The 126,703-nt window shown below is 42.7% G+C and overlaps 1 protein-coding gene across 1 annotated transcript; it reads right to left on the reverse strand.

The window, feature by feature from the left end:
• Window positions 1-41,627: 41,627 nt before the first annotated feature.
• STK31 (serine/threonine kinase 31) lies at window positions 41,628-120,484 on the reverse strand. Its single transcript, XM_077809343.1, has 23 exons — window positions 120,448-120,484; window positions 120,316-120,368; window positions 118,383-118,481; window positions 117,511-117,585; window positions 114,126-114,284; window positions 112,216-112,574; window positions 109,101-109,296; window positions 104,765-104,880; window positions 103,418-103,577; window positions 91,196-91,318; window positions 84,672-84,851; window positions 79,748-79,864; window positions 78,517-78,636; window positions 77,926-78,057; window positions 68,044-68,145; window positions 63,201-63,281; window positions 62,244-62,369; window positions 61,074-61,199; window positions 60,723-60,809; window positions 59,831-59,980; window positions 58,319-58,444; window positions 46,181-46,249; window positions 41,628-41,855 (listed from the first exon to the last, which is right to left on the reverse strand). The coding sequence occupies exons 1-23, from the start codon at window positions 120,473-120,475 to the stop codon at window positions 41,628-41,630; spliced, it is 3,012 nt and encodes a 1,003-aa protein (XP_077665469.1). The 5' UTR covers window positions 120,476-120,484.
• Between the last annotated feature and the right edge of the window lie 6,219 nt (window positions 120,485-126,703).

The following is a 126,703-nucleotide window of genomic DNA, read 5'->3' on the forward strand; positions in this document are numbered from 1 at the left end:
TAACCTTAGTAAGGCATTTGGTCAGCCTCTTTAAAAAGAAATTTGTAAGTTAAGTGCCCAGTCAAGAAGCACTTAGCAGACAATGGGTCTTGGAAGGCTCCAATCCACATAAGAAGTCTACATGAGGATGTTCAAGGTAACATGTGAAACATGGCTGCTACTTGTAAGTTCTGAGTCATGCATGGACATGTGACTTGCCCATGTGGCTCCAAAACTCCATCTTGTAGCTGGAGTTCTACACAGGGGGAGGGAGGGGTATCTACCCACAAAAGAAAGTCTATTTAAACCCCTGGGAGACCCCTCCATTTTGTCTTCAGCTGGCTCTCTCCAGCTACACCCCCCAGGATACCTGAAAGAAACTGGTACAAAGGACAGTAACTACATGGGGTGTCCGTGATTGCTGGACCCAGACTAGAAGGAGACTAGTCTGTAAAAGGAAGCTTATTAGAACATCTCTGAGGGTGAGGTTTTATCTGTATTCAGTTTTCTTACCGTACTAGGCTTAGACTTGCGTGTTTTATTTTATTTTGCTTGGTAATTCACTTTGTTCTGTCTGTTACTACTTGGAACCACTTAAATCCTACTTTCTGTATTTAATAAAATCACTTTTTACTCATTAATTTACCCAGAGTATGTATTAATACTTGGGGGGGGGGCAAACAGCTGTGCATCTCTCTTTATCAATGTTATAGAGGGCAAACAATTTATGAGTTTACCCTGTATAAGCTTTATACAGGGTAAAACAGATTTATTTGGGGTTTGGACCCCATTGGGAGTTGGGCATCTGAGTGTTAAAGACAGGAATACTTCTTAAGCTGCTTTCAGTTTAAGCCTACAGCTGTTAGAGGACATGGATCAGACCTGGGTCTGAGTTTGCAGCAGGCTAGCAGGTCTGGCTCAAACCAGGCAGGGCACAGAAGTCCCAAGCTGCCAGGGCAAGAAAGCAGGGGGCTCCCAGGGGGTTTCTGTGATCCAACCCATCACACTCCTTCACATGCCAGCTTTTTCAGCAGGCTGTCAAGCAAAGTAGGTCCAGTCCCATTGTGGTGGCAAGAAAACACAGCCAAGCACCTCTAGTGCAATATAAAAGGGCACCAGATAGTGAGCTGATTAGAAGCATCAAAGAAGAAAGGATGGATAAGAAAAAGTCACACTGCAATCCCCATCAATGTGGAGTGGAGTATTGGAGACAAGCCAGATTCACTAAGGGACATCCCTTCAGGGGTGGCCTGAAACAGGCTTCAGGAGGCTATGACCACCTATCTTATCTTTATGACTAAATGAGAGGAGGTCACTTTTTTCTGTGAATAAAGATACAGCCCTAGTGCCTAGCCTGGCAAGCAGCAAGAGAAGTCCCCACTGAATTAATGGGACTGTTCACAAGTAGTAGGCACAACACCTGGCCTTTGTTAATCGACAGTAGGGTTGGAGATCGATGGATATCTGAGTGTAGATTGTATCCAAAAGGTGAAAGATGTATAATCTTTTCTATTTTAGGGTATTCTATAGTGCTCATCCCTGTAGTACCTAAGCACTTTGGTGTAACTCATGAAACCAACTGTGTTTTGGACCATTTCTACAGTACTTTGTTCTGAAGGGATATACTAACCATTTTCACTCTCCATCACTTTGCTTCTTCTGCTTATGCACGGAGATGGATTTGTCCAGGTCTGACTCCAATGAGCCATGAGTCTAACAATACCAGACTAGCAAAAGTACAATACCAGATAGCAAAAGTATCCAGGTAAGGATAGATATGGTTTGGAGATTATGTACAAGAATCTCATTACTAATCTATGCTCCCACTCTTGTGTTTTTTCCTTTTCATTGACCAATGAGAGATGGAATGAGAAGCATTCATTTAACCACATCTGCTTTTACCCCAAATCCAGAACCACTTTATGAATCAGTATATCCTAGAAGCCCCTTACAGAACGCTGCTTCATAATCACTCTCAAGATTCTGATCACTCTGACCCATCCATGGTCAGCTGTGTTCTATAATGTCAGTTGCACTATACATTGGCCTCTAATGTATCAGGTGCATTTCCAATGAGTCAGATGCTTAATGCATGTGTGTGGTTTTTAATAGAAATAAATCTTCTATTTTTTTTACTATTTAATACAGCACTATTACAAATTCTAAAGCACAGGCCATTACTTAACCTGTACATGAATTGATGTTGTTCTTTTGGTTGATTACTCTATGTTATCAGAACTCCCCTAATGAGTAAGAGGTTTGTAATGGTTACCAGCCGTGCATTACCCTATATTTAATGGTTTCAGCTGTTTATATACCTGATTTGACATAGTCATATAGCCTGTTAACATGCAATTTCCTCCCCAAGAAAAACATCTCCCCAAAATGACCCTCTGTTCTTTTCATGAATCCTAACACAAAAAATGCACTGGGTTCTTCAACAATATTAACCTCCTCTGTTATTAACTTCCCACTCAGTCACTTAATGCATGCCCCACTGACACTGTACCTGGCAGCTTGTTTCTTACATGTTTAAATGAAGTCTTACCAATTCATCTCTGTTCCCACTGTTATTTTTTCCATTTCATTTACTGCTTAGCTCTTTTCCATTTGGTTTTTCAACCTGCTTTCTCCCTGTATATGCCTGGTATTTTTCATACATCTCAAGCTGCCTCCTTTTCCTTAATCACTAAAGCCCCAATTCTGCAACTGGGTACACACAGGTTCGGTCCTGATGAGTCAGCTGCAGGATAGTGGTCAATGGATCTTCTCTTACTAAGGCCAATAGGTGTTTTCCCATTGATTTAAAATGGGGGGACAGCTGACCCTCTGCGGGTCAAAACCTATCCTCTTATTCAGTGCTTTTGAAGTTAAGGAGAGTTTTCACTCTAGGAATTGACCTTTAATTAATTTCCTTAATTTATCCATATGGAATTAAAAAACATTAAAATTACTTATAAGTAATGTTAAGCAAATCTCAAGAGGCTAGCCTGGATCTCAGAACTATAACTGGATTGTTGGAACCACATTGGGCTAGATAGCTTGACAGAACAGACTTCCTGGTACTATTTTGGCCACAGATCTTACAAGAAAGAATTTATTGCAGTATTTAGGTCCTTCCACTTCCATCAAGAACTAGGAGAAGTAGGGGATGGCAAAAATAGAAAATGGTTTCAGCTTTAGTTTAGGATGAAAACTGAGCTTGATTCTTATTTTATCCAAAACTGGCTACCCATTCTCACACACGGTGAAATCCTGGCCCCTCTGAAGTCAATGAAAAGACATTTACTTCAGTGGGGCCAGGATTTCACCCATACGGCTTTCTTTGTGCAGTGTCCATTTTGGGACTCTCTTCTTTCCTTCCCTAGGCTTTCCGAGGTTCTTCATTCTGTTCAGTTTTACTTAGCATACCCCATAATTTATGACTCTTTCCTATTCCAAAGACTAAGCTTTTCATCCTCTCTCTCCCTTTTTTATTAAGACACTGATCATTGCTTCCTGAATTCACACCTGCCTATAGCACATGCCTTCAATTATATCCCCTGTATTATTCAGTACTAAGTCCAGTATTGTTCCATTCCTTGTTACGTAAGTCAGACATCGGCTTTAGAAATCTTCCCTTCTACTAGATCTAAGTCTGTTGGTTTTGCCATTTGATGTACACACTATTTCAGCCTGTATCTGAGTAGTTAAAATCTTCCTTAAATGCCACTATGGCCATTTTTAGAGGCTATTTTTAATTGTTAAAAACTAGAGCATTCCATTAGTCTTGGATTAGCTGACCTTTTATGCAAGTTCTTATTCCTAAATTTAGAGTGACGGCAGCTGAGAAGCGCAATGCTTTCTGCCAGGTTCTGCAGATCTCCATATTGGCTCCTGAAAACCCATTTTCTCTCAGAGTCTCCTCTCTTTCAGGGACTGACAAGATGTCGGTCTCAAAAAAGGTCATTTTATCTCCTTAACACCATTTCCCGTCTCTTCTAAACAACTGACCTCCTTTCCTATTAATCCCCCAGGTGTTACATACACCTTCCAGATCAGTGTGAAGGATGAGACTATCTACCACACTATATGTTTCTCCAGTTTTGTCTGTTTTTCCTCATCTTTTATAGACAGACACCAGATTAATCCTATTTGAAGCAAACAATACTTCTCATTGTTTAACTCAGTAGCACTGCTTTGGCATGTTGCTCTTTCATGCCTCATTTACCTATATTTGTATGCTGTTTCATTTCCATTTTTTGATTTCTCTATATCTGGCCACCACCAGCCCAAATTCAAGTTCTTCCACAAAAAATACTAGTTGCTCCCAGCATCTGCTGACCAAGGAGGACAGAGGCTGAGATACAAGTCAGATTCAGAATATTATAAAATCACGGGTCTATCCTTCTGACCCTAGTTTATACATGGTACTTACAAACCATTCTACTTTCATCAGCATAATGGGCCTTAGCCGGTGCCCACCAAAGTCAAGTGCAAAAATCCCTATTGGCTTAAATGCAAAGAGGTTCAGGCAAAAGTCTGCCTGCGGGAGTGTGTTTGCAGCAGCTGAACAAGAATATTCCAGCAGTGAGATGAATGCTTGGTATTATTGAAGACTTCTGAAAAGGGAGCAGTCATTAGTGTATACCCACAGAATTCAGATTTACATGCTTATTAGAGACCCCCCTCTTCAGTACACAAAGACACAAGAGAGAGAAAACAGCAAACAGGAACCCATACATCTTTACACTTTCATTAGAATTACGTCACAATACGGATGAAATACCAGAAAAACAATTAAACTAAAACTAAAACTGCTAAAGAAAGAGACTTGCAAATACATATTCTGATAAAGCAGCATTAATACTCCATCAATCCCTATGAATCACAATACTATGATATGATAGATAGATGTGAAAATTAGAAACTAAGGAAAATTCTTGGCACATAAATTATATTTTGGAATTATAATCAACTTGCATAATCAGAAGCAGATCACTATCCCCAATTACGTTAAAATCCAGATTGTTTGTACTGTTATTGTAACTACTATAATCAGAGGACCAGTTTCTATTCAGCTCCTACTTGGATTTTTTTTTTTTTTAACATAATAGGTGGGGTTAAGTGCACAATGATGGGGAACTGAACTAAGTCCCTCCCTTCCCCCTTTTCCATTCCCTATATGCAACAAAATAAAACAATTTGTCCTTGAAATAAAAGTTTAGTAGCAAACAAATAAACAAAGACAATAAACTAACATAAATAAACTAGTGAACACCACACAGTTTCTTCGTGTCTTATAAAGAAGGCCTAACAGTTTTATTTTATAAAAGACTTTTTTCTTGTTTCTCATTTACCTTGGAAATGTCGAGTCTTTTCCCTCTGTTTCTTGTAAAGGATCCAGACGAATACATCAGGAGCTTTCACGGCAGTTAGTGGAAGGGATAGAGGTTCTCAATCTTTAACAACATGATTCTTTCTTCCAACAGTTTGCCAGGCATTTAAGTTAACAGATATCACAATGAACAAATAAATAGTTTAAAATAAAATATCACTCCCTCTCTCAGTTAATCAGATGCATTTGCCTGCAACATCATAATCCTACTAGTTCTCCAATCATCCAAACAGTGTTCCAGGAAAAACAGGTTAGACAAGATACAAATGGCCTGCAGTTATGTCACCACATAGCTCTTCTAAGAAAGCATATTTATTCTGAAGGTGAAAGCACTATAGAGAAAACATCATAAAAAATAATAAGAAGGATAAAAGAACCTACATGCATGCTAAAAAGGTAACCAGAGGTCACCTCAATTCCAGCCTTTGGCTCTGGTAGGTGTCAGTCTTTCAAAACCCACAACTGGGTTTTCCCTGGGGTTACAAGTTTAGAAGTGAAACCACCAGGCCTTATATAGCTTGGGCCTTTGATCTTGATCTCATGTACTAGGTGATCAGCAGACAATGGCCCATTCCTCCGGGTGTAACTTCAAAAGGCTGGGTTTTTGTACACTGAGAGGTGGGGAATTTGCATTAATCTCCATTGATGCCAACTGGCAAAGGCTTCACTGTTCTTTACAAGCAACTCCGGACTCAGACCTGACAAACTCACTATACCTAATACACTGCTTTTATGGTATTTATCCATAAAGGGTAGCATTTGATGTCTCTACTGAAGGCTTGTAAATTATCAGTATTCATAATCGTTGTGAAATGTGCATATGGGTTGTATTTAAGGAATAATGTATCTATATTGAAAATTATGCCCTTAGGGTCTTGGGGTAAAAGTGAGTCCCCGGAGAATCATATGCCTTGGTGCTGGCCCATTTAAGCAGGAAGGAGTGGTCACCCTTCTCTGGCTAGCTGATTATGTAATGTATTGCTCAATTGTCCACTGTTGCATAAAGCCAGAGAAGTCAATGGAAAACTATCAAGACAAACTATAAACACTGAAACCACTTAGAAGTGAAAAGGAAGATATGAGAGCAAAGAGATCACCCTGTCTGCAAATAAAGGCAAAAGACTGATTCAATACGTACTGGCTCTTGGGGCACCCAGGACAGAGTCACCTTGTTAGCCCCCAGCTTCCAGCAAGAGGAAGCCTTGCGTGTGCTTAACTGGGCATCAGCTCCTTGACACTACCAACCTTTAAGCCACTAAGCACTCTCCTGTAGGCTAGGCCAGCCCTTACCTTGCCATGCAAGTTAACAATAGGTGCACCCATACCCAAGCCCCTTTGAAGCGTTCCTCTGTAGTGTCCAGACTCTTTGCCACTGAACTCTCAGAAACACCAGGTCTGCTGTCCCCAAGGCAACAGTGTACACATGAGCTTATATGATTCAACTCAGGATCATCCCCTAGCTTAATACTACAGCACTGAGATAGATTTATAGTGAAAAACAACAATAAGTTTATCATCAAAGATTCGAGAGAGCGTATACGGATAATGGAAACGAAAGGGTTGACTATAAAACAAAATTATAACACACTTTCTAGAGCCTAACCTTAACAGGCTAACCACCTATCTAAAGAAGTCTTCTCTCACCCAACGCCTTTTGCAGCATCTGCAACCCAGGCTGGTTGAGATCCCATTTTAATTAATGTAAATGCTCTGCCATTTACTTCCCAGATGCAGGATGCTGGAGTGTCTTCTCTGTTCCCCAAATACTGTCCAGCAAACCTTTGAAGTGTATATCCAGATAAGGTTCTCTCTCTCCCTGCTGTGTGCTCTTCCTTGTTGACTTCATATCACTGTTGACTTCGTATGTAAATGCACTACCATTGTGTTTGCTTACAATGCTTAATTTACATGCCGACAGAGAGACAAGCAAATCAACATCTTTGGTCTGACAGAAAACCTGTTTTTAAACCTCTGCTGTGATACAGAATCTAAGAACATATTTTCCACTATATGTACATGGCTCCTTACATAGCATCTGTACGTACTTTTCACAACAATATTAATTATCAGTGTGATCCTGGATTTCATTTAAGATCTCACATGACATTCTTTGGTGACCCCAGCATGTACGTACCAGAATCAGGATATTCTGGTAACCCCCTTGCCAGTTGGCACCGAGAGGTTCATGGGTCACACAGGATATCAGAGGGTGGAGAGAGAGAGAGAGACTGCATTCATTCACTGAGGAAGGACTTCTGCTCACCAAGGTACCTCATGAACAACTGGATCCTGGCTCTTTGAGGCTAGCAAACACTGCAAAAAAGACTGAATTTTGGGGTGAGAATCTAATTTATTAGATAGGAAAGGTAGCTATTAATAAGTGTAAGTGTAAGCCTTAGCTCATGTTTTATTATAGTCTTTTTATGTAGCCATTTGTTTCCATCACTCACACTGGTTTCTATTTGAAACTCTCTTCTTTCTTAAAATGCATTTTGTTTTGTTTTACTATAATCAAACACAAGTGCTGTGTGGGATAAGGAACAGTGAGTGAGGGTAAAATTGGTAAACAGGTACACTCTTCCTTTGGAATGGAGGATCTGGAATTTCTGTGGGTATCCAGTGATCAAGAACTGCATATCACAAGGGGACACTTTGAAGGGACTCAGAGGCTGGGGTGTATCTTACCAATCAGGAGGGCTGGTATAGCCCAGAGGACAGGGCTTGATGTGTTGACAGGCTGGTTGTGTTAGGCAGTTAACACCCAGCTGGCGCAGGCAAGACTCTCTCACACTGGAGACAGGTGGCAACAAGGTGATTCACAGTTGTGGGTCCCCCTAGCTATTCCCCAGGAAAACGACTTAACAGCTTTTGTTCCAAAAGACCATACTTGTCTGGCACATTGTTCAATACAGTGCTTTGAAACACAGGTTTTACATCTGTCATCTCCCCCTTTGAGAAGTTACATACAATCCCAGCCCACAATAATACATAAATCATTCATTCAATACAATGGACTCCACAGACACTTTAATTTAATTTAATAAGATCTCCCAAGGACATTGCAGGACATTGCCATATCTGTCACACACGCACCACACAGCAGGAGCCAGAGCTAGAATCCTTGCTCTTTAGCTCCAAAAGCATCCCACATGAGCTAAAGGAGGACCCCATGCAGTGCTCAGATCCCTGTAGAACGCACTGGGATGCCATTCTGGCACTTTTGGAGGGAGCTGGAACAGCATCTCATGGCCCTCCCAATATTTGTGTTCCGACACTTTCTCAAGCACACCACTTGCCTGCTGACTCCACTATCTGCGTGAATCAGTGGCCAATCCCAACCATTTGCTGTTGAAGCCCCCAGTTTCCAGCAGCTCCACGTAAAAGGCCCCGCCCCGGTGACCTACACGGTTATGATTCATCTTCTCTCCTCTCTCACTCACCACAGGTTGGTTTTCTATGGTTTTTTCCTCATCTGTATATTCTTTCAGGTTTTTCCTTTTTCTTTTATTCTTATTTTTTCCATCTCCAGGCCCCTTTTTCTCACTTCCCACTTCACATTTTCTCCATCCATTCCCTACTTCCCTTCAAGCCCTCTCTTTCCCTATTTCTCTTCCACTGTCTCCTTCCTCCTCCTAGTTCCCTCCCTACTTCTCTCTCTCCTTCCCTTTCTGCCAGTTCCCACACTCAGTCCCTTCCTTAGTGCTTGTAAATGTGACTTCTCAGCAACAAAGCAGAAGGGGGAAACCCAAGCACCAAGAAAGCCTTAGATTGCTCAGGTCTAACATAAAATAGACTGACATGGGAATGATTAGAATGTAATTTTATGTAATAATAAAATGATTTATTCATTAGTACAAGGCAGGGATAAAAGATTATGGCTGATAGAGCAGCGGGTTTGTTACAGCTGTCACTTCTAGCATCAGAACAAATTAGTCATTTCATTTAACTTTTTTTTATAACAAAAGCATCCTACAATTATGTGTATACACCCTTGCTTACCAAAAAGGGTTTGAAGAGAACTCTTTATTTTCAGAATGAAACAGCAACAATTAAAATGTCATGAGATGACTGGATTGTCAACTAATTTGATTGACCCATGTATTCCTAAAAAAAGAAAACAGTCTTTGGCTCAGGAAATTCAAAATATCTTTTAAAGCCTTCACACTGGTAGGTTAGCAACTGCTAGGTATTTCAAACACTATTTACCCAGGATGTGTTACAGTCTCTATTCTGTAGCAGCTGTTTGGCCATGACTCCAGCTGTCTCCTCCGGCCTGTTTTTGAAGCCATTTCAGCAGAGATACCAAGGACTGAACAGATATGGAGATGAATCAAGGACCTCACAGCCCATTTAAAGTTGTCCTTCCAGGTCAGAGCTGAGGCATATTGATGAGGTAGCATTGCAGAGCTTGCATTGCTGCTGCCCTGCTTGGTGAAGAGAGAGGTCTTAAGACTCTTGGGTGATCAATGTCACACGTAAGCTTCGAGGCCGGGAGCTCTAGAGAGCAAGGAGCTCTCTGCTTTCAGCTGCTTGTGAATTGAGCAGGGGAAGGGGAAGAACAGCCACAGAGCTGCTTCATCTGCATAAGCTGTTTACCCTGAACTCCAGATGGCCAGATGCTCCAGAAGGAAATAGCTATCTGACCTCATTTATTGGTGAACAGAGGGTTGCACACTAAGTTTTGCATAAGCTTTCTATCAAAATCACTCCAGAGATACTTTGGGAGTCTCCACAATAGTAGACAAACTCAGAATGTCTTGGGTAATGGAACTGAACTGAGAGGCATGGAAGGGATACGTATCTTGTGGCAAGGAGTCTGCTCAAGGGTCCTATATGCTACTAGTTCCCCCTCCCCCTGAGACTTATGCACTGTTGAGAGCACTTCACTGCAAGAGCTGCTGCAGAGGACTTTGCAATGGGAGATAACAGAGGTGGCTCCTTGATGGGGTAGACCACATAGAGGGCTCTCAACTGAAGCTGGTACCTGAGATGGCTGCTAGGAAAACTGGAGTGTGAAAGGGCAAGACAGTTTGTGCTTCAGTGAATGAAGTGGCCTAAAAAAAGCTGTTAACTGTGAGAACACTTCCCACTGGCTGTGGAAAAACTAACATTTTGGGAGGCAGTAACTCCCCAAGGAGAGAGCTACAGTTTCTGAGAAAGGAATTAGTTGGGGAAGGAGGGAGGTCCTCTCCGAAGTGGTCAGGAATAGACTCACTCATGATTCCCGTGCCCTAGGAGAGGCCAAGCTATTGTTCTCATCCTGACATGGTCAAGGGCAGACAGACAGAGAGCAAGATATCAGGAGTCTAGCAAGGCGCCCTGAGATCAGAATAGAAGAGGTACAACGTCTGAAAAGCAGATGCCACAAGTGATCCTGTTGGACAAGCTGGACTTTAAGTCTGAAGAAGTGCAAGGACGTGTGTGGTCCAGGGGAATTGCGGTCTTCTGTAAGTGCCATTTCTGCAAGGGAAGAACCAGTGACTAATTTCAAGTATAGGAAAGTAGAGTTCTTGGGTTTTTGTTTTTACACAGTATCTGCAAGTTGTGCATGAGCGGTTGTGAGCTGCTGCAGATGGTTTATATCCATATAAATGTGGATGGATGGCAAATATTTTTCTAATTCTCTTTAAAATCATTTGTATTGTGAAGTTTTCTTACCTAAACTTGCTTTACTGATGCTAACTTTGGAGTGGGGAAGCCAATGTGGAAAAAACATTTAAATGAAAATGTACAGTCTCCTGTATTTCTTCTCAGTTCATAAAATCTTCTTTTACACATGTTCATCTTTCCCTTCTCATCCACTTACTCCTGCTACAGTAATGTAAGATCGGAAAGTTGTCTGAAGTCAACAGGAGCGGATCCACCGATGATGATGCATATCAGCACTTACAATGCTGCATTGCAAGATATGCCACAGATTAGACATGACTTCAGGGAATCCAGAAGGGTGTGGAAGGAGAGGAATGTCCAAGTGGATCTTGGAGATCCTTCCTGTCCTGCAGGTGAAGGAAGATGGAAGATTCTGGAAGCAAAGATGAGACAAGCGATACCAAGGTGTAGCAGGTACCCCTCAAAAATATTTCCCATTCCCCCCTTCCACTATCCCACCTGACTAGAGAATTGGAATAGCAACAGAGGTGATTTGTTCCCTTACTATAGTGTGTGAACTGTGGCAATGATTAGTGGAAATACAACCAGGTGGTTCCTTACTTCTGAGATCAAGGAGATTGCTGCTGAAATGCAACCTACAGGACACATGCCAGTGGAAGTGAGATTCAAACCAATGACCATCCTTTGTCTCTGCTTGCTTGGGGAATATCCCTGAAGGTTATGTGATTAAAATGAACAGTCATACCTATGCATACATTCGGTCACACTCTGTCTCCCTCACTCCTTCCCTCTCCCCACCCCAGCAAGCAAGATCCAGTGAATGTAGCTGAGAGGGACCAGCCAGGCCAGGTTCTCTAGGCAGGGAAAGGGCTGGGCGAGTCCATGTGCAGAGGGGTGTAGTGCATGTATCCTTCCTTTTCCAGGTGATTTCCCCCTGCAGCCTTGGACTATGGGCTGGCACCACACACACACACAGTCTTTCCTGGAACATGGACTCAGCCAGGAAGAGGAAGCTAGCCTGGGAGGTCTGGCCTAGACTAGACCAAAACAGTACCCTGCAAGAGAGGCCTGGCCTGGGCCCCTGCCTAAGAAGCCCCCCATTTATGAATACAAGTAGTTCAAAAAAAATGTCAAAGTTGTCAAGCAATCATTGACAATTTCAGAAATTTTCAGCAAACAAAATGCATCAAAGAAAAGTAAATACTCCAAGACTTCAACAAAACTTCCCTCAACTTCAGAAATGGGCCGAATTTTGGAAAAATCAGTAGGAAAGTGCTCTACCAGTATTATCTTCCAACTCTGTACCTTACATAATGACAAAGAAGATTGTGTCATAGAAGAATCAGAAGTGGAACATTCAGCATCAGATTCTTCATCAGCTGAAGAGGTGGAAGGAAATGACTGGGCGATATGGAATCTTGAATGGAAAGTGGAAGAGAACCCACCTGGCAGTAAGTTAAGGCCAGGGAGTAAGATTCCACAAAGGACAAAGCAAAATTGTATATGATGGCCCAAACAACCACAGCTAAGATCTTATCCTTAAATGAAATGAAGAAAAACTAGAGAAGTTTCAAAAGAGAGTGGTTCCGTTTATACCCCTGGCTTGAATATAGCCAGATAATGAATGCGGCTTACAGCTTCCCATTAAGATTTTTTTCAACATCCATTGCTGTAGAAAAATCTGTGTTTACTGGTAATGGCTTCAGTAACTGGAAGAAAACTCTGGACAAGGAGTCAGGATTCCGACAGCATGAAAACAGGCAGAATCACAAGAGCTGTCAAGCGATATGGGAATATTTATTCAGTCAAAAGATGATGGTCTCTCCGTTCAGTCACAAATTACTGATGCATATTTTGCTGTAGTGCACAAGAACCACATGTACACTGAAGTTGTGGCAGATGTCCTGTGACTCACTGCAGTTGAGGGGACTGCTCAAAGAGGAAAAGATAAGAGTGAAAGCAGCAACAACAAGGCCAACTTCCTGGAGCTCCTGAGTCTAACAGCCAAAAACAACAACATGGATAAGAAAGAATATTGCAAGTGGACCACACAATGCAAAATACACCCATTTGTCAATATAGATGATACAAAATCATCCACATTATGTCAGAAATGGTACTTGAATACATAAGCCAAGAAGTGAAAGAGGCTAATAATTTCTCTGTAGTGATTGATGAAAATAAAGACATTTGTGAAACAGAACAAGTGTGAGTTGTGTTGAGACATTATTTGCATGGCATTGTATATGAAAGATTTCTTGCTTCCATCCTGCTGTCACTTGATGCAAAGTCTCTCCTTCAGTATGGTAAGAGCTCATGGTCACAGTATGATACAGATATACAGAACTGTATAGCCCAGACTTATGACAATGCCAATGTTATGAGTGGAAACCTTAATGGTGTGCAAGTTCTCTTTCGGGAAGAAGTACCTCAAATATTGTATGTTAACTGTTTCAATCACAGGCTCAATTTAGTTATTAGCAAAGGAAACAAACATGCATTGAATTTTTTCACTATCCTGGAGAAACTGTACACTTTTCTCATTGGCTCAGCAATACACACTAAATTCATAGCCATTCAAAAGAAAGTACAACCCAAAAATAAAGCCTTAGAATTGAAGAAGCTCTGAGACACTTGATGGGTATGCCAACTTTCTGCTTGTAATGCTGCGAAAAAGACAATTTCATCCATCCTCGTCACAAGCACTGTACTATCTTGAGATATGTCAAAAGGTGACAGAGCAGTGAGTGCACGAGTTCTTAGTTCAGTATTGGACTGACTTCATTGTCCTCTTAGCATATTCACAAAAATTCTTCAACTACTTAAAGCAGGGATAGGCAAACTTTTTGGCCTGAGGCCCACATCTGAGTATGGAAATTGTATGGCAGGACATGAATGCTCACAAAATTGGGGGTTGGGGTGTGGGAGGGGGTGAGGGCACAGGCTGAGGGTGCAAGCTCTGGGGTAGGGCCAGAAATTAGGAGTTCAGGGTGTGTGAGGGGGCTGGGGCAGGCTTGAGAGCTCTGAGGTGGGGCTGGGGATGAGGGGCTTGGCATGCAAGAAGGTGCTCCAGGCTGGGATTGAGGGGTTTGCAGGGCAGGAAGGGGATCAGAGCTGGGGGGTGAGAGCTCCAGCTGAGGGTGTGGGATTTCGGGTTGGGCAGGGGATTAGGGGTTTGGGGTTCAGGAGGGTGCTCCAGGCTAGTACCGAGGGGTTCAGAGGGCAGGAGGGGGATCAGGGCTGGGGAGGGGGTTGGGGCACAGGAAGAGGTCAGGTGCAGGCTCTGGGCAGCGCTTACCTCAAGCAGCTTCCGGAAGCAGCAGCATGTCCCCGCTCTGGCACCTATGCGGAGGCACAGCCAGGCAGCTCTGCACGCTGCCCTGTCTGCGGGCACTGCCACTGCACCTCCCACTGGCCACGGTACAGGGCAGCATGCGGAGCCCCCTGCTGCCCCTACACATAGGAGCCAGAGCAGGGACACGCTGCTGCTTCCAGGAGCCTGGTGTAGTGGGACAAGACCCCAACCCGACTCCCCAGTGGGAGCTCGAGGGCTGGATTAAAAGGTCTGACGGGCCAGATGCAGCCCATGGGCCATAGTTGGCCCACCCCTATAAACAGGGAATCATCATCAAGCAGGCTTGTTTCTAGTGGGATCCCACAGGGATCAGTTCTTGGCTCTACACTAGTGAACATTTTTATCAATGACATGAAAAAAAACATAAAATCATCACTGATAAGGTTGCAGCTGAAACCAAGTGAGAAAGATAAATACTGAAGAGGTCTGGTCACTGATATAGAGTGATCTGGATCACTTGGTTAGCTGGGCACAAGCAAAAAATATGCATTTTAATACAGCTAAATGTGAAAGTATATGTCTAGAAATAAACAATGTAGGCCATACTCATGCAATGGGAGAGACTATCCTGAGAAGCAGTGACTGAGAAGGACTTGCAGAAAAATGGTGGATAATCAGTTGAACAGGAGCTCCCAGTGCAACACTGTGGCCCAGGGCTAATATGATCCTTAGATAGATGAACAGGGAAATACTGAGTAAGAATAAGGAGGCCATATCACCTCTGTATTGAGCACTGGGGAGACCTCACTAATATACTGTGTGCAGCTCTCGTGACCACATTTTGATGTCGATAAATTAGAGAGGGTTCAGAGAAGAGCAATGAGAATGATTAAAGAACTGGAAAACATGCCTTATAGTGAGAGACTCAAGAAGCTCAATCTATTTAGCTTAACTAAAGAAGGGATAACTTCATTACAGTCTAAGTACCTACATGGGGAACAAACATTCGATAATGGGCTCTTCAATTTAGCAAAGATACAGGGTATAACAAGATACACTAGCTGGACAAATTCAGACTAGCAATAAGATTCAAATGTTTAACAGTCAAGGTAATTCGGGGAAGAATTTTCCTCCAGGGCAGATTGGCAGAGGCCCTGTGGGGGTTTCACCTTCCTCTGCAGCGTGGGGCACAGGTCACTTGCTGGAGGATTCTCTGTACCTTGAAGTCTTTAAACCACAATTTGAGGACTTCAGTAGCTCAGACATGGGTTAGGGGTTTGTTACAGGAGTGGGTGGGTGCAATTCTGAGGCCTGCATTGTGCAGGAGGTCAGACTAGACTATCATAATGCTCCCTTCTGACCTTAAAGTCTATGATTCTAATTAACCATTAGAACAATTTACCAAGGGTTGTGGTGGATTGATCATTGCTGGGTTTCAATTAAAATTGGATATTTTTCTAAAATATATGACTTACTTAAAACAGGAATTAATTCAGGGAAATCCTATGGCCTATATTATGCAGGACATCAGACTAAATGATCACAGACGTCCCTTCTGGCCTATCTATGAACATAGTAGGTCATGGTGGGTTATTTGAATCTCAGTTCCTGTGAAAGCTAAGTACTCAAGGTAGGGTTTCTCTTGGGATTTGCACTACAAAAGTAAGCAGCGGATCTGGCTAATGGGTACCAATCACAGCATACTGATCAATCTCCCTCTCTTTTTATTTTGTGCCAGGTGAAAAAGGATTGGATTGCAATACAGTAAGACAAGAAGTAACAGAATCTTTTTATTGAGTGACAGGTTTCAGAGTGGTAGTCGTGTATCAGCAAAAACAACGAGGAGGACTTGTGGCACCTTAGAGACTAACCAATTTATTTGCGCATAAGCTTACATGGACTAAAACCCACATCCTCATTTTTATATTGAGTGTAATCAATGATATTACCTACAGCCCAGATAGGCCAAGGTCTGGGGCAACATTGAGTGGCAGTAACCAGTGCTCAATAAAGAAAAGATTTTTCTCAAATGTTTCCATTTTCATAGTGATCTGATTCTACCGTGTGTTTTGCTATGGCTCACTGGATGCTCTCTGGTAAATTAGACACTGTGTCCAATGCATTCTCATGTGTATCATACACACTGGAGAATGGAAGAGACTTATTTAGGTGACCCAACCCCCCCGTTAGTGTGAGATTGTTCCCTGATCACACACTATTCTCTAGTGATTTGTCCAGGTAAGTTCTAAAAGATGCAGTGAGTGGGCTGCTGTCATATCCCTTGAAGGACTATTCTACAGTCTAACACATTTCACTGACAGGAAGTCTTCCTGATGTTCAGTGTAAGTTTCACACCTTCACTCCTACTTATACCTTCCACCAGCTAGAGTAATTTTTCACCCACTCTTGCGGTGAAATCCTGGCCCTACTGAAGTGAGAGCTTTTCAACAAAATTCTAAAGAGACCCAGATTTCTCTCTCAAGGTTACACCCTTCAAATATTTGTCAACTGTCATGTCTTCTCTCACCCCATTTTGTTTTTCTTAACCAAGTTACACATATTTAGCTTTTTTAGTCTCTCCTCATAAATCAGTCTTCCAGCCCTGCCTCACTTTAGCTGAATCTTCTCCAAAATCTCCTATTTCCCAATATCCTTCCTGATACGCATAACTGAACACAATAATTCAGCTGTGGTTACACCAGAGCCAGAGAGAGAAATACTATTACCAGCCTCAAGTATGTGACATTTTACAGGTACTTGCTCCTTAGACATGATGTCCAGACACCTCATTCTCTTCTCACCCTGCTCTCCTTGACACGCCATACTGCCTAACTGCCTTACAATTTTCTCTCCTGCTCTTCCCTCTTCTGTTGGTGGCTCCCATCCCTGAGAGTGGCTCCTGTTTCCTCTCCCTCTCCTCTTAGGCAACAGGAGGCTACAGAACAAAATCCTAAAATGGCTCATTTTCCTCATCATTCCCCTAAAAAAGATTCAGAGAAGAGCAATGAGAATGATCAAAGGCCCCGATAAGGAGGAGACTGAAAAAATTGGGATTATTTATCTTAGAAAGGGGACATGATGAAAGTATATAAAATAATGACTGGCCTCAAGAAGGTAGACCAGGAACCTGTGATACGAGTTAGGGAGAACAGAACAAAGAGGCATTAAATGAAACAAAGGTGGGAAATTCAAAACTCATAAAATAAATATTTTGTCAAACCACCTCAAATTCACTTCAGGCAACTACTGCAGAGTATAAGCTAGTCACCACTCTATTATGCTACGAAAGAGGACAGGAGTTCATCCTTTGCTGTTACTTACCACAACCACCACTGCAAGTATGTTTCTCAAGGAATTCCTAGGATGTCACAGTGTCTGGGTGCCATATACAGAAGTTAAAATTTTTTAAAAAACCCCAGGCTGTAGATCCTTGTTCTGTCACCCTAAAGTTGTATTTCTTTCAGCAGAACCAGTGTACTTCCTTTGGCTTTGTGTGAAATAAGAGCCAAATCTGACATTGTTTCAAATAAGTTCCTTTGGCAAAAGCAGTCTCTTTCTCAAGATCTTTCAAAACCGATCATTAGCTACGTTTGGTGCAAAGCACCAGGTCTCCAAATCATTGGGTTCTGTGGCAATAAACTGACAAAGCAAGTCATCCCAAGTGTCAGCATTGCTGGTGCTTTTCTGCATAGATTAACCTTGGAAGCCTGATGTTGTCATGACTGAGGACAACTACTGAGTTTACAGCAGGCTGCAGTATGTTAGCCTGCAGATATAGATGTGTATGTGTTGCAGTTCAAATACAAGACAGAACAAGGCTTTAAGCAAGCAAGCAGGCTGGTCTGACGACGGGCTGGTCCCCTGTCAGCTTTCCACCCTCTCTTTTATTCTTTCTCTCCCCCCGTGCATTACATACTCCAACAGATAAAAGGAATATACTGGCTTTGTTTAATATTCTTATTTACCAATTTCTATCTACCGCTTTCCTTGCTCTCGGGCCTTGAGCCCAGTCCTGGGAGGCTTCCCACGGTTCATGTCATCTGGGCGAGATTCCAAGGTTCCTGCCTTTGAGAGGAGCCGTGTGTGCACTGCTCCTACACAACACTCCGGGTGTGCCCTGAATGTTGCCAAGTGCATGAACCTTGCATGAATGCTACATGTATGTGTCATAAATACGCTTTTTCCGGCAAACAGCACCTAAAATGTTTCTTAACAACAAGAAAAGGGGTTGATCAACATGAAGAGGCACTCAGATACCACGCTGAGGGTACAGTATAGGAACCTGAATAGAAGGCCCAAAGGAAGATCTTTCAAATATCCTCCAAACCTTAAAGCTAAAATAGTCAAAAAAACAGAAAAAAAACAACAAAACTAAAATTGTGACATGCTGGATGCATAAAAATAAATTAAAGGAATACAAATTTTATATTGTTGGAGGGCGGCTTGCTCCATTAAACACAGAAGCCTCCTTGGTTCACCATCATTGATATATAACCTGACAAATTTGTCTCAGTTTCTCTCACAGGTGACATGCTTTAGAATGAAAGCACACACTGTTATTGAAGTGAACAGGTGACATATTGAATTACACTGAAAATGAATAGCCTCAACCAGCCAGAGCACAGGGATATTAGGTAGTTTTCAGTATCTATACAGCATGCAAGCTATTATTATTTGTATTGCAAATAGCCCCAGTCAGATTCTGGGGCTCCTTGTTTTGGGTGCTGTACAATACACGAGTCCCTGCCCCAGAGATCTTATGCTCTAATTTCAAACTGATGCAAAAAGTAAGAAAATATAGGAACGGGGGGGAGAAGAGTAACCATAAAAGGATCATACGGTTAGTCTAGCTGCGTGCACAGCCTGCAGATCTACATCAATTGTAGAGTGTATAAATAAATATAAAAGTATTTTGAACTGCTGCTCAGCCGAGCCATCATTACTTATCTGATTTCTCATAGATATCATGGAAGAACCTGCAGTAAATCTCTGTATTCTTATTTATTACAACCTTCAGAATTCCTCATCCAATTGCCTACGTCACCACCAAAGCAGTTTCTCATTTCAGGCAAGTGACAAAAGATAATACATTTTAATCCAATTATGTCTCAAATATTTAGGGCTCAGTTTGTAAACCTGTGCATGTGCAGTTACCAATATAGCAAGCAGAGTTAAAGATTACACACACAAATCAGGTATTTACACACGCAAATGCTCGTCTAACTAGCCAACTGTGTGCACAAATACCCTGATTTTGGATGTCTGGAAATGGGTTCTCTCTTTATTTGAGTGGGGAATAAAACACTCCTGTGGCAGGATGATATATTTGTTTTAAATGTCAGCTGTTGAAGGCTGCTCAGGGTTTTGGAATATTAGACTAAATCCCAGAATGGGGGATTAGCCCACACATAGCCACAAAGGCAGTCAAAGAGGCATGATAAATTAATTTATTAGAAGGTTCCAAATTTGTCACATGCCTATCACCTCCATATTTTTAGACAGACAGAGTACATACATACACGTTTGTTACTGTTGTGATGGCTGCTTTGACATCCCCAGTGATGTAAACAACTGAGGGTAAAATTAAGCTGAAATGTCAGCTTTCAGATTGGATATTTTTGAATGTCTCACAGTGTCTTTGTCAGCAACTGAGCTTGGAGTTGACAATCTGAGGTGCAAATAGGCTTTTCCCTAACATTTAGGGACTCCTGGAGGAGAATACCTATATTGAGTCACAGCACAAAAACAGGAGAGAGACATATACTCGTGGGTTCTTAAATTGTCACTCAGTGTGTGACCATGTTTTATTTTTGACATCCTCACTTGGCAAATGCAAAAGGAAAAATGAATTCCCTTCTCAACCCCCCGCCCCCAAAAGAAAATCAACACTGGTTACAACAAAATTAAATTGCCATTGGGCATTTTATACACATTAAAGCATAGCTGAAAAGATACCAGCTACTGAGGAAATTAATTAGTTCTCTGAAAAACTGTACCAGTGAATCCATGAATAACATTAGTAACTAAGGTCCTGATCCTGCAATGAAATCTGCACCTATGCATAGGCCCGTTTAAGTTAATGGAACTTTGGTGGTCATCTGCACACATGCAGAGCTCCTCTTTGTGCGGTTAGAAATAGTAAAAGAGAGCTCCTGCCCCTAAGAGCTTACAATCAAACTAAAGGTAAGAAGAATGTAGTAAACAATGGCAAGAGTTGCCAGCTACGGGGGATCTCCCAGACGTCAAGTAATCTAAGCCTGTGTTTTTAGAGTCCAAGAAGCAGAATCCTAGTCCCAGTCGCACGTGCGTGACACATTTAGTGACTGTCTATGGTCTGTCACACACAGACTTTGTTCACATTGAAGCTAACTTCAGTGGAGGTACCCCACGTTGTCCAGGATTGGGTCAATAAGCCACATGCCTACAATTTTAAAACACACCAGAAATTTAAAACTACTTTCTGGAACCACGGCCAATGGGCGCTGCTGCAGCAGCGCCTGCGGATGGGGCAGCGCGCAGAGCCCTCTGGCTACCCCTATATGTAGGAGCCGGAGGGGGGACATGCTGCTGCTTCTGGGAGCTGCTTGAGGTAAGCACCGCTGTAGCAAGGCGATGACTCACTGGCACAGCGCCTCCGTCTGTTCTCCTGGGAATTAGCTCTGCCACCCCGGAGCACCCTCTGCATGCCAGTGTCTCACCTGTCACTGGCCCCCGTGTCCCTCCTGGGCCCCGGTGCCCCTCTACAGCAGGGTTCTGCCCCCTGAAGTAACCCCACAGCTCTGGGTCTCCCCTCCCTGGGGAACCCCCAACCCTCTATCCCCACTTCACCTCAGTCTATGGCTACTGCCAGTCACCATCTAGCCCCTGCTCCCTGGGGCAGACTGCAGTGTACAAGCCATTCATCACTGGCAAAGAGGGTTTGGACCTGCTGCCTTTGCCGACCCTGGGCTGCACCTCTCCAACCCCAGTACCATTCCTGGCCTTTAACAAGGCCTGCAGCCTGTTGGGGGTTTCCAGGCCGGAGCTCCCCCAGCTCCTCTAGCCTTCCCCCAGCCCTGCTTCACTCTCCGTATCTTACTCAGCTCCCAAGCAGCCAGCCCATCTCTCTCCACAGCTAGAGAGACACGCCTAAGCTCCTGGCTCACATCCTTTTATAGGGCCAGCTGTGGCCTGATTGGGGCGTGGCCCCAGCTGAGGCTGCCTTCCCCATCAGCCCAGCCTTTGGCTCACCACCCAAGCCCTCTCCCAGGGCTGGCTGTAACCCTTTCAGACCTGGAGCGGGTGACCACCCCGCTACAACCACCCAGAGCCTGCCCTCCTGACCTCCTCCCGTGCCCCAATCCCTTGCCCCAGCCCTGATCCCCCTTCTGCCCTCTGAACCCCTCAGTCCCAGCCCAGAGCACCCTCTGCACCCCAATCCCCATATCCCCAGCCCCACCCCAGAGCCTGCACCGCCAGCCAGAGCCTTCACTCCCCTGCCCCAGCCTTGATCCCCTTCACACCCTCCAAACCCCTCAATCCCAGCCTGCAGCACCCTCCTGCACCCCAAACCACTCATGCCCAGCCCCACCCCAGAGGCCTCAACCCCTCCCCCGCACCCAACGCTTCTGCCCCAGCCCAGAGCCCCTTCCCGCACCCTGAACTCCTGATTTCTGGCCCTTCCCCAGAGCCTGCACCTTCAGCCGGTGCCCTCACCCCCTCCCACACCCCAACCCCCAATTTCGTGAGCATTCATGGCCCACCCTACAATTTCCATACCCAGATGTGACCCTTAGGCCAAAAAGTTGGCCCACCTATGTCCTATGGGCTAAGTATAGGGGTGTCCAGGGGAGAGGAGATGTATTCATTTGAATACCAGGAGATGATTGACAGATTTTAACACACACCATACCAGCTGGCAAGCGTATGGTTATGATATGACAAATATAAATCATAGAATGAACATCTTTAGCATTAAACTAAAAGAGGCTTCAGAGCAGCTATATAAAGTGTACAAGGACTTAAAGGAGTTAGTAGGGATGTGTGTCCAGGTGAGGTGCTGTGAGACCCACACTAATCCTAGTCTAAAAATGAGACTGACAGCTGTGATCTCTGTACAGAAGGTTTCCAGGTCAATGACCCCCACAAAAAAAAAAGTATTAAAAGAAGCTCTTAATGCCTAGAAGTGACTTCTATAACTTCTGTTTTGAGGTTCACTCAGTGGCAGCTTGGCTAAGGATAAATCGTTGTCTGAGGTCAGGTCCAGTAACAGGACCAATATTGAGTGGTTAGAGCATTAGCCTTAGACTTGGGAGAGATGCAGGTTCAATTCCTGTGTCACCTTGGACAAATCATCTAGTCTCTCTGGGCCTCAGAGGGAATAATTGTACTTCCCTCTCTCATTCGGGTGTTGTGAGGATAACTAAATTAAAGATTGTGAGATTCTCAGATAATATAGAAATGGGATACACTATAGGCACACAAGTGATAGGTAGCAGAGCAAAGGGGAAGCCTACGGATCTGAGGAAAATGGTCCCTTAGCTGTAACTTGCAATTTCTTGACCACATTTTAGCCACAACCTATGTTCTCACTGGTTAGTCTGCAAGAAATGTAGACTCTGCATGCTTCCCTGGAGTTTGATTATTTTTTTTTTTTACTGATAATCTTTAAAGCAGACCAGACAAAGCAAGAGACAGGAAAATAGTTTAGAAAAGGATTGACAAAAATATCAGCAAGAAACCTCCTTTTGAACCATTTTAGTTATCAAAGGTGACAATTATTTACATCAGCTAATTGTTTACTTAAAATTTTTTGTTTACTTAAATATTTCTTAAAATTTTTTTAACATTATCTGACATACCTGGAGTAGGATGAGAAATTATGTAGTTTGTTTAAATTACTTGAGAGGCATAACTAAATTTTCACTCTTTATTCCAGCTTTGGAAACATCATAAGAGATCTGGAAATCACCTAAATTATTCCTTTAGTATATTTTCATGAAAAAAATTAAAATTCACCTTTTTTAATTGTCACAAACTTTTTCCAAAATTGAAAGCTTGATCACTGGTGTAAAAAAAAAAAAAACAGAACAGAAAAATGTTGACAAGTTTCTGGCAACGCCACTCACTGAAATTTGGCCTGGCAGCCTCTCTGTTGTGTTCAGTTGGGTGTACCACCAAAAAATTTCCAGGGGTGCTTCTGCCCATGGACATTAGCTCTTCCCCACCTTCTCCATATAATGAGGCTCCTAAAGTCTGTCAGAGAGGAGTCCTGCTTCTGTTAATACCCAGGATCTCAGGATGTCAGCAGGGAGGGCTGGGGAACTGACCTTGGAAGTGGGTGGAAAGAGATCAAGTGGCCCTCTCCTCTTCAGGTCTGCAGGAGGCAAGGATTCCCAGCAGGGGGTAGATAAATCTTTTACATGAACCTCAGAAGGATAGTAGGGTCTCTCCCACTCCCGAGTAGTGGGAGACACGGCAGCCCTGCATGAATATGCTGATAGAAGAGTTCCCCATGTTGCCATTGACAAGCTTCCCAAGTGGTCCATTATACTTTGAGGATGGTCTCTGCAAGTAAAGGAGACTACCTCATTTAAAAGAGTGTAATAAGCCTCCAGAAGTTTTTTGATGTATTAGACTTAGCTTGCCAGTGCCAATGTTCCCCAACAATACTAAAAACAAACAACCCTAAGTGTGAATAATTATCATAATTTGACATTCATCAACTAAGCTTCAGTCCTGGCCTCTGGATATCAGCTACAGGTGTCCAGTAAGGAGCAAAAGAAGTTAGACCTTCACAGCTTTTGTCTGACAGCTGGTATTAGACCATCAATGCTCAGGAATTTTGTGGCTAATTCACTTCAAATCTGGCAGAATTTTTTTTCCTGCAAATCTACCTCAGCCACAGATGTAAGCTACCATCGTGAGGCTAAACTATTTTGTGAACTTTAAGGGGTGGAGCAAAAAATTGGGCTTCTAAATGGAAATTCATTGCAACTATAGCTATGGAGTGATTGCTATTGGTCCACAGTAAAAATCTCTTCCCGTGCCAACTGCTTCAAGTCAAAGGGCACATTAATGCAATCCTATTGTCAAATTGCTCCATTGAACTACGTTTCCATGAAGAGGAGTAAACTGTGGAAACCTGCCTGGAATAGAGTGGCAACTTAACATTTCCAGTTTTCCTTTGATTCCTGATGCATTTCTGCAAGCTCCTAGGTTTGGTATAATTAAACCTATTCACACATTAAATGGGTTACTGCAGAAAAAATTAATCCAGATTCAATCTGTTTCACTTATTACTTTGTTGAAGCCATATCAAAGGGATTCATATACAGGTGATAGTTACAGTCTCCAAATCCTTGGAAACCACACAAATAGTAATTTGTTTAATTTGAGCAGAAATTTCATTACCAAGAAGCAGCAAACGCCTGTGGTTGTATGTAGATAAGGTTATTACAAGTTCATTTGAGAAGTGCAGCAAAAATAACGTAATTTTAAAAGCTGGGTTTGTTACTTTCCATCTACATATTAAGTATGTTTCATTAGAATCCAGAATTTTTAAACCCGCTTCCCAAGCTTAGATGAAGTTAGAGCAATATCAGAACAGTTGTCCAAATACTGTAGGTGAGAGAAACCCCATACAATCAATTCAAATGACTAGTTTGGAACTGAATACTAACTGAAACGTCATTTTCAAAGATCTGTAAAGGAAGATGTGCAGCTACGGAATGTATCCTGCCCCTATAAATAATTCTAGTATCAATAAAATACTTGCATGTACCTAGGAACGCAGACATTTATATCAACATAAAGAAAGATTTTACAGGTTAACAGTACTCTTGTATCACTACACCAGAACCTCCCGGCTGATAACATACAATACTCCCCCCAAAAAGGATTTTTAAAATGTATTTAGTTAGCACCCCAGATCTTTATCACCATGGCCCTCAGTTGGCTAAGGGGAATATACACAGTCCTCACTCCAACTCAAAGATCTTACTTTAGATTTCAAAAGCATTTTTCAGCATAATAATGTTCTCAAATAAGATCAAATGTACCTTTTCTGAATAATAATAATAATAAAGAATGACGCTGTATGAAGTGCCTTGCACAGAACACATCTTCCTTGTTATGATAGTCTGTTCTATGAAGAATGTTACAGAGAAAAGGGTGTATTCACAAAAGAGACATCATATTGTATGAGCAGCTCACTGCACGAATGCAAAATTTCCTCTCTGTGCTTTCATCAAGATTATTCTATTTCAGTATGGTATTTTAACAGGCATTTATTGGTAGATCTGCTGTAACAAGTTTAAAGAAGGAGCCTTTCCAGCCTTAAACCCCCTTTCCCTCCAAGCACACAAACTTATCCCATGCTGTTTTCTATTAACAGCATGTGAATTTTCCATCTCCTTTTCAATGCTTCGCTTAGTTACCAAGCTTTTTGCAAAGAAGGTAAGAAAAATTACAAGAATGCTGTCTCACTTTTAATCCACACCTAACACCACTAGATTAGCAGCAGAACGATACCAAATCCACAAGAGATGCTGCTGGCATGTGTGTCTGGATGCTGTCCCAGGACTACATTTTTCCTATTTATTGGAGGTAGTGAATTTTAACCTTCTCCAACTCTCAGTTTGATGAGTTGTGATGACAACTCTCAGTTTATTCATTGCTTATATGTGATAGCAAAGTGTATAAAATTTGGAAGTGATCAGAAGAGCCATAGAAAGCACTAGGCTTGATGGGAAAGAGCACATGCTCTACCCATATTGCATTTCACTTTGGGTCAGCAATACAACATCCATGCTACACTCCAGTCCAAAATCCTCTTGAGCTGAAAATGCCCTCACAAACCAACCAGACATCCAAAAATACCTGCCCCCACACTATTAAAATGTACCCATTTGTAAGGGACTGCGGAAGACTTTGTTACGGCCTATCTAGGGAACTTCCGCTTTCTCGAGGACTGTAGGACATGGAGAACCAGCTATAACCGGCTTTAGGCTGGTTCTGTCTGCCCTGTATGGCCCTTTGCCAGTGTGCGGAAAGCCCCTGTTGGGAAGTACCTTATTATATATTCATGAGCTGCTTTTGTGTACTGCTTATTAGGGCTCGCTGTTTACCCCTTCGTTGGACTCAGTCCCAGGCAAAGCTCCGGTGTGCTGGGTTCTCCGCCTCCATGACAGCAACGCTTGGAGTCCCCGTTGCGGGCGTGTCACTAACCTTCAATAAAGCCAATAACTCGCTGCTTAGCTGCGTGTGGGGGTCTCGTTTTTCAGAGTACCTCTGCCAGCCTGCGGTGCTTCGAACACCTTGGCCCAGAACACCATTTTAGTTCAACATGTTTATGTACGAGGCAGAGGTACATGCTCCATGGAAGGCTACACACAGAGAACTTGGAAACTGATCTAGTATGGAATGAGTTCCCCACTTATTAACGACTGCATCACACAGAAAGCAAGTTACACTGGCACTCCACCATCTATCTGCCCTGGCTAACAATAGGAGCCCCAGGGCAAATCAAGGGACTCATTTTAACCTGCTAGTATAAAGCCTAAAGACCAGAAAAGCAGTCTCTCTACAAGTGTGATACAATCACAACTGCAACGCAGCTGGAGTGGCGACTACCGCAATGAGTTCTCCATGAACGCTGGAGGGGAGGGATAGGATACAGAAGGACCTAGACAAATTGGAGGATTGGGCCAAAAGAAATCTGATGAGGTTCAATAAGGATAAGTGCAGGGTCCTGCACTTAGGACGGAAGAATCCAATGCACCGCTACAGACTAGGGACCGAATGGCTAGGCAGCAGTTCTGCGGAAAAGGACCTAGGGGTGACAGTGGACGAGAAGCTGGATATGAGTCAGCAGTGTGCCCTTGTTGCCAAGAAGGCCAATGGCATTTTGGGATGTATAAGTAGGGGCATAGCGAGCAGATCGAGGGACGTGATCGTCCCACTCTATTCGACATTGGTGAGGCCTCATCTGGAGTACTGTGTCCAGTTTTGGGCCCCACACTACAAGAAGGATGTGGATAAATTGGAGAGAGTCCAGCGAAGGGCAACAAAAATGATTAGGGGTCTAGAACACATGACTTATGAGGAGAGGCTGAGGGAGCTGGGGTTGTTTAGCCTGCAGAAGAGAAGAATGAGGGGGGATTTGATAGCTGCTTTCAACTACCTGAAAGGGGGTTCCAAAGAGGATGGCTCTAGACTGTTCTCAACGGTAGCAGATGACAGAACGAGGAGTAATGGTCTCAAGTTGCAGTGGGGGAGGTTTAGATTGGATATTAGGAAAAACTTTTTCACTAAGAGGGTGGTGAAACACTGGAATGCGTTGCCTAGGGAGGTGGTGGAATCTCCTTCCTTGGAAGTTTTTAAGGTCAGGCTTGACAAAGCCCTGGCTGGGATGATTTAACTGGGAATTGGTCCTGCTTCGAGCAGGGGGTTGGACTAGATGACCTTCAGGGGTCCCTTCCAACCCTGATATTCTATGATTCTATGAAGGCCCCTTGATTTTGGGACTCCTTTTCCTACCTTGGTTCTCCAGAGCCAGAATGTGTTAGCCCTCCAGGTACACCACAAAACTGCCATTTTGTACTGAAAATTATTCCACTGTGTAAAGCACAAAAGTACAAGACTGGTGCTGAAAGTCTAAATAAAAGAAATGGATGCAGTGTGTAGAGTTCCATACACATAAGATTCAGCATTTTGGGGGCAATTTACAGTAAATTTCGTGTAAAGAAAAAGGTAGGTGAAATGCATGGGAGAATGGGCTGAGTTCATAATACAGGAGACATTATTGGTCTCTGAAAAAATGTGAGTACTACCTAGCGTAGGGCTGGAGTTCAGATTAAAGGCTGTGTCAGACCTCCCAGTCACAGGGCTTGCGTTGCCCAGCTGTGAGCACATGGCATGGAAAAGTGTGGCATAGGCCCTGATTCAGCGAAACACCTAAACCACATGTTTACATCCATCTCTGTTCCACAAGGCTTTTATGTACATACTTAAGGGCTTTGCTGAATCAAGGCCTTAATGGGAAGGAAGAAGAACACTGCACATGCTGAAAGGACGTGGTATGTGGGAACTAGAGCATCCAAATGGGATTAACCTAAAATCTGAGTCACTAAAAGGCCCCATGGCATATGCCCTATTGAAACTCTGGAAAACTTCTACTCAAATCAGTGAACCGCAAAAATCACAGCAGCTATATTCTGCACAGACTAGGTAAAAGTAGTGTCTACAGCAGTGCTTAAGGTTCCCATTAACCCGTGTGTGTGAGAAGGAACCATTTTCGGTTACTATTCACAACAGTAAGATACTTGAAAATGACTGAACAAACAGGGCCTTTCCTTCTATCTTTTCTTCGTCTAACAGTTCTCCACCCCTGCTCCCACCCTTGAGTCTTTCAAGCTTTGATTTTTAGACCTCCTGAAAATGAAAAACTAATAGCACTGAGTCAGGCCAGAGATAATAGTTCAAAATACGTTATAATTGACCTCTTCTGGAACTCTTGGCAAATCATTCCATTTAGAAATCATTCTGTTCCTAGATCACATTATGTTTGTGTTGTTTTTTATTTTTATGTGGCTACTAGGAACAGTTAAATGAAAAATAGGATGAAGGTTTCTCAGAAGTTCCTCTCCTGCTGTTCATTTCCCACCTGAAGTCAATTGTGACTAGAGCATCACAACCATCTGAGTTATGCTGTGCCAAACAAGCTAGTTATATCAAGATCGGGGGGGAAGGGGAGATCAACAGCAGAGGCTGATGACCTAAGGAAAAAAAGATCTTTCATATAAAATAGACTTTGTCGTAAAGAAAGGGAATAAAAACAGTCAATATTTTAACAGCTTCTCTCTTGGGACAGAGCTTAGTCTCTGCTTTGATGCCTCTTCACCATCTTTTTTGTTCTATGATCATATTGTTGGATGGTGCAATAGTGATTCAGGTGCACGCCCCCGCCCCAGTGACTAGTCATTGCAAAATGGTGGGATTTTTGACAATTCTCCCCCATGGGAGATTTGATATGCAGGCAGAATGGTCTATAAATAGAATGTTTCCCTAAAAGATTTCCATGAGGCAACATTGGGTGTTTTAGGCACTGCATCAAAACAGGGCACAATATATTACTAATCAAATATCCATAAAATTCTGGCCACAGAAGACAGTTATTACTTGTAGCCAGTCATTTGATAACTCAAGAAAACAGACCTCTGTAAAGTAAATTAAAATGCTGTACAACTGATTTACAAATACATCAATTGTTCAGTCTTATTCAGTGTCTTTACTAAAGTCATCCTGTCGGGCAGGATGTAACATTCAGAGAGATCAGATCTGGGGAAATGTCAGTCTGCCTTTGAGACAACACAAGTCAAACAAACATTCAGTTGCTAAGAAGAAGAGTAAGAAGCTAGACTTAGCTTAGGCTTTTCAGAGCTGTGACCATCTCTCCTGATGTGTTTGAAAAGCACCTAGAAAATTGTGGGTGAAATCCACATTGTAAAACAAACAAACAATTTTGGATTAAATTAAGGAACGATGGCCTACCTAGCTAAAAGGTTACTGGGGTAATTATTCAAATACATGGTTTTGCATACATCTCTGATATAGACAAAACTTGCACAAATGGCAACTTGCACAAATGAGAGTAAGCTGCTGTGTTAGGTTTTTATTTATTGAAATGAGTGAAAGGCAAAAAGATCTTGGTCAGAGTAGCTGGCATTTTGTGGACCATTTCACAGTTAAAACAGAAGTCATTCTGATTGCATAGTTCAATCACAAATTCATACAATATCACTGGAATGGAGGAAAAAAGTTGTATGAAATTAAAATTATAAAAATAAATCCTATTAACAGAATTTGAATTCACAATGTACACGTATAAAGGGTACTGTCTGAGCTACACTAAATGTCACTAAACAGATGATAGGAGATGGTCCTGACTGTATTTTATAAAACTAGGTTGGTTTCAGTGTAAAGTTACTTTTTGCTGGCACTCTATGATTACATTGTTACTTCTGGCTATCAAGGTGTCTGCCAGTGCCTACAGCTAATCCTCCAAGGCATTAAGCTTATATAACAGATTTATATTAGCATAAGCTTAGAAGCTTAACAGAAAGGAAATACAGTGACTTTATAAACCTGCCAGAAATATACACACACTATAGACTTACCATGTCTGCCTCCATAAAGTTTACCTTACTTCCCTCCTCACTCCATCCTGGGCTCCAGAAAAAAACAGGGTGCAGCCCATGGCAGATGCTTCTCCTGAATGTAGTTTTCACTTTTACAATTAAAAACAGAGGCCATAATTTTCCAAAGTGACAAGTGATTTTGGTTGGCTCCATTTTTGGGTGTCTAACTTCCTAATTTGAGACACCCTAATGGGAGCCTGATTGTCAGAGAACAGGTACTTGGCATCTTTAAGGCATCTCAAGTTGCCTGAAAAATCTAGTCGCTAGTCACTTTTGAAAATCTTAGGACAAGTGTGAACCAACAGAGAGAGACAGAATATGTTATTTACTTAAAATTTAAGATATTAGCAGCAGCTATTCAAGGGTCCATCTGAACTTTTTCCACAGTGCAGACTTAGCATTAAAGCAAATGTGGGCTGCTCCAAGCTTAGATCTCCACTGACTTGTTTTACATGGTGCTGCCATGCTAATCACTAGTAATAACCCATTTGAGCAAGTGTAAAAACAAAAAGGTCTAAAAATTTTAACAAGACATTTTAAAATTGAATTAAGAAGATCAGTCACTTTGTGCTCTGGAAAGAAAGTTATTTTAAATGAAAATGCCTTGCTGTCCTTGGAAAATGCTATTTTCGAAGAGTTTACAGAGTGACTATATGAAAGCTGGACAGATTTACTGAATACACAAAGGAGCAGGTGAGAACCAAATTCTCTCTTGCCAACAGAGCTGCACACAATACAGTTTTACCATTCTGTAGTTGAGCTATTTATCTGATGACACACCAAAAAAGAAATGAACAAACTTATGAATCATAAAATCATACTAACTGCCGTGGATGATGCAATCCATGACTCACACTACTAAGATTACCATGTTCCAAATTACACTACTTGCATCTTTTATGCGTTCCTTTGCTGCTAGTATAATTTGTAGTTACCACCAATTAAATGACAGCCATAAATGGAACTCCTAAAAGATAAAAATGAATCATGATGTTCAACAAAATAGCAAATAAAACTGTCAAAAGATTAACTTTGAACTGTACCTCAGAGCAGTTATAAAGACTTCAAGGTATTAACAGAACAGATAGGTCTGCTGATGCTTTTTGACTAGAAAATGTTTTACATTTCCAATAATTTGTTGAGTTCAGCAGTTTGGCTCTTCTGGCAGCAATAAAATGCAGATTCTCACCACAGAGTTCTTGTGAAGGGAAAAAGGATAACTCCTGGGAAACGAATGGCCATCGTAAGATAATCACACTTTCAGAGAGCAACATTTGGCTGCGCATTGAAAGCCTCTGTTACGAGTTGCTTAAAAATATGTTTCAGTGCATATTTCCCAATCTCACTATCAAAAGATATACCTCCCTTTTTAGGGGAACTTTTATAAAAATGGCAATACTGTACTAGGAAGGAATGAAAGGTATTCCAAACCCAACTATTGTGTACAGGTATCCAGAGTCTCCTCTGGTGCAACACGGCATCACTCTCCCAAGCACTGGGTAAGGAGGCTATAAACAAAGGAGGTTTGAACTTTACAACCCCAATTTTTATTTTAAGATTAGTGGCTTCTATACTATAAGGTGTGTCATAACAAGTGCATAGCACCACACACAGTGCATATCCATCCCATGCTGAAAGCCCGGCTCTCCTGAACTCAGTCTACTATTTACCAACTAGGCCAGACAGCCATCTAAACAATGAATCAGAAATCCACTGATCATTTGTACATTTAACTTCTTCACCACAGTATTCGGTAGCTGCATTCCTGAGATATGAGACAAGCTAAGCAAATAGGGGCAGCTCAAAGTGATGGATAGCACCACTCATTTTGGTCTACGAACAGGGACATCTGATAGGACAACGTATATAATGAAATACTGAAATATAATGTGGTGAAGGAAAGACCAGTGGTATCACAACTATTGCACCTAGGGCTGCATTAGCAACTTGCCAGGAGCCCAAGAGTTGCATCTAATTTCTATATTCTCACACACAAGTAATGCCCACCTTCCCATATTTTATTGGGATCCTAAGTGGAAAAAATAGATATTTCACTGAACATTTCAATGTGAGCAATGCCATGGTGGTTTGGTTAACAGAATTCTGTAACTACACAGTGCTTTAAAATGAGAGAGAGAAGTGGAGGTTACTTACTGTAACTGGAAGTTCTTTGAGATGTGTGGTCCCTATCTGTATTCCACACATGGGTAGGCAAGTTTGCCATGTGCCCACGTCCAGAAGTTCTTCAAGCACCGTCTTTGGCCTGCACATGTGCAGTGGCTCTCCACATGCTCTCAACTGAGGATATCAAAGGCAGCACAGGCTGACACCTCACCAGTTTCTCTTCTTACCACAAATCCAACAGGATCCAAAGCAGAGGGGATGGAGGGTGGGTAGTGGAATACAGAAATCACATATCTCAAAAAACCTCTAATTACAGTAAGTAACCTCCACTTCTTCAAGTGCTGGTCCCTATGTGTATTCCACATGTGGGTGACTGGCAAGCAGTGTTCAGACTAGAGACAGATGCAAGGAAGCTGGCAGCAAAGATGCTTGCTCTACTGCCAACCCCACCACTTTATCTGCAGCCATGGCATGAACAAGGGAATTGAACAGCATGAATGTGTGGATCGAACTCCAGAGGCTACTGTATAGATGTCCTGCAGTGGAAGGTCTGATAGGGATGTCATGGAGGCAGCTTGTACTTGCATGGAGCGAGATGTTACACTCCCAGAGGGAGGCATGTTTGCGAGCTTGTAGCACTCTAATATGCATTCTGAAACCACTTAGAAATTCTCTGGGAGACTATGGCTTGCCCATGTGACCACTCTGTTATGGCAATAAAGAGTTTCTGTGATTTCCTAATAGGTTTGGTTCTTTGCAGGTAGAATGCCAGGGCATGCTGGATGTCCAGGAAATCTCGTCTTCAGAAGAGGCGTGCGGTTTGGGGAAAAATACAGTTTGAAGTGTATCACTTGATTGATGTAGAACTTGGAAATAATCTTGGGGAGGAATCTGGAGAGTAGTCGAAGAGAAATCTTTTCTTTGTGAAACACTGTATAAGGAGGGTGATAGCTACTAACACCGCCACCTTCATGGCCAGATGGGCCATGGTACAAATTGCCATGGGTTCAAAAGGCAGACTAGTGAGCTTGGACAGGATAAGGTTAAGGTCCCATTAAGGGGTAGGTTTAAGCACTGGTGGGAAGGTCCCAATCAGGCCTTTCATGAATTGTACTGTGGCTGGGTGAGTAAAGACAGCTCCTTTTCACTGAAAGGAGGAAGTCACTAATTGCTGCTAAATGTTTGGCTGGATAGAAGGTTCTAGTATTTTTAATTAGAAGGTTCTAGTATTTTTAATTAGAAGGTTTTCTATTCTGGTTAAGGATTACCTGAACAGGGACTGAACATGTTCTATTTCTGATGCCCAACCAAAAAACAGGCCATGACATGGTGTAAACCTGGATTGGGATGCTTGGTCCCCCCAGTCTTGGCCTAGGAGATCTGAGAACAGGCAGATCCTGATTGGTGGATGGGCAGATATTGCTAGAAATTGCTTGAACCAAAACTGGGCTGGGGGGAGCTAGGAGAATAGTGTTGACTCTGTCATGTCATATCTTCCTTGCAACCTGTGGAAACAGGAATGGGAGGAAAGGCATATCTTGGGCTGTTCGTCCAAGACATCAGTGGAGCATCATCTTGGGAGTCATAACCCATGGCTCCCCTGGAGCAAGACAGAGGAAGCTCTCTTTTCATTTGGGATGCAAAGAGATCCCATAGCAGAGTACCCCACTGTGTAAATATCTTGCTCACAAACGTGTTGTGAATCTCCCACTTGCAGTCTATCAAGAAGCTTCTGCTTAACTCGTCTGCCAGGGAATTGTCCATACCGGGAAGATATCCGGCTTGTGTATCAATGTGGTTTCTGATGCACCAGTTCCAAAGTCTAACAGCTTCCTGGAAGAGAGGATAAGAGCTTGCTCCTCCCTGTATGCTTACATAGACCATTGTGGTCATATTGTCTGACATTATGTGAATATGGAATAAGCATATCAGACAAAGGAAGGCCTTGCACACAAGGTGGACCATCCTCAGTTCCAGTAAGTTTATATGTAGTCTGGCGTCTCGCGGGGGTCCAAGTATCCTGAGCAGTGTGATTGTCCAGGTGAGCACCCCAGAACGGAGGCACCCGTCACAATGATGGCCCTGAGGGTACAAGGGGCAAAAGGAACTCCTACTATGACCTTTCCTGGTTGAGCCACTAAGTTATAAGAGTGACAACTTTGATAGGAATGACCACCCTGGAGCTGATATGGTACTTGTTTGTTTGATAGGTCAAATGGAGCCAAGCCTGCAGGCACCATAAGTAGATTCTGGCAAAAAGAGTTATGCAGGTGCACATGGCCACGTGGCCTAACAGTGAGAAGCACTTATGCACTGTGGTTCGTGGTCTGCAAGTGATGTGTGACATCAGGGTGCTCAGTGCATGAGGAGAAGATACTCTCACAGAAGTCAAGTCCAACCTTCACCCTACACAGTTTATTGCCTGTGTGGGTAACAAAATGGACTTTTCTTCATTTATGCAAATACCTACTGCAGTTAAAAGTTGTATGAGAAACCTTGTTGCTGACCTGACCTCCTGACAAGATCAGCCTCCCAGGAGCCAATCATGCAGGTATGGGAATCCCATCTAGCCATAGTGTCTCATCTAAGCTGCTACCATGGAGAAAACCTTTGTAAATAGTCCGGGTGCTGTAACCAGCCCAAAGGGAAGGACTTGAAACTGGAAGTGTTCCTGGCCTACCATAAAACACAGGAACTTCCTGTATGATGGGTGAATATCCACATGGAAATATGAGTCCTTCATAGCAAGAGCCATGAACTACATCCCTTCTTGAAGAGAGGGGATTACACATGCCAGCATAATCATCTGGAAATTCAGTTTTCAATTAGAGATGTTGAGTTGCCAAAGGTCCAGGATAGGTCTCCACCTTCTGCTTTTTTGGGAAACTAGGAAATATGGGGAGTAGAATTCTCTCCCATGGTAATGAGGTGGGACGCACTCTTGTAAGAAGGATTCTGCTTCCCTTTGAAGAATTACCTCATGAGAGTGGTCCCCAAAGGGGACCAGGAAGGGGGTTTGTGAGGTGGGAAGAGGAGAAACTCTGTGGAGTATCTTTGGTGGATTATCCACAGTGATCTTGTTCCAGCTGTAGCCAAAGAATGCAAGACTGCCCCCAAAGGTAACAGGGGACGAGGTGGTTGGCATCAGTGGTGGTACATGGGTCTCCACCATGTCAAAAGTGGCTCTTGGCTAGTGGTTGTGTGAGAGAAGAGGCTTGAGAGTAAAGAGGACTCAGAAGCAAGGCTGAATCTTCTTACATTTGTGTGACGGCTCAGCTGTGCGCTGGTACTAAGGTGCATAAGAAGGGGATGGCCTTGGTTTATAGGGCTGCCTCTGGTGTTTTATCTTGAGGTCAGAGAAATCCCCAGGGAATGCAGAGTCAATCTTGAGTGTTTTAGTGAGTGCAGGGACTTGTCCATTTCCTCATTAAAGAGACTCGACTGACTACTGCAGCTAGGAGTCTCTTCTCATGACTAGACCAGTGGCCAAACTTCTGGAAGCCATGTCTACCACACATCCACTGCAGCCTAAAGGGCTACCTTTGCCACTAGTTTCTTCATATTAATCACTGAGAGGCCACATACATTATGAAACACAGACTTGAGTCTCCTACAGAACTGTTGACTTTTAATTTGAAATAAGTTATAAAAGAAAAGATCTGTTTGCAAATATAAGCACTTCCAGAGAAGCTTGCTTAAATAGCCATCTCATGCAACTCTGGATATCTATAAATTGGCAGGCATGTATTTGGGGAAATTCATCATGTTTCCTTCATGACACTTGGATCAAAGCATTGTAGAGCAATCTGTTCTTGCAAAACAATCCCATAGTTTCTCCTCCTTTTCTACATATTGGACGCAGCAATAACAGGTTTTAATTCTTCTCAGATGATACCGTTGTTTTAAGTATTTAACTACAAAGGAAAAATGGTTTAGCTACAGAATTTCTTTCAGTTTCCCCATTTCAGATATTTGATCATGAGCAAACCAAAGAGAACAGCTACAGAATCACTTTGATGTACTGAAGCATCCTGTATCATTGACATCACAAATGAATGCAACCAGAATTTACAAATATCTTGAACAAAGAGTCTTGGACAGACTAGTGTGAAGTGAACATCAATTTGCCTCCAGAATTTGCCCCCAAGCATCAATTTGCCTCCAAACACAAGAACTGTTTCTAAACTCCTCCACATTATATTCCTCTGTCCACCTTCCCAAAGACGAGTGCAAGACCCAGAAAAAGAGAGAAACTGGAGATATATATCTGGCTTACACTTCCTGACTGTGTGTGAGAGCCAATGTCACAGCTATAACTAGGGCCCTACCAAATTCACAATCCATTTTGGTCAATTTCAGAGTCATAGGATTTTAAATATAATACATTTCATGATTTCAGCTACTTAAATCTGAAGTTTCAGTGTTGTAATTGTAGGGGTCCTGACCCAAAAAGGAGTTGTGGGTGGTTGAAAGGTTATTGTAGGGGAAGTTGTGGTACTGCTACCATTACTTTTCTGCTGCTGCCGGCGGTGGCACTGCCTTTAGAGCTGGGCAGCTGGAGAGCAGCAGCTGCTAGCTGGGAGCCCAGCTCTGAGGCAGAGCTGCCACCAGTAGCAGCGCAAAAGGAAGGAGGACGTGGTCTGGTATTGCCACCCTTACTTCTGCACTGCTCCTGGCAGGGTGCTGCCTTCAGAGCTGGGCGCCCAGCCAACGGCCACCGCTCTTCAGCCGCCCAGCTCTGAAGGCAGCGCAGAAGGGTGGCAATACTGCAACACTCCTAAAATAACCTTGTTACCCCAGTGCAACTCCCTTTTGGGTCAGGACCCCCAATTTGAGAAACACTGGTCTCCCCCATGAAATCTGTATAGTATGGGGTAAAAGCACACAAAAGAACAGATTTCACGGGGGGGAGACCAGATCTCATGATCCATGATGCGTTTTTCATGGCCACGAATTTGGTAGGGCCCTAGCTATAAGTCAAGTAGTAATCCCCCAGAATTGCCCTGTACCCTTCTCCTGTCTCTAGCAATACATCAGTATCACTCTACAGGTATATACTCACCAAATAATTCATAGTGTCAGATATACCATAGCAAGATACTGTAAGAGAACCCATATTCTGTCTTTATCTGTTGGCGTGTCAGTTCTTGGACATAGCAAACAAACATTTTGATTGTTTGAATTTAAACATTTTTAGGAGAAGAAAACCTCTTCAAATAGCTTTGACAATACTCAAATTCTTTAACTAAAGCTACACACACATTTATTACAAGAAAGAAAAAAATGGGAAAGACCTGAATCTCCAGCTCCCTAAGAAAACAGTAAAAATGAGTAAAACAAGATCTTGTGAAAGTAACTTTTTAATTCCGTATCAGTTAAACTGTATGGACTATGAAGACAAGGTATGTAACAACAAACAATACCACCACCACTGTCTGGCTCTTATATAGCACTTTTTCTCCATAGATCTCAAAGCACTTTACAAGGCAAAACAGTATCATTATCTCCATTTTACAGATGGGGAAACCAAAGGCACAAAGAGATGAAGTGATTTCCCAAAATCACCCAGCAGACCACAAGCTGAGCTGCGCATAGAAGCCATTCTCCTGTGTTCCAGTCCAGTGCTCTATACACTAGATGATACTGCACAAGTACCTACTTATGGGCTTCATTTTTTAAAATACATCTTACTCAGATTCTTACTATGTTAAATTATAGTGCGTTATACATAGTGTAGCAATTCAATTAGAAGTTGACTGTGCAACTCACTTGGAATAATTTTTTCCCCCATATATATTACATTTCTTTCCTTAATATAGTTAATGTCTATGTCCTTACTGGTGAATCTGGATGCCTGAATAATCATACTAAAAACCCAAAACATCACAGTAGCTTCATACTCAAACGACAGGTAGGAGAATACAATATTCCAGATATCTGAGACTGCATCTGAATTTCTTTTTTTAAACGAATTGCTAACAAGATTCTGTTCTGGTTCTATTTCAGATCTGATTCTATTGCTGAGTGGTCACTGGGGATTAGCAGACAGGTACTTTATTCTGGAGGTTGCTATCATGAGCTCCAGAATCTACGCTTTCACATAGAAAATAAAGTCAGGAATTAAACCAGCCCCCTCCCCCCCCCACACACACACAAAAAGAAGAAAACAAAAGGAGAAAACAAGAGCAATAATACTCTCCCACAAACTAAGTTCCACTTAGCCAAGATGGCACAAATGAGTTGCCACTCTCACTAGATTGTGTAAAAAGTTCTAATATGATTATGCACACTGGTGAGCTTATTAGGCATAGCCCTTTCTTGATCGGGTAAAAATGTTAAGGCAGGTGTCATCAGGTGCTGCTGTTACACAGTCTACCAAGTTCTTCTTAATGTGCAAGCAAATGTTCAGTCTTGGGAAGACATGCTATGTATTACTTTTTGTTATGCAAGGTTCTCTGTAGAGGGAACTGAGCAAGAAGCAGAAGACTCTGCTCTCTGCCTAGGTCTCACGGAAGTCAATTGTTGAGGCAGAACTTTTCTGAGAACAGGCCATTGGTGACAGGATGAGATTTCTGAAAGAAAATATTACCAGCATGTTGTTTGTAGCTGTTCCAGGATTGGTATATGTGTTTAAATAAAACAAGGCACATTTAGAATATACTCAGACTCCACATCATTGGCTTCTGCCTCACTGTGATGCAGACCCAACAACAGCTTCCACAATAAGTCGTGATATTCTTACAAGTACCACTCCTCATGGTGCCAGAATGAGATGTTATGCACAGTAGATAGATAATACCATCCAGCCTCTACTCTCTTACATGCCTTGTTCATCAGTGAACTAGTTAATGACATTTAAATTATCATTAGGCATTGATGCTAACTTTCATTAAAACAAACAGGAACAGATTCCCTTTTTTCATATCTTTGTTGCAGGCTAGCTGCAAACTCCATCACCACTACATTGGTCACACTTGGTTCATATTTTGAAGGTTTTCTTCACAACCACAAGGCCTAACAAATTTTTTATTCAAGATGCAAGCTTTAGATTGTAAGTTCTTTGAGGCATAGACCATCTTTTGGTTCATGTTTGTACAGCACCTCACACAACGGGGTCCTTCTTCATGATTGGGGCTCCTAGGTGAACCATAGTGTAAGCAATAATAAGATTACAGTTTAGATTCTAGGGCACAAGAAAGCATGTTGGAGGGAGTTGTGTATATCATACCTCCCCAACCTGAACTCTAAATGCAGTATCTAAAGTAAAACCCAAATATTAGGTTAGCCCTCTAGATGATGCTTACTGCTGCATGTATTTAAAACATACCCCTGAATTAATAAATGCTTTATTCAACAATATGAAAGTACTGTTTTTAAAATGTTGTATATTTTGTTGTTTTACTCTAATGATAATACACATTTTAACATACTATGCATCTGTGACTTTTTTGTAATCAAAATTGATTTGTCAACCCTAAAAATTTTAAAACCAAAACCACTTTACAAAGATTTTGCTATCACTGATTTTTATTATAGACACAAATATCTGAAAATCAGTGTCCTCTAATCAGAAAAATAAGACAACATTTTAATCAAATATTCTGTAACAAAACAAAGTCAAAGTCAAATATCAATTAAAGCTGAAATACCACCTCCGGCAAAACATTCTTTAACGTTACAGAAGCAATTCCAAGACTGCATCTTAAGTCTAGTATTGAATGTATCATTGTACCTGAAACTTCCAAGTCTTTCCCCAAAACAAAAACACAACACTGTACACTCTTCAAATGGTAATGGCCAACTCTGTTAAAAGTTCCCCTACGCACACTAGTCTCTGGCTAAAACACTGTCCAAGAGCAATATCACCAGTTAAGAGCAACACCCTGTGGCCAGATATATTCTTACAGGAATTATGTCTCTCGCCCTTCTTCTTTTCCATTGCTGCTCCCTCCTTCCCATTTCAGTCTCCAAATACGCCACTGAATGAAAGAGTGACTCAGCAGTGGCTTCAATAAACATGCAAGTCAGGAGTGACTTCTTGCACTCCAATAATTATAAATAGACTTGTTCCAAATTTTGCATAAAATTGAGTTTTTATTCTTTTGTTCATTCAAACAACCCTCCCCTCCCACCATTGTGAGAATCTGCAGTCTTCAAAATATATTTAGACAAACATTCAGAAATCTTATTTATGTTTGTCATGCATCAAAACCTGAAAGATATTAAATGATTTCCTATAAAAAACACGCCCACGCTCCCCCTTCCCCCGCTTTTATAAACACACAAGCAGAATACAAGGCATAGTATTTTATTTGGCCAGGCAGGTGGCATGGTGGCAGCACTGCAAAGATGAGACAGACACAATATCCTCGGCCTTTTGCCAACTCAATCAGAGGAGCTCAAACATACCTTGCTTGGATTCTGGGGAGGGAAAATAGGTTTGATAGCTCTCTCCACTTAGTACATTCTGCTGACCAATTCTCAAAGCACCACAGGTGATTTTTGTCTTGGAGGCAGCTGCTGTTGGAATATCTGCTTGGCTATCTGACAAAACACATCACTGGCCCCTCAGTAAGAGCAGCAGTCATCTATTTTAACAGGAACATCTTGGAAGGGAGCAGAGCAGAAGAAAGAGGGAGAGGACAGTGGCATGAAAAGGAGTCATGATTTCACACGTCTGATCTCCTGGTATCTGGCTAACAGCTCTACCACCAGTAGATAACATCCCCTCGAAAGGTCCTCAGAATGTCAAAGTGATAAAGCAAAGCGTTGACAAACTTTAGAGCATTTCTCTTTGCTATTGCCTCAATTAGCATCATCATGCTCTTAACTTCAGACAGTTATTCAAAGAGTTATTCAGCAACATACTTTTTTAAAAGAAATCCCAACGAAGAGACCACACCTGTAATTACACAAAAATGGTTAGGCTTACCAAACCCTTTTATATTTTGAATATTTGAGTGTAGGACAACTACTTTCAGATTCCATGCAAGTTTTTATTTTTTTTTTTAGAACTCAAACAAAATAAAAATAACTGAAGCAAATGGCTGGCGAGTCCTCTGGCCTACTGAGAAGGGTCAATCTCCTCATTGTCATCTGTCTTGTTGTCAGAACTGATAATGTCCTCGCCTTTTTCCTCTGTCTTTTCACATTCAAGTTCTTCACCAGGTTCATTCTGCGGTGGAGCTGGGATCACATCCGGGAACAAGAAACACTCATCATTCAGCACCTGCTCAGCTGTCATTCTGTTACTGCAGATCAGATTCAAGAGTAGAGATTTAACCTTATTATCCTAAGAGAAAATAAAATGGAAGAGGGAGGGGAAAGCGAGTGAAAAGAGTTACTTAGCAGGAGAAACACGCAGGCCTCCAACTCCATAAATGTCCATTAACAAATCAAATATTTCCTCAATGCTTCTTCCAAGTACTTGGAGCCCAGAGATATTACACATGCAAAAAACAGTGCTAACCTAATATAATTCCAATACTGAACACATTAAACAGAGGTGGTACTTGTTAACAACTTGACAAAAACAAGCACCGTTAACCTTTTAACGCTTGTGAATCTCACACTCGGGCAATTTCTTCAGTAACATGTCATGGCCCACAGTGCCAGTTCCCACAGCCATTATAAATGGATGATTTCTACTGTTTTTATTTGCCATCATCGGGGAAATCCTGAACACCAGTAGGGCAATTAAAAGGTCAATTAAAACTGTCTTGTGTCCTCCACTACATTCATTTTAGTTACTGTAATTTTTGTCATGTTCAAGATTTACTTTTCCACTTGTTAGTCCCAACTCTGACAGATAAAGAAAAAATGGAAAGTAAACCAACAGTGGCTAAATTTATACTCAGCCCTGCATTTATACCTTAGACTTTTTGGACTCTACAGTCCAAAGCTTAACACATTAAAAGTTGCTGAGGAATAGAACAGAGTCTTAGGTTTGAGGAAGTTATCGTCTCTGGCTTGCTGAGTGACGGCATAGTAAGTTGCAAAGGTACAGACTAAAGACCACATTGTTGCTCCACAGATATCTTGGATGGGAACCTGTGCCACAAATACACCTGAAGACGCTTGGGCCTTTGTGGAATGTGCCATCAGGATCAGAGCAGGGACTTTCAGCAGGTCGCAGCAGACGCAGATACAAGAAGCGATCCACAATGAAATTCTCTGGGTTGAGACTGGGAGGCCTTTCATCCTGTCTGCCACCGCCACGAAAAACTGAGTAGTTTCCTGAATGATTTAGTACTTTCTATGTGAAAGGCAAGTGCCCACCTGACACCCAACGAATGGAGCCTTTCTGGCTGTTAGCATGTGGCTTTGGCTAGAAGAACGGGAAAAAAATGTCCTGACTGTTGTGGAATTGCAACACCACCTTTGGGAGAAAGGCTAGGTGAGGGCGCATTTGGACCTTATCCTTGAAGAAGACCATGTATGGAGAATCTGACATAAGAGCCCTGATTTCCAAAACCCTTCTGGCCTAGGTGATAGCCATCAGAGCACGCTGCCAAGGGCTCCAATGGGGGATCCTTGAGTCTTGACAGCATCAGGTTAAGGTTCCAGGGCAGGATCAGCTGTCACCTGTGGGTACAGCCTATCCAGCCCCTCGAGAAAGCAACTACCAGAGTGAGTTTGCAAAGATGAACCTGCTCTCCCATGGGTGAAAAGCCGAGATTGCTTCCAGGTGGACCCTAATTGAAGACGTTGGTAGCCCTTGCTGCTTCAGGTATAGCAAGTAGTCCAGAATACACAGTACTGATGATCGCATGAGCGAGACCCCTTTCTGGCCGGATTGAGAACCTTTTCCACTTACCAGGTATGTGACCCAAAGGGATGGTTTTCCGCTCCCTAGAAAAACCTCTTGAACCGGTGCTGGTGAGGTCAAGCTGCACTACCTGTCTCTCAGAGAAGCCAGTGCACTTGTCACCAAAGTAGAGGTGCTCAGTGCCAAGATGGCTTGGCTCAGCTCTGAGGGGTGGAGAACTGCTTCCATAATGAGGAATTTAAATCTCTGGTCTTTGTCCTTGAAGATACAGTGTTTGAACCGTTTACAAATCCTACAGCAGTCCCGTAGGTGGGCCTCCCCCAAGCACTTAGGGCAGCTAGAAGGGGGATCAGTAATGGGCATGGGCTTATGGTAAAACACACATAGTTTAAACCCCAGGCACCGAGGCATGTCCCGGTACCGAGGTAACCACATTTACCGAGGTTCTAATCTAATAACTACTAAGTAATACAAAATCGTAAATTCTAGTTACTATAACTAACTATATACAAGAAAAAAAGACAAAATCAACTGAGGAGAGTACTTGCGTGAATGCAAGGACGAGCAGAACTTCATGGGCGGTAAGAAAAAACTCAGGGGGCAGCGACTCGACAGGACACTATATACCAGCACTATGAGAGTGCAACTCCAGGGGGCAGCAGAGCCGACCCATTGGATACTACAGGGGAAAACTTCCCAGCAGTGGTGCACACACCTTCATTAGAATAGACATGAGCAAGCACTCGAAGTTTTCTTACTGAAATTCTTGTAATCCAAGAGCAGCATGGATGACTTTCCCCCTGGACTCAGATGCCTCATGTACAAAACACGGAAGGGATGAATCTCAAACTGCCCATGATAATATACCGATTGGAACCATATTGCCTGGTGCATTCTAATTTATTCACTGATGAAAGGAAATCTTGCTCTCTAACAGCTAAAAACTATAAAAGGAAATTATACATTACTATTCTCAACAAGGATTCTTAATTGGTTTTGGGTAGAAAAAGCATTTCTTCACATCTCCAAATGTATTTAAACTATTGGCTCAGAGGAAAACAAACAAAGTTTGGCAAGCTGGAATCACCCATTTGAGTCTGGATGCACGTAATTCAGAGTACATTTGATAAAATTAGTATTTTATTACAGCAGATATCATATGACAGCTACTGTTGACCCAGATGATGATACTGTTGATCTCTTGAGGATTTTGTTATTTCTGTTTTCCTGAAAAATTAAGGTTTTTCTGTACGCCTTAAGTAGCAAGAGAGAAGTTAATTTTTTTCAGTATTTAAGGATTAAACAATGTTACAGGTTTTAGAGAGGCTGGGATGATTCTCCACTGCCTTGCACTCTGGATAATCATGTATATCTGTGCAAAGTGAGTGCAACCTGATACAGAATCAGAATTCTCCACTCATATCTGTGGTAGAGTTTTTCCACAGATGCAAGTGATTATGCAAGGTGCATGATAGTGGATAATCATGCCTGCTATGTGTTGAACTGCAGACAGATTTCTTTATCCTGCTAGGTTAGCCTTCCTGACATTGGGTGTTAGGTGTTTCAGCAAACTCCCATCTCAAAGAGACTGTCTCCTCTAGCATAACAATGTGCTGAAATATACACTGGGCAAATGGTTCTGGGTAAACTTTGGGTTTTGTTTTGCTTTTTAAATCCTTGGGCAGTCAGAACTGATATTTTCATGTGAAGTAATCAGTTTTGTTTTTGTCTTACAATATTGTTTTCACAACAGCCTAATCGCTTTAACTGTAATAAATCTGCACAGCTTTCACACATGATATGCTAAACTTGTTAGTTTAAAGAATGGCTTCTCAGCCAAAGTGAAGTTTTTATTATTATTCCCCAGTTAATGTTTCACATCTGTAATAAACGCTGTATTGCTAGATGACAGTCACTTTTGTATGCATAATCATTACATAAATACAGCGTGAAACTTTTTTTTTTTACTTTTACTAAAGCTGTGACAACAGCAAACAGGCTATTGTGAATCAGGCACAGTACTTTGCTGGGAGGATGTTGAAAACTTAGGTAAAAACAAGTATATGGGGAAACAAATGCATAGGAAAGAGCGGAAACAGAGGGACAGAAGGAAGGAGATCAATGAAGTCTTAAATTGAATAGGGCCAGGCTATTTCATAGACCACCTCTTCAATTCTGGTTTGCAGTTTTTCAAATAGATAGTAACGGTTTGTTAAAATTGACATTACCAATAAAATAGTTGAATTCCTGTTTATGACTAATATTAATAAAATATTAATTTAATATTGATTTAAATTAGTGTGTGTTTGATAGTGACAGCTAAATTACATGGTGAAGGGCACAGAATAAATTTTTGTAACAGCAATAAACATTTTTAAAAGATTAGGCAATGTCCATTAGAAGTATGGGGTAATCCTTCGGCATTAACATGAGAACATACTTCTTAGAGCAGTCAGGAAGCACTAAAGCCAACATTTTCAAATGTAGGTGTTCAGCACCTCTGAAAAAATCAGATCCTTATTTAGGTGCATAATTTAAGGCATCCACATTTGAAAATTTTGCCCTAAACCTGTATGTATGTAAACTAGCTTTATTAGATTAACACATTTGAGGCAAGTGTTTTACTTCTCGTGGAGAACAGGGTCAAATACGAAGAGAACTTCAGCCTCTTCCACCTTTTCAATAATGATTCCATTTGTGTATGCTATTGAGAATTCTTACAGCCAAACTGTCAATTAAACATTTTATAAACATGGCATTTTAATCAAACATTTAATAAAACCAGCTAAACAGCACTGGCCTATATTCTGTATGTCTCACTCAGCTGCCAAATAAGGAAGTTCACATACCATATTAAGTCCATCCACTTCAGGGGTTCCATTTTCCTTAATTTTAAATTCTTGGTCTCCAACAAACAGCTGCAAGTTAAAAATACAATCCCTGCATATATTCAAATGTGACTGTGTATTGTTCAGAGAAAAAAATTTAGAGTTTCATCTCTAAAACATGCTATGCTAATATCTCACCTCTAGTTTTACAGAGGGGTAAACACTGGTCAAGGAGATCTTTTTTTCCAAATGAAGTGGGAATACTAGCTTTGGAATTAAGAGTCTCCAAAAATCTTAAGTACAGATTCATAGTATTGGAAAACCCACACGGGGGCTTCCAAGCCACCTACATCATCTGTAAAGATATAACAACCACTAGAAATTTTACTTTTAGTATCAAAAGTACATAAAGCCATCAGAGGCTCCAAGGAAAGCTGAGCAGAGCCTTTTAAAAATGAGATTCAAACTCCAGAGTCCTGGATCTGGTTGTATATGTACTACTAGAAGAAGCCTTACTAGTATATTGTAAGATGATTAGCCCTGTCTGCCACCCCTCAGTCACACATATATCCTACCCATAAGAGCAATAAGATTCTTGTCATGACTGCCTTGTAAAGACCCCTGAAAGACTTTCATTTCGTCTTCATTTCCTGCTTCATTTCTCTGGACTGGATTTCTAACAAGGAAGCTTTAAACAAGGACTGGTGATGCCCAATCTGATTAGAGAGTGACTTCTGCAAGCCAGTAGTTTATTCCATTACTGCTGTGATCCTGATCTATGAACACTGAAAATCACTTGTATGTCTATGATCCTTTAACTATTCAATAACTCTCTTCTTTTCCCTCTTTTTTATATTATTAAACCTTTAGTTTTTAGCTACTAAAGGATTGGTATCAGCGTAATTGAGTAAGATCTGAGTTATATATTGACTTGGCTATATGGCTGATACCTTGGACTTGGAAAGGCCCTATATCTGATAAAACTGGTTTTCAATAACCACTCATCATGAATTCCAGCATCTGGGTGGTGAGCCAAGGGCTGGAATGCCTATGGAGTCTGCATTTTTAACCTCTTGTTAACCAGGGTGGTGATACAGAAGTTCACTTTTGTTATTGGCTTGTGTCACGGCTGATTGCCCTCTCTGGCACTTCGAGTGCAGAAGGTGGGGGCCCACAAGGATTTTTAAAATTAATACTGGCCACTCCAGGCTTGTATTAAACTCCCAAGGTTACAGCTTTTTTCTGACCTTGGCTTGGTAAACACTGCCACCACCCAAATGCAAAACCCCTTTTTTTGGAACCCAGGAAGGCACACTTCGGAATTCCTTCCTGTGGGGTACCCTACCCTCAAGCCCTTTCACACACACCCCTCTGGGAAAGAGCTGAGAAAGAAAAAGGAAATTAGCTGTTGCCACCAACTAATTAAACAACATATGCAGAAACCTCTTAGGACACCAAAAATCCAATTCTGTTCTTAAAAAAATGTAAATTTTATTAAAAACAAAAAGAAAGAAAATACATTTGGAACTCAGCCTTTTGATAGATTTTAAAAGAGCAATTCCAAAAATTAAGTACCCAACATAGGTTCAGCTTAAAGGTTACAAGCAAACAAAAGCATCTGGGGTTAGCACAGAGGAGTCCACTAGCCATAAGAAACAAACAGAAATAAACCTAATCGTGTCTTTCTAAACATTCCTGATCTACTTACACATTTGGGGGTTCCAGATAAGTAGTTCTAGGTATGATCTGATGATCTACGATCATACCTGGCTTCAAGCTTCTCATAGTATAACTGCTCCCTGTTCCCCTCTTTCCAGGAGAACCACAACAGAGACAAGGGGGAAGGTTCCCCCCCCCCCCCATTTTAAAAAGTTCTAGCCTTACCATTGGCTCTTTTGGTCAAGTGTCCACTCTCTTTCCTTTGCCTGGGGGACTTTATTAACCCTTTACAGGTAAAGCAAGCAGAGAACAGCCACCAAGAGGGACTTCATAGCTAACTGGCTGGCTGGGTGTCCATAAAAGGGAGCTAACCCCCTGACCCCTTCATTTATCATACCTTGGTATAATCTAATGATAGAATAACCATCAGTTTGGGATGAGTCTGCCCTATTTCTCAGAAGTCTGTCCTGAATGTGGTATTCTCAGCTGTGATCCAGTGAGTTATAGTGATACTACCATACCAATTTGAATTACAAGGGGGCAATGGTATGATTAGATGTGTATTAACCAACCTGGAATTTGGGCAGGAAACAGATAGTTGTACCTATGGAACTGATGAGATTTCAGAGGGCTGCTATTGTCACATCATATTACAAACCTTTCTTTATGCAGAGCCAGCCTTCACCAGCCAATTCTGCACCTCTTTATTCACCTTTCCTTCTCCTCCCATATTGGCCACTTTTTCCTGCCTCTTTCCAGGGTCACTGGTACAGCTGCAACTGTTAACCATGTTACAATCTGTCTGCCACTCCTCAGCACACACACACACCTTTTTGCTTCACCCTGCCAGCCACCACTAACTCCTGCACCCACTAGGAACTCCCTAGCTGATTTTTCCTACAGCTATGAACAACATATTTAAGTGATTAGGGAGTAGAAGGGTTTCTTTTCTTGTGAAAAGTACCAGGCGATTTCCCTCCCCTATATACACTCCCAGTAGTTATGCAGGCCAAGGACACAGAATTTACAATTCACCAGGAAGAAACATCGCCAGTACCAAAATTGTTCTTTAACAACATTCCAGTGGCCACTGGCACTGCTTAGCAGTCAATGCTGGATAAAGGCACAGTAGATGTTAACCCTCCATGCTTAACTCCATCAATGACCCTCTTTCCACAATACTGAGAAATAGGGGCAACACCTGCTTACGTCAGTGATGAATTTAGGATTGAACTTATTTTGGCCTAAAGCTTGTGTTGCATTCTTTTCATTTCTTCTAAGAATGGTGTGTTTTGTATACAAAATTCACATTACTCCCTACATGCAGGAATACATGTATTTAACCTATTTATTATGCCAAGCGCCCCCAGCCCTCCTATACAATGAAAACTATTTTTTCAACCACCTTTAATGTGACTTTAAACTCCTGAAAACATACATAAGCCCTATCGCATTAATACATTACAACTAGCTGCTGTCATGGTGATTAAACATTTGTTAGTTTTGGATTTAAGAATTTCTTATTTTACTAGAAATAATCCCATTTACAAACACGGAGACTGCTTCATTTTTACCTATCATTTCCTAAATAAAAACAAGAAGAAAACATATTGAAAAGTGACATTAACTAACCAGTCTAACCACTAACAGCTTTGTATTAATCTTTTACCTGCTCAGCACAGGGAATTAAGATCTCCTCATTGCAAGCATCCATGCAACAGGTCCAGGGTCAGTTACCAAAGTGAAGTCTATAATTAAGTCCTCTATGATGCTCTGGCATAGAAGCTATTATCAAACCTATCACACTGCAGCTGATGGAGTGGGACCTCTTTAACCTGCTGAGAGTTGTCAGGAATGCCCAGTTATTTACCGCCAGTTGTAACTGGCTCCTGGTGAGGCAGTTATGAGATGTCAGGAACGTTCCTACTAAAATCACAGCTTGGGAACGTGGATGCTTGAAATTAACCCACAGCAGTTTAATGTCATTTTCCATATTAAATACCTGACCATTGCTGCAATAATCTTGGGGTTCATTAAACAACAAACCAGTGAATGAGACAGAAGAAATAAAGGTTTCATTAAAGACAAAGTAGAGAGCTTCTGTGGTGGACTGCTGAGCAGAGCTACGCTGTGTTCTTCATGCTGCTTCCAGGGCATGCCTCCAAATTCCTATATTCATAAAACTGACCCTTATGAGGGAGCCTTGCACAAACATATCTCTACGTCTTCTCCCTTTAAAAAATTAGCTTTATATATGTGTATATATATGTATATGGCTTTATGTATATTATATATAAACACACACACACCCCCCAACTATCTAACAACACATACATTAAATAAGCCATCTAGTACATTTCCATAAACCCAACTACCGAGGGGAGGTTATCAGCACATCACTCTAGAGTGAGTCTTTACCACTCACTTTCCTCAAATACCCCTTTTTTGCAGGTTATCAAGTCTCCATAAGTCTTTTAGGACTTTAAAATCTACCTCTCTGATCTTCTCTGTATCAGCCTTTCATTAGAGTTTGAGTTGTTCTCTTGCTGATTGTTTATCATCAACAGATAAAGGAGAAACTGGCAAAAGTAGGTTTGGGAAATGCCAGAGTCCACATCTACTGTCAATGTTTTGTAACTTTCTGGGATTACTTTTAGCTTCCTTTAATTATGCTGAAATGTGTCCCCTTGGTCTTTCTGGACTATGTAAGGCCTTGGATGCAGCTGCTATTTAATGGTACCCCTTTGGCCCCAGTATTGTAAGTGTGATTCCTCAGGCACACTATCACTTAGGTTAAGAGATAGGACATCATGGGTCCTTTTGTCAAAATAACATTTCTGCTTCCTCTTTTGATTTAATCTTCCATGTGATTTCACTGTTATGAGATTTCAGCAAGATATCAGTACTTGTTAAATTAGATCTGATCATTCTTCCCAATAACAGCTGAGCTGGAAAAGAGGCATTCTTCAGAGGTGTACTTTGGTAAACCAACAAAGCTTTATACAAATCACCCCCATTGTTAAAAGTCTTTCTTTTAAAGTTCTTTACCATCCATACTGACCTTTCCACAAGTCCATTCGACTGGAGGTAATTGGGACATGATGTTTTATGATGAAAATCCCAATCCATGGCAAATTGCCTAAAATCTGCACTGGAAAACTGCATTCCATTATAGCTAAAGACTTCATTTGAAATTCCATGTCTGGAGAAGAATCCCTTCATGGCAGCTATCACTGACTTAATATTAGTACTATGCAGTGTGCAAAATAATCTGTGACTATTAAATAATCCTTTGATTGCCCGCTAAATAAATCAAGGCCTACCTTCTCATAAGCTCTTTGTGAAACTGGTTGAGGTCTTAGTGGCTCTGCCTGTTGGCATGACTTATATTTCAAGCATGAAAAGCTGTTTCCTACCGCATTAGTAAGGTTGTGATTGATCCACAGCCAACACATCACCTCTCTCTTGCTTGTTGTAAACAATTACACTTCTCAATTCCTAAATGATCCTCAACGATCTTCTATAGCATTTCTTCCCAGGAGGGAAGGTGGTGGAATGGACGTGAACACCACATCTCGAAGAACAGTTACGAGAAAGTAAGTAATCATTTTTTCTTCTTCGAGTGCTTGTTCACGTCCATTCCACATTAGGTGAATCACAAGCTTACCTCTGGAGGAGGGTAGGAGTCACGGAACAACTGCTCGGAGGACTGCTCTGCCAACCGCTGCGTCCTCTCTGGCCTGCTGTTTGACCACCTAGTGGGTCGTGAAGGTGTGCACCGAGGACCAGGTGGCTGCTCTGTAGATCTCCTGGATCGGGACCTGTGCCAGGAACGCCGTGGAAGTCACTTGCGCCCTGGTCGAGTGGGCCATGACCGCCAGGGCCGGAACACTTGCGAGCTCATAGCATGCCCGGATGCAGCTTGTAATCCAAGACGAAATCCGCTGCACCGACACTGGGAGGCCTTTCATTCTCTCGGCTACAGCCACAAACAGCTGTGCGGATTTGCGAAAGGGCTTGGTGCGCTCCAAATAGAACACCAGCGCTCGATGCACATCCAGGGTGTGCAAGCTGCGGTGACTCGGGTCCATATGCGGTTTCGGGAAGAACACTGGCAGACAAATGTCCTGGCCCAAATGGAATTGGGAGACCAGCTTAGGGAGGAACTTGGGGTGTGGCCGGAGCTGCGCCTTGTCCTTGTGAAATACTGTATACGGTGGCTCAGAAGTGAGGGCCCTCAGTTCGGACACCCTTCTGGCCGAGGTAATGGCAACCAGAAATGCCACCTTCCAGAAGAGAACAGGAAGTAAGGGGCTCGAAAGGAGGTCCCATGTGTTTAGAGAGGACCAAGTTAAGGTTCCATGGAGGGACTGGGGGGCGGAAGTACAGAAACACCCTCTCCAACCCTTTAAGGAACCGTCCCACCATTGGGTGGGAAAACACCGAGCCCCCCCAAGAACCCCAGATGGAAGGCGAAGATGGCTGCCAGGTGTACTCTGAGTGAGGACAGGGCTATTTGAGGTATAGGAGGTACTCCAGGAGGGCTTGCACCGGGGCCTGGCACGGTTGCTCCTTTCGGGGTTCACACCAACAAGAGAACCTTTTCCACTTGGCCATATAGGTCACCCTGGTAGAGAGCTTTCTACTGCCAAGCAGGATCGGCTGCATGGGAAGGGAGCACTGGCTCTCCAGGGCATTTAGCCACAAAGCCTCCACGCCATCAGGTGCAGTGACTGTAGATCGGGGTGGAGAAGCCGCCCGCCGTCCTGCATAATGAGCTGCCGGTGTAAGGGGCAGGACTACTGGGGCCTCCACCGACAGCTAGGAGCGATGTGTACCAGTGCTGGCGGGCCCAGGCTGGGGCAATGAGGATCACCATCTGCCTGTCCCTGCGCACCTTGAGTAGGACCTTGTGTACCAAGGGGAGCGGTGGGAAGGCATACATCAAGCCCCCACTCCACAGGATCGCAAATGTATCCACAAGCGAGCCCGGACTGCGGCCCTAGAACGAGCAGAACCGTGGGTACTGGGCGTTGGCCCTGGTGGCAAACAGGTCTACCCGGGAAAACCCCCACCTGCGGAAGAACGAAAGCATGATATCCGCCCTGACCATCCACTCATGCATGCGGTACGACCTGCTGAGGGAGTCTGCCAGCTCGTTCCATACCCCCGGGAGATAAGACGCCTTGAGGTGAATTGCATGGGCTATGCAAAGATCCTAAAGGAGGAGAGCCTCGCGACAGAGTGGTGAGGAACGAGCCCCACCCTGTTTGTTTATATAAAACATGGCAGTAGTGTTGTCTGTCAGAACTGTCATGCTGTGACCACTCAGAGCGGCGTGAAAGGTCTGGCAGGCGAGACGAACCGCCTGAGCTCCTTCACATTGATATGGAGCGATCGCTCTGCTCCGGACCACAACCCCTGCATCATGAGGTCCCCCAGGTGAGTCCCCCATCCGTGGTCTGAAGCGTCCGTCACCAGCGTCAGGTCCGGTTGGGGATGGCTTTGCAAACCACAGGCTGGGACTGCCACCACAGCAGGGAGTCCAGCATGTCCCTTGGGGCGGTCACTACCAAGTCCAGGGCGTCCCTGCCTGGGCGGTACACCTGAGCAAGCCACGCCTGCAGAGTCCTGAGTCTCAGTCTGGCATGCCTGACCACGTGCGTGCATGCTGCCATGTGGCCCAGCAGCCGCAGGCAGCACCTGGCCGTTGTCGTCGTAAACTGGCGCAAGGAGGCCACCGCTTGCTGGATAGCCTGGAATCGGGATACTGGAAGGCTTGCCCTGGCCTGCACCGCGTCCAGGACTGCCCCTATGAATTCCACTTTCTGCGTGGGTACGAGCGTGGACTTGGGGACGTTGACCAGGTGCCCCAGCTCGCGGAACAATCTCAGGCCCACCTCCACATGGCCCCGCACTTCCGCCTTGGATCAGCCTGCCAGGAGCCAGTCGTCACGGTATGGGTACACCCGGATTCTCTACCTCCGTAAGAAGGCCACCGCCACGCACTTCATGAACACCCGTGGGGCCGCAGCTAGACCTAACGGGAGAATCACAAACTGGTAATGTTCTTGGCCCACAGTGAGGCGTAGGAACCGCCAATGTGCTGGGTGGATGGCAATATGAAAGTACGCGTCCTTCATGTCGAGGACAGCGTACCAGTCCCCTGGATCCAAGGAAGGGATGATGGTGCCCAGAGAGACCATGCGGAACAGGGCCTTGACCAGGAACTTGTTGAGCCCGCGCAGGTCTAGGATGGGGCAAAGACCCCCTTTGGCCTTGGGGATGAGGAAGTACCGGGAGTAGAGCCCCTTCCCCCTTAGGCTGTGCGGCACCACCTCTACCGCCCCCGCCTCTAGCAGTGAGTGGATTTCCTTCTCTAGGAGATGCTTGTGAGAGGGGTCCCTGAAGAGGGACAGGGAAGGGGGTAGGAGGGAGGCGAACTGCAGTGAGTACCCGTTCTGCACCGTGTGTAAGACCCAGCAATCTGACGTAACGGTGGACCACACTCAGGAGAAACGGGACAGGCAGTTACATAAACAAAGGGACAGATCCGGTGACTGGTCTGGTACGCTGTCCTCGAGCGCACCTTCAAAAGCCTGGTTTAGTGCCCGGCTGGGGTTTGTGCTGGCCTTGGTTCTGGCCCGGCGCATTATTGTTACTGTTGTTGCGCTGTTGCCTGTTATCCCTGCCTCACCTACGGTAAGGCTCATGCCCATGGCAAAGCAGGTACTGGTGTTGAGGGGGAGGCTGCGGCTTAAAGGGCTTCCTCTGGGTCGCCGGGGTGTGCATACCCAGCGACTTAAGCGTAGCTCGCAAGTCCTTAAGGCTGTGCGGCCTCGTGTCTGTCTGGCCCGAGAAGAGTCCAGACCCTTCGAAGGGGAGGTCCTGGAGTGAATTCTAGATCTCGAGTGGCAGGCCTGACTCCTGGAGCCATGCCGAGTGCTTCATGACCACCCCGACGCGACTGTTCTAGCCGCTACATCTGCCGAATCTAGGGAGGCCTGGAGAGAGGTCTTGGCTACTGCCTTGCCCTCGTCCACCAGGGCTGTGAACTCCTGTTGGGAACCTTGTGGTTGTCCTTAAACCTCCCCACCGCCGCCCAAGAGTTGAAATTGTGCCTGTTGAGGATAGCCTGGTGGTTCGCAATCCTTAATTGAAGGCCCCCAGATGAGTACACATTTCTGCCAAAAGGGTCCAGGCGTTTCGCCTCCTTGGCCTTAAGGGCTGGGGCCTCCTGTCCATGGTGCTCCCTTTCGTTTACCGCTGAGACCACTAGGGAGCATGGACTCGGGTGGCAGAACAGAAACTCAAAGCCCTTAGATGGGGCAAAGTATTTACGCTCCACTCCTTTGGCCGTTGGAGCGCTGGGGGCCGGGGTCTGCCATATGGTCTTATAGTTGGACTGAATGGTCTTAATGAGTGGGAGCGCTATTCTGGGTGGACCTTTGGGGCTAAAAATGTTCACCATGGGGTCCTCCTGCTCAACCATCTCCTCAGCCTGCAACCCCAAGTTCTGGGCGACCATATGCAGGAACTCCTGGGGGGCTCTATGGTCTACCGGTGGAGGGCCGGATACCTCTGTACCCGCCACCGCCTCATCCGGGGATGATGAGGAGATGAGCTACTGCTCGACCCCCTCTGGTTGGTCCTCCTGCTCCCCTCCTCCCGTGGGAGGGGCCTGCGGCTCGGGCCGGGACTCCATAGGACGGCACCACACTCGGTGCTGGTCTCTCTGGTTTATCCTAGGGGGATGCTGGAGGCCTGGATACTGTAGCCTCCGGCACCGTCTGGCATCGGTGTGGCAACCGGGACCGCTGCACCAAGTAACTTGCCCTGGACAGGGACCCTTGGTGCTCCTGATAGGCCCAGGGGGTCCAGAAGGGCCAATGGCCTGGCGGCCCCCATTGGTGTTGCCAGCCCACCTGAGGGTCCCTGCTGTCTGGGGCCCGGTGCGGGTAGCTATAGTGGCCGGAGTCTGCACCGGATTGTGGCGACGCTGACCACAAAGGCCAGGGCAGTACCAATTATCTGCGCCAGCAGGAGAACAAGAGGCTCCTGGCTGAGAGGGAGCAGTACTGGTATCCCCGGGACCTGGACCGGGACCATCTGCAGGAGTCCTCTGTCGAGGGCCGTCTCAACTCCTCCTGGTGACAGTCTCTGGGTGGTGCCAGAGAGCAGTGTGCCCTTTCCAGTGCTTCCTTGCGCCGACTCACTCCTGGTGCTGCAACCTCCTTCTGGGCCGCTAGCAACCGTGAGTCCGCAGAGTCGGAGCTCAACCAGGACCAACTCTGGGAGCAGTGCCGGGACGGTGTCCTCGAGCGGCACACCATTGCCAGCTTACCCCTCGACGGCACCCAAGGCATGGGTGCCAGAGGGTTCTCCCCATATGGGAGGGGGCTCGCCGCCAACAGGTCGATGAGGTCCTTTGCAGCCTCAAAAGGTGCCGGGCGTGGAGGGCTGATCCGTTATGCCCTCGAGCCCATTGTCCACACTGAGCTCACTTAGGTCTGGGCTCGGTGGGGCTTGTGCTGCCGGGACCGCCGGGGTTGGCGCCAGTACCACAGCCTTCCCGCTCTGATCGGCGCTCAGGGCCTTGGAAGGCGCCAGCCTCCTGTGCGGAGCACGACTTTGCCTTCCTTTCGGCTGCACCGGGGAGGACGAACGGTGCCAGGACCTAGCCTGGTGCTCTGGGGCCGACAGTTCACAGTGCTTCGCTGGTGCCGGGGCACTACGCACCGAGGAAGCCTTAGCTGGCGCCGGGCGCTCTGGGCCCGGTGGCTGCAATACAGCCTCCATCAACAGCTGCTTGAAATGAAAGTCTCTTTCTTTCCTTATTCTTGGCTTAAACGCCTTGCAAATCCTACACCGTTCAGTTTGATGTCCATCCCCCAGGCAATGTAGACACGAGTTGTGGGGGTCACTAACTGGCATAGGTTTGCAGCATGTGGCGCAAGCCTTGAAGCCGTGGGCCTGCGGCATGGGTGCTGGAAGCCTCCAAGCACCTAATCACTTAAGCGTCCACAATAAAGGTATGTTAACTAACTGATAACAGCTACTCTGAAGGCTAAGGGACTGCTCTTCTACGAGAGAGAGAGAGAGAGAGAGGTTGTTCCAACGCCACCACGGACAGTAAGAAGGAACTGGAGGGGGTCGGGCCAGCAGGGGTATATACGCACGGCACAGTGGCGCCACTGGGGGGGCCCACAGGGAGCCGCTAAGGGAAAACGTTTCCAACGTTTGTGCACACAGCGCGCGCACACCTAATGTGTAATGGACGTGAACAAGCCCTCGAAGAACTTAACATTGTTACAAATATCCAAAGCATCCTCACCAACAACCTTTAAAAATGGATCATTTCACTTCATAATTTTTGGCCTCTGCCTCTGTGGCTGCTTAAGCAAATCCGTTGGAATTTTTTTCAGTTCTTTGAAGCATTGCCTGTCAACTGCAGACTGGATGGAGGTTGCAACACATCCAGTTTTGGCTTTCTTCCCTTCTTAAGCTAGTTGAGCTACTTTTGTGCTCTTAAAATACATACAATAGCCTTTATTCTTCTCTATTTGCTGCTCCACGTGTTCCCCTTTCTGTTTCAAACACAGGAGTAAACCTCAAAATTATTAATGTCTCATTTTCATATAGCACTTCTGACACCATGTAATAATCTTGGGGTTCTCATTAAACAGAAAATCAGTGAAAGAGATAGGAATACAAATTTTATTAAAAACAAACTAGAGAGCTTCTAGTGGTGGACTGCTGGGCACAGCTACACTGTGTTCTCCACCCCTGCTTCCTAGACATTTCTCCAAATTCCTATATTCATAATACTGACCCTTATGACTGAGCCCCTCTAAAGTAGAATTTTGCACAAACCTATCTCTACAACTGCCACATTTATGTCCTTAGAATCCTCAGAACCCTAAGCAAGGGAGCACAGAAGTAAAGCAACAGAAAACCAGGGTGGATGAGGGCAGCATGAGTTACTGCAGAGCATATTACCTAACATAATCCAGTAACTAACTGAAAATGGGGCATTTTCTCTTCCTTGACTTAATACCAGAAGATGGAAATCCAAGTGATACTGCAGGAAAAACAGCACCTGACAATCCCATTCTTGATTCAGATCACAGGAGGGATGGAAAATGATGGCAACTATCTACTGACTTGCAGATGAAGCTAGAGAAAGCAGCTTACATAGAAAGGATAAGAAATATAATACTACTGACAAGCCGGGAGTGTACAGAACAAAAACCTCATTTTATTAAGTGCTGCTGTTTAGGGAGACAAGCCACACTGTAAATTGTATTGAAAAATGCATTCTTCTGCTCACAGATCTAATTCCCATTCCCTCTGCTCACAGCACTCAATTTAAAATACGAGCATTCATTACAATAGGACAGATTAAAATAGAAGAGGGACATAACATTTATTGCTATTTATAATGCCTACTATATTTTCATTATATTAACAAAATGTCATTTTCATGCACAATTAACATACCCAGAATAGAAGGCAGCCATAGGCATACATGTCAGAGGATGGAGATGCCAGGTGTCCCATTCTTAATTCAGGGGAAATTAAGTTCAAGTTACCAACTACCATAGAGTTCGCAGAGGCACGTTGATCCTAGAAGGGACAACATTACAATCAGCAATTTTAAGCCCAACTGGCAATCCAGTAAAATGAACATTCCTTCCCATTCCCCATGATCTCACAGGAACACCTTTGCCTTACATTTCTTCCTTCAATGATGGCCCAAACGTGATTGTAAAGGCCTCCTACTACGAAAAATGGAGCAGAGGGGGAATAAAGGCAATGAAGTATCACTCTTAAAACACAGGACTAGCTGATTCTTGCTCACACGTCATGAAAAATAACAATTCTAATACCAGGTTTCGGAGCAGCAGCCGTGTTAGTCTGTATCCGCAAAAAGAAAAGGAGTACTTGTGGCACCTTAGAGACTAACAAATTTATTTGAGCATAAGCTTTCGTGAGCTAAACTACACAGGAAAAGATACTCCAGTACCATGAGAAACAGATTGCGATGTTGAGGTTGAAATAAAGAAAATTTGAAAAGCTACTGTTTTCCACTGTTTCTCTAAGCCATTCTAGACACAGACATAACTTTGATAGAAACATACAACTCCAGAACAAAGGGTAGGTAACCACAAAGCAGATTAACAGACTACAGAATACAAGACCACTTATCGAAAATGTAATTTGCAGAAATTTGAAAAGGTATGTAGATATCCAGCTGGCTGCCTTATTGTATATAACTCTAGAGGGGCAGCATTCCTTCTCAGCCCAGAGAAGGAAGGTGGGCCTTGCAGTAAAGCACTGGACTGGGACTCAGAAGAACTAGGTTCTAGTCTCATTTCTGTCAGGCTTCCTGCTTTTTCTGTCTCAGGTCCACATCAGAGTCAGTTGCATGTCTCCTCCTCCTCCGCCTGGACTCCAGGATTAGCTAGAGCACAGCAGAGACAATTCCTGCTCTCAGTTCTTGTGCCCAGCACAAGACTCCATGAGTGCCAGGAGTAATAACTGCAGCTCCTGCAGCCCCTGGATGCAACATGGTCAGTGCAGACACAATCTTCAGGGAATTTAGCTGCCACTGTTGGAGACTGGATACTGGACTAGACAAACCTAGACCTGGACAAGGCTGATCCAATACAACGATACCCATGTTCTTTTTTAACTGCTTTGCTGAACCAGGGCCATACTCAGTAAAGATCATATTTTTCAGGTTATAGTGCCTATAGAAACTTATTCCACCAGTACTTATAACACTATATTGGAATTATTCAGAATCATTGCATACACCATGCTTTCACATTTGAAGTAGTATGCAAAATACACTGGCAAATGAAGAATTTGTCAATAAAACCTACCTTTAAATTGTCACAATAAGGGGTACCAAAAAAAATAGCAAAGGCATTCACGCTATAACTCATAATGAAGAATTCTGAGTGAGATTAAAGAAACCCCTGAATATATTTGAAAAAAAAAAATTACCACTGATTTGGTGAAGTCAAAATCTCCAACAATTCCTTGTTTTCGATTCAGAGCAAACACATTATTTGTATGCAGAGATCCATGAACTATATTAGCTTTGTGCAACGTATGCAGACCACGAGCCACTCCTTCCATCACTTTCAATATTTCCTGATGAAAAGAAGAAATTTTAGAAACTGAAGGAGCCAAGTGAAAAAACTCAGCATGCTTCCACTGCAGAACCATTGCAAGTATTCTGAATCGGAAACTACATAACACTTAGTAAGATTCTGAAGAGTTACAGAGCCAGTCAAAAAAGAACCCAGGCACACCTGAATTAATCATTTTTAAAACACAATGTAAATACCCATTTGGATATATGGATTCATACCTGGCTCTGTCCTGGCAAGCAATACAAGAGAAAAAGCCATTCACAAAACTTATGACCATTTATTTAAAAAGAAGGCTATGCAGCCAAATGGCTTGTTTACAGTTGAAAGTCATTTTGGGGAAGGAAAGGTAAGAAAGAAAATGACAGGATGAAAATGCAGACAAGAGTAATCATGATCATTTTAATCATGATTAGAATTTGCTTGCCAATATTTTTTAAAGGATAGCAACAACAACAAAGGCTGGAATATTGAAAGGAGCATGAGTTAGGTCCCCTCCTCCAGGGTCCTTTGAAAATCCCAGCCCCAGTGACTGGACACTAAATTGAGGTATTCATAAAAACACAAACTGGCCTATTCCTTTGCAGGGTTTTCTCAACAGTGCTCACCGTGAATGCAAGTTATGTTGCCATATCACTGGCCAGCAAAGAAAAAGGTGAAATAAGAGAAGAGAGGATCAAGTTGGTTTAAATATTTGTTGAAAAACTTTGCTGAGATTTTGAATAAATTACCCTATTACTTACTTCTGAAGTTAAAGGTGTACTAGCTTGCAGTGCTCCTAGACTTGCTCCTGGGTAATATGGGACCATCAGATATACCAAAGGATCAGACTTAAAAAACAAAAAAAACTCAAGGACAATAGACTGATAAAGAAGGGGATTTCAGTTAAAATATCTATTTACTGCGAAGTCAACATATAGCACATATTAAATCCTCACTAAACCAAATTAATTTTATTTGATTGCTTATGTAAATTCTGCATGTAAGTTTTTCTATGCAAAGCTTTGGTTAAAAAACAAAAAGCTTTAACAACAAATTATGAATCTTCTAGATGAAAAATAGCAATCAAAGAAGGATGTCAATCTGGAATTTACCTTGCACAAAAAAAGGAACATCAACTGTAATAATCCAGATTTCTCCTTAAATTCACTCCAAGCTCTGTGATATTTGGCTGTTCTTTCTATCACTTTTGCCTCTGTGTTCACATCTACAGAATAGCCCTGAAAACAAAGAATTTTCAGATGATTCCTAATTTAACGTTGTTAGTGTGGAATTACTATATTTTATTTTTTAGAACAATTACAAGACAAATTCTATTGAGTGACCTCCTGTTACATTGTATTATAATGCTCAACCTGGGATCTGAGAGATAAGTCCCAAATTTTCTTTGTAAACGTTTAAATTGTTGGACTAGCAATACAGGTCCAGTGTTCCCATTGTGCAAACAGTATCATAGCCAAGTTAACAAGCAGTGTTTTCATCAGTGGTGGGCAACCAGAGGCCCATCAGGGTAATCCGCTGGCGGGCCATGAGACAATTTGTTTACATTGACCGTCCACAGGTGTGGCTCCGGTTTGCCGTTCCCAGAAAATGGGAGCTGTGGGAAGCAGCAACCAGCACATCCCTGAGGCCCGCACTGCTTTCCTCAGCTCCCATTGGCTGGGAATGGTGAACCGTGACAACTGGGAGCTGTGGGGGGCCGGGCATGCAGACAGTTTATGTAAACAAACTGTCTCGCGGCCCAAGAGCAGATTACCCTCAAGGGCTGTGTGCGGCCCATGGGCCGCAGTTTGCCCACCACTGGTTTACACTGTTCCACATTAACTTCACTACTTCTTGATCTCCCGAACGCTGGTGGGTAGGAGGGGGAAGCGTGGCAGTGGAAAGCAGAGGAGACACCTGGAAATCAGTAGGGAAGGTGTTAGTATGAGTAGGATGGAGACTGAATGCACCAAGAACAGCGAGTGATAGCCAGTAAGAGGAGGGCCCACTGACTCACAGGAATGGCAGTCAGCAAAAGGAAGGAACACGCTTGCAGCTGCTCCCAGAGAAGTGAAAGAGGAGAAGAGAGATGGAGACAAACAGTAAAAAACTAACACTGCTTTGGTTGTGATCCAAGAGTCTAGCCCGAATTAATTAGCATTTACAAGGGTACTACTGAAAGTAATGAAGCAGTTACTGAGTACAAGCAGATCAATATACTATTTAAGTTACCAAGAGCTCCACATACAGCTAAGAACTGAAAGTCAGTGACAGAAAATTACCTTTAAAAGAACCTTCTGTTCTTGAACTTCTGAACACACTAATGGGTGCTTCGTGCTCAATTTCTTCAGGGGTTCAGCATCGAGGAGGTCCCGTTCTAAGCTGACTGTCAGAAGTCCACCAGAGTTCTGGAGTACACATGCAAACACAACTGAAATGCCACTAACTACCTAAATAATCCATTCACTGCATATATTTAAACAATCTTGGCATTGCTGAATGCTTAATATTTATCTACCACCACGGATAATGCAGGACACTGACCATAATGTAAGGAAGGTCAAACTTAGGTTTAAATTAAGTACTCTTTTTTAAAATAAAGAAAAAGATTCCATTTGGTGATTTTTTCCTCCCCTCTGTGTTAAACATATTAACGTGACCTTCATTCCTTCAATGCACATAATTTGGATTTAATCTGTCAGTGTCATTTACATGAGCCACTGACCGGCCATCTACTTTATAGACATTAAAAACCTACGCTCCTGACATGCATAACACATGGTTTTTGTTTTCTCCTCCCTTCACCCTTCCCCAGACACTGCCAATCTCAGCATTTCAAGCTGGGCCAGCATTTAGGTGTTACTGTTGGTCAATTAAACCATAACATGACCAGTAAAGCTGAATGTGTAATGTAAGTAAATGAAGTTTGAACACCATATTTGAAATTATTTTCTAGTTACTGGCATGAGTGGGTGACGTTGCAAGTGTGTGTGAGACAGAAGTCTCTTTGGGATGTGAATAATAAAATCTCTCACTTATTGTTTAAAGTTTTCATTTGGTCCATGACAATATGTTCAGTTGTTTAACTTGTAATCGGACTACTGCCCTTAAAGACTTCATCACTTACTAGAATCTTTGGCAGCTCTTGCTTTAAGGCATATTTAATGAAGCTACTTCCCTTACTCTCAAATACATACTCTCAGTTCCCTGCCCTTAGAAACACAGCAGAAGCTTCTTACCATATACTTCAGAATTCCTGCTTCCGGGTGAAGGAGTGGCAGCTCAGGGAACCATTTCTGTACCAGGCAAGTAAGCCTCTCCTGAATTAGGGATACATTCATCAATGCCGACCGCCTCCGCATGCAGTACATACAAGTATATACCAAAAAAATACATTAACTGAAGTTTGGACTGTATGCCCACAAAACATCGATTTCTGAAAATATGAAGAGTGGAATCTACCCTCTTCCAGTCACATCACTCAGAATGCAACTGGCTTTCACTTTTTGACAGCATCAGTACTATAACAGCCCAATTGGATGTATTTTTAAAAACAGGGTTTGTGTGGTAATTTTAGGGACTTCTGGATGCCCCCATCCTTTAGAAAAATATGATCTACCCCCTACCATAAACTGAGCTTCCTCATCAAAGTAGCAAGGGGAGGGCAGCTGGACTTACTCTCCTCTCCTTCCCCAACCTGAAGATAGTTCAAAGGACAAAGAAGGGGGAAAAACAGCTACTCAATTCTCGTAACTGTTGTTCTTCGAGATGGGTTGTTCGTGTCCATTCCAATCAGGTGTGTGCGCGTGCACGTACACGTTGACCGGAAGATTTTTCCCCAGCAGCATCCGTCGGGTCGGCCTGCGCACCCCCTGGAGTTGCGCCTTCATGGCGCCCAATATAGAGCCCGGCTGACCCAGTACCCCTTCAGTTCCTTCTTGCCACCTACTCTGACAGAGGGGTAGGAGGGTGGGTATTGGAATGGACATGAACACCACATCTCAAAGAACAACAGTTACGAGGAGTAACCATTTTTTCTTCTTCAAGTGCTTGTTCGTGTCCCTTCCAATCAGGTAACACCCAAGCCAAATTCAGGAGGTGGGAGCTGAGCTGTCCACTGATTGGAGTACTGCTCTTCCGAAGGCCGCATCGTCTCTAGACTGCTGGATGATTGCATAGTGCGCGGTGAAAGCATGCATGGATGACCATGTCGCAGCTCTGCAGATTTCCTGGCTGGGAACTTAACCCAGGAACACCATCGATGAAGCCTGTGCCCTGGTAGAGTGCGCTCTGACTGGAGGCGCAGGAACCCGTTAGATTGTAGCACTCGCTGATACAGGCCACAATCCATGATGAAATGCGCTGGGCTGAAACCGTGACCTTTCAGCATGTCCGCCACCGGCGCAAACTGTTGAACCGACTTCCTGAACAGTTTTGTTCTCTTGATGTAAAAGGCCAGTGCTCTGCGGATGTCCAGTGTGTGGAATCTCTGCTCCCTGCTGCTCGAATGAGGTTTAGGGTAGAAAACTGGGAGGAAAATGTCCTGGTTGATGTGGAACTGCGACACAACTTTCGGGACGAAAGCAGGATGGGGCCTGAGCTGAATCTTGTCCTTAAAAAATACGGTGTAGGGCAGCTCTGAAGTTAGGGCCATGAGCTCAGACAGCCTCCTGGCCGAGGTTATCGCCACCAGGAATGCGACCTTGTAAGAGAGGTAGAGCAGGGAGCATGTTGCTAAAGGCGGGCCCCATGAGCCTAGAGACGGCCAAGTTGAGGTCCCAGGCAGGAACCGGTTGGTGCACATGTGGGTACAACCTGTCGAGCACCTTCAGGAAGCGGCTGACCAGGGGGTTAGCAAAAACTGAGCAGCCCTGTGCACCCGGGTGGAAGGCCAAGATGGCAGCCAAGTGAACTCTTACAGAAGGCAACAAGAGACCCTCCTGTTTCAGGTGCAGAAGATAGTCCGGAATGTGCAGCACTGAGGCTAGCATCGGGGGCGCATCGCGCTGCGCCGACCAGACTGAAAATCTCTTCCACTTGGCAAGGTACGTGGCCCTCATTGAGGGTTTTCTCCTGCAAATGAGGACCTGTCTAACCTGGTCTTAACCGGAAAGCTCTGATGGATTCAACCATGGAGTTTCTGTGCCATGAGGTGGAGCGACTGCAGGTTTGGGTGTTGGAGATGTCCGTGATCCTGTGTGAGAAAGTCTGGGAAGAGCAGCAAGGTAATTGGGGCTCCCACAGACCTGTCCAGGAGAGATGTGTACCAATGCCGACATGGCCAGGCTGGTGCTATCAGCATAACCCAAGCACGATCTATCGGCGGGAAGGCATACAGAAGAACCTCTCCCCAGTGGAGGAGGACTGCATCCGCTATGGAGCCTGGGCTGCGATTCTGTCACTGACAGTGCTGGGGCTATGGGCGTTGGAACAGGCATCGGCATCAGTCCTACGGGAGGGAGCTGCGTCGGCACGCTCACAGGAACCACTGGAAGTAGGGGGCCCAGTGCCAACACTGGCACTGGGCCAAAGGTGCCTGCATCGAGGTCAATGTCGACAATGGTGCAGGTGTGGGAGACGGGTGCGTCAACGCCATGAAAGGCTGTGCCAAGGTCGGAGCCGAGCACCATGCCAGAGTCAATGACGGAGACTGAGGCAGAGGCATCGGGACCATAGGCGCCGAGGGCAGATGCGCAGCAGAAGGTGGCAGAGGCAACGGAAGATGTTGCTGAGCATGGACCTGGTTTCCTTCCTGGCCCTGGTGAAAAGCCCAGGGGGTCCAGAAGGGCCATTGAGGCAGGTTCTGCCACTGCAGAGGCCATGCCTGGGGCTCTCTTCTGTACCTCAACCTATGATTTCTGCTCCTACCAGAGCAATAGGAGTCGGACTCTGACACCAAAGTCTCAGACACTGAAGACCATGGAGGAGCCGATCCTTGGTGCCTCCAACGCCAAAAGCTCAGGGAGCAGGTAGGCCCTCTGTCGGAGCAGGCAGGCACCGAGGGACACGGCGAGGGGGAGCATCTCAACATTACAGGCGGCTTCCCCTTCAAAGGCACCCGAGGACGCGGGTCTGCTGACACTGAGGGCTCCTCCCTGGCAGGCGAGAAAGATGCCGTCAGTTGGAGGAGGTCCTGAGCAGCCTGTTATGCTTCCGGCGTGGACAGGAGCTGCAGGTGCCGTGTAGGCACCGGTGATCGAGGCGGGGCCGGACTTAACTGCCGCACCTGGGCAGGAGTCAACACAGTCCCGAAAGGAGATCCTGAGTGGCAGCCCACCTGGGGTTGCACATCTCGTGGCTTCTCCGGAAAACAATTGTCTGGCTTTTTCTTCTTTTGAGCCACTGGTAAGTGGGAGCAGGGCCTACTGTCAGACAGGCCCTGCGAGGAGCAGTGATGGTGCCGAGGGTCTCAGGAAGAGTCCTTTCTTGGCACTGAGCTCGCCAACAGCGCCGGAGCACTCCACAACGAGGACGATGTAGAGGGGTCAGGTCTCCTAGTCCAGGTTGGAGCGGGGGCGTAGAGCTGCTGCCATAAGGATCACCTTGAGCCGCTGTTCCCTTTCCTTAAGAGTTCTTGGACAGAACTTGCAGCAGATCTTACAGTGATCTTTCTGATGGGTCTCCCCCAGGCGTAGACACAGTGAGTGTGGGTCACTCTTCAGCAAGCACTTGGCACATGCCAAACATTTTTGGAAACCCAGGGATCACAGCATACCATGGCTCCTCAAACTGGAGTGGGGGGGGACACGCCCAACAAACACTATACTAAAAACTCTAAAACTAACAACTAACTATATACAACCGGATAGAGAGTGAACTTGCTGAGCAAGAGCTAGGGGAACTTCCAGCCACCGTCACTGGCAGTAAGGAGGAACTGAGGGGGTGGTGGGTTGGCAGGGCTCTATATTGGGCGCCATGAAGGCGCGACTCTAGAGGGCGCCCAGGCTGACCCGACGGATGCTGCTAGAGGAAAAATCTTCCAGCCAACGTGCCCGTGTACACACCTGATTGGAATGGACATGAACAAGCACTCGAAGAAGAACCCCAGTACCACCACCAGAGGCAGCCCACCCTCAGCAGGAGCAAGCAGGAGAAATTAGAAGCCAAGTGGCCAAACCTTAGAGTTGGTGAAACAGGCCACAGCTCTTGTCACCTCCAGCCACCCCAAACCTGTAACATTTAGGAGTTACTGTTACTCATGCTCAGCACTGCATTACCAGAGGTCCTGTTCCTGCCCTCCCCCTTCCTACTTCGAAAGAGGAGTGGCCACTGATTCTGGAATCCTCCCTCCAAACAGAGTATTTAGGAAGTGGGAGATCACTGGTGTCAGTCTTGCCTTCAACTTGGAGGAAGAACCTCCCTCTTCACTGTCCTGATCCTATCCTCCATATCACACAGATAAAGGCCTTCTTCAGCCACTGTAAAAAGAAAAGGAGTACTTGTGGCACCTTAGAGACTAACAAATTTATTTGAGCATAAGCTTTCGTGCCTCCGATGAAGTGAGCTTTAGCTCACGAAAGCTTACGCTCAAATAAATTTGTGAGTCTCTAAGTGCCACAAGTACTCCTTTTCTTTTTGCAGATACAGATTAACACGGCTGCTACTCTGAATTCAGCCACTGTGCTGCCTGATCATCTTCCTATTGCTCTGCTGAGGGGACTGGACCTCACACTTCCAGATTTTTGTCTACCATTCACTTTGAAAAAAGCTATATCAGGTGGAAAAGAGGAAAAAGAGATGATTATCTCCCTCCACCTCAGAGAGTACTATTTCATTTCAGAGGCTTTACTGAATATGAGTGTGTCTTCAGTCTTTCCATTCAGTACTGTAACATTCATTCTTTAGATTTTACTGAGAATGAATGTATATAATAAAGCAACTGAAATGTAAATAGGTTTCAGAGTGGTAGCCGTTTTAGTCTGCATCAGCAAAAACAACGAGGAGTCCTTGTGGCTAACAAAGAGACTAATAAATTTATTTATATAACAAATTTTATAACAAATTTATTTATTTATAAATGTATATGTAAATGCAGCTCATATAAACTACATAGTTTAAGCTGCTTACATAATTGATACTTACATATTCTTCTTGTTCATTGTATATTTCCTGAATGAGACTATTCCTCAGTCCAGTGATTTCTTCTTTTATTTTTGTTATTTCATACTCACTGTAATCATCAGACTGAATGCAGAAACAATAAAATTACCATCGTATATGTCTCTCAAGAAATTATCATACTATATAATGTAACCTAGTACATAAGACCTAAAAAGTAGCTTCCATATCACATTATAATTTGAGAATGCAGTTTATTCTCAAAAGTATTCTAGGATGAAGGAAAGTTACGAACATCATCAGACCTCTTTTTTGGCTTTTCTAAATTACCTATTTGCTGTAATCTTCTTCATTCTCCTTTTTGGAAATCCTCTGGACACAAATAAAATCTAATTATTAGAAAGGGCATTCAGTTCACCCAGGTGGGTAGTCTAAATTATTGTTACAATAAAATTAGGGGTTTGAATGACTGGACAAGATGCTACACTAGATTTAGATTTTATCTGAAAGTTCCTGGCCACTGGCTTCAGTTTAGAAATAAACTTTACAGAACCTGGACAGGAAGAGAGATGAAAAAAATCAGACTGGAGGGTGTGTGTTCACTTCAGTAGCACACACTGGAGATCCGTCTCTTTCTCTCTGAGGAGGAACTTTTTTTTTCCATAGGATTCCTATAATTTTTTTAAACCATTCTCTATCAGATACATTAATAGAACTTTTGAGTCCGATTTTCAGACCCAGAGCAGGCACACTGGCCTAGAAAGACATGTGAGGGACACACAAACATTGAAAAAAGAAAAGGAGTACTTGTGGCACCTTAGAGACGAACACATTTATTTGAGCATAAGCTTTCGTGAGCTACAGCTCACTACATCGTGAGCTGTAGCTCACGAAAGCTTATGCTCAAATAAATTGGTTAGTCTCTAAGGTGCCACAAGTACTCCTCTTCTTTTTGCGAATACAGACGAACACGGCTGCTACTCTGAAACAAACAGTGAAACTTTTCTTTATATTGAAAACCATGCAGATGGATGCAAATACGCAAATCAACATTTGTGTATCTACATGGTTAAGCGTGAACTTATCAAGCCAAGTGGTACTTGCTCAGTAGGAACGCAAACACTTGCCTATCTGGCAACAGGAGATTAGGCCCTGTGAATGTACTGGAATAGGAAATGTTTTAAATAGACCTGGGGAAAGAAATGCAAATTCCATTTCACAGAGGAGTCTGAGATTTCAAAATCTGTTTACGTTCCAATTTGGAACAAACCTGAAAATTTCATAATACTTTGTGAAAGAAAATGTGTTACATATTCACTTTGACTTTTTAAAATTTTATATTATAATTCAGAATATAAAACAAAAAAATAGAAACAAAAAGTCCTTTCAAACGGACAAATCAAAATTAAGGTTGTCAAGCGATTATAAAAATTAATCGCGATTAATCGCACTGTTAAACAATAAGGCCCTTAGGTGTTATATTTGCCAACACCATCTTCAGAATGTGAACAGATTGTAAACTGATGCAGTTTTAGTACATAGTTCTGAGAGGTGAGTTGCTCCAGTTAATCTCAATGTAGTATTACCTCTGGATCTAAAATATGATTTAAATATCACTTTTGTTACGACTAGGGCTGTCAAGTGATTAAAAAAATTAATCGCGTGATTAACTGTGCTATTAAACAATAGAATACCATTTATTTACATATATTTGGATGTTTTCTACATTTTCAAATATATTGATTTCAATACAAAACAGAATACAAAGTGTACAGTTCTCACTTTATATTTATTTTTATTACAAATATTTGCACTCTAAAAATCAAAAGAAATAGTATTTTTCATTTCACCTAATACAAGTACTGCAGTGCAATCTCTTTATCATGAAAGTTGAACTTACAAATGTAGAACTATGTACAAAAAAAACTGCATTCAAAAATTTAAAAAATGTAAAACTTTAGAACCTACAAGTCCACTCAGTCCTACTTCAGCCAATCACTCAGACAAAACAAGTTTGGTTACAATTTGCAGGAGATAATGCTGCCCGCTTCTTGTTTACAATGTTACCTGAAAGTGAGAACAGACGTTTGCATTGCACTGTCGTAGCCGGCATCGCAAGATATTTACGTGCCAGACGTGCTAAAGATTCATATGTCCCTTCATGCTTTAACCACCATTCCAGAAGACATGCGTCCATGCTGATGACGGGATCTGCTCAATAACAATCCAAAGCAGAGATGACCGACACATGTTCATTGTCCTCATCTGAGTCAGATGCCACCAGCAGAAAGTTGATTTTTTTTTTTTTTTTGGTGGTTCGGGTTCTGTAGTTTCCGCATCGGAGTGTTGCTCTTTTAAGACATATGAAAGCATGCTCCACACCTCATTTCTCTCAGATTTTGGAAGGCCCTTCAGATTCTTAAACCTTGAGTTGAGTGCTCTCGCTTTCCTTGGAAATCTCACATTGGTAACTTCTTTGCATTTTGTCAAATCTGCTGTGCAAGTTCTTAAAACAAATATGTGCTACGTCATCATCCGAGACTGCTATAACACGAAATATAGGGCAGAATGCGGGTAAAACAGAACAGGAGACATACAGTTCTCCCCCAAGGAGTTCAGTCACAAATGTAATTAACGCACTTTTTTTTTTTTTTTAAAGAGCATCATCAGCATGGAAGCACGTCCCCTGGAATGGTGGCCGAAGTATGAAGGGACATATAATGGTTAGCATATCTGGCACGTAAATACCTTGCAACACCAACTACAAAAGTGCCATGCAAACACCTGTTCTCAATTTCAAGTGATACCGTAAATAAGAAGCAGTCAGCAGTATCTCCCGTAAATGTAAACAAACTTGTTTGTCTTAGCAATTGGCTGAACAAGAAGTAGGACTGAGTGGACTGGCAGGCTCTAAAGTTTTACATTGTTTTGTTTTTGAGTGCAGTTATGCGACAAAAAATCTACAACAGAGTTACATTTTCATGATAAAGAGATTGCACTACAGTACATGTGTGAGGTAAACTGAAAAATACTATTTCTTTTATCATTTTTACAGTGCAAATATTTGTAATCAAAAAATTACATTAAGTGAGCACTGTACACTTGGTAGTCTATGTTTTAACAGAAATCAATATGTTTGAAAATGTAGAAAAACATCCAAAAATATTTAATAAATTTCAATTGGTATTCTATTATTTAACAGTGTGATTAATCACGATTAATTTTTTTAATCACAGTTAATTTTTTTGAGTTAATTGCGTGAGTTAACTGCGATTAATCGACAGCCCTAATCAAAATGTTTAGTTCGAAAAGTGCAGTAACAGGATGTTTTGACATTGCAGAAAAAAAAAAAAGGAAAAATTCCATCACACAAAATTTCATTGAAATCTACACAATTTCAAGAAACCTTTTGGTTTTGACTAAACTGCATTTTCTGACCAACTCTAATTTTAAATCAGTTTGATCTCCTCCCTCATTCTCCTAAAACTTGCTAGTACTTCTACACATTTAGAAGATCCAACCTGTCCTTGATATCCTGACAGTGAAAACACTCATCCATACCCTAAACATCTCTCATCTCAACTGTTACCTCTACCTTTCCTCTCTGATCTCCACCCCGTACATATCACCATCCAGTCCACCCAAAACGTGACAGCTAAAAGTATCTTCCTAGCCCAATATAACTACATCACCCTTTGAATTTTTCCATTAGCCTCTACTAAAATAAATGGAAATAATCTGGTAACAGATTTACCAGATCAGTTCTTCTATTGATCTCACATTCAAAAATATATGAGCTGCACCTATCTTCCTGCAAATAACTAAGGCTAGAGAGTAAGACTTATTCTTGAGGTGCCAGTGCTTGGCTAAACTGCTTCTGCCATCTCTCCAGATGATGTGGGTGAGGTAATATCTTTTATTGGACCAATGTCTGTGGTGAGAGAGACAGGTTTTTGAGCTACACAGAGCACTTCCTCTGACACCTGAGGAAGAGTTCTTTGTAGCTCAAAAGTCTGTCTCTCTCACCAACAGACATTGGTCAAATACAAGATATTACCTCACCCACCTTGTCTCTCTAATATCCTGGGATGAACAACACTGCATACTCTCTCCAGATGACTATTTCCCAGTGTTGAGTGGAAACATTAAATTCTTATGAACAGATTAAATATAAGCTTCATGGTAAAGCCTTATTCCATTATATTACTGACATGCATGGAAGAGGCCATCACAAAGGATACTTGAACGCCTTATCTTGAGTGGGACAAATTTGGGGGGAGAGGGCAATAAGGGAAAGGTAATACATTAACAATTGTCCATTCTGGATCTTACCCTCCCCTCCATGTGGGATGTAGCACTCTGTAAGGAAAAATTAGAAGGAAAGAGAAATGAGATTAGCCAAAGCATCTGTCCCCAGTGATCTTGTACCTCCTTCCCCACAGATGACTCTCGCTCTTGTGCTTGGATTAGATATAAATAGGTAAACGGGAGGAAGGTACCCCAACTACTTGAGTATAGCTGGAAAACTTCTTGGTTCAGTGACCATTTGAGTGGTTCATCTGTTGACTGCAGAGGCTGTCTCCTTGTGTGTTCAGCATCACTTTTATGTGGAATCTCTCTAATGGAGACATTCTGCTCAGAGAAGTCTGTGTGTTACTACAGTGTTTAAACTTGACCTCCTTGTGCTCCCTTGCCATTTTATGTATGTCATAGTCACTGAGTTGTTTAACTGAGCGAGTGCATGGTCCTCCTTCAGACGGTCCTGGAAGTCTCTAGGAATTAGTTTCTCAGGAGCCTCTCTGACCTTGATGACTTTCCCTGTGCCCCATGGTGTGTCAGCAACCTGCAACATCAGTATCCACGGTAACAATTTTGGATTCTGGATTGTGGAGGAAGGATGCTACCATCACATGGATTTGCTGTTTCCACCAACTTAGGGACCTGATCACTGTATGGTATCCTCACATTCCTTTCCATCTCCTGTTGGAAACTGTTACAGGCCTTTAAAACCAATCCTTTAACCTTTCTAGTGCAGCTTTACCCAGAGAATAACCCCTACCGCAAAGAGATTGGAAACCCTAGGAGCTGGTACGGATGAATACACATGGCATTCCTCGACACCCAGGAGATCAGTGCCTGAATCTTGTCACCCTTTCCTGTGCTATGTTCATGCTGTCTCTGCATCAAGCCTGGCAGATGGTTCTCTGAAAGGGAATCAGAGAGCTCTTCTTTAAGTTTGACACAGACAAATGTCCCTACAGCATGCAGGTCTGGTTAGGTTGCTTCTTGTACGATTGTACGAGGTAAGTATTTAGTTTAAGAAAAGATGCACCTGAGTCCCTAGACTCCTCAGACAGGACACTATCTCTCTCAGTAGATTTGTTAACATTCTGTGTGTGGAGGGCAGACCGCATGGTAACACTTTATACTGACAGTGGCTATTTTTATAAGCATCCTGAAGGAACTGCGGGTACCAGGGCCTTCCACGACTATGCAGATAAGCTCCTGCCAGGTCCATTATCAGCTCTCCGAGGGAGAGTGTAGCAAAAGGGAAGTGAAAGTCTGCATCCTGTATTCAGTCTTCTCCTCCAATCCACTCAGCCTCTTAAAGTCTAACTGCACCTGGACTCAGTCAGTTCTTTTTCTTTCTGTGAAGAAAAGAGATTAGAGCCCTTGACTTTTTTGCTCTGAGGAACAGCCTCTGTCGCAAATAATTCTAGAAGGTGTGAAATTTCCTTGAGGGTGCTTGTCACTGTCTATTGAGGCTGGAAAGAGTGGAAAAGAAAGGATGTGCAGGAGCCTGAAGCTCCAGAATACAACACAAGATACTTTTTCACTAATACACCCTCCAGCATGGGACAACTTGAACCCCTGGGTACTAGAGACTGGGGGGGGGCAATGCCCCCCCCATTTAAACAGGGGGCCAAGCCCCCACCTTTTGAGAATCAGAACTAGGCAGAGGCACACAACATGAGGGGGTCCCCACCCCTCGCCAGCTGGCCTCTCACCAGATCTGAGTGGTGTAACAGACGAGCCCCCTCCCTGCTGGCATAATGGAGAGGCAGCCAGACCATATAGGAGTGATATTGCAACATGGCACATGGGGTCACAAGAGCACTTAAATTTGGTTGTAGTTTTCTGTGCTACTGCTTGAACCAGGAGTCTAAGAAGTAGGATGATCCTGCCTGATGGCCTGCATGCTGGATGGAGGTTGGCGCTCAGATGCAGACATACTGACTTTTTGGACTGGTAGGAGTTGGCACCTGACTACTTAGTTTGTTCTCATAACTCTTGCTGCCAGCCTCACAAAACTGATGGCTCCATCCTCCATGAACACATCATCAGGGATATTTTATCTAGTACTGACATGTTTTTTTTTGTTTGTTTGTTTGTTTTTGGGGGGGGGGGTCAAAGCTCTTTAAGGGCATCCCATCAAAATACTGAGGCTGCACAAAGCACGCGATGACCAATGAGACTCAAAGGGCTATGCTAACATTTCTAATTCTCTTCTAAGGGCAGCTTCCATCTTCTTGCCTGAAGGTATTGAAGACATCTCCCCTTGGCAGAAATTAACATGTCCTTTACAGGGACACCACAGCTGAGGAAGTATGAAGAGAGAATCTTGGAATTCTAGAACCTGGAAGGCTATCAGACTCAGCCTCTTCCCTTTGTTGGCCTTTTTCCAGCTCTTCCTTGTGATCTTCTTGAAGGAGAAAGCAAATTATTAGTTTTGAATTGAAGAAATATTACCCTTTTCACGTCCTCTTTCTCCGGCTAGATGTCAGTACTGCCCACCGACCTTCAGGCCAATCTTCAAGCACATCTGTTCCTCGGTGTTGTCCTGATCCAAAACTAACAGTTCCCCTACTTCAGGGTCCCCCAAGGAGCTGAAGACCTGCTGTGCTTGTTTCCTGTGTTATTTTAAGCCTTTTTTGGATTTCTAATGTATTTTGCAGAGCAAGAATCCCCAGAGGATCAGTCTCTCCTAGCCTAGTGTTCTCTTTGAAGTCTTAGCCTGGGCAACGACAATTTGTTTTGAGCCCAGTTGTGCCTCATCATGTAATACAGAACTGAGGAGGAAGTGGAGGGGACTGCCCCTAAGAGATCCCAAATCCTCCTCTTGGGAAGAACAACTGTCTGAAAGGATGACGGATCCCTTGACTGACGACTCAATTAACCCATTAAAAACCTGAGATGCAAACCTGAGATTTTTTTCTCCCTTTGAGGGAGACTGGACTAGGGGCGACTTAGTGCCTTACCCTTGAAGAACTCTTAATCAGTGACAACACTGATCTCTCCAGACTCCCAAGAGCTGAGTAGGACCAAGCAGTGGAGGTGTTTCTGGGGGAGTTCTGGCTGGTGTTGTGAGACACAGAAGCCTCAACAAGCTGTCTATAAAGAGCCTTTTCCTCCTGACTCAGGGAGGACTCTGGGCTGGGAGCAATCACCTCAGAACTTCTTTTTTGTGGCTCCACTAAATATCTTCTTGCAGACAGACAACGAGGTTGATCAGCTCGATTCCTTTGGCCAGCTCTGCCATGCTGGAAGAAAGGAGAATTAACAGAAGAAAGGTGCATGGCAAGTGATGCTATTCAGAGAAATAAGGCCCTGAAATTTTGGCTCAATAAAGAAGAGAAGACAGTGATCTCAAAATCATCTTTAAATGCTGGACTGTGATAGATAAGGTGGGAGTGCTGAATCGCTCCTCTGTCTCACAGTCCAGAGGAAGAGAATCTGGTGAGACGGTGGAAGGAATGTAGACAAAACCTTAAGAGTATCGTGGAAAAGTCTGAACTGCCTCAGGTATCTGCACGACTAGAGTTCTAAAAAACTTCTGTCCTCCTTTTCAAGGCCCTACTTAACTCTTCCCTTCCAATTGCCAAACCTTCTGTCTCTTATAGTGTAATTGCTCCACCTTTCTCTACCAAGGACGCTAGTCTTCATAGCCCATTCACCTGTTTCTCCCATAAGCATCACTTGGTGGGGACAGGGAGTATGCCATTCCCTATGTATGGAATCATCTTCCTTCTCTGGTCCATTAGCCTCTCTCATTTTAAATCTCTCTTGAAAGCTCGACTCTACGGTGCTCACAATCACTGAGGCATATGTGGTTTAAAGAAAACATCAAAATGTGTATATGTGTAAACTGAATATATGCACGATGGCATTACTGTAACCATCATCCGACCTACCCAATTACTTTTTGGTGTGTCACTCTCACCTGTGCTACATCTAAAACTCAAGATTGTAAACTCCTGGAGATAAGGATGGTGTCTTCTGTAAATAAACTCTTGGGAGTAGTAAGACACATATATCTAGAGTTCTTGTTCTTTCAGATAAGAACAGCCATACTGGGTCGAACCAATGATCCATGTAGCCCACTGTCCTGTCTTCCAACAGTGGCCAATTCCAGATGCTTCAGAGGAAATGAACACAACAAGGCAATTATTGAGTGATCCATCCCATCATCCACTCCCAGCTTCTGGCAGTCAGAGGCTTAGGGACACCGAGAGCATGGGGTTGCATCCTTGACATTCTTAAGTAATAGCCATTGATGGATCTATCCTCCATGAACTTATCTAATGCTTTTTTGAACCCAGTTATACTTCGGTCTTCACAATATCCCCTGGCAACGAGTTCCACAGGTTGACTGTGCGTTTTGTGAAGAAGTACTTCCTTTTGTTTGTTTTAAACCTGCTGCCTATTAATTTCTTAGGGTGACTCCTGGTTCTTGTGTTACGTGGAAGGGTAAAAAACACTTTCTTATTCACTTTCTCCATAACATTGATGATTTTATAGACCTCTATTACATGCCCCCTTAGTCATCTCTTTTCCAACATGAATATTCTTTTTAATCTCTCCTCATAAGGAAGTTGTTCCATAGCCCATCTTTTTTGTTGCCATTCTCTGTCCCTTTTCCAATTCTAATATATCTTATTTTGAGATGGAGCAACCAGAACTGCATGCAGTATTCAATGTTTGGGCACACCATGGATTTATATAGTGGCATTATGATATTTTCTGTCTTATTATCTATCCATTTCCTAATGGTTCTTAACATTGTTAGCTTTTTTGACTGCCACTGCACATTGAGCAGATGTTTTCAGAAAACTATCCACAATGATTTTAAGATCTCTTTCTTGAGTGGTAACAGCTAATATAGATCCCATCATTTTCCATGTATAGTTGGGATTATGTTTTCCAATGTGCACTACTTTGCATTTATCAGCATTGAATTATATTTGCCATTTTGTTTCCAAGTCAGTCAGTTTTATGAGATCCCTTTGGAACTCTGCAGTAAAAAGTAAAATAAGAGGTTAGAGACAAACGGCATCCTTTAAAAATTGGAAGACAGCAGACAAAGGGTAGGAATAAGTGGTCAGTTTTCAGAATGGAGAAAGGTAAACAGTGGTGTCACCCAGGGATGGTTTCGCACACTTAAATAGGGGAGACACAAAATATTCATATAAAAACCTGAAGTGACAGATGAACACCAAAGTATAACCCACAGGAAGGTGAACAAAAGTGGAATCTGAGAAACCAAGTAAGGTGAAAGGGATCACACAGTGAACACTGGAAAGTAAGATAGATGATATTCTTGCTTAATATGACATGAAATATGACTGGGTCACTACACAAAACTCTCTCCCTTCCCAAAAAGGGCTGACTTCAAAGCTACCCAGGCCTGGACTATGGAATATATTTGAAAAGCTCCACAGCTTTTTGAGTCAAAACTACTTAACTTAAAATTGGTCTTCAAATAAATGCCTGTTTAGTCAGAACTTAAAGGAAACATCTCCAATCTAGCAAACTATAACCACTGGTTACCACTTAACTGGGATAAGCAATTTAATGTCTCTGTAATATGTTTCCAAATAAAAAAAAAAAGGGGGAACATTTCCATACTTCTTCCAAGTTGCTCTTTTCAACCAACTTCCATCTGAGTCGTGCCTTTACATTTTTCAAAGTCTTCTTAATTGAGAACAAATTGCCAATGTTGGGGCTTTTATTCAACCATTCCGCAATCTGCTTTTTAAACTAAGTTTAAAAAATGAAATAGTTAGTGAATGTATTTACATACATGTCCTAATACATTTAGAAAAGACTGGCTGAAGTCTACTATTTAATTTAGTTTTTGTAGGACAGTTTACTACTTGCCTAAAGGAGCAGGCTTCTTTACAAGTACAATCTTAAAATCATCTTTCAGGAAAAAGTCATCTACCAACAGTCTCCTTAAAGTTATACTTCATGAATTTTTAAAAAGAGTTTGTAGACTCAGATCTTAAGTTGCTCATTTATAAAAAGCATTTCTAAATTTTAAGTTAAGAATAGGAGACCAGCAGTTCTTATTTCCAAAATAAAAAGCAAATTACCACCAGAACCAGACACACATAATCTTCAATATAAAAAGAAATGTTAAAGAACACCCTAAAAAAGAAATGAGTTCAGAAAATATCGAACAGTGTGATAGACAAGCAGGTAAAGGGGTAAACTGACCTCAACACTGGTTAAATACTTGCTCTGTACTACAGTGATTAGATGTTGCTCCTGACGGATCTTCTGTATAACTTTATTGTAAGCATTTAAGATTATTTCCTTATCTGCCTCATCTTGCGCCTGGGTTGAATTACACATAAGAAGTAGATAAAAGGCTTGCAGTTATTCTCAATTTGTAAGTGTCAACATCTACGATATAAAATTCTACTGAAAATACCAATGTTAATGGAATGGCTCTAATGTCAGATTTTTATCTCTTTTCTTGAGGAGACTGGAAATGGAAAGTTCACAAGTCTTACAAGTTCACCAAAGAGTTGCAGTAAAATAAAGACTGATTGGCATTTCCATACAAAAGCTTCATTTTTGTCATGTTATATTTTGTACTGTATAAGAAAGCCTAACAGCTTAGTTTTTATGGATACTAAATGTCAAGATGTGCATCATCTTCACCTCTAAAAAGCAAGTCACCTGCTCTGTTGCAGACTGCAGTCAAAATAAGTGTTGACTGAACTGATGTTCTAGTAGCATTATGTTATCAAGAGACTGATTCAATTTCTGTTCCTGGCTGTTTCTCTTTGGTACAGCAGGGACTTGTACTGTTGAGACAGTGCAAGGAGCTCAGAGAAGAATTATCAAAATGAAGAGAATGGGGCAATCCTCTTTATCATGAAAGACAAATAAGTGAAGTGATAAAACTAGGCTGAACGTCAGAAAACATTTCCTAATCAGAGCAGAATGGAGTAAGTCTTTAAGGAGAGGTGGTGGAAACCATTTAAGACTGGACAAAGCACTGGAGAATATACTGTAGTAAGAGCTAGCATGGAAACAGGCTAAATTATCTAAATTACTACAATACTTAACGCACTTAACATTTTCAGAGCACACTTACATTAAACTTAACAACAGCACTCTGAAGTATTATTCCCATTATACAGATGGGGCACTGATTTTCACAAGGCAATGCAGCAAGCTAGAGATAGAGCTGAGATTACAACTCAGGAATTCCTAGTTCCCACTCCTATGCTCAGGCCACTGTACAATGCTGGCACTTACATCACCAGAGGACAACCTATGTAACACTTAATACACCTTCTCCACCTCATTTCTGTGAAAAAGATACTGCCTAAGTTGCAATGATTAATAGCAACCCATACATAAATTAAAAGTTGTAACTGGGATCAGAGTTGTGTAAAACATTCAGAAGTACGCACAAATAGAGATAAGAACTTACAACTAGAGAAATCTCCAGCTCTTTGCAGATATCTGACTCAACCTTCTCAAGAACTTCATCCACGTTACCAACCACTTCTTCTGACTTCAAAGATACTTCTGATGTCAGGTCAAAAAACTTGAGGGGAAAGAGAACTGAATGCTATAATTACAAGTTAATGCACAATACCAGCAAAGAATTAGTACTTCCTATTAAAACAGGGCTTCGGCACAAATGCCAAACGCTTCTGGAAATCAGGCCATCAGAGTCTAATGCCAGGTTCTTATTGGCTGATTGAGACTTGTAGCTGATACAACTCCTAGAAAATGTACACCATAGACTGTGCCTCATCACTAGATGTAAACTGAAATGTAAATGTAAACTGAATCCTGCCTCCCTCCGGTTCTTTTTTCCAAACCTCATCCCGATTTTATCTAAATTACAAACTAAAACTAATGTAAGTGGCAGAGGAATCACAAATCCATCACCTGTTGAGTCTCTGATGTTGAAAACAACATATTTTCTCACTCACACCATGAAACAGAAAATGACCAAGACAAAACTGGTAGGTTAATCCAGCGGTTCTCAACCAGGGGTATGCATGCCCCTGGGTGTAAGCAGAGGTCTTCCGGAGGGTACATCAATTCATCTAGATATTTGCCTAGTTTTACAACAGGCTACATGAAAAGCACAAGTGAAGTCAGTACAAACTAAAATTTCATACAATTTATTTTTACTGCCCTAGATACTATATCAGATTTTCTCAACCTGAGGGTCAAAATGTACTTTATAATCATATGGTAAAAATGAGAAAGTAAGCAATATTTCAGTGTTAGTGTGCTGTGACACTTTTGTACTTTTGTGTCTGATTTTGTAAGCAAATAGTTTTTAAATGAGGTGAAACTTGGGGGTACAAAAGGCAAATCAGTTTCCTGAAAGGGGTACAGTAGTCTGGAAAACAACTGGGTTAAACAACCCTTTAGTTTCTCTGACAGAGCCTTTCATTTTGTGTTTTTAATCATCTTTCCAGAGAAAAATAAAGGGGATGTCTTCAGTTAAACCCATTCCCTTCCCCATCTTCATGTTTCTACACAGGCACTTTTAGGTTTCATTATTGAGAAACCTTTTGACAACATCTAGTAATGCTTAAACAGCTGTTAGTTGGCTTCTCCCTCTGTAAAAATCCAAAAAAAAAAAAAAAAAAGAGATAAAGCCACATCAAAGCTAAATTACGCAATTTTTGCCACATGTGAAAAAAGGATAGTGGAGATATATTTGCAGGGGAGAGAGAGAGAGAGAAAGAAAGAAATATTTCTGAAGCTGTTAATTGCTCTAAGTTGCTGTAAGATTTTTTTTTTTAAAAAAGCTCCAACAGCAAAAAGCACTTCAGAGCCTTTGGTGCAAAGTGGCCAAAGATGCTTGTTTCTGCCTCATGCTTAACAAAACACAAGTTTTGTACCAATAGCCCAGGAATGCACACCTTGCTCTTGCATAGTGCTTAACTGTAAGTGAAATGGACACATGGATAGCTGATGTATTCTATTACCCAGACCTTTCATTACAGAAACAAAGGCTGTAATCAGAGCTTGCTTGGTTACTGAACTCAGTGTGGTGAAACTGTGCTTAGCGCAGCTTTTCCATGTACTATCACCACAGGATTAAAACGTTTTCACTAACAAATTAGCCCAGTGGTTCTCAACCAGGAGTAAACATACCCGTGGGGGAACACAGAGATCTTCCAGGGAGTACATCAACTCATTTAGATATTTGCTAGTTTTAACAACAGGAAACATAAACAGCACTAGCGAAGACAGTACAAACTAAAATTTAATACAGGCAAAATAAGAAAGTAAGCAATTTCAGTAATAGTGCGCTGTGACACTTTTATATTTTTATGTCTGATTTTGTAAGCAAGTCGTTTTTAAGTGAAGTGAACTAAGCAGCTGAACCCTTTTAATGAAAAATAAGAAGCAGATTGTGCACAAATGTATTTTGGGGTCCATGTTACATTTTAACAGCTGGTGGATCGGGGTGTGGGGGAATGAAAAGAGCTGCATACTTCCAAAATTAAAACGTTCTAGTGAGCCCTGAGGTAAAGGAGCTCTCGAGGTGTTATTCCGAAATAGGAGGAATTCTGTACTTCCTACACCGAAGGCTGTTCCAGAGATCACAGTACAGGAGCACACAAGTGACTGGTTTGTTGTGCTATATGAACTCCTAGATGTGCACAACATGAAGCACAGGCTTTTCCTGCAAAGAAAACAATTTAACTTGCCCCTGTGCATGAAGTTTAGGGTGCTATAGAGCAGAGAATAAATCAATAGAGCAAGATTAGCCTGTGGCTACACCAAATATTAACTGCAATGCCAAATATTTTAGATAAATAGCTTTCTCTCTCACTGTGCATGTAGGAGTATTAAATTAACAGCAGCGACCACACTAACATGGGAATCTGATCTCTGTAATTAATACACAGCATATGCACCAGAGATACAAAGCTATACTACATACTTGCCCTATTCAGATTCATTCAATCAACCATCTCATAACAGTGTATATTCAGTATAACTGCAGATCTTGAAAATGTGTTATTGCTTTAATTTTAAGAACTTCACAAAATAAAAAGCTAAAATTATAGTAGGTATGTAACAAAATTATAGTAGGTATGTAACAATGCAGGCCTGAAGAACACATTGGCTCAAAAAGTCAGGAGTAGTACATTTGAAAATGACCACCCAACCTCTGAAAATGATAGCCACAATGTCTCTGCTGTGGTCTGCCATTTTCATTGTAGGTTTCATGGAAACAGACATGGATTCATATTAAGAATGGATTTGCAGTGAAAGTAGTAAACATTTGAAGGAACTTAAAAAACAAAACAAAAACAAAAACTCAAATAGTTTCTCTGTCCAGTTTGGTCACCCTTTTTTCACAAAAACAGGAACTGTAATATCCAGCCAGTTGCAATGGAGAAATCTTGGAATCACATCTGAAGCTGATGAAAGGTCTAGGGGCTGAAAGCTCCCTCCCCCATCCAAAACCACAGCTACATCAATCTGGAAATTCCCCAACTCCCTGGACTATTTTCAGAGTTTAAATTTGAATGAATGCATCAGCTTGTGCCGTCACACCAGCACACAAAAATACCCCTTGGTAATATTACTATTTTGGATCATACATAATATCAGTCACGTAACTAAAACTGCTTTAACTGTAACTGTGTTTCTAAGGTCTGGTACACTTGAACTGCAACTCAACACAGTTGTGAATAATTATGTTAACTGACATCATGCTGAATGCAGCCCACTCCAGTCTATACTGACTACCAAAAAAGCATTCACCATGTCAGGTAACCCAACTGTTCACAGCAGTACTTAGGCGTAGTAAAATACTATAGTGTGGAGTAGGCCTAAGTGGCTGAAACTATTAATGGTTAATAAATGGCTCACCTTCATAATATTCTCCTTCCTCATCCAAGCAGACTGCGTTTTTCACTTTTAAATCATCCTTGGAAGTTCAGGTCATTTTTATTGTCTTAGTCTTACCTCTCCCTGGCCCCAACCCATTGTCCAACTGCTCCTAAGAAGCAGTTGTCTTCAGGCAGCCACTGCCTGACACCTTCCAGACTAACGGAGTATGTCTACATAGCAATTAAATATCCACAGCTGACCAGAGTCAGCTAACTGGCTCATAGGGCTCAGGCTGCAGGGCCGTATAATTATGATGTACATGTTCGGACTCAAGCTGGAGCCCAAGCTCTGGCACCCTTTTCTCTCATGGGGTCCAGAACTCAGGCTCCAGTTAGAGCCTGAATGTCTACACAGCAATTTTACAGCCTGAGTCCTGCAAGCCGGGCCAGCCACGGGCATTTAGTGGCTGTGTAGATATATTCAAAAGGCTGCTCCACAATATTATTGACTAGTTTCCAAAGAGCTTAAAAGAAAATGCTGCAACAGCACCATTCAGCAGCATCTTCTAAACCTCTACGGCACCCACTACCACAATTCAACAAGGAAAATAAAACTGACTGCCAGTAAAACAAAATAGCGCTCTATTTCTGATATGCACTTAAAGCACATCATCTTGTATCAGCAGTACAAGGGTCAGTATTCTGATCTGGCAAAGTTCTAAAGAGGATTCTCTGATTTCTTTTGGGGGTGGAGAAGGAAGGGGAGGTAACTGAACCCTACCCAATGTACTGTGAGTAAACTGCTGGATATAGACTAAGCACTGTTGTAAGAAGCTATAAGATAGCATTAAAACAGCACATCAGCTCAGGAACAATACTACATAAAAACAGAATACCAAACAACCTTCCAATTTGAATTAATTCCTCCATCTAACATTCAAGGCAAGAAAAAGGTAATCTGTACCTAGAGCATTTTAAAATCACAAACAGCCTGTTCTTTTATTTGGTAATCCTTGTTTTTGTTTCTCTCTCCTCAGACTATTTCAGCACCGATGTTTGATTAGATTCCTTTAATTTACCTTCAAGTCTTTAGTTCAAAAGTAGTATGAAAGGAGCAATGAGGATGTTTTTGTTTAATCATCAGAAAAGTCTGAACAGATTATTTTAATGCACTGAGCAGTTCTTTTTCCCCCCATGATATGCTTATATTAGGTCAGACCAGGAAAACACTTAACTGAACCACAAAACATGTCCTCTAACCCAAGAGCATGCATTTGTATTTTGTACCAGCTGACTCCAATACGTATTAGGTACTGAGCTAAAATAGTAATCTGGTCCTCACTGAGTGCTGTCCTTTTTGCACTGAAACACTGGCAGCAAATCACACTCTTCATAAGTACAACTATGGAAATTTGTATTTAGCTCTCCCGTAATGTCAGCCTATCAGGCACAAACATCTATTGCACAAGATTACTGTCTGCATGCAGAACTGTCTTTTTCACATACATTACAGGATAGAAGTAAAGTCTGTTCTACCTTTATCATGCCACTGAACCATGTTGCAAGAATCTGTAGGGAAGCATTTGTACCACTTCTGACACGACTGAATTCTTCCCGTTTAGTTTGCTTCCACTCAAAAAACTGCTGAAATGCCTCCTCAGAGTCATCTGCTTCACTAGCTTGACCATATACTGCCTCCAGGGAAGCAGACAGTTCCTGTACAGGGTAAGCAACAACAACAAAAAAACAAAAAAAACAGCAGGTATGCAAACAGAAAAGAACTTGATGGACGTCCTATAAATAGGCCGTTAAAAGACATTTAATGTATGATCACAAATGAAAGAATTAAGCTTGTGTGCTGACTCACTACAGCACTTTTCACTTCTGAAAATCTAGACCCACACCCTATTCAAGTTGCAAATTACACTATTATTCACTACTAAGTGTGTCGTCTCCTCCTTTCCTCTCAGAACTGGCTGTGCTATGTCTCTCACCTGCCAGAGGTAAGATGTCAAAAAGTCTGTGAATCATGGTGGCATCTACATAACCAGGCTCCTGCCTTTCCAATCAAGCACTTTCAGACATATCTAATAGCATACAAAAGACAGGCGAGAGGAAAGCAGGATTCATAGGTGGGGGGAGGGGGCGGGAGAGAGAAGAGACTACAATAAAGTAATTTTCCCTTTCTCAAATCTCTTCTTCCCTGTGACCAAGAACTGGATGTGGATGTGACCAATAGTACTAAGAAAAAAGGAGCTCACCTTAGATTGCTCCCTACAGAGCGGTCCAAATGCAGAGAACAAGTGGGTCGTGAGATGTGTCAACCACATAACAGCTCTGACATTCTAAACTGATGCCAGGAGACACAGGTCTCTAGTCAAATCTCTCCTGAGCTCTTTTGGTCATAATCTAAGAGAACAATCCCACACAGAAACTGCAGTATCTGAGGCGCCTACCCCATGCATTTTCAAGACCCTAATAAACACAGCTTTTCCAATCCTGAAACTTCCAGTTCAATCTAAATACAACATAAATACTTGAAACGTGGAGTTTCCCTCTGTATATGGAACTTGGGGGGGACGGGGAGACGACTAAGTCAGCATGAAAGAGATGGTTTTCAGGCCAAAGCTTAGGGAGCAAACCCACACTTTTAAATAAAAAAGATCTGACAAATAAATTGAAGAAAATGCTAGGTCAATTCTCTGCTGATACATCCTGGCAAAAAGCTATTTTCTGAACCTAGGGTTGTGCACCTAGATAAGAAGTTCCATGCTGGGGAATATTTGTGCGTTCCTTTTTGATGATGGCATTTGATTTTCTCTGACCAAAAGATAAAGTGCTCCCCGAAAAAGGGGATTTGAATGGCTGACAGTATTTTTTGTGCTAAACACCTTCCCATCAGCTTGCAAGCTCCTACCATGAGCTCTAAAGGTGGTGAACTGCTGATTTTACTTGTCTAGATTGTTCCCTGCATCAAAAGGACTTAATATAACCATGAGAGAATGAGGCTGAAAGGCTTGCTTGATGCAGGGTGTTTTGGAAACTGAGACAATGGGTTTTCCTAGGCCTCAAAATGCTCAGGTTATATTACCAAGGCCTTCTCCAAAGAGTTCAGCTCCTTTAAAAAGAATCTGGCAGCAAGCTTTATCTCTGCAGGTAGGTCATCCTTCTAGTCCCAGAGCTAAACTCGCCTGCAGCCAAGCTTGGAGACACCAACAGAGCTGACGGCCAACTGGGCACTACCAAAAATGACATTACACAAGAACTATGTCACTTGCCTGGAGTCTTCCAATGACCACTTGATCACTTCTGCGGCCCTGACAGTCAGCTCTGTGACCCAGTTGCTAAGACCAGACTGCAGCACTCGAGCGATCAATGCTAAATGGTGACAACCAGGACAGCAAGGAGAGCAACTGCAAATCTGGCCCAGATTCTCTATGAATGAATAGCATCACTGGTGTGATGAGAAAGTAGGCAGAGCAGATTTAGAGGCGACACCCACTACTTTGACCTTAAGGTCAGAGAAATACTTATTGGCCACTTGGGGAGAAGTAAGACACTTACCAACAGTGACAACCTTGCAAAAAGGGAACACTATGGGGAACTGTACAGCATCTCTTAGAGATGGCTGTTTTCCTCCAAAGATGCTAATATCCTAGCAATAAGAGCTTCTGCTTGATCAGAGGCATAGTACTTCACACTGCCACCCCAACTCTCCCACTAACACGGCTCCAGCAAGCTGTCCTCTTCCAGGATTCAAAGAGGCATGCCAACAGGGTCTCTCCACAAGAATCAGGGAGCAAGAGGGACTAGAGCATCAAGAGGGCGGGAAAGGGGAAATTGATGAGGGAGCACAGATCGGAGTCTTAAAACTGGGACTGAGGAAAGAGGGATGAAGCACTGAACTCAGAAAGTTGTTGTATGCTGAAGGAGATTCCCTTGGCTGACTGATGATCCGTCCCATACAACGTAAACCGACTACAGTCAGAACAACCCCCCACACGTACACACACATACACACATTGCCGTGGATTCAATCAATGGAGAAAGCAGGCAAAGAACCCACTGTGGATGAAGAAATGCATGGATCTGTATGAAGCCAGAAGAGGCTGGCTCTGCACCTGCTCAGTAAAGGGGTCGGGTACCCTTGGCAGAACCCAAGGCTATCACAACAAAGGGCCCAATGGCACAACAGGAACCACAGGAAAGGGCAACCTGTATAAGGCTTCCTGCTGTAGCAGAGAACTTAGGCAGCTGCCTGCCATTATACGTTTGCAAGTGGCAGAAGTCACTAAGAGGTTCCCCTAGCTCAGTGGTCACCAAACTGTGTGGCATGCCCCCTTAGGAGGCATGGAGGAACTTTCAAGGCCGAGGTGCCCAGACCAGCTCCACCCCCAGCCACAGCTCCACTCTGCCCCCAGCCACAGTTCTGCCCTCATTCCCGCTCCACCCCCAGGCCAGCTCCATCTCTAGCCCCAGTTGCTCCCCCAGGCCCAGTTTCACCCAAACTCCTCTGCTGAGCCAACTGTGCAGTAATGGAGGGGGGATGCAGCCAGATTCCATTACTGGTAAGAGGGGAGTGTGACAGGAAAAGTTTGGTACCACTACCCTCGCTGCTGACAGAGCAAGCTGGAGAGAAACCAGGGTAGAGGCATGTATGTACCTGATCCAGACCTCCCTCTTAGGAATAAGCTGCTACATGAGATGGGGTGGAAAGGAGCCCAAGATCACCAGAAGCTATAGAGAACAGAGGAGCCTATAGCTAAAGTTCTCCCATCACACCAGTGATAGCTGAGGACAGGCAGAGGCGAAGCCTGGGCTTCCCCCCCACACACACACAGGGTGGCAACATTAGAGGCCTTACCCAAACGTAGCAGAGGTGTTCCATGCCACTTGTGAATGGAAAGAGGCAGCAGCATGGGAAGAAGATTATTCCTAGGGGGAGTCTCAGCCAGTGCCTCAGACCTGGATTTAGCTATAGGCAAACTATCCCCTCCAATTATCTTTCATAACATAGTTGTCTCTTAACTGTCCTTCATAGATCAGAAGGTTGAAGCATCACCTATACATTCAGGAGGTAAAAAAAAAGACTGAAGAGGAAGGAGACTAGCCGGGTACCCTTTCCTGAATAACAGCCTTTTTTGACTCCTTACCTTCTTGCAGGTGTAGATCACACAATTCTGATTGGTTGATCATGTCCAGTTCCCCAGTGATTTTGAAACAATAATATATACTAACATTGCTACAACATAACTTACAAGGTTAACGTACCAGATGTAAATCTTTGTTGAATGCACAAGATACGATAACATATAATACTGTAATACAAAAAAAAATTATGCAACAGGATGGCTGAGAATTTAGATACACAAGAGACAGAAAATACTTATTCCAACAACTAGAATAGCCTCATTACATGTACCTAGCATTGTATAGGATTATATTTTTACAATTAGACTCTTATACTGTAAATCTGCAGCATAACAGATTTCTAGCTGTGGTAGGGACCGTAAATAAACTTCCCAACATTAAAACATGCAACACTGCTACAGTTTGGGACACTGAATTTATTTTGTTATTTAAAAGTGTGCCTGACCACTGTGATAGTAGTGAATAAGATTCACGCAAGCATAACAGATGGTTTTCTACTACTTCATTCTAAACCAGACCTCTTCAAATATGCAAAATATGCTTCTCTTAACTAAGGGGTAGGTCTATGACAAGTTTATAGCAGCCATTTGAATTATTTGAATACACAAAAGTCATCTGAAGAATTTCTGCCTAATGAAAACGCTTTTTTACACTTTCTCAAGAACAGCTGGACAAGAATTTACCACAATTTATTTTGTGCACAGGGGTTGGTGAAGAGATTGGAGAAGTAACCTCTGGGTTGAGAGCAGACAGAAACAAAACAGACATTTCATCTGGAAAAGAAAATTAATTTCAGAGTGCTACTTAGCACCTGAAAACAGGTCTGTGTAACAACATACTTTCTGAACTGAAATAGTTTTATTGCACTATTATTCCCAAACCTGTAATAAATACGTCTGGAACTAGTCACATTGAAAAACTAGTTAGAAGAAATAATCTGTATGAGGAATCAGGCTATCAAGGAAAACTTTCCTGTTAAAATCCTGTAAATTGAATCTTATTTCTTCATAATTGCTCTTACTGAGTAAACACAGTAACTGAAAATCCAAGCAGCTATGTGTTAGACTAGTCTATAACGAAGGCAGTGTTAGCATTTGGAAGTATTATTTTAGTCTTTCACCCTCCGTTTTCCAATACTAGTTGAGTTTGTCAGCAGACTTATCTTAAAGAACAAGAAAAAAGTTTATTTTGTTGAACACAAATAATAGGAGAAGGTCTGAATGCACTCAACATTCAAAACACTATTAACTATCTGAAAAAAATCTCGCTGCAATTCTATTCTGGTGAAGAATCTAAAAAATGTTTAAAGACTACCACCTAGTGGAGCTAAAGAAACACAATTTTGTAATGCAGCTAGGAAAATAATCAGTTTTATTCTAATTTGAAACTATTAGATCAAGACATTTCATTCTTTCCAATGATGCCAGACCCAGATAATCTCTTTATATGACTTCATTTTCTAGTGAATCAAGAACATCCAGTTCTGCAGTAGAGCAGCAGAATCAGAAAAACAAGTATTTTTAGATACAACTGTACTTCTGAATGCACTATTTAAAAACACTCCCAATTCAAATGTTTTCAACTAATGCTAATTTTTATTGACATGTTGATCAGATCCGTGCCAGACTTGAACAGGTTGGCCGAAGTTTGGGTTCTCATTTCTTTGCATGTACTCAGATGACTCATTGTTACTATGATCTTGAGTGGTACAGCTTAATGAAGAAGAATGTATATTTGCTTGTCATTATTCACTACAATAAAGTTTCTTCATTAAAAATCCCTCAAACATACTGAAATTTTGGTTATAAAAGAATTTTTTGCAAATGTAAAACTTAGTCACATTTTCAAGTGTGTCTATCACAACAGAGTAAAAAAGGAAAAAATGGGGAAAAAAGTATTGCAGATGTGCCCTACGTGGCCATGAGCTAATATACAATACTAGCACTCACTTTCATAGGCCAGGTTTCGAAGCCATCATGTGTTACAGGGAAACTGAGCTTGATCACCACAACTTATTTCTTCTTGATTGACATTCATTCACACGTGATGTGAAAAGTAGCACACACATTAGGGTTTGTCTGCCCCAGAAAAGACAACCCATTGCTAACCACTCTTCCCCACTTCAAATGGTGTTGAGAACATTCTAGCTGCTAACAGAGATCAGACAAAATTGTTACAGAAAGCATGACTGAGATAGCATGACTGAAACCAAGTTTCGCTGGGTTTCTGTGAATGTGCTGAACACTGGTTTGCTCTGCCTAAACCCTTTTCAACACCAAATGAAGAGTTCTTGGGGTTACAGGGACACACTGCTTACAAACAATCAGCAATTGGTCATTTTCCTAATGGTTTATGGGTCAGAACAGTAAACTGTTAAAGGCTGAGGCTTAATACAGAGATGAAAAGTGTTTAATGATTTTGGATTATAGCAATTCTTAGTTTTCACATTCTTTTGTCTTCAAATGAAAGAACTCCACAAACAGGAATACAGGTTTGATACCATTTTTCAGTGCTGAACTGTTTTTGAATATTTTAAAATATGTCTGTATATGGTTTTAAGTAATTTCCCACTACCTTCCCCATTTTCCATGTGAAAAAAAAAAAAAAACAACACTACAGGGAACCTCAGCATATACACTGTAAAAGTACAGGACTAATTACATATTTTGAACAAAAATGACTAGAACTTTTAAAAAGTGTATTGCAAGTTGCTGTGATTACTGAGTAAATCAAATTATAGAGATAATTTAGCAGAAAGGTGTAGAAAAAGTTGTACTGCCTAGTCATGTAATACACTAAGCTCAATTTATTGCTGTTGAAACCTCCAATTCTAACACACTGAACTTCAAAAAAAATTGAAGAGCAGATTAGAGGTGTTTAATAATAATAGCAAGAAGTTTCTTTCCAACCTGCAAAATAGTTGAACGCTCAGAGAGAGGTAGCTCTTCTACTTCCCGAATGAATTCTTCCACTGCAGAGTACAAATTCTGTTGCACTTCATTTCTCTTGAGAATTAAGACATCACTTTCATTCTATGTAGAAGAAACAGCACTCAGAGATCACTTCTAAACTCCTTGCAAGCACAACATAAAAAGAAATGATATCAAGATATTTTCCTTCAGATTCCTTATGAAGTAAAATTGCTTCCTGTTTATAAAAAGTGAGCTTAACTAGTTAGGTTACAATGCATCACACTAGAATAGGAATGAGTGACACATGCAATTACAGGCTTTAGGCACTATTTCAGGGGATCAGCATTCCTGTTATATCCACCGCTGGAAATGCTGTATCCATCACATCTAAGCATGCCTACAATACAAGCTAGTAGAGTACAAACACAGTGGTTGATTTCCGTATGATTGAGTTCATACCTGGTGGATTTTGATTGCTATTGCAAACATCTAACATGTACAAGTTTTCTTTTGGATTATTTATATTACAGTGGTACTGAGAGATCCCTTTCAATGATTAGGGGTTCCATTTGACTAGATGTAGTACACACATTTACTATGTCAGTCCTTGCTCCAAAAAATTTACAACATAGGAATATTTAGAAACTGTCTTGTGACTGTGGAACGTAGAATATTGCAATTCCACAGTTTTACCTCAGCTTTCTCTGACCCACCTTTCTAGTAGAGTGAGAAGAAAAAACAGTTACTAACCTTTCCATAACTGTTGTTCTTCAAGATGTGTTGCCCACGTCTGTTCCATGTTAGGTGTGTGCATGCCGCATACACTATTGCCAGGGAGTTTTCCCTCAGTGGTATCAATCACACCAGCTCTAGTGCCCTCTGGAGCCGCATGAGCATGCATCAGTATAAAGGGTGCTGCCAGCCATTCACCCTCTCAGTTCCTTCTTGCCGTTAACGCTGACAGAAGAGTAGGAGGGTTGGTTGTGGTATGGACATGAGCAACACATCTTGAAGAACATCAGTTACAAAAAGGTTAGTAACCGTGTTTTCTTCAAGTGCTTGCTCATGTTCATTCCATGTTAGATGACTCTCAAACAGTACCCCAGAAGGTGGGCTCAGAGTTCATGGACATGCTGACAGCAACACTGCTCTCCCGAAACTGGCATCGTTCTGGGCCTGTCGGGTAATGGCATAGTGAAATGCAAAGGTATGCACAGATGACCAAGTTGTGGCCCTACAGATGTCCTGGATTGGGACCTGTGCGAGGAACGCTACTGACGAAGCCTGGGCTCTTGTGGAGTGAGTGTTTAAGATGGATGGAGGCGGGACATTCGCTTGCATGTAGCAGGCCAAAATACCTGCAGTTATTCAGGACAACATCACATGGAACCCCCTCATCCTTTTCGCTATTGAGACGAAGAGCTGTGTTGATTTGCAGAAGTGTTTAGTCCTCTCAATATAAAAGGTGAGGGCACGCCTAACGTCTAGTGAGTGAAGCCTCTGTTCTTCAGAGTTCTTGTGAGGCTTCAGGAAGAAGACTGGTAGAAAAATGGCCAGACTGTTATGGAATTGTGACACCACCTTTCTAAAGAAGGCCAAGTGGGGGCCAAGTTGGACCTTGTCCTTGAATATCGTGTAAGGCAGTTCTGATGTCAGGGCCTTGATTTCAGAGATTCTTCTGGCCAAGGTGATCGCCACCAAGAAGGCATCCTTCCAAGAGAGAAACAGCAGGGGACATGATGCTAGCAGCTCAAAGGAGGGACCTGTGAGTCTCAACAAAACCAGGTTTAAGTCCCCTGGGGGGATATCGGCTCATGGATTTGAGAAGAGAGCCTCTCCAGCCCCTGTCACTTCATGGGAGAACAGTAATCTACTGTTCACCAGTGGGTGGAAGGCTGAGATGGCTGCTAACTGCACTTTGATAAGTAGAAGGGCTTGGCCCTCGCATCTTAAGTGGAGCAAGTAGTTCAAGATAGACTGAAAGAAAGATTGAGACAGAGAGAGAGCTTGAGAGACTCCCATGTCAAGAAGAGTTTCCAATTAGTCAGATAGGAAGCCCTCGTGGACAGCTTTCTACTACCTAGCAAAATCTGCCAGACCAGTTCCAAGTAAGTCTGTTCTTCTGGATTCAGCCATGCAGCATCCATGCAATTAGGTGCAAGAAGGCAAGGTTCGGGTGAAGCAACCGGCTGTAGTCTTTGAGACTAGGTCTGGACAGAATGGGAGATAGAGTCAGGGCCGGCTCCAGCGTTGTTGCCGCCCCAAGCAGCAAAAAACAAACAAACAAAAAACCCACGATCAGCAGCACTTCGGCGGCAGCTCTACCACTGCTGCTTCTCTGAGGGGGACTGAGGGACCTGCCGCCAAAGAGCCGGACGTGCCGCCCCTTTCCGTTGGCCGCCCCAAGCACCTGCTTGCTGCGCTGGTGCCTGGAGCCGGCCCTGGATAGAGTGGAGCTGCTACTGACAGGTCCAAGAGTGTGTCGAACTAGTGTTGGCGTGGCCATGCTGGGGCTACCAGAGTAACTCTTGCCTTATTTCGTTTGACTTTTAGGAGGACTTTGTGGACCCAAAGGATTGGAGGAAAGATGTACAATAGGAGATCTGCTTCCATGGGAGCAGGAAAGCATCGGAGGGGGAGCATGGGCTGTGCCCATGTACCAAGCAAAACTGATGGCATTTCCTATTCTCTCTGGTAGCACACAGGTCCACCTGGGGAGGCCCCACCTTCAGAATATGAACCTGGTGACCTCCAGATGAAGGGATCACTCATGTCAAGAGGAAAAGGATCTGCTGATGTGATCTGCCTGTACATTCTGGGCTCCCAGGAGATGGGACGCCTTGAGATGAATAGATTGCTTTGTGCAGAAGTCCCATAGACGGATAGCCTCCTGACACAGGGCTGAAGACTGGGCACCTCCCTCCTTGGTGATATAGAAATGGCCACGGTACTGTCTGTCCAGTCTGTGAAAGAAACTTACTGAAACATCTCTAAGGGTGAGATTTTATCTGTATTCAGTTTTTATTACTGTACTAGACTTAGACTGGCGTGTTTTATTTTATTTTGCTTGGTAATTCACTTTGTTCTGTCTGTTACTACTAGGAACCACTTAAATCCTACTTTCTGTATTTAATAAAATCACTTTTTACTTATTAATTAACCCAGAGTATGTATTAATACTTGGGGGGGGGGGCGGCAAGCAGCTGTGCATCTCACTCCACCAGTGTTATAGAGGGCGAATAATTTATGAGTTTACCCTGTATAAGCTTTATACAGGGTAAAATAGATTTATTTAGGGTTTGGACCCTATTGGGAGTTGGACATCTGAGTGTTAAAGACAGGCACACTTCTGTAAACTGCTTTCAGTTAAGCCTACATCTGTTAGGGGACATGGCTCAGACCTGGGTCTGAGTTTGTAGCAGGCGGGTCTGGCTCAAACCAGGCAGGACTCTGAAGTCCTAAGTTGCTGGGCAGGAAAACAGGGGCAGAAGTAGTCTTGGAACATCAGGTGGCAGCTCCCAGGGGGTTTCTGTGATCTAACCCGTCACAACCACCCTAATAATATCTATTCTCTGAGCCGGAACAAGAGTTGACTTTTGTTAGTTCAGCAGCAACCCCAGCACTCGGAAGGTGGCTTGGACCGTGTTGTTGCTGTTCTGAATGTGAGTCTGTGACCAACCCTTGATCAGCCAGTCATCGAGCCTCGAGATACGAGCAGACCTGGATGCCTCACTGTTTGAGGAAGGCTGCTACTACCACTGCTTTACACTTCGTGAGGACCACCAATAGGCAAAAAGGAAGAGCACTGAATTGATAGTGGCGCTAACCCACAACAAACCTGTGAAATCTTCTGTGGCCACAGAAGAGAGAAATGTAAAAGCATGCATCCTTTAAGTCGAGGGAAGCATACCAGTCTCCTGGATCCAGGAAGGAAATGATGGAGGTCAGGGAGACCATGTGGAACCTCAGTTTCTTGAGATATTTCTTGAGGCAATGCAGGTCCAGAATAGGCCAGAGGCACCTTTTGGCCTTTGGGATTAGTAAATATTGGAAATAAAACCCCGTTCCTCTCGTGGAACCTCCTCCACAGTCTCCATTCACAGAAGGGATTGCACTTCCTGGACAAGGAGTTTCTCCTAAGAAGGGTCCCAGAAGAGGGATGGGGAAGGGATCTGAAATGGTGACTGGTATATCGCCCCCAGGTGCACCTTCAAAAGGCCTGCATGGGCCCACCAGAGTACCTCTGAGACCCCAGCTGTGAGGTTGAGGTGGACGGGAGTGGTTGGCACTGCTTTTAACCTCTCCCTTTTCTTTGGTAGGCACCAAGAAATGAAGAGGCTGCTGGGGCCTGAAGTGCTTCCTGGAAGCTGATGGAGCATAAAGCCTAAGGATCGTAGGGTGGCCCTTGAGTCCTTCGGGCCCTGAAATCTTGTGTCTATCTGCTCCAAGAACACAGAGGAGCCTTTGAAGGGGAGGTCCTGGATGGGCTGTTGGACCTCATGAGGAAGCCCCGAGGACTGAAGTAACGAACAAGGCCTTACGGTGACAGTAGAGGCCACTGTCCTGGTTGCCAAGTTGCCTGCATCCAGCGCCACCTGCAGAGTGTCCTGGCCACATTCTTACCGTCTTCCAAGAGGGCAGCGAACTCCTTCCTTGAATCTTGAGGCAGAGAATCTTTAAATAATCATCAGGGAGTCCCACTATTATATACATATATCTCCCCAGAAAAGCTTACTGGTTAGAGATACATAGTTGAAGGTTACCTGTCGAAAACTCTCTCTCCTGAAAATGTCCAGTTTCTTGGTGTCTTTTTGTTTAGTGGTAGCGCTTGACTGGCCCTACCTATCCTTTTCATTTGCTGCAAACATAATCAGGCATGCTGGAGGGGGATGCAAGTACAAGCATTCAAATCCACTCACTGGGACATAATATTTTTTCTCTGCCCTCTGAGGTTGGGGGCAGAGAAGAAGGAATTTGCCAGAGAGCCTTGACCAGTCCCATCACAGCCTTATTGATGGGTAAGGCCACCTTGGAGGGAGCTGCTGCAGCCAGGATATCAATAAGGCTGTGTGATGTCTCTTTAAGCTACTCAATTTCCAGACCCAAATTCCAATGAAGCTACCCACTTCAAAAGGTCCTGGTGGGCCCTGAAATCGTCCTGCAGAATCAGACTACTGGGTCCCATTGACAACCTCGTCTGGAGAAAATGAGGCGGCTTGCAAAGGAGGAGAGGCTCCTTTTTCTTCCTCAGCCTCAACAATGTCCACCTGAGCCATCTCCTGAACATCAGTACTGAAGGCGGGGTCTGGTGCCAAGTGATAAGGAGCTTAGTCCACTTCTCAGAAGCCACTGAGTAGGAACAATGTGAGGGGAAACGCCCAAGGGTTCCAGTAAGGCCACTGGAACCGGAGGGGGGACCGGTATCGAAGTCTGGTGGTGCACAGGCTGGGTACCGGTGCTGAGCCTTAGGTTGCACATACGGTTCTCCTTCAGATTCAGAAGAAGAGTCCTCTCTCTGAGACCACAGAGGAGCGGTACAAATTCTGCCACCGTGCCATGCCGGGGTCTGTGGACCGATGGCAGACTGGAGATTGTTGGGACCCTGGGATCAGGGTCGGCTTGCTTCTAGTGGGTGTTAGAAAGGAGCCCAACATCCCTTGTTCCTTCCTACTTCTGGATATCGGAGCTGGAGGGTGTCCCAACAGAGCTGGGGGGGGGACTGGGAGAGAAAGTAGGCCCCTCGTAACTTGGAAAGCCTCCAGAGTCAATGAAACAATCAGACCACTGGTGCCACAATGGCTTCCATGTATCGGCAGAGGGGCCTGTACCAGACTCATCATTCTAGGCAGAGTCGACAGTGCCATCGTAGACCCAGGAGTGGAAGAGCAGCCCAGCACAGGTCTCATTGTGCTGCTTTTCTCCTGCTTGTCTTTCTTCTGCACTGTTAGTTTGCTGCTTTTTGTGCTTCTTCCTCGGTACCCAACTGAACAGTGCCAGGAAGAGCTCGGTGCCAAGGGACACTTCGCACCAATGCCAAAGTGCTTGGCACTGAATTGGAGCAGCTCAACTCTAAGAGCGGCTTCCAAGAGGATCATCTTCAGGCTAATGTCTCTGTCTTTTTTAGTGCGGAGTCTGAAGTCATGACAGTTCTGGCACTTGTCCTTCACATGAGTTTCCCCAAGCACTTCAAGCAGCTGGAATATGGGTCACTCATGGAAATAGGTTTGTCACAGGAGGCACAAGGTTTAAAGTCTGGAGACTGGGATATGCCCGGCCCCTGGGGCGAAAGAGTCCCTCAAATAACAAGATCTATTTCCATTAACTATGTACTCTAACTACATACACACTAGAGTGGTGAGGCATGATGACTTTGCCCTAACAAACTGTGTTTATGTGTCTGCTAATTCTGTTCTTTAGCATAGTTTCTACCAATTTGCCCAGTACTGAAGTTACGTTCACTGGCTTGTAATTGCCAGGACCTCCTCTAGAGCCCTTTTTAGAAATTGGCATTACATTAGCTACCTTCCAGTCATCTAGTACAGTGCTACTAAAAGTGGTGGTCCACGGACCACTGCCGGTCCATGAGCCACCGGCTGCTGGTCTGCGTGCACATTGGAAAAAAAGAAATTGCCGGTCCCCCACATCAGATAGCTTAAGAAGCGCTGATCTAGTACACAAGCTGATTTTCGTGATAGGTTACATACTAGAGTCAGTAGTTCTGCAATTTCATGTGCACACAGTTCCTTCAGAACTCTTGGGTGAATGCCTCTGGTCCTGGTGACTTATTACCATTAAGTTAATCAATTTGTTTCAAAATCTCTGCTAGTGACACATTAATTGGGGATAGTACTTCAGAACTGCTGCCCAAAAAGAATAGCTCTGATGTGGATCTCCCTCTCACATCTTCTGCAGTGAAGAGGGATTAAAAGAATTCATTTAGCATCTCTGCAATGGCCTCATGTTCCGAGTGCTCCTTTAACACCTTTGTTGTCTAATGGCCCCATTGCCTGTTTGGCAGGCTTACTGGGTCTGATGTACTTAAAAACAAAATTTACTGTTAGTTTTTGCATCTTTAACAAGTTGCTTCTCAAATTTTTTCTTTGCCTGCCTTATTACACTTTTACATTTTGCTTACCAGAGTTTGTGCTCCTTTGTATTTTCCTCATTAGAATTAGACTTCCAAATTTTAAAGGATTCCTTTTTTGTCTCTAACAACCTCCATCGCTCTACTGTTTAGCCATTCTTTTTGGTCCTCCTGTCTCTTTTGATGTTGGGATGTATATTTACTCTGAGCCTCTATTATGGTGTTTTTAAATAGTCCTCATGCTGCTTGCAGGCATGTTACCCTTATGATTGTTCTTTTTAATATGTCATTTAACTGCCATCCTCATTCTTGTGTAGCTCCTATTTTTAAAAGTTAAATGTTACTGTGGTGCGGGGGGGGGGGGGGGATTATATCCCCTCCCCCAACATAATAAGTCTGGGAAACCAACAAACGGCTCAAGATCAATAGTGTTAGTATCCCCAAAATGTCTACCATTTAATTGGTCACTTGAGCCTGTTCACTTGTGCCAGAGGCAAAAAACACCAAAATTAGAGACTTTCCACATGGAGCACTAAGGCAGAGATATAACTCTCAAGGCCCACTAGGAAAGGGAAGACCTTCACAGTGTACATAAACCCAGTCCTGATAAAAAAAAATGGGGTCAAGAACTTGCCAAACTGCATCTAGATACATCTCATTCCATATCAGGTCTGCTTTACCTTACACTTACTATACAGGCTCAAAAGCCACCCATTGCAGGCTGTACACACAAAAATTGGAAGAATCTAGTTAAGTCAGTCTAAAAAAACTGGGGGAAGTAAAGATGCTGAAAATTAAGATCATATTATATCATTTGCCCTGCAACTAGCATTATATTCCTCATGCAACCAGTCCTGTATTGGGTTTACTTGTCCATGTGTTATTTACTATGTTATGTACCTGCCAAAAAAAAAAAAGAAAAGATCCTTGCCTCAGAGATCTTACAAACTAATTAGAGATGTGACAAGATAAAGTACCAACATAGCAGAGAGGGTAGAGAAGGAAGAATTGAGGAAATATCAATAATGTTCCTAAGGCTAGTGCATAGCATGAAGGAGCTAATAAAAATTGTTTTAATGAGTTAAATGGACAGAATGAGCAAGTAGACATAATCAACAAATTTTCTGTCCATTGCCTATTTGGGCTCACTGGGTTTTTATGCACTTCATTTCAAACTGCATATGGAATTAAAATCATCAGACAATTTTGAAGACAAATATTTCTCAATCTTTGAGATCTGTTCAACTGTAGATAGATTAAAAGTCAACATTTAGAGCAAAATTATTTAGATGTATGTAATGATGATTAGGTGTATATTAATCAACCTTTGAGGTGCATGCCTTGTGTTTTCATCAACCCAATAGAGGTGATTTTTAACTAACACTCTATGGAGTGTGTTATTCCACTTACACATGGATTTTAAATTTAGGTAATTCATTAGAAAAGTTCTATGTCCTTTAAAAACAAGACAGCTTTTGTTAAAAACAAGAAATTTTTTTATTTAAGAAAAGTGTTTTGGTATTGAGTCACTACAACTCAAATTCTTTCTTCTACACTTCCCAAAGACTTCAGAGGTACTTGCCCCACAAATCCCACTGGAGCTGCAAAATTTTCTGCCTCTAGCTGCTGCTACTTCACCTGGGGAATTGGTGTCTAAATTAATTCTTCAGGCTGCTCTAAGCCTGAACACACTTCCCCATTTGTATGTCCTCTGCTCCTCTCAGGCCTGCCTGTCCCCTGGCACTATTACCTGTCTATTCAACTTTTCCTCTTCATGCTACTTGTAACCCTGCCGCAGGAACTCTTGTTCTCTTCACTGCACAGTCAGAGCGCTCAAACAAGATTCCAAACAAGATGATAGCTAGATTCTATGTAATTGGAGACATATCAGGTCAAACATGATCCAAAGTATAGTTTTGTAAAAAGAAACTTTTCTACTGGGTGTGTAGCATTTGTCATACTGTTAGCCATCCACAACAAGCAGGGAGTGGAACCCCAATGCTATGTCCCACCAATTAGAGCATATCAGGATTAACAAAAAGTTGCCATGTGAAGAGATCTTCCCTTCATGATGTTTATCATGTAACAATTCGGTGTGCTGTAATACACTATTACAAAATCTCTTCACAGAAAATTACAGGCTGGTTGCAGACAGTTCCAAACTTATCCAATTATCTCACAGAGAACGAACTTGTTGAGACTAGAGAGATCCTCTTCACGCATCAGGTCACTTCTAGCATTTGCTCAGCTTATTTTCCCTAAGTGATTTTTCCATAAATGAATTGTAGCAAATCAGAGGTGGTGAGAGAGGGAGACCTTAAAATGAATTCTGCAGATCACTCAAGTGCTGGTTTCACTCTTAGTCTGGATCTTTGTTTTATTTGTCCTCTGCTGCTCATATTTGATTAACCCATGTATCTCAAAAAGATTTCAAGTGCTGCTGCTTCATCTGGGATGAAGGATGTTCCCAAGGACAAGTCACTTAAATAAATCCTTAAGACTGCTCTAGGCCTGTAAGCTCCTTCTTTCTCTTTGTTCTCTGCTGCTACTCTTAAACAACTTTGAATATCAAAGCCCTGGCAACCAACCTATTTCTCTTCATTACTGACCACCTCTCTGTAAACAAATTATAACAAGCTCATTTGTTTTACTGTTAACATATGTGTTCGTAGTGGGTGTTACTCACGCAGAGCAAAGTTAAACACTATTTTTAAAAACAAATCTCTTTATGTTGTTTACAATTAACCTACTGGATCATTAAAAGCTGAAAATTTAAAAAGAGTTTCTTTTTAACTATTGTTTAGTTTAAATATTGCTCATGCATGGTGAGGAAAAGGGACTTGTTTCTCTTCTATTTACAGTAATTTTCTAGTCCATTTCACGAGCTAATGCATCAGTATAATTCTGCAGTGCTTGGGAAGTAAATAGACTTACTTCAAATGTTTTTTCTTAAATTTAGGAGAAAATTCATGACACATTGTCTACTGGTCTCACATTTTGTAAGATAAAGTTATCTTTTCTAGCAATGATGAATCCTGAGGGTTCACTTTATCTGCAGAACTGCTGAACTTGGTCATAGTGACTCTCCCAGGTAGGTTATACAGAAAGGGATAAATGTATTAATAACAAAAATTACTTTGCACTTATGATACTCTTACCTTGCTCTGCAAAGTCCTTTGAGATAATGGATAAAGCTATATTACAGCATCCTCCATATAAAAAAAACTCAAGACTCCTTGCAAACATTATTTTAGCCTCTATAGCAGAATTATGAGGTAGGTAAACATTACAGAACATGCAGCAGCACAAGCCAGTACCAAAGAGGGATGTAGTGCACAGGAAGCCTGTAAGGGAAGCCTAAAGAAGCTGCCACTTGGGAGCGCAATCAGGGGAAAATAACATGTGTGCGCGCACATTGGAGGAGAGAGGGGTGCTGTGTGAATAACGGCTCCTTTCCCCGTTCTCCTGGGTAGCTTTGGAGAAGTACCTGAGGTAGAAGCAGCCTCCTGCTAGCGGAAGTATAATCCCCTCATCTTTGTCCCCAAAACATATACACACCATTGATTTCTCTTGCTCGTTCCAAGGACTCCACAGAACACTGGTTTCAACCACTCCTCTCTTTGATTTCTCCCAATGCTGGAGCCATACATGGGGGACATGGAGAGGGGGATCCCCCTTTTCCACCCTGTCCTGCCCATCAATCACCAGTAAAGCACATAACTAGAACTTTCCCTGACTTGGGTCGGCTCCAATCAAGTTAACTGACGTAAAGAGACTGCCAATGGCTATGCTGGGTGGCATGCTCTCTCCTACACTAGATCACCACACCCATTTCTGTATCATTAACACTTTTGTTTTCTCCCTACTACACAGAGGGAACATAGAGCTCTCCTCTATTTAGCATACTGTCTCAAAGATCACTTGTGGGGTGTGACAGAGAGACACAATCTCCAACATTATAGGAAACTAGTTTCAACTTTAATAACAACACAAAAGAGCCCTGAGCCTAGGAAGGGGTGTTTTGATGGTTAACACAACAAGAGGGGGCAAACAGCAGGGAGTGGATCCCATAAGACTGCCAGCCTCCTCAGAACTTCCAGGGTGGGCTTACGGTCTCACGGGATTTGGCACAAGATTTGCAGCCATGATAGGATCCCTGTGCTCAAGGCCACTTCTGTTTGCTGGCTTCCAGCAGTCAACCAACATTCCCTCCCTTATCTAGGTTGCTGCGGGCTGTGGTAGTCACCACTTTGGGGTTGGGAAGGAATGTTTCTACATACCATAAACTGGCCAAGGTTGGTGAGGTTTTCTCACCTTCCTCACAATGAAATCTAGGGGTTGAGTTTTGGGCAACCAGAGGGCTGGGATTCTCCCTGTCCCGGAGGGCAAAGTTTGGATCTATTGGAGAGACATTCACTTGCCACAACTTTTGGCAGGTACCCAGTGCAGGAACTTGCTGATTTAGGCTCCAGATCCAAAAAGGTAACATAGCAGCCTCCCAATGATGGGGCATGTGTCTAACCCCCAGAGGGCAAGTAGAAACCAGGGGCTAGGATACTACCGCAGGGGGACTGCCCCATCAATGTGCTTGATAGCAATGTTGGCTGGGGGGGAGAGGGGTGCCAAGGTCCCCTCTCGCCTCAACCACCAAAGGGGACATGCTAGAGAGCGAGTGGAGGCGCACAGAGAACTTCTTAGTTTGATGATTGGCTCCCTCTGTAGTGGGAGCCCCAAGAAAAGGCAAAAGATCAATGGGGTGCAAGTCACTGCACTGGGCTGTTCCCCGATGGGAACCTTGGATGTAATTTGACTAATAAAGTTGCAGCCTGGTTAAAACCCATACCACATCTCCTCGCCTTCTGAGCAAGGAGCATACCAATAACCTTCACCTGCCATGTTCTGATGGCTCTGAATGCCCCAAAAGCCTCATTTAAGTCAGGAGTGTCAAAAGTTTAATTTTCTTCAAAATGAAGCAAACAATCCAAATTTATCATTCCTGGAAAATGCTGCAGTTTCCCGAGGCAAGGTAGATTTTTCCATTCTCTATTCATGATACCACAGTTCACTTTATAAGACTAATGTACTCTATCAACATGCTATAAATTACCGCTCTGAGGAAAAAACATCCAACCCACCACATTTTTGCACAACTGAATCATCTCTTGAGCCAAGTTATATTCTGCCCAAATCTTCTCCAACTTTCCCAAGGAAGACGGAACAATGAGACACCTTTCAGTAACCTCCTTTACAGCTCTGAAGAGGTCATCTCCAAAATGAACATTCATATTTGCACACCTGGGTGGTGAGGAGAGAAAGAATTAAACAAGAATATTTAGCTGGAAAACACTTTTCTTCATAGCTTGAAACAATATTAGAACAATATTACTCAATAGTGGTGCACATAATTGTTTTTTAAAACCTGCCACATTAACCTAATTTCATATCCAATAACAGTGAGTCAGCAGAACTTTCACTTGTCCCTGCAGGTATTCTCACCCACTCCCATCTCAAAAAAGAAGATAATGAAACGGTATGACATCTGCCAGCAAGTAACACAATATTGCAGGAAGTAACAGGTATATATGAATATTCAATAGTATAAGAGGCTACACTTGCGTTTTCTCTCTTGCTCTGTGCTTTCTCATTCTCTCCCTTTATATTTTGTCTGTTCATTTTTCTTAGATTTATTCTCTACCCTAGGCACCTCTCTCTTTGAAAAGCTCATCCATTTTATCTCTTAAACACACTATAGTGACTTCCTTCTCACTAGAATTGATGTCACTTCTATCCTAGACTTCTCCCAGCACAGCCCCTTTCCACAGCTGCCCTGTACTGCTTCATTTTGTTTCACTCTGCAACCTACACACAACAAAAAGGCAATACAAAACAAAGCAGCACAGAGAGGGAACCACAGGAAAGACTTATGTCTACACTGCAATCAAAGGTGTGGGAACAGCACACTGCACCATACCTGAGTTAGCTCTGATCTAGCTAGCTTGAATAACAATAGTAGCATGCGCTCTAAAAGCCCATCCCAGATAGAGGGTGTGTAATTTGAATGGCTAGCCGACGATCAGCAGTGAAAGTATTTCACTGTGCTCATACTTTTTAACAACTTTAATCAGAAACTGCCTGAGGACTCTGAATAGGAATTTCAAGCTGTTTGCTATGATAGTAAGAAAGAAATACGAAGATCTTAACTAAAATCTTCAGATCTATCCAACCAACATTGGAAGGCAGGGACTAGTCTACCAACTTGACAGCTGGATACAAAAGCTGCAGATTTCAGTCAAGGATTGTAGTAGCAAGTCCAAAAGACTTCTCTACGGCTTTTCGTGTTAGTTTTGTTAAAAGGAAAATAGCAGAATAAAATAATGACTACAAAAATTAAAACTGAATGAGGGAACAAATAGCATGCACTCATTTTAAAAGAAAAAAATACAGCAGTGGTAATTTGGTACAGTTAAAAAACGTGTACATACCTAACTTCTTTCAGTACCTCAACCTGGGCAGCCAAACTTCTCAGTTTAGTTCCTACATACGTATGCAGAGTTTCCCCCAAATGTTTAAGAGTTTCCTTAGATGCTTCCTTTTCTTCCTGCATTATTGATTTTTTGGCGGGTGGGGACAGAGAAGGGGTGACAAAGGACACAAATAATGGTTAAATCATTAGCCTAGATTACTAAAACACAGTATTATTGGGATTTTTAACTAGAAATGAAATACAGACACGTCTGTGTCCAGCACAGACAAAATGGCTATATATGATCATGCACCTATGGTGGATGAAAATAATGGTTTTAAAAAATTATATTTTTGTATTTAAATATTGCTAGTTCTTTACTTTCTTCCCCTTTTAGTCTTAAATCGTTGAAGGGGATGCTTTGTACTTCTTCTGTTTCCTAACTGTTTGCAGAATTTCAGGTTTTATTGAGATTTTCCTCCCACTAAGAAATATTACACTTAAAACGCTCATCGATGCTGAAAAAAACAAGTCCAGGACCCCATTAACATTTTTACTGTCAGAACACCACAAATGCAAACACCAATTGATAAGCAAATACTCTGTGCTATATTTGCAATCAATATCACTCTTCCAATATACTGAACTTCCACAAATCAATAAAGATGAAAAAAACTCATACCAGGCTACACTCCTTGATCAGGGTTTGCAGCTAGCAGTTAACTGGACTTGTGCACATAAATCATTTAGGTGCTTTTAAAAAAAAAATCACACTCAGGCTTCTAAATCCATGTCTTGGCACCTAATTTTATCCTATTTTTGAAAACTTTGGTGTATATATATTTAAAGAGTTAACCATGAAAAGTTATTTAGAAGCTTATTTTGAACACAGAAATTTTGTTTTGAAGGGTCAAAGGCTAAGTACAGTTTTTAATAAAAGCAATTTAGCCCTGGACGCTGCAAATACTTATGCTCATTAAAATGTCATCAACAGGAACATCTGTAAGTAAATTATATACCTGCTTAACTATTAGCAGGATCAGGTCCTTTACTTTCAGCTTTTTTTTTTTTTTTTTTCGGGGGGGCGGAGGGGAGGCCTGTACCAGTTTTGTAAAACTTAAATAAGATACCCTACTAGGAGTGCCATTCAGAACACACAGCATATATAGTTGAGTTCATATTAAATTTTAATCTAAAGTTGCAATAATAATCATTTTCCAATTAGTTTTAGAAAGCCTCAAACTGATATAAATCGAGATGATTTTTTAAAATCAATTATCTAAATTGCTCCACCCAGCATGCAGCCATGGGAAGGGAAGACTTGTCTTTTATGTACTATGTCACAACCTTTTAATTTAAACATGGTTATGTCCTCAAGGAAACAATTCTGAAGAACTTAGAGGAGAAGAAAGTGACCAGGAACAGTCAGCATGGATTCACAAAGAGCAAGTCATGCCTGACTAATCTAATTGCCTTCTATGACGAGATAACTGGCTCTGTGGAAAAGGGGAAAGCAGTGGACGTGTTATTCCTTGACTTTAGCAAAGCTTTTGACACCGTCTCCCACAGTATTCTTGCCAGCAAGTTAAAGAAGTATGGGCTGGATGAATGGACTATAAGGTGGATAGAAAGCTGGCTAGATTGTCGGGCTCAACGGGTAGCAATCAATGGCTCCGTGTCTAGTTGGCAGCCAGTATCAAGTGGAGTGCCCAAAGGGTCGGTCCTGGGGCCGGTTTTGTTCAATATCATCATTAATGATCTGGAGGATGGCGTGGACTGCACCCTCAGCAAGTTTGCAGATGACACTAAACTGGGAAGAGAGGTAGATACGCTGGAAGGTAGGGATAGGATACAGAGGGACCTAGACAAATTAGAGGATTGGGCCAAAAGAAATCTGATGAGGTTCAACAAGGACAAGTACAGAGTCCTGCACTTAGGACGGAAGAATCCCAAGCACCACTACAGACTAAGGATCGAATGGCTAGGCAGCAGTTCTGCAGAAAAGAACCTAGGGGTTACAGTGGACGAGAAGCTGGATATGACTCAACAGTGTGCCCTTGTTGCCAAGAAGGCCAATGGCATTTTGGGATGTATACATAGGGGCATTGCCAGCAGATCGAGGGATGTGATCGTTCCCCTCTATTCGACATTGGTGAGGCCTCATCTGGAGTACTGTGTCCAGTATTGGGCCCCACGCTACAAGAAAAATGTGAAAAAATTGGAAAACATCCAGCGGAGGGCAACAAAAATGATTAGGGGGCTGGAACACATGATTTATGAGGAGAGGCTGAGGGAACTGGGATTATTTTGTCTGCAGAAGAGAAGGATATGGGGGGATTTGATAGCTGCTTTCAACTACCTGAAAGGGGGTTCCAAAGAGGATGGATCTAGACTGGTCTCAGTGGCACCAGATGACAGAAAGAGGAGTAATGGTCTCAAGTTGCAGTGGGGGAGGTTTAGGTTGGATATTAGGAAAAACTTCTTCACTAGGAGGGTTGTGAAGCACTGGAATGCGTTACCTAGGGAGATGGTGGAATCTCCTTCCTTTGAGGTTTTTAAGGTCAGACTTCACAAAGCCCTGGCTGGGATGATGTAGTTGGGGACTGGTCCTGCTTTGAGGAGGGGGTGGATTAGATGACCTCCTAAGGTCCCTTCCAACCCTAATATTCTATGATTCTATGCATGATTAAGACAAAAAGGCACTCAACCTTTCATCTTAGGAAGTGAGAAGAAAGCCAGCAGAACTCTTAGAAGGCAGAGATTCTATCTCCTTTAAAAGGGCTCATCTGTACTCCAGGCATTCAAACAACTTCACTTACAGGCCACTGGCTGCCACCTTGTTTGTTAAGGGGTATGCGTACACTGCAATTAGACACTTCCAGCTGGCCCATGCTAGCTGACTCAGGCTTCCACAGCTCAGGCTAAGAGGCTGTTTAATTTTGGTGTAGACATTGGGCTTGGGCCAAACATCTACACCACAATTAAACAACCCCTTATCCCGAGCCAGAGTCCACTGGTACCGTGGGTTTTTAACGGCAGTGTAGACATACCAACGTTACTCCGACTTATCTGGAGTTACGAAGATCTGATAAAAACGAGTACTACTTGTGGCACCTTAGAGACGAACAAATTTATTTGGACATAAGCTTTCATGGGCTAAAACCCACTTTGAGTTTTAGCCCATGAAAGCTTATGCCCAAATAAATTTATTAGTTTCTAAAAGTGCCACAAGGACTCCTCATTGTTTTTGCTGATACTGACTAACACAGCTACCACTCTGAAACCTGTCAAAGATCTGATAGTATCTTCAGAGGACAGAAGCGCTGGTGATGACTTTTGCATACTCATCAGTCATGGAGAGATGAGGCAAGAAAAGCTGCCCTCCTAAAGAGAGGCAATTCACCACAGGATATGGCAGTGCTACTGGGCAGCAAAGCTGGGTCTGAACATTCCTGCTCCCTCTCACTTGCACTCCCAGTCCTGAGTTCTCCTCCCTGTCTGTTTCAGTTTGATCTGCTGTCCAGTAGGAACGGGAGAGGAGACAGGCGCCTGTGTGCCAGTTACTCTATCAATACCCCAAAACCTGTATTCACAGTGGACGATTGGCCTCCACAAATGCACATCTCTGGAAGAATGGGACGTAGACACGCACCCACCTCAACTGCCCAACCTCAAGGAATCAGATCAAAGGTAACCAGCTCTTTCAACAGTTCTGAAATGTACATATCTCATGTTATTCAAACCTGAGCTAACACAAGATACATTTAACATAGGAAACAGGCTCTCATTTTGATAATTTGGGTCAAGCATCTTCTTTCACACCATATTCCACTTATCCATTTTCAAAATCAATCACTAAGTCTGGTACTAAGTACTATGTTTCTCAATTAGAACAAACATCTTTTACTGTGGAGTATAACGCACATACGAAAGCTCATGCTCAAATAAATTGGTTAGTCTCTAAGGTGCCACAAGTACTCCTTTTCTTTTTGCGAATACAGACTAACACGGCTATTACTCTGAAACATACACTTGTGTTTTATTTGGCACCACAGTTAGAGAAGCAATCTATTTCATCCAGTTACGTGACTCAAGTTGTGGATGAGTCAACATAATCTGATGTTTTCAAAGCCAATGTGACCTCTCCTCTGTACGAAAGAAGTTTCAGTCTATATGCCAGAAGCAAGATTCAGTCTACTGTGGAAGACAGATAGAAATTAATCAGATAAGCCTATTAGACAGGTGAGTAAGTATCCTACCTACTACAGCAAGATTATGAAGTTACCAATCTAAAGCAATCTTGATGGTGAGGATGGAAAGGGCACCAGGAGAATCTCCCTCGCTTTTTCACATACCTGCACTTGATGGTTCAGCTGTGCAATCGTCGATTCTAATTCTTTATAATTGTGGAGGAGAATGTGATTCTCCTCCTGAAGAATCTCTTTCTCCTTTTTGAGCTTTTCATTCTCTTCAATCAGTTCCTGATCCTGTTTTATTTTTGCCAAACTGATGTTTGACCCCATAATAAAGTCACAAGCCATCAATTTTTCCCTATTAAAAATAAATGAATATTAACAGAATCAAGATGCTTATTTTAGAATGGTACGACAATTCTTTAATCATGACTGTCAAGAACACCTTAGTCATACAGATCAAGAATAGAAATCTATTGTATAAGCAATTATACATGATTAAATTATGCCACATCTCTTTGGAAGTGTGACCTTCCCACGCTGGTCTTCAAACAGATTTGTATACATCAATGAAAAAAGGCACACATACCCCTTTATTTGGTTTCACTTGCTTGGGACAAACCTTCTTCTACATTCAAGTATTTTCAGTAAAAGATTTTAAATCTAATTCCTCTCTCTTCCCCCTGCCCTCCCAAAAAACAAAAGACTCAGTACATCACATGCTGCACTGGGAAGTCTAAACCTGATGTAACTCAGATTTTCTGTCTGTAAAATGGACCCAAGCACTTTACAATTAGTGGTCATGTGTAAACCTCTACAAAGATGGGCAAGAAATATTATCCCCCATATCTAAGAACAGTGATTTGAAACAGTTTATCAGAGATCAAAGATCTCAGTTCTGTTCCCACCTCAGCCATAAACTACCTTGTGACCTTGGGTATGCCACAACCTCTTTGTGCCTGAGTTTCCTTCATGGGCATATATGTACAAAAGACCTCATTAAATAAAGTTTAGGATATGCATAGTATTATTAAAAACAGCCCTGGGAATGGGAGGAAGTAAAAAGCTAGGATCTCCTTTCTACCCGGAGGTGCCCATTTCCCTAGGCCAGTCTGGACATTATGGAGGACAATGCTGCTGCAGCAGGAAGGAAGAAAGAATGGATTGTTTACCAGACCCTGAGCTTCTCTAAAATTCAGGAAACAGTGCTGGCTACTTCAAAGCAATTCAGGGATGAGGCGGTTTACTATCAAGCTAACTGAGCTGCATTCCAAATTAGGGTCCCAACAAACATCAATGTGCACAAACATCCTGGTGTTCCAGAATGTGATCTTGCAACACATAACATGGGGGAAGTCATGCCCTTAGATGCTTCAGTGATGGGCTCTCTATAAAATTCCTAAATAGACAGAGGAGATCAGGAAAATATGAACAGCCAGTGAAATTCAAATATATATATTTTTAGAAGACATTAACTTATTCTGCTGTCTAATATTTTCGGTTGCTGAGCAGCATCTTTCCCACCCACATTCCCCTTCTTCAGCAAATTGTAACCCTGGAAACTCTAGTTACCACAAGTGTCTTTTTAAAGATTTATGACCAACATCACCAGCTCTTGTCACTGTAAGCACAAGAGGTACAGACACATACTTACTTCCAGTTATAATACTTGGCTTTATTTCATCTGAGCATAGCTCTTGTACTCCCTTCCCCAACAGACAAAAGATATACTTTTATACTCTATTTTTAGACAGTGAATTTTTTTAATATTCAGGAAAATTAACATGGACTGACTAAATCAGGTAAGCTCCAGCGCAAGTAACCAATATGCTCTATCACAAGCTGAAAACAACATGTGTGAGTGCATACTTATATAATGTATAAATGTGTTGTCTCTTTTGCAAAACTATGGCAGGGAACCTATGCTTTGCAACTTCAATCCTCAACTAAACCTTTGCACATCATCTTCTCCCTTACCTTGGAACCACTGTCCCAACTTTCATCAATGTTTCTTAACAGCCAGGCCCCAAGCTCTTCCAAGAGCAAGGGGGAAGGGGGAAGAAGGGACGGACATTCTTCAGATAGTTAATACATAGAGAATTAGCTGTGCTCTCACTGCATGACCCCTCTCTCTCTCTCTCTGCTACACAAGTGTGCAGATTAGTAAAATAGTAAAGATAAGAGTAATAACACTGAAGAGAATAAAAGCTCAAATGAAATGAGTCACAGAGAAGAACCATCTTTAATAAGAAAGACAAGTTTCAGCTAGAGAAAATAAAAACAATAATTAAGAGTATCAGGCAAAGATTTGAAATGTGTCCAGTGATTCTGGATGACCAACTTGAAAGCCCTTAAAGGGGCTGGAGTTTCCTACACGGTGCACTTTCCTACACTAAGCACTTTCTCAAGAAGGATGGAATCTTTCTTTTTTTTAAAATACATAAAAGTAAAGAAGGAAAGAAAATGAAGACACGAAAGAGGAGTGAATTAGGAGATGGAAGAGAACAATTTACCATGCCTTCTATATTTGGTTCTATTGGATGCCAAAAAATTTCTGTTTTCCAACCTGATTCTGTACAGACCTCTCTTCGGAATTGTGTAAAGACTTTTGGCCTGATTTTCATACCAGGCTTCCTTTTTTGCAGGGTCAGTTTTGTACCCACATCCACAGGTCATTCATAAATTTCCCTTGCAATTCACGGCAGCAGTAATATACAGTGGGAGAAAGAGACACCATGTGTACATAAACACAGCCCAGTTTCAAAAAGCCAGCCCTTTGAGTGCGAACTCCAATTTAATCAATCATTTAGAACATGCTATCTTTATAACTCATTCTGTTGCTAGAAAGCCCAAAAGAAGTGCAGCATTTTTAAAACTAATAATATTTTTGTACCAATTATAGTTTGTTGTATGATGGCAGTAACATCTCTTGCTTTCTAGTATATGCAGAACATATGGCTTTTGGGATTAAGCAAAGACAAGGCACATAAATGGCTTACTCTCTGCAGCGATTTATTGTTTTGTGCAATATAAAATAATAAAAGTTATCCCTTAACTAACCATTGGACATATAATCCACAAAAAAATTCCAAAATGTTCTCTTTAGTAAATGGAGCTTTTAGGAGACAAAACATCCACTTAGCAAGGGCTGAAATTTATTGTCTTTAGTTGCTCACTTTTTGCTTTTTCCACTTTCCTCTCCTACATACACACTGCTCAGTAATGAGTCTATATCAAAACAGTGACACATTCACTATCAGACTCCACGCTGTCTTACTTCGCAAAAGGCATATGGTTCCCAGTATGATTTTCATTCCTCATATTGGTACCTATCTGGTCACCAAAACGCCCTTTCAGTCGATTGGATACTGAAGGGTTGGGTCTGTTCTCCCATGCTGGAGCTGTAACTTTTGCATTCCAGGGTTTGTACGGAACGACATCTATTTTTTTCTCTTTGCAGTTGTTAGCATTTATAGGGGATTTGCATTTTTCAGCAAACCCCTTCTTAGCCACCTCTTCCCCAATATCCACTTTTCCATACTCTGCCTGGGCAACAACGGTACCATCCTGGTATGTGGCTTTGTGTCGCATTTTTATTTCTTTTTCAAAAATTAAACTGCATAAGAACTTTCTCCCCTGTAAAATAAATGTACAGAAGTTATAAAACTGCTCATAGTGAATAGTTTCTCTTTGCTTAACTCAACTAACTTTCCATCAGCAAACAGATCTGTTGAAGACTTCAGTGGAGCCTAGAGGAGTTACACTTTCAATGGAAGTTGGGCACCAAACTACATTAGGCCACTTTGAAAATCCCAGGCCAAATATTTAACAGCATTATAAAAAGGTTAACCATTCAGTAATACATGAAAAGATATTATAAATAATAATGTGATTTGTGCCATTCCTCTAACCCCTTCCCCCTGCCATTTTAGCTGTCAACATTTTATCCACATTGGTCAGAGTCACTTAAATGAAATGGCTAAAGCTGAACCACAGCACTAAATATCTCCCATTTAAATAAGTCCTTACTGCTACAGAGCAAATTATATAAAAATGCATGATCAGCTACATATCCACCACTGGAAATGGAATGCAAATGTAATTACATTACTACATATAAAAATCTACATTGTGAATATCAAAATTGAAATGTCAAGACTGAAAAATCAAGCATTCAAAGTCAATTAGGAAATGCCAATCAAACCAGAAATGATAGTTTGATTGCTAGTGTCAGACATGGCAGCTTTGAAGGCTGAGACGAATGGGATGTGGTACAGCCCTTCAAAAAAGTGGCTGAAACAAGCTGAAAACAACTTAACAGAGAAAAAACTACCCTTAACTCAGCCATTTCTTTGAATAAGCTGTTTTTGCTGATTTTTTTTTTTTTTGGGGGGGGGGGGGGGTGAACAAATTCAGCCTGAGGCAGAGAGCAGATATGGAAAAATTTAGCCCTAACAGTTAAAGTTTGGCACAATTATAAGTAACTGGAAACAGTGGGTTACAATGGAATTTGTTAGGCAGCCTTTACTAGAGGCATTGTTACTACCTCCAACTATAAGATTAACAACAATCTCCAGATTCTCCTCTAAGCCACCAGTTGAATGTATAAGTGCCAAAGACGAAGCAAATTCACGCTCACTGATGGCAAGAGGGCAGGTATTTTCTAGTTCCATCCATCAACCCAGCATTCTTTCCTCTGAATTTAATTTATTTAAATATTTTCTGTGGCACTCATCATCATCATCCCTGAGCAACTCACAAACATCAATGGATTCATGATCCACTCCAACAGGGAATACTTCCCTGTTGATCTAGGGAAGTATTATTTTCTGTTAAAGATGGACACTGAAACAGAGAGAGAGAGCCATATCACTTAGTCAAGGTCAGAGAGTTTGTGACAGAGCCAGGAACAGAACCTAGAGCTCCCAAGACCATCGTTCATCTACTACTGGCTATCTAGATAGCATCTTCACTGATTTTTTTTAAGATGCCCATTTTGGCTTTTAAAGTTCATTAACAGTGAGAGATGTGACTATCTTACAGATATCCCCCATGAGTCTCAGCTTGATGGGTAAAGACATTCTCCCCATTCATCTTTTATGGATTCCTAAGCATGAAAATTTGTAGATAGTTGGCTTTATGTGTTACACAGTTCATCATCCATGCATTTAGAAGTCTATCACTTACCTGGTCAAACTGATTTAAATCTTGGTCAGGAGGAATCTGTAGTCCCCAGAGTCTATACTTTTTAGCAATGCTGGGAAACTGCAAGTTCTTTGGAATCTCAACTATTTCTGATCGATTTAGAATCTCAGAATTTCCATAATCAATGTATAATACTTGACACTGTGGCAATAATATAAAACATAAATAAGCATAGCTGCTACAAGTCTACTAAGTAATATGTATTAAAGTATACAGTACTTAGAGGACTATATATCACTTGTGATGCTAGTGTGTGAGTCCTAAAGGGAGTTCTACATCTGATCAAGGGCAACATACAGAAAAGATAACTACGCCCTTATAGAAGCAAACCTACTAGGTAGGAGAAGTCACAGCTCAAACTATCCCATCAAAACTGAAAATTAAAATAAAATCTTAATTTACAAATATAAAATTTGTTGTCCTAAGTTACTGTGCCATTTTTATGGTCAGCATAATGCGTTTTCAAGGTCAAAGCTCTTCCATTTTCTGTTTAAAAATCCTGAACATTTATTCGCAAAAAGAAAAGGAGTACTTGTGGCACCTTAGAGACAGACTAACACGGCTGTTACTCTGAAACCTGAACATTTATTATCCTCATCTCTTCCAGCGTAAATTTATTCTCTATACAGAATAATCATTGTTCATAGCACCCCTTACCTTAAGCTGTGAACAATGATGTCATTTAGAGGAAGCAACTGTCACCTCTCCTCAAGTACAAAACTATCAATTTCAGTGCAACAAGCTCCCAATTGACAGGTGTCAAAAGACCTTGACAAACAACTAAGAAATAGCTTACAGTTTCAATATATGAAGAAAAAATGGTATCAAATATTAAAAAAACAACACAGTAAGATAGAGATACAAAAGGCAATAAGCGTGCCTGAAATTACAACGGGCTTATCAAAGGAAATCTTTGGCAGTTTTATTCTAGTATCTTGCATAAACAGCTAAATATTTACTAAGTAAGTATACGATTTAAAAAAATTCTGAACAATCTTATAAATATCCATTCGTTGTTTCATGAGTCCACTTCAGCCCATTCAAGTCTCACAGTGCAGGCTACAGTTTTTGTGGTATTTCCAAGAAGGAGATATATTTGATGATTAAAAGCAGGTCTGAAAGCAGGACATTTCAAATGTTAAGCAAGTTCCATGGTGTTTTTACAATTTGCTTATGTTAATTCAACAGCTCATGTACCAATGTTTTTTAAATGAAAAAACACATTCAGTCTTACTTTTCTTCTAATAATTAAAGTGCTGGCTTGCTAGCAGCTTGAGTTTTTGGGAAGGAAGTATATGTATTGGTATATGTATTCATATTACATTTGGAGTCTGGGATGCAGGAAGGACTCTGAATTTGGGGGGGCTCTGGGCTGGGGGTGCAGGCTCTGGGGTGGGGTCAAGAATGAGGGTTTGGGGTGCGGGAAAGGGTTCCGGGTTTGGGGGGGGGGACTCAGTGCTGGAGCAGGGGATAGGGGCACAGGGTTACCTCCGGCGGCTCCCGGTCAGCAGCGCAGCCTGGGTGCAGAGGCAGGCTTTCCGCCTGTCCTGGCACCGTGAACCGCATTGTGCCCTGGAAGTGGCCAGCAGCAGGTCCGGCTTCTAGGCAGAGGCACGCAAGCCTCGGGGTGGGAGCAGCACATGGAGCCCCATGGCCCCCTGCCTAGAAGCCAGACCCGCTGCTGGCTGCTTCCAGGATGCAGCGCGGTGTCGGAACAGGTAGGCACTAGCCTGTCTTAGCTGGGCAGCACCGCCAACAGGACTCTTTAACATCCCAGTCAGCGGTACTGACCAGAGCGACCCAGTGCCTTACATGCCGCAACCCAGTACTGGGTCGCGACCCAAACTTTGAAAAACACTGAGTTAGGGAAAAAATCCCTAATGTAGCACCTCACTCTAAATTTAAACTTTATTTTTAAGAACAAAACAGCTTTTCACTGATAATTTTTCCAGTTTTAAATCTGGCTATGAAATGACATAGGAAAAGTTGTGAAATCAGACTGTCTTTGAGTACAGAGGTGAAATTAAAGGAAGCTCCCAAATCATGTGGACATCACCATTTCAAGTGAGGGTAATAAATCTCTTGTGTTTGGACATCAAAATTACCAAACAACCCTAGCCTGGGAGCTTTAAAAAAAAAAAGGGGGGGGGGGGGCAGGGGGAGGCGGCACCTGAAAGCCATCAATTTCAGCTCTAATATTATTTCAGTGAATGTTATCAGCCAGATCCCAACTCCCATTTTCTCTTCTTAGAAGTTCTGAAGTGAAATGGTGCTGCTTGATAACCCTGGCAAGTGTGCATGTATGACTTCAAAAGGTATACACAAATATACAGTACATATACATGTACTGTACCTTCCCATCAACTTAAAGCTTCCAAAAGGACTTATCACTTTAACACATGGGTGGGCAAACTTTTTGGCCTGAGGGCCACATCTGGGTATGGAAACTGTATGGCAGGCCATGAATGCTCACGAAATTGGGAGTTGGAGTGCGGGGGGGGTGAGGGCACCGGCTGAAGGTGTGGGCTCTTGGGTACGGCCAGAAATGAGGAATTCAGGGTGTGGAAGGGGGCTCTGGGCTGGGGCAGGGGTTTGGGTGCTCTGGGGTGGGGCTGCGGATGAAGGGTTTGGGGTGCAGGAGGGTGCTCCATGCTGGGATTGAGGGGTTCGGCGGGCGGGAAGCGATCAAGTCCGGGCCAGGGGGGTGAGGGCTCCGTTTGGGGGTGCGGGCTCTGGGGTGGGGCTGGGAGGTTTGGGGTACAGGAGGGTGCTCCAGGCTGAGACTGAGGGGTTCAGAGGGCAGGAGGGGGATCAGTGCTGGTGCATGAGGTTCGGGCATGGGACGGGGTCAGGGGTGCAGGCTCCAGGCACTGTTTACCTCAAGCAGCTCCTGGAAGCAGTGGCATGTCCCCCCTCCGGCTCCTACGTGGAGGTACAGCCAGGCGACTTTGCGTGCTGCCCCATCTACAGTCGCCACCACTGCAGCTCCCATTGGCCATAGTTCCCAGCCAATGGGAGCTGCAGAGCTGGCGCTTGGAGTGGCGGCAGTGTGCGGAGCCCTCTGGCTGCCCCTACATGTAGGAGGTGGGACATGCTGCGGCTTCCAGGAGCTGCGCAGAGCAGGGCAAGCCCCTGATCCTGCTCCCCGGCGGGAGCTCGAGGGCCAGATTAAAAGGTCTGACAGGCCAGATGCGGCCCACGGGCCGTAGTTTGCCCACCCCTGTTTTAACGTATGCCCCAGGCAAGATTTAGATTTTTTTTAGGCAACGATACGCCTCAGAAGTATATAATTTTTTGTTTCCATATATTTGCTTTTAAAAGTGATTCAGCAGTAAAGAACAATTATATCCTTAAGTGTATTTCCTGCCTTTTCATCACTGATCACTTGCTGTACTTTGCATCTATACCAGCACTTATCTTCAGAAAAACATCCACCGTAGATCTGTAGATCAGAAGAGAAAGTGGCATTCTATAAGCATAAGTGCACCTCAAAATTATATACCACAGTCCATTACAACACTTATTTTTCAAAAGTTTGTAATCTGGATATTTGCACAATATTGAAACAAAGTGGCAGTTCACCTAACTCAGTATCCTGTCTCCTATGTTAGCATACGCTGCATGCTTCAAAATATATAATCCTCAATAGATCTTGTTACACAATACGATACTTTGAAGAAACGTTTTATCATGCTGCAAAACATGTTATGTATTGGATTCATGGAGCTTTTGCTATGTGCCATGCTACACAGTTTTACAGACAATACTAAATAAATAATAAATAAAAATAATAATAGACATGAAGAAGGTAAATGCCAACCACAATATCGTAGAGATTTCTGGATTTTATTTTTTTAATGAAATCAAAAAGGTGATCATAAGAATAATCTAATTTACCTGCACAACCATATGCAGTTCAGGAGATGAGGTAGTCTACTATGAAGCAAGTTATAGGTAAACTTAAGTAGCATAAGTGTGGGCATGCGTACTTTTTTCATGTACGTATATAAAGATATACGTACACACACACCCCCTAGAAAATTTTCACTATTACTCTATTTTGCATTTTTTCCCCCCCGAGTATCTGGGGTTTATCTTTTAGTTGACAGAACAAAAGTTATATTACAAAAAATAATAAAAAAAAAAATCTAAGAAATCAGTTGTGTAGAATAAAGATTTTTACATATGTGTAAAAAAACTATAAATTCACACACTCCACACGTACACACCCCCCTTTACCTTAGTAAAATCAGGATTGCCAAAAACTGAGTTGGCCTGAGGACAAACTTCAGCCAGTGCACGACTTAATTTCAAGATGTCATTATTTCTACTGATGTTCTAAGAAGTAGGAGGGGAGAGTAAAAAGTGTTAGCTATCATTTGAAAGCCTTTAAACATCTGTTTCAAAAGCCAATAAATAAGTCAAAACATCTACTAATCCTGACACCACTGCACTGCCCTGACAAGTTTCACCTTCTAAATCTTGAACTGTATATACAAGCTTGTTTGCAATTTATTTCCAACACTGGAAAGCAACTTTCAGGGGTTAGGGAACATACTATGGTGAGATGTCATTCTAGCAGAAAATTGGTCTGAAAAAAATATTTACTTTAACAGCTTAACTTTTTTTTAGACATTTTGTGAAAATGACAGTCATAAGACCTTGCAAAAATCTGATTTTAAAACTCATATAACGTAAGCATTCATGTATTTTTGGGACGAAGTATGTAGCACTCCTCTTCCAACGTTATGGGAAAAGGTCACAACTTTTTTATATCTTGTTTTCCTACTTGTAGGAATAACTGTTTGGTTTGACTGATGTGAACAAGTCCTTTTAATTGTATTTTGGTCTATCAAGTTGTAAAAACCTGTATCAACTACAGATGATGAGACATCTATTTTATTTTAAGTTCAAAGTGTAGAAAATAAAGAGTGTGGAGAGGGAGAGAAAAAATTAGTGTAATAAAAATGACTTTTGCTTATCCACTAAAAGAATAGTAGGGTACAGAACACTAGAAAAACTCTTGGATTAAGTGCAGAATGAATAAATTCAAATTCTAAAGAAGGAAATTATTACTAGTGATAGCTCTAATGATCTCCTTAGAAGAAAATAGTCAATGCATAAATTTATAAGTAGTTTAAATAAACTCATGTATCATAATGAGTCTGTGAGTACACATACAGTTAAGCCAATACTTGAAAAGACTTCCAAGTAATTAAGAATACTGTAATTAAAAAGGACACCATCAACATGATATCTAGTGAATTAAAAAAAAAAAAAAAGTTAAAAGCAGTTTCAGGTAGCACATCTGCCACTGAGTCCCCCTACCAGTTTTGGGTTTTACAATCATTTACTCTATTTTAAGTGTTGCTTTTCCTGCCACTGTGTGCCCACATGAAGAATTAGGGATATTGGCCATATACAGGAAAGTGAAACTAACTATAAACAAAGTCCTGTCAAATTCACAAAGTAAAAACAAGACAATCTGAATATTTTTCCTAATTTTTCAGTTATCTTAAGTGTTACTTGTAACACCACACACCTGACAAAACACATGCACCACCTACATCCCCAAAAGATAGCATGTCCATTGTTTAAAGTTATGTACCTGGGGATGGGCAACACAGACCAAGTTCTCATTAAAAGCCACAAAAAGTTACAGAAACCTCCAACCTGGTGTGCTGTTTCCCATTCTAACTTGAGAATCACAATAGATTTTTCCATTATTTTTGTTTTGTCAGAATGTTAAAGTTAGTCATGTTAAAAGTTTAAAGGCTCCAAGATCAACTTTCCATACTATTCCTGATCCAACACTGATAGTTCTAACATTCAAGCTTTTATGTAGGACCTACTGTACACTGAATAGAGTAAGTCCATGCAAAATCCAAGTTGGCTGATGGTCAGTAGTTTTCTAATCCAATTCAGAAGGCAATGTGTGACTCCTGTTTATGTCAGTATTAAGCAACTGAACAGCTGGATGGAATATTTTAACCACATTGTTGGATGTTCAACTTTGGAGCCTAAGGAGTTTGTTTTTTACCCCAAGTCCCATTCATATATCCATCAGGCATTTCAAATTTTGTGTAAATACATCCCTGCCATTTTTGTGTGAAACTAGAACAAACAAACACCTTATTGGAATATCTTATTCAAGAAGGTTTTTTTACATCACCTGCGCCCAAAATGTCACAGCGTCTTCAACATGACAACCAACCACATCTCCAACTGGGAGGGAAAAAAAAATATTTTAAATCAATTCTGAATTTCAGTGTTAACAAAGAAACAATCTATTTTCCCTCAGTACCTTTATTGTATCCTGTGTCTTCATCCATTACGACAAATCCTGAAACAATACAAAACATCTAGAGTTTAACCTAATAGTAGAAATTAAGGAACAAATAACCACTTTACTAGTAAAATCAGTCTGGAATTCACGGAGACATGCATGGAGCCACACAATGACATTTTCCAGTCTCTTTTCAGACTTTAAATGCAATTTAATTACACTGTAGATCTGGAAATAGAATCTGTCCGCTAAATAGTGCGATCAGAACCAAAAATGGAAGGAGAGGACATTTTTCCTAAAGACATCAAAACTAATAGCGGCGCCATTCTCCTCTCCTCCCCCAATATATATGAGAGAGCAGAGGGCTTTGTTCTAAGAACTGTATTTAATAACCTGGAGGATTTTTCCCTGATTAGAATTGTATGAATATGGTTTAGGATCGCCTAATAGCATCTAAATGTTACCATCAAATCTACAACTGTGTGTAAAGAGGGCATATTTTAAGCATGGCCCTATGGAAACAACAACTTTGTACCGTACTTCTGATCTAGATGGCAAAATGGCAGCTTCCCCAGAGAAAATCCTGCTTTACCTAAACTGTTGCTAGTATAGGTACAACTGTAGCGTGGAAAAAGTCTAATGGTCGTCAAGAAATCCCATCAATAAAGAATTATCTGTTCATCTTAATAGTCCTAAACCACTGACTCAGCTGCCAACTTCCAGAAAATACATTCAAGTGTCTGATCATTAATCTGCATTTCAACTTTTTCCAGTTGGGCCTTCATCTGACTATGGCAGCTCCACCAGTACAAGCTCCAAGCTGACCTAGCATGGTTTACAGCAATACAGTTTACCGTGATTTGAAACCAACTGGTTTTTACATGGAAAGGGCCCCTGCAGCCTGGTTTTTAAGTGCTGAACCCCAGGCTGCTGTGAGCATTTAGTGGGAGTGGATCCTGGAGACCCGCGGCCTCTTGCCGGGGCCTGGCTCCCAGAACTCATGCAAGAGGAGTTGCAAAAAGCTGTCCCCGCTGCTGCCCTTCACACCAACCCCAGTGCCGCAGGCCAACAGGAAGAAGCATGCCCTGGTCTTACACCACCCATGCCCCAGCACATATTGCACCCGATCCCCGGCGACAGCGGCCAGGATTAACCCCAGGAGCGCTGCACCGGTCCCGACACCGAGGAGCCAGCCCGTGGCTGCAGGTATCGGATGCGGGGACGGGGGAAGGTTACCCGCAGCGCGCGCTGCCCGTGCTGCGAGCCCCCCGCGCACGTGCAGCTTCAGCCTCCAGAGGCAGCCGGGCCGGGAGACTCACACACACCCGCCTACCCCGCGACCGAGGGACGGACCGCGCCCCTTCCCGCCCTGCGCATACGCACGGGAACCCGCCCACGCCACGCCAGTGCCCGCTCTCACGAGACGCGTCAAGCGGCGCGATGCTGAGAGGCCTCGTGGGGCTGCGAGGCGGGAGGGGCGGGAAGGTCGCTGCCGTCAGCGGCTCCGCGCCTCTGGCTCCGCCGCGGGCCTCTGGCCTCAGCGGGGGCTGCGCTAGCAGGGGCGAGGGGCAGAGACCGGGGGTGGCTTCGCGCCCCTGTCACCACGGGGATTTAATTCAGAAACAGAACAAATATTTGGATTTTTTAAAAAATCCTCTTCCCCGCCCACACCAGCAACGGGCTTCGCACCACCCCTAGCACGAGGCCGTGCCTGGTGGTATCCTCCGCCCGAGACTGCTACCCCGCATGGCCCCGGCTTCTGCCCACCTGGTTCGCCAGCGCATGGCAGCCTCCCTTACAAGTCTCTCCCCTGCAGTGTCACTTCCCAGCACCCGCTCCCCCGCCCACCCTTCGGCAGGCGCCTGGATCTCTCTTCTGAGCCCTTCCCTGGCGTGTCCCTTACAGAAGATGCTCCTTCCAGTTTGAAAGTCTTTGCTTTAATGTGGTGTTACATCCGTGCTTAATGTAGGGTAGCTAACCCTCTGGCATTGTCCTGGCGTCTCCAGGAACTAAAGTGTGCATAATTAAATCTTCAGTCAAAGATTATGTGGTGAGGAGACCTCCAGGAATACCTCCAACCAAAACTGGCAACCCGAATACTTAACCCTGGGTGTGACACGGAAGGCACTGTGGCAGACACACTGCCTTACGCTCATGATCACGAGAGGTCAAATGTAACTGCCATGTTTATGTTGTGGATGTTTTTGTGAAAAATACAGCAGTTTTTTTACTTGACCAGAAGAACAACTCCTACTAGTAGACAGAAATGTTATCTCCTCTTCAGGGAGACAACAGGCTTTTTCTTTTCTCTATGTTTGTACAGCACCCAGCACAAGAGAGCACTACCATAACATAAATATTAACTGAAACTACCCTGTTAAAAGTTCCCATACAAGTATGTTCTCATACAATTAATCTTTTCTTTTAAAAGAAAAATATTAAGACTCAGACCTCAGAAACTCATCACTATCTTAACATGTCTCATCCTGATTGCATACAGGAAAAGAACCCCTGGATAATACTGTAAAAGAAGAGCATGGAAACCTCTAATCATGTAAAAACTCACACATGACTAGAGAACAGGACCCAGTACAGGCTGATGATTTGGTTTCCATTTTTGGAATATGAATAAAATAACTTAATGGAAGCAGTCAGACTCCTAGATAAATATTTCTTGTACACTCTTGTCCAGATAACATATGAATGTGTGTTGCTCTGATCTCTGATTTCTCTTCTACTAGCTGTGAAATAATTATTTTATATACTTAGTTGATTTATAATTGTGTTGCTTTGTTATCGCCTATCATTTTTTAAAATAATTAACATTAAAAAAAGGATGGACAGGTGCTAGTAAGTCTGAAACCAGTTAGGGCAGAATATGGAAGGCTCTGTGGTTCCTGAATTCTGAAGATGGCTTTTTTTCTTTTTAAGTTCTGGCTATATGCAAGAAGCGGACATGCCTCCAGAATAGGTTGTCCTGTTCCACAGCCAGTGTCTGCATACAGCTATCCAGCACATGTGCTTTGGCAGGCTATGGATATTTTTTAGTGGAAAAGACCCCATTGTTAGCATGGCTGTACTGATTTGTTTAAAAATGGGTCCCTCAGTCACACTTTAGATATATACATACATGATACGGTCTTTGAAATTAGACAACTGGAATTCAGTCTTGTATTAAACAATGTCCTAGCAATGATGTAAAATTTAGAACTCTAATTCTATCCTACCAAACAATCTCTTCCAAGCAACCAGAGTTATTTTTCAGATGAGACATTCCAGAAACCCTAAACACACATAGACCCCAATTCCCCAGACAATTACACATGCACAACTTGCCTTTAAAAATGGACAGTGTAAATAAAAAAAAAAACAGTTATGACTAGGTATCTCTACTTGAGGTGAGATTGCATAATTACTCATCCTACATTTTTAAAAAATCCCTGAGATAAAAGCTTTAGGAGTGGGAATAGTTACATATATTGGTTAAAAGTCATCAAAGCAGTGGTGGTTTTACCCTATTTATAGCATAATAAAGGCAAAAGGTTTTATTTTATTAGAAAGAAAACTATTTGAAAAGCATTCTTCAGGGCTGATTAAGGGTTGTGAAATGTATTGAATAGCACCACTTCCAGGATAGCAAGACACCTCTCCCACTCCAGATTCCTTTGAATTAGCCACAAACTTTTAATAAGTCCAGGTGAATAACAGAGGAATTCACAATAGTACACTGATGAGTACATTAAAGTGCCTATAAAGAACTAATGTAGCTGGTCTGACAACTTCAGAGTGCGCTGGGTGAGTTCCAACGAGACTAAGGGCATGTCTACCCAACAAATTTAAGTCAATTTAAGTTATGTTGATGTAAAGCCACCACTATAATTAAACCACTGGTGCATGTCCACACTATGCTCCTTGTGTCGGTGAACAACATCCACATTAGCAGCACTTAAGAACATAAGAACAGCCATACTGGCTCAGACCAAAGGTCCATCTTGCCCAGTATCCTGTCTTCCAACAGTGGCCAATACCAGGTGCCCCAGAGGGAATTAACGGAACAGGTAATCATCAAGTGATCCATCCCCTGTCGTCCATTACCAAACAGACGCTAGGGACATCATCCCTGTCCATCCTGGATATTAGCCATTGATGGACCTATCCTTCATTAACTTATCTAGTTATTTTTTGAACCCTTTTATAGTCTTGGCCTTCACAACACCCTCTGGCAAGGAGTTCCACAGGTTAACTGTGCTTTGTGTGAAAAAATATTTCCTTTTGTTTGTTTTTAACCTGCTGCTTATTAATTTCATTGGTGACCCCTCATTCTTGTGTTATGAGAAGGAGTAAATAACACTTGCTTATTTACTTTCTCCACACCGGTTATGACTTTATAGACCTCTATCATATTCCCCCTTAGTCATCTCTTTTCCAAGCTGAAAAGTCTTATTAATCTGTCCTCATATGGAAGCTGTTCCATACCCCTAATAATTTTTGTTGCCCTTTTCTGAACCTTTTCCAAGTCCAATATATCATTTTGAGATGGGGTGACCACATCTGCATGCAGTAATCAAGATGTGGGTGTACCATGGATATATATAGAGGCAATATGATATTTTCTGTTTTATTTTCTCTCTTTCTTAATGATTCCCAACATTCTGTTCACTTTTTTGACTGTCCCTACACATTGAGTGGATGTTTTCAGAGAACTAGCCACAATGACTCCAAGACTTTCTTGAGTGGTAACAGCTAATTTAGACCCCATCATTTTATATGTATAGTTGGGATTATGTTTCCTAATGTGCTTTACTTTGCATTTATCAACTTTGAATTTCATCTGCCATTTTGCTGCCCAGTCACCCAGTTTTGTGAGATCCTTTTATAGCTATCCACAGTCTGCTAGGGACTTAACTATCTTCAGTAGTTTTGTATCCTCTGCAAATTTTGCCACCTCACTGTTTACCCCTTTTTTCAGATCATTTATGAAAATGTTAAATAGGACTGGGCCCAGTATTGACTCCTGGGGGACACAACTGTTTCCCTCTCTCCATTCTGAAAACTGACTGTTTATTCCTACCCTTTGTTCCCTATCTTTTAACCAGTTACCAATCCATGAGAGGACCTTCCCTCTTATCCCATGACAGCTTGCTTTGCTTAAGAGCCTTTGGTGAGGGACCTTGTCAAAGGCTTTCTGAAAATCTAAGTATACAATATCAACACGAGCTGCTGCCAGAGAGGGTGCGGATCGCTTTTGGGAGCCGCCCGAGGTAAGCACTGCACCCCTCACCCTCTCCTGCACCTCAACCCCTTACTCCAGCCCAGACCCTGCACCCAAACTCCCTCCCTGAGCCTGCCCCCCTGCCCTGCTCCTGTACCCCAACTCCCTGCCCCAGCCCAGAGCCCACACCCAACGTAACTTGTGTCAATCAAAGTTTGTGGTATAGACAGGGCCTTACAAAGAGCTCTTCTTCAGGTCTGTGAAAGGTACTCAGAATGTCAAAGCTAGATACAAAGTGGAACAGATTCTTTAGCATAAGTAGTTAACACATATTGTAAAAAGAAAAGGAGTACTTGTGGCACCTTAGAGACTAACCAATTAATTTGAGCATAAGCTTTCGTGAGCTACAGCTCACTTCATCGGATGCATACTGTGGAAACACATTGTAAGAGACCATTCAAGGTGAAGTGGCCAGTTAACGCCTCTGCAGCCATAGGACAAAAAGAGGTGTGTTGGGGGAGTTAGTGGGTTACAGAGTAATAAGCCATAAATCCAGTGTTTTTATTAAATCCATGATTTTTAGTGTCTAGCAGAAGTTATGAATTTAAGCTTCCAGACTCATCTTTTGAAGGTACACTCCCCATTTTTTTATTCTTTGACTGCAAGGATGTTAACAAGACACTTTGAATGGTCTCTTACAGTATGCATCATAGGGGGCAACTTCTCCTGGTGCTGATGGGTGCTCCAGCCTTGAGCACCCACAGAGTTGGCGCCTATGCTATGCATTAATTAACTTGCTGAACAGTCTGTTCCACTTTGTATTTAACTCTGACACTGAGTACCTTTCCCAGACCTGAAGAGCTCTCTGTAAGGTCAAAAGCTTGTCTCTTTTACCACCAGAAGTTGATTCAATAAAATATATTACCTCACCTCCTTGTGTCTCTAATATCCTGGGACCCACACAGCTACAACATTGCAAACAAAGGATAAGAAAGACATTTTAAAATGACAGGTTTCAGAGTAACAGCCGTGTTAGTCTGTATTTGCAAAAAGAAAAGGAGT

Source organism: Eretmochelys imbricata, chromosome 2 (genome assembly GCF_965152235.1).
Source record: "Eretmochelys imbricata isolate rEreImb1 chromosome 2, rEreImb1.hap1, whole genome shotgun sequence".
Taxonomy (NCBI): Eukaryota; Metazoa; Chordata; order Testudines; family Cheloniidae; genus Eretmochelys; species Eretmochelys imbricata.

Bases quoted from the DNA above. Each gene is read 5' to 3' on its own strand.
- STK31 (XM_077809343.1), bottom strand. From the start codon at position 120,475: ATGGATGAAGACACAGGATACAATAAAG. The intron at 103,578-104,764 runs GTATGTACACGT...CTCACCACCCAG, and splicing joins GAGGTACTGAAAGAAGTTAG to GTGTGCAAATATGAATGTTC. The intron at 78,058-78,516 runs GTCAGTTTACCC...TTTTAAACTTAG, and splicing joins AGTATTTAACCAGTGTTGAG to TTTAAAAAGCAGATTGCGGA.